The sequence below is a fragment of the Tachypleus tridentatus genome, chromosome 10 (genome assembly GCF_004210375.1).
Source record: "Tachypleus tridentatus isolate NWPU-2018 chromosome 10, ASM421037v1, whole genome shotgun sequence".
Classification (NCBI taxonomy): domain Eukaryota; kingdom Metazoa; phylum Arthropoda; class Merostomata; order Xiphosura; family Limulidae; genus Tachypleus; species Tachypleus tridentatus.
In genome coordinates this window covers 76,414,934-76,559,112 of record NC_134834.1, presented here as the reverse complement: position 1 = coordinate 76,559,112, position 144,179 = coordinate 76,414,934, and the positions used below count along the sequence as shown (strand labels likewise).

Below are 144,179 nucleotides of genomic sequence, written 5' to 3'. Positions count from 1 at the left end.
CCCGTTGTGGCTTTGCTGTAAGAAAACACACTGATATCATTAACACCTTAGAAGCCTATTATTAACGATACCCTTACATGAAACTTTTAAAATCAAAACGAATTATTTCTGAATTAGTTCTTGACCCTGGTGGCTCATTGATAAACTTGAGAGCTTATAACGCCAAAATTTAGGATTCGATCTTTGCAATGAGCACAACACACACATCCTTTTATAAACATTTGAGCCCAAACATATGAAACAATTTTTGAGCCCCCTGGTATATCTAATACCGAACACACTTATTCAAAAATAAAAGAAGTTATCACTAAAATGTCAATTACATAATTACTGATTGATGTCCAGCGGTCCTGAGACACAGGATTTTAATAACTAACGATAATATTATTATGTACTACATAAGCAGATATCACGTATGTTTGACTGTTGGCAATTAGACAGTTTCTTTCATTGGTTGTTTAAGTTCTTCAATGTTGTTGTTATAATTTATTCATAAATTAGTATGCACGCACGCACGCACATATATATACCATAATTTTATAAGTGTGAAATATTGTTCCAAAGGTCCTGTTTTACACCCCACAGGCCCGTCATGGCCAGATTGTTAGGACGCACGACTCGTAATCTGAGGGTCGCGGGTTTTAACCCCAATTACGACAAACATGTTCACCCTTTAAGCCGTAGAGGCGTTATAATGCAATGGTTATTCCTGTTATTTGTTGGTAAAAGAATAGCTCAAGCGTTGGCGGTGGGTGGTGACAACTAGTTGTCTACCCTCTAGTCTAACACTGCTAAATTAGGGACAGCTAGTGCAGATAACCCTCGTGTAACTTTACACGAAATGTAGGGAAGTTCTTTAGTTGTCGTTTCCGTACAGCGTTAATAATTTTCACATCTGAACTTTGAGCACTATTTCATCATCATACATTGGTAAAATCACGTAGCATAAAAATAAAATGTTCTCTTCTATTGAAAGTAAATATGAAACAGTAGTATACTGTTAAAGTTACTAGCGTTTGTTTGTTTTGTATTTCCTGTAACAATGTATTGTACTAATGATAATATAACCATTTAATTTTAATTATTATTGTTTGTGACTCCTGCATATGTATCGCCTATAATAAACTATTGTTGGTTACTACCAAGTAATTTGGATTTGGATTCACATCTAAAGAGCACTGTTTTTAGGCTCTGCTCTTCCACAAACGTTCAAATTCAAAACAAAACCATCTGAGTAAAGGCTGATTGGTGAGCGTGTCTGTTGACGTTGATTCTGATTAATCACACGTGATGTGTGATTAACTAGCCACATATCCACTGAGACCAATTCGTTCTAATGTTCTGAAGGTAACATACACACCCATACTTTTAGTAAGATCATTAGCAAAATAACTACTGAACTGTCGTGTATCAAACAAAGATTATATCTATAGTTAGCTTATTTCACGTTTGACAGTTTGAATTTTTTATCTCAACCGCTTGTAACGAGTGTATTCACCTCACTACAACTGGGAGTAGCATGACTACCTGTTATTTTACTAACATTATTTTTAATACGGAACTGGCTTATTGGTTAGATGAGAACAGGTCATTATTGAAACTATTAATACACCTAATACTGAGTATTTTGTTTGTATTACGTGACTTTAGCAATCAGAATCAACGTCAACAGACACTCTCACCAATCAGCCTTTACTCAGAAGGTTTTGTTTTGAATTTCGCGCCCAGCTACTCAAGGGCTATCTACGCTAGCCGTGCCTAATTTTGCAGTGTAAGACTAGAAAGAAGGCAGCTAGTCATCACCACCCACCGCCAACTCTTGGGCTCATCTTTTACTAACGAATAGTGGGTTTGACTGTCACATTATAACGCCCCCACGGCTGAAAGGGCAAACATGTTTGGTGCGGCGGGGATTCGAACTCGCGACCCTCAGGTTACGAGTCGAACGCCTTAATCCACCTGGCTATGCGGGGCCTTATTCAGAAGGAGACGAGTCCACGTGTCGAAAGCGCGAGACTTTAACGAGGTTTCTTGTTTGAGTTACCAAACTTTTCTTGCTCTACGTGATTTTCTTTCATATTACACAGACATTCATTAATATTGTTTCTAAACTTACGATATGTTTTAACTACAGAACTGCCATAGTTTTATGTAGAAACCACTTCCAAGATAATTTATCACCAGTCTTAAAATCGTTTCATTTTCAGATTTCGATATGTCACGAACACCATCGAGCTATTTATGTTTAAAATGTACCCAAACTGAATGCGTACAAACAGTTTTTCCAAAAGAAATCTATTTCTAGTATGTCAAAAAAATGTGAAACTTGAAAAAAAGAAAGAAAGGGTTTCTTGATTTTTAAAAATTTTATCTGTGAGGGAGAATCTTAAAAATATAATTTCATTAGTGAGAAAACTGTGACTATTAAACTACTAATTCAAAGTTACAAAATTATAAATTGTAACCGAACCTATGACCTTTGACTTTTTCCTGTATATTATTTTTTCTACAACTGTGTTTATTTATGATAGGGAAACCCAATGTGACAAAACTGAAGAAAACTCAAGCCAAGACGAGACTCGGGTTTGTTATAATAAATTATTAGGCAGGGATAGAAAGGCCTGCTGGAGTAGTTCTGTCGTGGCCAATGTAAGATTACTTTATACGATTTTTTTTTCAAGACTTAAATAATGACTAAAAATCTGTTCACTTTCTTATATCACCTTATCTTTTTTATAAAAAAAAATATATTTAAATGTTTCATGTGTGGACTCAAAGATATTGGCTTGGTTTAATACGCAAGTTCATTATTATGTAATGTAATCATCCTATACGATAAACCAAAGACGTCTAAACATGCTTGTGTTGCTAAAAGTCAAATAGAGCGATCCAGACCTACTGTGTAATCTTTAGCAAGAAGTACAAATAACTTTATAAATGTAGTTATTTTAACTTATAGTTCTATTAATTGTAATTTACTAAAACTAATTTATCATTCTCATATTTCAGTATAATAAAATAATTTTGCACTGAATGATTTTCAAAATAATTTAAATGGTATTTAACAAAAAACGTTTTTTTTTCATTTATTCACTGTTTTAGCACGCTTATATGAATGTGGGACGTAGTTTGAAATCTTTATACAACTACGAAAAAGTCGTTCCAAAAGATTCTATCAGTAAATCTTGTGAAGAAAGAAAACCTAACTGTTCTAGGTTAGAAGGCGCTACGATGACGCGAGAATCGTCTGCAGGAGGCGTCTTCGAACATCTTCCTTGTAATGGTAGGACTGCAAAACAACACGAAACTCTTCCAAACATAAAACACCCGACGAAAGACGTAGAAAGTTTTCAGGTGAGGTTTTCTGCTGTGGATGGTTCATACGATTATTTAAAAAATGTTCGAAGTGCTAGCAGATACTCTGAAAACAATATTCCCATTTCAAAACACACAGATTCCAAACTTAAATCGACACAAAGTATTGCTTCTCAGTGCACGAATGTCGTAAGTCTTTCAAGTACCAGAGAATCTGAACAGCATACTATCCGAAGTAAAACAGGAACTCCAAGCGATCAGTACAAATCGTCTTCCGAATCAGGACGAGGTACGATGCATAGTGGCGCACAGAGCTTTAACGCTGCATCCTCACTGAAGAGTACAACGCCCAGCACTGGAAGTAATCTTGACACCAGTGTTGACTCGGATCACAGTGCGTGTGCCGTTCGGTGGCCAACTAGAGTTAAAGCAGTGCCGCCACCATACGAGGCAACACCAGACCCGGAAACTTTTGATAGAAGCAATGGTGTCGAAACAGAAATGAAGAACATTTTTAAAAGATCTAAACCTACAGTGCTTTACAGGAAAGAAGAACCAGTTCAAGACGTTGGCTTTGGTGCTGATGGAACCTGTAGCGAAAGCATGTCTATGACCCCTCCTCTTCCTCCTTTGTCGCCACACGAGTCTTCATCTCAAAACTCAAACAGCTCGCCAGAAGATTCACTGAAAGTCAAATACAAGCCACACTCAAGGCAAGTTTTAGTTTCAAATATATAACATTTTTCTTAGAAAATAAAAAGCAAAGTTTCACATATCAACTGCACTTAGACAACAGATTTTCTCATTTGTTATCACCTCGTTTTTCCCTACTAAGATTATATACTCCTGTTAATATATTATTCTGATGTTCCTTACTAGGGTTATATGCCACTATTAATATATCAACAGTGTATTATCTTGCTGATACAGTGTTTGTGAGTTACAGACATTGAGTACGTTACATTGAAACAATTTTTGAACCTCAACACGTATGGCCACGTCTGCTCTATCTGATGACGTGTATCTTAGGAATAGTCCGGAAGCGTAGTTTTCATTAGGAAAGGCTCTGTCATAAGAGTGTTACATCTAAAGCACAACCTTCGACACAGTACGCCTTACATAATCCATCTAATGGACGAGTTTCTCAACGACTGTTTCAACACTCGAACCTCACAGGAATCTATAGACGTTGCGTCTGATAGCTTTACAATATGGCTACCTGTGGGATAGCATGAATAATATGTCCTGAAAGCAAGGCATGTCACTATTTTGCGACGGAGATCTCTTTTATCTATGAAGTGTATTGTTGCTTGGGCCACATGGACAAACTTTATTACCAATATTTGAAATCATTGATTCTAGTTTATTACAAGAAGGTGCACTTTTATAGCAACAGCTGAGGTACAATTCGGTTATTTAACATGATTCATATATCTTTGTTTCCAATGCCACTCTTTGACAAACTAAATGCTCAATATGAACATATCTTTCAGGATTTGAATGTATGAACATTTTGTGTCGGAAAGAGCTGTAACCTACCCTTACCTAAAATAATAATTTTCAGTGGCATCACACTACCTTTGAAATACAAAGTAATGTAAAAATAATAATATGTGACGTCATATCGGATAGAAACAGATAATCTGTACATACGAAGCATAGTGATAATTATCGAACTTTATTGAAGGAAACGTATATGGTCAGCTCTTGTTGTACAATTAAGAGTCACGATACTGATGATAGACCATAAGATTTGACATTTTACACAAGCCTTATTTTGCCTAGTTAGGCATAACAAATTAATCACAACAATATGTTGAAATGATTATAAAAGAATGTTCATCACTAATCAGTTTAGCGTTTCAGTCGTGGTTTTGTTTTAAAATATTGAAAATTAAGGAATCGGCTATCAAAATCATATTTATTTCCCCGAAAGGGAATCAAAGATTACCTGAATTTGTAACCTATTTTAACCATTTTCACCATTATACAGTAATGTGTTGTCTGTCAGTCAGTCAGTAAACACTTTAATGGTAGTTCATAAGAGACACATAACGTTACAATTTGTAATGTAATGACGTCAGTAAAATGTGCGCATGCCATGAAACACTAAAATAATTATGCACCTTATAGTCTACCACACATCATAACACACGAATTTGAAACCCGAGAAATAACATTATTTGTTACTTTTCCATTTTCGGGGACCCTGAGGAAGTACATTTAGCTATATACAAAGTTGTGTTTTTCTGTGTCATAATAGAGCTCAATGGATAGAGTTGTTGTTTCTAGTTAAGAACAAAACTATTCAATAGAATATCTGTGCTCTGCCCACCACGGGAATCGAAACCCTGTTCATAGCGTCATAAATCCGCAAACATGCCTCTGTGTTACTTGGGGACAATATAAAAAGAAAGTATTTTTCTTCCTTAAGTATATACTCAGGAATTCTAAAGAGATATTATGTATTTTAAATTCACTATGTTAATATTAAATCCAAACACATTTCTTTTCATGTAATAATAAAATGTAATTTATCAAAAACACAGAATTTTTCCTCCTTGAGAAAATTGTTATTATGAATGTATTCTAATTTTATCAGATTTAATACGTGATGTATACAATGCACTTCTTCATGTAATAACAATCACATTAATCGTTAGTCTTAAAGCTGGCCGTTGGTAGTGTTCATTAACTAGTTACCTTCCCTATAGCCTGTAACTTCTGAATTAAAGATGGCTGACCCAAATAGCTTTCGAGTAGTTTTATGCGAAATTATATAGACAATAAAGTACATTATATACGTTTCATGAATCTGGTTTCTTACTGCATGTAATTTAGATCTGAAAAAACAAGGTATTTCACACTAAAAAGATAAACTTGGAACTACACGTTTTCAAAAGTATATATTAACAATGTATATTTCAGATATATTTCAGAATTTGAAATTGTTAGAGTATAATGTAAAAAGTAACCAGTTCCAAGAAATGTCATGTTGCTTATCGTACTAAAAGTATGGCATAAAATGTCAAATAATCGTAATTATGGTGGTACTTATTATAGAAATGGGCCATGTATGTGCAATACACATTAAAACTCAAACACACTGCAAACATCATGCAAATAAAACTTTATTAGCACTTCACACATACTATTGAGTTGTGAATAAACCAACTACAGACTAATAAGTCACTAAAGCACTAGAGAAAGATGCCAGAGTAAAAAAAATTCACAAAACCACAAATTTCTCAAGCTGTCCGACTGACAGACTAAAGTTGTTGGAAAGGTGTATCTTCCTCATGCCTTCTTCGCCTTATGTAAATAGAAATGAACATGATTGAATTAAAATACCTGGTTAAAAGTGTTTGCCTTAGTTTTACTTATAACCTGGATAATAACAAGCAATAACCATAAACGTTTTGCAACAATACTAACGAGCTAACAGTACGCTAATAGTCATATTCTATAATTACAAGCACGCTCTGTGAGTTACCAAATAGCAACACTCATGTCACGTGCTGGTTCATAATTGCTTATGCACACATACTATATGATCAGGTTGCAGATGTATCAACTAGATAAAAATAACGTGGACTACGTAGCTTCTCTACAGCTAAGTTCTAACTTTGATCTAACCTTTGAAAGTGAAGTTTTCAGTTTTATACACCTGACTCCAGGGTTCTGATTTGGATAAAGCAATTCCATCAAAACAGTTGGTGAGGACGTACATTACCACTGCCGAAGTCTGAATTCAACTTTACTCGAGCACTCTGAACTTAAAACAAGAATGATAAAGTGTATAATTTATCTTTTCATATGCCTTTCAAGGAAACAAAACGAGAAAAAAGGAAAAAACCTTTTGATGAGAATCTTAAAATATCTGTGTCCCAGTGAAGAGAGTATTACTGCAAGAACAGAGATAAGATTAGAAACATTAGCATTAAATATGCAAAAAAAGCCTTAATAAAAGGCTACCACCCTGGCTAGATGGAAGAAAACGATAGCAAATGTATAAGCAAAATCCAAGAAATGTCGAAGAAAATCATCAAGAAAAGCTACGTGAAGAATAGACCAAGTGACCATTCACTTTTGAGACTTAGTACCAAAACATATATGAGACAAATGTAAAAATTAATTAAAAAATTAGGAAGTTGGAATGATAGCAACTAACAATGTAAGAATTACAACACTTTATGGTTTTTCAAATGGTGCAACCTCAGTATGGATGTGAACATCGTTCTACCCATTCCTACTTCGTCTTATAGTTTGAAGTTTGATCGAACTATAAACTTAAATTTTATCAGTAATTAATCTTTTCTAAATAATCAACAAATTTTAAAATTTCAAAAATCAATAGTTTTGATACTATTCTATTCGCCCCCACCCCTTACCCGTCAGATAACTATAGTATTTCCCATAAGCAAAGTATGCCTATTGGAGCCTCTTGTTTAGCTTCGAATATCAAACACCCTCTTATGATGTCATGAATTTCGTTATGGTCAAGTAATTTGATTACATAGGTGTATCTGCACTTGGTTACTGAAATAAAGTTTATAGCAAAGAAATCTAGCTATATACTTCTTTCGTTTAATTTGAACAATTACAAAAACCACATGAGGTACGAATCACCACACTCATTTTGAAGCTACACCGTGTCAAAAATAGCCAAGTGTTGTAATGTTCCCGCCCACTGCTACCTTGTTTTCTTACTTTTTTATGCTTCCGTTCCTCCTTCCTAATTTTATACACTTATATAGCACATAATGGCTCAGCAGTTAATCTGAAGACTTATGATGCAAAAAATCGGATTTCGATACCTGTGGTAGGCACAACACAGAATAGCTTTACAACAACCCAAAATATTAATGTAGAATATAAGAAAACTTGATTTATTCATTTTTCAACTATGCATTTTACTTTCAGCAATTGCTTTCCTTTAGTGGGAGTGTTATACCCAAAGCATATCAACTTTTCTTCGAACAATTTTGAGATCCATAAACTGAAGTCTGACTGCATGGTCTGGTGATTAAGACGGTTGACTCGCAATAAGAGGGTCGTAAGCTCGAATCAGTGTCATCGAACAAATTCGCTCTTTCAGCCGTGTTAACGTTACAATGTGGTAGAAGACACAGAGTAGTTTTAGTGATAACAATATCTATACATTAGCGACGAATGAGGTAAAAATAAAACTCAGCTCAGGAAATTTCAATATGGCTGTATGTACTATTGTTTCACGATGAGACATAAATTTCATCGGGAGATTTAAATTCATGTACACAGTGCTTCTTAACATAAACAGATTTAAGTTATTTACAGGTATCATACTTCAAAAGGCCTTGTAACGGATTTACTATTTTGTATTTATTTCAATGTCTATGTTTGTTTTACATAAGTATATATTTAGAAATGCATGTAGCTTATAAAGTTATATGTGTATTTCAATTTTTCCTGCCTATCCCCCAAACTTGTAGAAAATTCTTAAGTGTGAGAATCAACAATGTACTAGTGTATCATCTATATTGTTGTGCAAGCTGAAAGTTTTAGAAACTCGCCTCATGCTTATAACCTAACGAATACAACGCGCCAAGAGACAGTATATATTGTTGGTTTTCTACAATTAGTACACTATAAACTTCGGAAGCTCCAACTGTGATAAACGCTTATTAATCGGGAAACTACAGATATTTAACCAGGAACGCTTATAGATTTCGAACGTGACAAAACATTCAACTTCAGTAAATTCACATCAGACATAAATAATTTTACGAAAACATTACACAACTTAAATGATGAAAAACGTGAGATCAGCCAAGAATAGAAAACTAGTTAGCTACCCGTTAAGTTTGTTTTCTTTGTTGTTTTTTAATTTTGTACAAAGATACATGAGGGCTATCTGCGTTAGCCGTCCTCAATTTAGCAGTGTAACACTAGAGGGAAGACAGCTAGTCATCACCACCCACTGCTAAACTTACGGTTACTCTTTTACCAACGAGTAGTGGGATTGGCCATCACATTATAACGCTCTCATGGCTGAAAGGATGAACATGTTAGATGTGACGGAGAATTGAGCCACGACCCACAGATTATGGGTCATGAATAATCATTAGTTTATAGCACTTGCCTAACAGAACCCTAACTCCTGATAGGAAACTTGTTTTAATGGTATAGTTTGGCAATAGTGTACACACTAGTTATAATTATGAAAAATAGCACGGAACGCTTACGTAAGTGTTGTTCACTGGTAACATATTTCGTAGTTTAAAAAAACATGTAGTCTTAACATATGTTTAATGCCTAAATACATCCATTGAGATTATTATAGTGGACAACCTTTATAGCAAGTAAAATATTGTTTCCCTATTTATAGTGTTACAACTGTGGACGTCATGTGGGTGAAAAAACCCGAAACTAGCACTAAACATGCAGGAACTTCCAGATCAATGGACAGAGCTAATTATTCTACTCAGAAAACTAGACAATGTCATCAACGTGGAATTGGTCACCTACCAACACATTTAGAAACTACTGAGGTTGCAACAAGTAACAGTAGCCGAATTAATTTAAGTAAGTACATTGTTACTAACAGCATGTACAAGACATTATTTGTTGTTGTAAAGTTTAGGCTATAATACCTTAATCATAGCATTAACTGTAGAGGTAAACATAAACACACCCCACAGATTTTTTTAAGCACGGTTCTCTAAACTACTTGTACACAAAATTGTTAGTAGGTCCATGAATTTGTTGGTTACAGACTCCCTGTAATAACATTAATCCCTTTAATTATTGCTGGCGTTTACTTTATATTATAATTTTTTCACATTTTTAGATTTCACCTTTTTAATTTTAGTTCTTTACACTGCTAGTTCTAACGTGAAATATAAATAAACCAGTCATTGGTGTAGTATGTGAATCTCATCGATGGCTACCGTATAATATGTCAGTAATGTGAGGGTAGAGTTTTCGCTTTGTTAATTACTACTGACTTTAGCTGGTTTAAGAAAAAATTCAAAAGAGCAAGTAGCCCAAACGATACACGTCTGTACGTCATGTGTATGACAAACACCAGAATGAGGTTCATTTTGAACTACCTTGAATGTTTTACCTTGTCTCTTTTAGTCTTCATTATGTCACCTTATATCTTTCATTGTGAATCACCCAAATATTTCTCCTCACTTCCTTCATAATGAATTGCTCGACGTTTTTCACGAATCATCCAAATATTTGTCATGCATCATTCATTTCAGTTGTCGGGCGTTGCACTAGTGGTAGGCATGCCCACACTGTTAATTTGAGTATTTAACTTGTCAGTTTTACTCATGAAAGTCATTACTTCATTACTAACTTCTAACAGAGAGTGCGGAATACGTTTAGCGATATCACATCTCTAACCTTAGACTCTTCGTTTCGCTGTCCTACAAGTTAACCACTCCTGATCCAACACTATCTGATTAGAATGTGTGGCGTGTCTTAAGAATAATAACATGATAATTAATTTTACTTTCTTTAATATTCACCATTAAATTTTAATTATTCGCAAAAGATTTGGAAGTCGGTTATTTATATCTCGGTTATTTTATTCAGTTTATTTTATTTACCCACCTACAGTCAAAGAGCATTTTTAAGTGACTGGACGTGTTTAGAAACACAATTCATGGATTAACAAACATCTTACGCAGGTCCAGTAGATGCAGAAGTGACCTCAACAACCACAGGATTGGACATGGAAAGTTTATTAGAAGATTTGATTGATTACAGTAACGAGAGTAGCGCCACCACAAGTAACACGGAGAATAACAATGTTGGCGCGATAAGGAAGCAGCTCGAAAGCTTAGAAACAATGTATTCAGAGGTGGAAATTTTTCACTTAACGATTGCTTAAATAAACATAAATATCCACTCAGTAAAGATCAACATATAATAACAATATATGTTATGTAGCTTTAAGTAACAATACAACTTCATTATCTTTCTTAGCATTTTTTTTCTAAATAAATTTGACTATATCTCCGAAATATTTTCAATGTATAATTCTGTTCTCTTTTTAACCTTCTTACCACAGTCAAAGTTTCAAATAAAGTTTCCAGCATGTTTTTTCCTCACTTAGATTCTCAGGCTTCTAGGTTTGAAATATAACAAAAAACGAGGGTTAACTCCAACATGCAGAACTGTTGATGGCCTAGGATTCGCCAGACGACGTAGACACGACTGTGTGTCCTCACTCACTGGTCATAGTTCTGTCAGTCGAGGAGCTCAAAAATTCAAAGATAAGCGAAGTCAAGAGCAGAAAGGGAAAACAAAAGAGTCCAAAACAGTGTAAGGAAATAAATGTTACATGTCTATAGATTAATGTTCTAAAAAAAAAGCTGAACTTCACTGTATGTAAATTAGAGTTTCACAATTTACTTCTAACAAAGGAAGATTTGCTTTTTGTAAAATATATGATTACTTGACAATTTTGCTCATTACTAACGCCTTAAACAAATTCTTCATTCTCCTTTAATTCTGAAATTGAATTAGTTCGTTGTGTGTTTTCTTATAGCAAAGCCACATAGGGCTACCTGGTGAGCCCACCGAGGGGAATCGAACCCCTGATTTTAGTGTTGTAAATCCGTAGACTTACAACTATACTAGAGAGGGAAAAGCTAGTTTAATACATTTACTGTCTTTAATTAGTCACTTATTTGTAGACCCGACATGGTCAGGTGATTAAGGTATTCGCATCGTAATTCGAATCCACGTCACACCAAACATGCTCAGCCATGGGGGCGTTATAATGTGACAGTCAATCCTACTATTCATTGGTAAAAGAGTAGCCAAAGAGTTGACGGTGGGTGGTGGTAACTAGAGTTGCCTTCCCTTTAGTCTTACACTGCTAAATTAGGGACGGCTAGCGCAGATAGCCCACCTGTAGCTTCGCGCGAAATTCGAAACAAACCAGTTTTTGCTTCTTTTATCTTTGCTTATATTTCAATTTCGCACAAAGCTACTCGAGGGCTATTTGTTCAATAAACATTTCTACTTTTAAAGTGATAAACTAGAGGAAAGGCAGCCAACCCTTAGGCTACTCCAACGTATAGTACGATTTACCGTCACATTTATTACGTTCCTACAGCTAAAATGGTGAGCTTTTGTCCGATAAATAAAATCGAACCCACGATCCCTAAATTGTGAGTTCAATGCCTTATTTGCCAGACATGGGTTTGTTGTTGACGTGTAATATAGTTTCGAAAATGATTTTCAAGATTTTCAAGAATGTGCTGTATTTGTACTTTATTAATGTATGGATATGTTTTTATCTAGTTTTAACTCTCTTTCTTGGACGCCTGTCAAGTTCTCACTAGTCAGGTTCTTGAAAATAACGCTGTCTTTTTCTCATAGAGACAGTGTATGTGTGTGTGTGTTTTTCATAGCCACATCGGGTATCTGCTGAGTCCACCGAGGGGAATCAAACCCCTGATTTTAGCGTTGTACTAGCGGGGGACTCTCGTAGAGACATCCACTAATAAAGTTATCTGTATTTTAAACATTTTACGTAAGTACACGCGCACGCACACTACTCACATGCATATTCAGATAAGTACATTGACTCTTGAACTAATAATCAATTGTATATTTTCGAATATTTTCAGCATCTCAAACAAACGCTTAAAGAGATTAGAGTCCCATGTTGTGACTTTAGCTCGCAGTGTGGCGCATTTGTCGTCTGAAATACGTACTCACCATGTTCTGGGTAAAGGGTTAGAGGTATTGCGAAAGGACGTCAGTTGTCTGCAGGAACAAATTGGTTCCGTCGAGTTGTCCGCAAGAAGTGCTGGTAGAGGGCGGCACAGTCGTCACTACCGAGAGAAAGAGAAATTCTATCGAGATATTCTGGAAATGACCAATCCCTCGAGAGTACAAAAGCTGACCAAGTAATAACTTCATAAATTTATCAAACTTAGTTAATTAGTTTTAAAAAAATTATCATAAAATGTTTAAGTGAGTTGTTGGCGTTTAGTGATTGGTCATCAAATTATTCAAATAAATTATTATTATTATTACTGAAATGAGTAGTAACAGCAATTTTATTTTTTTGTGTATATGTATAGAAACAAAATTATTAAATACAATTGTAAAATGTAAATCTCCTTGACGGCAACTTTATAAAGAAGCAATTAGTTCCAATGAATAACAATCGTATCTCTAATCACACTAAACAAATCAGAATAAACTTATTTGTATTCCAGTGTTTACCAGTTAATTTAGGCCCGGCATGGCCAAGCGTGTTATGGCGTTCGAATCGTAATCCGAGGATCGCGAGTTCGAATCCCGGTTGCACCAAACATGCTCGCCCTTTCAGCCAGGAAGGCGTTATAATGTGACAGTCAATCCCACTATTCGTTTGTAAAAGAGTAGCCCAAGAGTTGGCGGTGGGTGGTAATGACTAGCTGCCTTCCCTCTAGTCTTACGCTGCTAAATTAGGGACGGCTAGCGCAGATAGCCCTTGTGTAGCTTTGCGCGAAATTTAAAAAAAAAACAGTTAATTTACGGAATTACAGAAATGTGCTAAAACAGTTCTAGAATCGGTAAGATTTGAAAATAGTACTATTGTAAAACAATATTATACAAGAAAAACTGGGCCTTAGAAGGGGTTCGTTAGTTCACCAATTTCTTGGTTTGTGTGTGTAAATGACTGGTTTAAATAAAATGAGTGTGATAATTCAAAGTCACTTAGATTGATATGATCGATATTCGTGTTTGTCGGTAACACAAAATATGAGCTAAAGATCTATAATAACTACATTACCCCATGATCTGTTTTATTTGATAATGTGTAATTCCTCATAACCTTTTTATATCTTCTCCAGGTTTTTCGGAGACGAACCCCCGTTACTTCGAAAGTTTTTGGAAAAACTTGGCTACGAGGTAATACTAAATAGTAACATATATTTCTTTACTTCACCAAATCACAATACAGTTACTTAGCATTTATGTATATAGTTCGTTAAAGCTATATGAAGCAGATTAAAATATTGCTTACTAGTCATAAATATAATCTATAATACTTCGTTATTTCACTTGAAACATATAATCACGTAATCGCAATGTGAAATTTTTCAACAACTTAACTAGTAGTCATGTTTGTTAATAATGTTAGCAGTTAGAAGTATAATGTTTGTGATGTCAATATCAACCATGCTTGGACATTTGGCAGAAAACAGGTTCAGTCAAGATCAGTTGAGAGATAAAAGAGGTGGTCATGGCCGCTGTCATTTTTGTTTAGGAAACGTGAGGGGAAATCTTAAAGAAACAACAAATACGTCCAGAGTTAAGCATTTTGTAAAGAACTTTATATAACTGGCATCAACGGGAGGACTACAGTACACGATTTGTTTTCCTCATTAGGAACAAGTTTCGTCTTCGTATATGATTTTTGCACGAAACCTAGATTAGGAGCGACTGGCATCACGTGCTTTGTCAAATGAATCATGTTTCAAAATGATAGATATGTTTATGTCTGGGAAAGTGCGGCGAAACGTTCGACGTTAATTGCATTGTGCTTGCTTGGAAGACCGATAAGCGTTCTGTAATGGTTTGGGACGTCCATTTGTTGGCAGGAGATTCACTTAGTCAAATAGAAGAATATGTAACATTTAATAAACCGTGATGATATCTCATCCCATTTTGTAAGATAATAGTGCATCAATATGCCCAAAGTAGAGAATAATGGATTTGTTTGATGAACGCAGTACAGTATTCCAAAATTTGAATCATACCTCTCAATTCTTTGGATTGGTACACAACTGAATATTTTGGGAATGATGTAACACTATAACTGCCCGAGAAATAACACATAATAGGTGATTTCTTCAAATCAAGTAAATAAGTTAGACATGGAGATATCGATGACTAAGCCTATTTTGTGAACATGCTGTTTTATACAAACAATACTATGCACATTTTAAATGGATTAATGATTGTTTCACATGTCTGTATCATATTGGAAGATAACCTTCATCAAGATGGACTATTATAAACTATGCAAAGTTCTATTGTTTTGCCCCTAAAATTTCACTTTTAGGTAATTGTCTTTAACATTATGACATATTTTCAGCTTTAATGATGCGGTAAACACTAACAGTGTTGTATCTGTTTGTGGATTTTCTGATTCGACCCCTTTAACGTTGGTAACTTAATCGATTTTATTGAATTTGGTGTTTATATTTTAACAATTAAACAAAGACGAGAAAAACAACTTATATGTTACAATATCCAGATCTTTCACATAGTTAATACAGATGAACTAAAGCTCTTTATTTTTATGATGACAGCTGTCGATGTGAATTATTTTTTAAATGAACAATTTCATTATTTCTCGGTAAAAAATGAGATATGTTTTGAGGGATATCTTTCTGGAATTAAAACACGAGACTTCTTTCTGTTACCGCAATGTATACTGCAATACGAAATATTTCTGCGTTTTAACGAAACTTACGTTTTCTTTTACATACAAACATATAGAACTCGTTTGAGTAGCATTCCATATGACAAATCCACCAGGGTTAGTGAGAGCTATGCTTCATTAAAAACAAAACAAAAAAGGTTATTGTTGGACATGAAAGAGAGAGAGAGGAAACTACAACATGTTCATCCCAGAAAACATTGTGGATTATCTAATATAAAATACCAACTTAACAAACCTAATGAAGTCTGTTTCAAATGCTAATACCCATATCAGCCGTTTTGAGATACATTTTTATTTCAAATGAGTTTCTCGTCATTAAGAAGTCTGTTTTACAATTTAGGAACAACTATCTCTTCCCTGTCTATCATTTAATGTAAACAGCTCATCGTGAAAACCAGAAAAAATAATAAAAAATTACGCCATACTCTCTCAAATATTATTGACTAAGTACAAACTTAAAGGTCACGAAAAAAATTTCTGACGGAATTCAGAATAGGTGTCATAATCTCGTGAGTAACTTATCATCTACTTTGTCATATTTTAAGATTGTCGTAAGTGAAGAATAAGTGTTGTCTTCCAAATTTTAAAAAAGCTGTTTCAGAGTTTTCTTACAAAAAAAGAACGCTGAGTTTAAACCAGTCACATGTATTTTTGATCAATACGTTTTTAGATTAATTTCGAAAACATTTTATGCAGTTTTCAAGTTTGTTCGCTATTAAATAAGCCTATTCTGCATCACACAAAAATTGTTGGAAAAATATTGATGAGACGGAACCGTCTGCAATAATGTCGAGCATAAGCAAAATTAGAATGTAAAGATAGAGCCTTTTAATTGTTCTATATTAATGTCAGTAAAGTCACCATAACTATAAGTGATTTATTAACATAAATAATTTTGTTAAAAGCAGACGATATTGCTCTCTTTCTTCTTTGTTTAAAGTATTTTCTACAGTGTAATAATTGGTATTTGTGTTTTCAGAAATATGCAGCCAATTTTGAACAAGAAAACATAGGAATAATGGAGCTCCCTTACGTCACGGAAGATCGTTTGCAGAAGATTGGAATTCCGATGGGTCCACGCATGCGTATTATACAAGAAATTCAGATGTCTTTCGGCCAGGATCAGTTTAAGATATATATAGTGTGAAACAAGTCACGTGAATAATCACACCTTAAGAGTTTTTCAATAAATATCAAATCCGCATTGTGGACATATAAACAAGTTCTTTTCGACTAAGAGTGTGGCCAGATTTTTAGCAACGAAAGTGGAGTAATGGGTTAATTGACTAATCAAAATTACTTTATGCTTACAAATACTATGAACTTTTATATAAGATTAAAAGTGGCATTTTGGGTGTGTTCATATCACGTGTTTATTTGTGAGATTTTTTTAAGTTGTATCTTCATCTGATAGTTCACCTGCTAAATTATGAATTTTATGAACTATTTATTTACATCATTACAAGCAAATTTCTAACTGCTGAGTGAATATGTTCTATTAAGACAACCAAATGATCTTTAGGCTCACGTGGTATTTAAAGTTGTTTTCACGCCACATGAATTTATATACTATGGTTTCTCATGATCCTCGTCAGTTTTCAAATTTGCAAAGAAGAATACTTTCGTTTATGGTTTAACTCTCGTTTCGAAGAACAATCATAAGTTATGCCTACATTATTTCAGAGAAAAGAGTACCTATGGGAAAGGTGTAACATTTTAATAAGTATTTAATGGAGCATTGAATAAAGGTAACTAAAAATTATTTGAAATTTTGGGAAGAGTTATTTATTCGTAAAAATATCAATAATTTTTAGTTAATCTATTTAAATCTTTAATGGCATTGGTACTTCTATAAAAACTATAAATATTCGTTCAATATAAATATATTCTGATAAACAAAAACAAGAGTAATCAAAAATAAGAAACGCTGGACAAATTAAAAGAATCCCCAAGGTACAGGCTATAATGTGAAATTTTAATGTACTTTAAGTTTTGGAGGTGACTGAGGAAGTAGGACACACACTGCGGTGGAGATACACCATCTAGCATTCTTAACCTTCGTTCACCAGTCTCGCATGAATGAATTCACAAATAACATTGATAATTAAATGACAAAATAATAAAAAAAATATAAATTAGGAGAGCGAGATGTGGGTGCTGAAGCCCACAACGTCTCACATCTCTATTACCCTCCACTGCTTGAACCCACATCTCGCTCTCCTAATTTATAGTTTCTATTTCTTTTGATTATTTAATTATTATTATTATTTATGAATTTATTCACGTGAGACTGACGAACGGAGGTTAACACTGATAGATGCAATGTCTCCGCTGCAATGTTGATCCTACTTTCTCAGTCACTTCCAAAACCTTGGATAATTTTATATCACACATTTTATCCTGTACCTTAGGGACCCTTTCGATTGATGCAGTGTTTTTTATGTTTTCTAGGCTTGTTTTTGTTTATTAGAAAAATATTATTAGTCAGAGATTTGGATTTGATGTTTTTAAAGCAGTCCTTCCTTTTGATTTATTATCTTTGATTGTTGGGTATTACTATACTATACATACAGTCATGTGAAAAAGTTAGGACACCCTATAAAAGCTGTGTATTTTTGTAACATTTTTGGATATATAGATATTTAATATCAATTTTAACAATACTGAGAGATTATAGAAATATAACTAAACAATTAAAACTGAAGAAAAGACTTTTCAAGATCTTCTGTAAATGTGATTCTACAAAAATGTATATTCTAACTGAGGAAAAGTTAGGACACACAGGTGTATCATACCAGGCGCACATGATTAGAAAATCGTTACTCAGCATTTTGAATGAGGCTTACTCTATTTAAACCTCAGACATTTAGTTTGGTGTGCTCCTGACTGTTGAAGTGAGAGTGAGCACCATGGTGAGAGCAAAAGAGCTGTCTGAGGCCTTCAGAAAGAAAATTGTAGCAGCTTATGATTCTGGTAAGGGATTTAAAAAGATCCCAAAAGATTTTGAAATCAGCTATCCCACTGTCCGTAAAATAGTCACCAAGTAGAGAGCTCTCACAACAACTGCAAACATACTCAGGTCTGGTCGTCCAAGCAAGTTCACCCCAAGAGCAGACCGCAAGATGCTAAAAGAGGTCTCCAAACACCCTAAAATGTCATCACGGGACCTACAGCAGGCTCTGGCTACTGTTGATGTAAAAGTGCATGCCTCTACAATCAGTTTTTGTTTGTTTTTTTTTTTTTTTTGGAATTTCGCACAAAGCTACTCGAGGGCTATCTGTGCTAGCCGTCCCTAATTTAGCAGTGTAAGACTAGAGGGAAGGCAGCTAGTCATCACCACCCACCGCCAACTCTTGGGCTACTCTTTTACCAACGAAAAGTGGGATTGACCGTTACATTATAACGCCCCCACGGCTGAGAGGGCGAGCATGTTTGGCGCGACTCGGGCGCGAACCCGCGACCCTCAGATTACGAAGCGCACGCCTTAACGCGCTAGGCCATGCCAGGCCCTCTACAATCAGAAAGAGACTGCACCACAAGTTTAACTTGCATGGGAGGTGTGCAAGGAGAACACCTTTGCTCTCTAAGAAAAACATCAAGGCCGGACTGAAGTTTGCCAGAGAGAATGTAGACAAAGACCAGAACTTCTGAATAATGTTTTTTGGACAGACGAGTCCAAAATTATATTATATGGATACCGGAACAGAGGGCATGTTTGGCGTAAACCAAATACAGCATTCCAGGAAAAGAACCTCATACCAACTATGAAGCATGGAGGTGAAAGTGTCATGGTTTGGGGCTGCTTTGCTGCAGCAGGACCTGGACAGCTCACAATCATAGAATCTACCACGAATTCTACTGTATATCAGAGGGTGCTTGAGGATCATGTGAGACCATCTGTACGAAAATTAAAGCTAAAGCGGAACTGGACCCTGCAACACGATAATGACCCAAAACATACCAATAAATCCACAAAGGACCGGCTAATAACTAAGAAATGTAGAGTTCTGGAATGGCCGAGCCAAAGCCCAGATCTTAATCCCATTGAGATGCTGTTGGGTGACTTGAAACGGGCTCTACATGCAAGAAACCCCTCAAACATCTCACAGCTGAAAGAATTCCGCATTGAGGAGCGAAGCAAACTTTCTTCAGACCGATGTCAGAGACTGGTAGATGGCTACAAGAAGCGTCTCATTGCAGTTATTTCAGCCAAAGGGGGTAACACTAGCTATTAGGGGGTAGGTTGTCCTAACTTTTCCCTCAGTTAGAATATGTATTTTTGTAGAATTACATTTACAGAAGATCTTGAAAAGTCTTTTCTTCAGGTTTAATTGTTTAGTTGTATTTCTATAATCTCTCAGTATTGTTAAAACTGAGATTAAATATCTATATATCCAAATATGTTACAGAAATAAACAGGCTTTCATAGGGTGTCCTAACTTTCTCACGTGACTGTATGCCCGTGTGAAAATCAAACTGTGGTAGTGCGGTAATTTCATTGTTCTCATCGAGCAACTAGCATTTTACTCGTAATATGTTTTCATATCAGTTATCTAAATATCTAAAAAAAAAACACAAGCTCTTTGATAATAGGTGAAAATAGAATATTTTATTAATTTTAAAGAAGTTGTTGACATCTCGAAAATCTTCGAGTCGTCAACGAAGTCATGAAATGATACAAAGGACTGAGCATTTCTCATATATTTCTGCTCCCCAGCTAGAACAGCGGTAAGTGTACGGATTTACAACGCTAAAATCAGAAGTTCGATTCCCCTTGGTAAGCTCAGCCCGGTATCCCGCTGTGGCTTTGTTATAAGAAAAAAACAGACACACACACTTATGTACTTCTGCATCCTGTAAACATCACACATTAAAGCAGCAGTGTTGCAGGCTTCAACTTTATTACGTAATGACAACCTCAATGGTGTATTAAAATTACACTGTTATATTTGTTTGTACATACATAGGTAGTTTAACATATGATAAAATTGTTCTTTGTGGCAACTATTTGTTTAATCCTCATTGTTATATTTTCAAGGTATGCTATGACAATAGGTTTGTAAATTGTCTATTATTGCACTCACTGCCTTCGAATGAGGTGCGTCGTTTCCTACGTGGACAAGAGTTTTTCTGTGATAATTTCTGTGTTGGTCTTTACAGGCCGAGAGGTTAGCGTACCGGATTGTGTTACTACCTGATGCGTTACTACCAAAACACCTTGCTTGTAATATTACTGTCTTTGACTATAAATTATTTTTCCTTGAACAAATGTCTTTTTATCTAATTATAAAGTGTTATTTTCGTATTTTCAACCACAACTTTGTATTTATGGCTAAACTAAATTAAACCCTATAAATTGCTATTATTTAAAAAAATAATTAATTAATTTGAAACCCCAGCCACTTGATACGGATATTTTATTTTAAATCATCTCTTTGATAAAACAATATAAAATACTATGTAACCGATGACAGTTTTCAGGGGAAAGTGTTATTCTGGAAAACCTTTGGTTGAGGGGGGAACTGACCATGCGTGACCCTCCCAGTCCAGACGGAGACCCTATGCTATGATGTAATTTGCGTATACGTGTTAATTCGGCCCTACTAAAAACATTCTGCAGATACTGCAGTTTGGGGGCTCTCTCCCGATTTTGAGATGGGGAGCGTTAGTCCTAGTCTCCCTTCTGCCCACAGTGACGCCTCTATTTACAGGTGCCTAGTATCGTTATAAATATAGTAGTTACGTTTTCAGTATTCATAACTATTCATCAATGGGTTATCACAAAATATTCGCAGCCACAATCACATTTTGGAGTCACGTGTACGGTCACTATAACAGATAACAGTAAGCTTATGTAGTTGGCTATTTGTTAAAAACTAGTTATCCAGATAAAGTATTTGTTTAAAACTAGTTAGCCAGATAAAGTACGAAATACATCATAAGCTTTTTTTTTCCCTAATACTTAGGAGAAGAGAGGGTACAGTAATTCATGAATACGCGATAACACGGTGGCAACTAATAGTTTATAGGTATTAACAACTAAATTAATTTTCAGTATCAATTGTTATTATGCCCTTTCTCGACAAAGCACTACTTTTAATCAGTAGTTCTGTACACTTTGTGTCTATTCTTATAAGGTCCGTACTTGCTATGTTTCCTTTGTAACACGACAGAAAGTACAATCAAATCGCTTCCAAAATCGGTGATAATTTAAATCTCCAATAATAAAAGGTACTACTTGCTCTCAGTAGACATCTAATGAATTACTTGGTTTGTTCGTTTTATGTTTACGCACATAGCTCTACAAAGGGCTACCTGTGCTCTGCCCGTCACGGTTATCAAAACCCGGTTTCTAGCAGTGTAAATCCGCAGACTTCCCGCTATGCCACTGGAGGCGACATCTAGTGAAACATTGTTTCATAACTTCTATTCCACCTCAGTACATAGAAATTGGCAAAGTCTGCAGTGACCGGCCATATACTTTGCGCCACAAAGTCCATTTAACTAGCACAGGAAACAAGTTTGTGTCTTGAAAGCACCAGAATATAAATGATCAGACAGCTGTCCTAGATTGATTTAAGCCTATTGTCTGCTAGTGACAGGGTAGTCCCGATATAAAACAGATGGTAATGCTCATAAACTAATCTCCATAACACAACAACTATTAACATATGTGACAATTTTTTCACTGGCTATTATATATACATATAGATATAGATATATTGAGAAATAAATGATTGAGTGGGCTAATAAAATAGGCTTTGAGGTGCACAATAAAACTCATAAGCATCTGTTAACTTTTTGAAAAGTTACATGTGTGACAAGAAACCATTTGGAGCTGTTAACATATGAATTCCACAAAATAAAGAAAAAAAAAAGCAAGTCCTATTTCAACTAGTTCTAGATAACTTAAACACACATGTTATTAAAAAAAAAACACTTTTAAATTAACATCGTGTGGTATAAATCAATCACTATGTACACAGCTGTTTTGTTGTTATGAATTTTGTGCAAAGCTGCACGAGTGTTTTGATACATTCTATGTTGAATCTAATAAGTACAACTATTCAATATTTTCTGTGATTCGCAAATCAAACATTTATATCTCTCTCACTTTTCATTATCTAATATAGATAGTGTGGGAAAAGAACAAATTTAAAATATTTAACTCGAAATAGCCAAATATAATATTTATAAACAAACATGCAGAAACAAAACAGATTGTCCGGAAGTTATGATGACAAAATTGTTTATACGGGTTTGAAAGACTCTTAACATGGCACCAAAACATTGAAAACATAACATATAGAACTGTGATGGATACTGGTTATAATTCAGCAAGAGAAAGATAAGATTGTCATGGTAAGTTAAGCTCAACGTCCACTTCTTTCTTTCTAGACAACTTAACCTAAAGGTCAGTTGGTCAGATGAGCTGTAATTAGTTCTAAATGTTAAGTACTTCTTTCCTTCTAGAGGGCATGAAATAAAGGTCAGTTGGTCAGATGAGTTGTAGTCATCTCTAGAGGTCAATGTGTAGTCATGTTTCTGTAAACAAAAATTAGAAGTAAATTCTCATTGGTTAATTACACCTTTCACCTCATTATGTGATAACTTTAAAAGGAATTCGAGAAACAGCCAAAATATCATGTTCGTATATTACTCGAATCATGAGGGTCGCTGTAACCATTTCTTTGCTCCTTGTTGTCGTTGTTGTGAATGGTAAAACGGTCAGTTTCACGGACTGTGGTGAGTTTGGGTTTTTATAATTTAGTATTTTCTCGAAGACTGGAGCAACCTAGCAATCTCTATATGTTTTACTTTTATTTGCTTTGAAGTTATTTTAAAATTATTAAATATTGCTCTGCTGAACAATGTCGGGCAAGAGCATATAGCATGAACTCGATCTTAAAACATTCGCTTCTCAAATCAGTTGATCACAAACATAAACACAATGTTCAACTATTTTTTTATTCTAATAAAAATTCAATTCATTTAAAAATTTATGTTTAGAATTAAGCACAAAGGGACAAAAACCCGGTTTAGAAAGGTGCGAGTTCGAAGACATGTCGCTATGATACTGGAGGACTCGGATAACAAATGTTTTAACTTTTCACTTCAGATAAAAAAAATTAAATGTCTAATTATGAAAAAAAAAAAACATTCGAAGAATTTCAGTTTGGTAAATGAGATAAATGATAATAATTCCATCACAGAGGAGTTCTAATAGATCGTCTTTGAAATGAGATCGTTTAAGAAGTTTTTAACTAAATTTTTCGACAAATGATCTAATAAATCTAAAATAGATTATTATCTGTTTTTAAAGTATGCATTCTCTGTAATAGATAAATGGCTCATTTGTTACAATATATTGAGCAGTGTCATACGTTAAATGAAGTTTTTAGTGTTCCATCTAAAACTTAAGAAGAAAGATAAAGTTAGAGTAACTTAAGTTTTGGAAAGTTAATGCTCTAACAATAATATTAACTACCATGTAAGTGCGACGACATTCTATTAATAATTATAAATCATATCTATTTCCACTTCAACTCAACAAGTTTAGTTGTTGGTTTGGTATATAATAATTTATTTATACGTAGAGTAAATTATAATTAACTTAACACTAGTTTGATAGTTCGTATAGTATAGGCTCGGCATGGCCAGGTTGGTTAAGGCGTTCGACTCGTAATCTGAGGGTCACGGGTTCGAATCCCGGTCGCACCAAACATGCTCGCCCTTTCAGCCGTGGAGGCGTTATAATGTGACGGTCAATCCCACTATTTGTAGGTAAGGGTAGTCCAAGAGTTAACGGTGGGTGGTGATGACTAGCTGCCTTCCCTCTAGTCATATACTGCAAAATTAGGGACGGCTAGCGCAGATACCCCTCGTGTAGTTTTGCGCGAAATTCAAAAACAAGCAATCGTTTGGTATATCCCTTAGGTTTTGCTTGTTTTGAATTGGGCTACTCTTTTATCAACGAATAATGGGACTGATTGTCACATTATAACGCCCCCACGGCTGAAAGGGCGAGTATGTTTGGTGTGACGGAGATTCGAACTTACGACCCTCAGATTACGAGTCGAACGCCTTAACCCACCTGACCATAAAAGGCCATATTATTCAGGTAAACCACACAATAACGTTCGTACTTTAAACTCTAAATCACATGTAAGATAGACCATATTTAGACAACAGAAGTTAAATACCAAACAGAGATTAGCAACAAAATTATATTTTATTTTGACATTAACTACATACATTTGTTAACATAATTAAAAACTAAACACATAAAGTATACCCAATCAATAAATACAGTAACTAATGTTTCGAAGATGTTTAATGAGTCACATGGTAAATATCTACCAAAACTTTGTTCTTCAGATTACTTTTACTACAACCCATAGTAAGCCAATAATGTGTTAAAGGTAGAAAGTATCCGTAAAAAAATTCGGGCTCGGCGTGGCCAGGCGGTTAGAGCATTCGATTCGTAATCTTAGGGACGCGAGTTCGAATCTCCGTCACACCAAACATGCTCACCTTTCAGCAGTAGTGGCGTTATAATGTTACAGTCAATCCCACTATTTATTAGTAAAAGAGTAGTCCAAGAGTTGGCGTTGGGTGGTGATGATTAGCTGCCTTCCTTCTAGCACAGATAGTCCTCGTATAGCTTTGCGCGAAATTCGAAAACAAACAAACAGAAACAACTTCGTTCGTTCTCTGATTGTCACAACTTCCAGAAATAGTATGTTAAAAGGTAACTAGCTATTATCAGTCAGATATCCCACACAGCGTTTCAATGTTATTACAACTAAACCCTCATCACACTCGAATGATGAATGACTCAGTTCTATATTTTATTTTTAAATCATCTTCCAAAACTTTTACATACCATTTTAAACTAACTTTAAGAAGTTTTCTCAATTTAAGAAAAGCATGCGCGTGTTTCAGTAGTTTGTAATTTTACAAAATAATAAATAATAAAAGTAGCGAAAATTTACATTGTATCGGCAGCGCTAAAACTGAAAGTAACTCTTATGGTAACAAGTTCCTGAAGATAAGTAACTCTTATGGTAACAAGTTCCTGAAGATAAGTAACTCTTATGGTAACAAGTTCCTGAAAATCAGAAACATTTGATACCACGTTAAACGAATAATATTAGTTGATTTGGTTTAATAAGTACATTGTCTCATCATACTTAACGCGGTATTACCTCATTTTTATATCTAACCTAATGAACTGTTCACAGGAATAAACAACGTCTATGCTGTTCGTGTGACTCCATGCCCCACTGAACCATGTGCCCTTAAGAAAAGTTCCAGCGTTTTAATTGAAGCCGACTTCAAAGCTCGTGAGTAACAAATATTTACTAACTTTGTGTTTCAAAGTATCATAATATTCCGTGTTAAAAAAGTTCCAGTAAACATCACTGGTAAAAGTACAATAATATATAGTAACGTTTTATTAGTACGACACCTCAAAACTCTGGTTTTGAATTGAATGATAGGCCTCGCAGACTCCGTATAGTACAGACGTAGTGTAATTAATTAACACATTTTAATTTATTTGTTTACATTTAACCACATCGGTGCACAATGGGGTGGCTACGTGTTGGTCCGCAGACATGCCGCTGTGCCACTGGCGAGCTAACATATTCTTATAAGTTATTTTGGGGTAGTGAATAACAATACATTTTTCTCAAATAAATAGTATTAAACAAAAATGCATTTGTTTGTTTGTTGATGGGTTTTTTTGGTGAATATGTCTTTTACAAGCTGGCAAGCACGATTATAATTAATTTTGTTTGTCATAAGACATTGGTCGTCGATAACGGATATGACTAATACAATGTGGTTGGAACAATGTTTTATACTAAGCTCTTCTTATCGTTGAAAGTCCTTAAGGGACTAGATATATACAGCTTAATGTTTAAAAATATAATATTAAACGTTCAAAATGACTATTTGGTCCTTGATAATAAAGTTGTTCCAGTTAACCTTTAACATAACTTCATCAAAATTAGCATGCATGTTTGCCCAGCATGGCCAGGTGGTTAAGGCATTCGACTCGTAATCCCGGTCGCACCAAACATGCTCGCCCTTTCAGCCGTGGGTACGTTATAATGTTACGGTCAATCCCACTATTCGATGGTAAAAGAGTAGTTCAAGAGTGGGCGGTGGATGGTGATGACTAGCTGCCTTTCTTCTAGTCTTACACTGCTAAATTAGGGACGGCTATCGCAGATAGCCATTGTGTAGCTCTGCGCGAAATCCAAAACAAATTTGAATGGGAAGTAGAGGAAGGAAAAGTCGCTGTTTCTACACAGTAAATAAGGTGTACCCCAATCATCAGTTCCTCCCAGTCTGAGCTAATTCTACCATATGTGTAAATGATTGGCAGGAAGTCCAAAAACTGTTCGGAGGTTTAAAATAAAGTATTGTTACGCCATCAGGGACAAAGTTTGATAAGAAAAGATGTTTTAGAGTTTTTATTAATATCATATATTTTACAATCTTTGCTCTAAAATTATCCTAGTTAATCAAGGATTAACACATTGACGTATGGTCAAAAGGTGAACTTTTTTGGATATTTTTAGCGATCACTACCGACGAGATTGTAACGGTAATACGAGGTAATATCCGAGGGAAAAAATTGACACTGCCAGGAGGCAAAAGAGATCCCTGTAAAGAGGGCAGTTTTACCCCACCTTGCCCAATAATAGCTGGCAAAAACTATACATATCGTGACAAATTAGAAGTGGCTGATTTTTATCCACAGGTAAGGCTTTTTTTTTTCTTTCAAATTAAAAATCGGCTCGTACACATGGTCGTTCAGTCTAACCATCACAAATTAGAAGTTTGGTTGATTCGGAGTAGGTATAAAATAATTTTCTCTAACATTCCATAAAATATCGATGTTACATTAAAAAAAAACAGCTTTCGAACAAGATTAAGAAAAATGTTGTGTTTTTGTTCATTAAAATAAACATCTATTCGCTTGTTTTACCCGCAAGAAAAAAACTGAACATTATATTTTTGTTTCTCTAAAGTAATACCCACTGTAGCAATTCCTTAGAAATAGTACGAACTTAGAAAACTAGCAATATATAAAACCTTCGTTTTCTTCTGTCTTTTTTTTTTTTTTTTTGCATCGAAGGGAATGTGTAATGCTCTGCTGTTCTTGTAATATGCATATATTTTGTACGGAATAAAATTCCAGTAAGTTCAAAACCAAGATATGATAATACCTAAAACAAATGTATAATACATTGTTTGCAATTCATTCGTATTTCATGTTGTGGTCTGCAGTCATTGCGTTTAGAACGCATTCCCGTGAATCTTTACTTTGAAAAGCTCACAGAATGAATATCACATTTTTAGTTTGTTCTTTGATTGTTTTAGGTCCCCATCACTGTGAAGTACAGTTTAACAGACGTCCTGGGTGAAATGGTGACGTGCGCAGAGGTGAAAACTGTCATCGTTAAAAACTAAAATCATTCGTCCCCTTAGAAGTGTAAACCTAATTATTGGACGATGAATTGTGCTTTTTTGTTATTGTTTGTAAGAACGTTAAATAACACGTATCCTTTTAGTATAAAAAATCATTTGTAAAGTGATAGAGAAACAAATAAGAGAAAATATAAAAATGTTTTAAGAAATGGTTTCTGTTGTGAATAATTAACCAATGAACTGAATAAGATGAAAGCTTGAAAACACGTAACACCTCACGAGTGTTATAGGGAAAAAAACATGTGATGGACTTAAGTTCATACCCCTTTAAGTTTGATATTTGAATTTCGCGCAAAGTTACACGAGAGCTATCTGAGCTAGTTATCCCTAATTTAGCAGTGTAAGTCTGGAGGGAGGGCAGCTAGTCATCACCACCCATCTCCAATTCTTGGGCTACTCTTCACCAATGAATAATGGGATTGACCGTCAAATTATAACGCCCCCACGGCTGAAAGGGAGAGCATGTTTGGTGCAACGGGGATTCGAACCCGCGACCCCCAGATTACAAGTGGAACGTCTTAACCCCCTGGCCATGCTGGGGCCATGCATTCCATGTGTAGGTTTTAGTTTTAATTTACTCTTTCTCTTCAGCCATCCAAGGGTTCAGTGGAAGCAAAACAAAATCCGGCTGTCTATACCGTAGTGGACGCAGCACACATATGCCATTAATATTTATGGTCCTTTTATCGTACGTCATAGTTTCGTGCCTCCAACCGACACTCAGTTAGCGCAACACGACACTAGACCATTGTTTTTTCGGCGACCCGTTGGCGAACCGCTGCCAGTCAGACATAGGCTCTGTCCCAGAGTCTAGCCTAGCGTTTCTCAACAATCCCTACGATCACCGCTGTTTCCACTTCTTCATCGGGATTTGGTTAATGTTTTGAATCAGGGAGGATTAGCGTTGATCTATTCCTTCGTCTTGGGAGTTTTAATTTGTTTGCTTTGTTACTAAATCTTTGGTAATAACCCTTGTTACGTTGGTTCATTACTCACAGTATGTTACATTTTGTCCATTTTCCACAGTTTTTAATTACCATACCTTTTTGATGTCATGTTCAGTTCATGGGGTAATATTAACCCGTATATTTTTACTACCTTCACTTACGCATGAACTCAGTATTAGTCCGTATTCATAATATAGTTCCGCTTAACAGTTATACATACATACACACAAGCCTGTTCTTAGATTCAGAACTCGTAAAATAGAACTAAGTTTGTGTCTAAAATTCAGTTAACCTAGCACTGTTTAGCCTATAGATCTATTATTTATGATGTTCAGACGGAAGGGTCACTTAGAGTTTGGTTCATTATGTGTAATTGCTCATCAGTTATTTTCCTTGATATTTTTCTTCTTATAATATTGGAGAGATTTATCTGCGAGTCTGTCTGATAGAATTGGAATGATTGAATAGTTGTTTAGAAATACTGGGTTTGTTGATCGTGGGACTTGTATTTTTTTTTAGTTTGTTTACGTATGTTTTTAATACATATATCCATGTTATACACATATATTCTACGAGTAGTCTTACATCTATTCTGCAAATGTTTGACATGATTTCTAGTGAAACTTCTTATTTGTTGCCAGTGAGACCTCTGACGTAACTCACTTTTTTTCTCCAAATTCTGGTTCTTGTACCATTAATGTGTGGTATCTTGGATAGTTTTGAATCAGTTGTAATACGTACCAGTTTTTTAAAAATATGTCTGAAGGTCCTTTTGGAACACTGTAGTATATGGTGAACACTCGCATTTCACTCAACATTTCCTTGATACTTTGCTATGAGTAAGAACATTGTAGTGTAAAAAGCAGCATCACAAATGGTCTAGTTGTTAGAGGGCGCGGCTCACAAACTGCGGGACGATGGTTCGAATCCTATCATCGAACATGCTCGTTCTTTCTACTATAGGAATGTTGTAATGTTAAGACAAATCCTAATATTCTTCGGTAAATAGTAACCTGTGTAAAGAGTGTAGTGTCAACTAGTTGTCGTTTACTTCTAAGTTAAGGAAGTCTAACGAAGATACTATCTCGCCCAGGAAGCCCTATTATTATTTAAACTTCCCAACTTTATTTTAACAAGATCAGAATTTACGCATTTATTTTGTTCAACTTTGCTTTTATTTGTCAGTTGCTTAAGTACTGCTAAAGTCTTCATCAATAAAAAATGAAGAAAGAGCAGAATTTAATAACCAAGCAATTTCATGATCATCAGATACAAGACTTTGTTTTCATTCTTCAAGGGTCTTGTCCCCATCTTAACATTGTTTACTCCTGATTTACTTCAAACACTTCTTAGTGTTTAATTTTTAAGTTTTTAGCCAAATTGCTTTCTTACATTCGTTTGGATGTCCTGATTTATTGTTTGACCAACTTCCTTGATCTTCTGTAATACCAGTCAGTTTATATTTCTTAAAATTGTGATGCTTTTCCTTAATTTTATCTCTTATACCCTTTGTAAGCCAACCTGATTTTTTATTTCTAGCTACCCTTTTCTTTTTGTAAGAGATATATTTGTTTTGAATATTTAAAAATTGCTCATTGCCTCCAAATAACTCAGCTGTCTGATTCAAAATACATAAATCTTGTTTTGTGTTCCTTCAAAAAAATTTTTTTGTTGACATTTGGAATCAAAATATCATTATTTCTGATTTCCGTATGCAGCAAGAAATAAAACTTATTACAGCAAGGATCCCTTGTACCTAGATGTTCTATAATTTCTACCATCTCAACCATTTTTATATTAGAAGTTAACAATTAGTCTAAAATAACGTTATTTCTAGTAGGTTCTTTGACCAATTAGTGAAGAAATCCATCTCGAACACTTTTCAGAAACATTTTTCCCTCATGGTTTAACTCCAGCATTTCCTAATCAGTGTGTCTGAAATTAAAATAATCCGTAATTATAACTTCATTAATAACTGAAATCTTAATATCACTGTAAAATTTCTCGCTGATTTCATCAGTTTCAACTGGTGATCTATACCTAAGACCTTTTTCCCTTGATTTCCACTAGAATAAACTTAGATAGGCTGAATCTCCTTGCTATAATCCTTAAAATTCTAAGCTTAAACAAGCAAAACGTCTATATTCTGATACGTATCGTTTAAACATAACCCAAGTCTTATAAATATTGTAAAATTAGCCAAAAATAGACGTTTTACTTCATTATATAGTCACGTTAGTGAAGAAGTATTAGTTTTTCTTTACTCATTTTTCTAGTTTACTAAATGACATTAAAAGAGAGAAAAAAAACATTCAAAGCTGAAAATAATATTTTGATATTCACACTGTTATATTCATTGATTATATGTGCACTGCTGAACAATTCACATTGATAACGTCTTATATCAAGACAATGAATGCTTTATAGACCATGTAAGGGTAGTGGGTTTGTTTGGGCTATTTTCGCATAGTTACATAATAAGTGCGCCAGCCATCCCTAATATTTAGTTGATAATCTAGAAACACCCACTGCTGGCTCTTGGGTTATTATACTCGAATTACGGATCTGACCGTCACTGTATTAACACACCCATGACTATAAAGTGCAGAGCAGGATTTTATGGTAACGAAACGCAATACATAGTTCCTCAGATTTACAGTAAGATATGTTAAACTTTTAGCCATGTCCGACCCAAGTATTAATTAAATAAACAAACTGTAACTGCGCCTCTTCAGATTATAAATACATTCAGTCCAGACTCAGCGAAGAGGGAAAGTTTGTGTCATGTATATGACTGTCAGCTGTAGCGGATTTACATTTTAGATATTTGTTTCAAGTAATTGTGTAGTCTGTGAGTTTGTATATATGTTTTCGTATAGTAAATCCATATCAGGATATCTGCTGTGTCCACTGACGGGGATCTAACAGCTGATTTTAGTGTTGTAAATCTGTAAACGTACCGCTCTCATAGCGGGGGACATTTGTACAGGGGAACAGTTTTTTTTTTATTTCAGTGTGGAAGATGTGTAATTGTCGTCATTAATTATGATGTTAATTTATTTGAGTTTTGATTCATGGCATTTTTGATGCATGGTTTATATTAGTGAGGTTGAAAAATTATTCTAATTGGTTTTTGTATTTCCAGTAAACCGAAGACGTACATCATCTGGCAATCTAGCCATTCTACTCAAAAATTGAACGCCTAACGTTCAAGCGGATGGTGGGTCTTTTTGATAAGACGAGTTTGTTTTTATTATTTATTAAGGTACTTGCTAAATGTAAGCTTGTTTTAGAAGGTATAGTATTTAATATATTTTATTATGGAATTTATTCTATAATGTAAGGTTAATAGCTTTTTTGGTGTTAAAAGCTGGAATCTCCTTGAAATTTTCGAATTGTGGATCCATTGATGATAATATAATTATAAAACGTTATAGTAAATCTAACTTCCACTTATAAGAGCAGAAAAATTGCATCTTAAATGTTCTTAAAATATGATGCATATTATTTTTCTTAACTATTATAAACAACTAAATGTATTGTCGAAACTTAATGTCTTTGTTCCTCAGTTTGTTTTCTCTACAAAGTTAAACAGAATAATCATTTGTTTAAATCTTCAAGTTTTCAGTCTTTCATAAATTCAAACACCAACGTCCAGATCCTGACATAATATAAATAAAATGTCAAAGGTATTTACTGAAATTCAAAAAACAAACATCATTTTTGAACTAAGGAACACTATTTAAAAAGTCAACCATCAGAGAGTCATCCAGGGATTTTCTATGGTCTTCCTAAAATACACAAAGAATGGCATTCGTAAACATATATCTTTACATATTGAAAATTATAATCATGACATGGTAGATTTTTAGTTGGTTTCCTGAATAAGTAAATTACTGAAAAAATAATTTGAAAGATAGGTTTGAATATTTCTAACGAAACACAATATTTAAAGTTTGACAGTAAGGTTTATTGCGGTAGTTTTAACATTGAGTTTTCTTGTACACTTATATTCCTTTGAAAGAAACAGTACAGCTATAGGAGGATTTTTGAATGCATAATTCATTTGGATTGTTATTAAAAATGGTAACTTTTCAAGCGAGATATTAATTACAAAGTCCGCATTTTAAACTCAATAAATTCTGCAACTAAAGTGTGTTTGTTTTCTTATAGCAAAGCCACATCGAACTATCTGCTGAGTCCGCCGACAGGAAACGAACCCCTAAAATTTAGCGTTGTATATCGGTAGACTTACAGCTCTCCCAGCGGGAGACTGCAACTATTTAACGGTAATCTTTATGACCAGATTGATGGGGTAACTTAGGATTCCACTTCAATACTTCTTTTCACGAAAAACATGGATGGATTATTATTCACCATATTCTAAACCACTATATTATCAAAGTAACGTAGGTAAATCTTTCACTATTTTCAGAGATTCAAATCATCTTCCTCACTTTCTTGGATTACTTAAACAGTAAACAGTATTACGTTTACTCTTGAATATCAGCAACGTCTTAAACTTGCATGTTTGGATACATTAGAGTGTTATCCATTAGTAACTTTGTACGTAGAATTTACTGGCCTTTATTTTAATTTTACGATATTATATACTAGTTGCAAAAGCCTAGTGAAGATTTTACTTCATCGTCAATACAAAATCTCAAGTACTTAAGAATTTATGCTGTGCTCTGGTTGTGGTGTGAATTTCTCGCATAGCTACATGAGGGTTATCTGCGCTAGCCTTCCCTAATTTAGCAGTGTAAAACTAGAGGGAAGGCATCTAGTCATCACCAACCACCGCCAACTCTTGGGCTATTCTTTTACCAACGAATAGTGAGATTGATTGTAATATTATAACGCCCCCATGCCTGAAAGGACGAGCATGATTGGTGTGACGGGGATTCGAACCCGCGGCCCTCGGATTACGAGTCGAGTGCCTTAACCACCTGGCCATGCCGGGCCAAGAATTATGCAACGTTACATATTTTCTATCCAAATATTACATTCATATCTATCTAATTAGTAGATTGGTTCATAATTATTTTAATTCTTGTCGAAAGGAAAAAACTGGGTAATATTTTGAACCAGAGGTAAAATCACCAAAAATCGATCTCTGAATTCAATTGAGGAAATAACATTAAACAAAAGCACTGGTGATAAGGATTTCGCATTTTTTAAAGATTATATATTGTCTGTGGTATATAGTTTTGACGTTGAATTCTTGTACACTAATATTCATTTTAAGAAAGTACAGTTATATGGAAACTTAATGTTTAATGGCATTTTAGACGAGTTATACATCTCAAAATCTGCATTTTGAAGTTAATAAATTCTGCAGTTAAGGAATCATAATTTCTGTTTAACGATAATATTTATGATCAGATTAAGTATAGATGTAAGATAATTAGCACTGCAGATGTAAAAAGACTAATCTATAATGAACTTAATAACATCAAGTCGTTATTTTGTGGGGTAAACACTCACTCTTCTCTGTATAGGATGCCTCTGTAGTTTTGATTGGCCAGGTGGTTAAGACACTCGACTCGTAATCTGAGGGTCGCGGATTCGAATCCCCGTCACACCAAATATGCTCTCCCTTTCAGTCATGGGGGCGTTATAGTGTGACGAACAATTCTACTGTCCGTTGGTAAAGAGAAGCCCAAGAGTTGGCGGTGGGTGGTGATGACTAGCTACCTTCCCTTTGAGTCTTACACTGCAAAATTAGGGATGACGAATGTAGCTTTGCGCGAAATTCAAAACAAATAAAATTTTCAACTGTTATTGGATACGATTTCTTTGGTTTCTCTATCTTTAATAACTTCTTTTCCTGTAATAAACAATAACTGGTCTACATATACCATAGGGTGTGATAACAGAGCAACATATTTTCTTCACTACTGAAATGCTGAAGGTTATATGACTTGTTTTATCAATAGGGTTAAACGATTCACTTTCACGTGATTTTCGATTTGGTAAATGTATCTTCAAAGAAGCTTCTATTTCGAAAATATCTCTAATATCCTATTCATTTTCCCATTCATTGATCACGTATTCTTTCTTCGTCTTCATCATCTCTATCATCACTAACCACGTGCGTCTGCCTAGGGGGGGTGTACTTTCCCTAATTATCTAATTGAAGGATAACGTAAAAGAACAAAATATTACGTTTCCTTAGTTATAGCTTTGATATTATTAAGCCATCTTGCTCTCTCGATAATATACCGAGAACGTCTTCCATGTCGCTATCTTTAATTAAGGCCAAAACGTCATCAAGAATAAACTTATTATCGTCATGTTATGATACACAACTTCCTTATTTAGGTTCACAATATTCTCATTCTAGTTTGGTTGTGGTTGTTTTCTTCTACCGTTTGTTGTATTGTTAGTACTTGATAATACACTCTTTATGTTTCCCCCACGTCTCCACTTCAGTTTGGCAGAAACAAGCGAGGCACCGCATTCATAAACCACAAGGAGAGCATCCTAAACATTTTGAATGTCTAGGTCATTTACATTTACAAGACACAGGTTGTACTTTGAAATGGAATTGCAGTTATGTCAGTCATGGAAACAATCGTCAGCTATTTCGTTCCTTCGTTATGGAGCAGCCACTTGTTTGTTGAAGCTAATATTGACTAAATCGACATCTACTTTTTCTTTCTTTGGTCAATTATATTGTTCAGAAAAGAATAAAAATAGTATTTTACAATAGGTCATTTTTTTTCTGACCAATATAAGCTTATCCAGTTTGCGGATACAAGCGATGTTAACAAATAGAAATATCTTTAGTAAACTTCTGACGTATAAAGATGCCTTAATAACCATTTTAGATAACCATGTCATGTACTGCAAAGTATTCTTTGTATGTTAAAAACTAACCACCCGCCCAGCTTCACATAGAGATTGCCTGGCAAGTATAAACACCGTGTATTTTTAAACCCGGATGTCTTCTGCACTATTTCTTCTCATCAAATGTAGTTTATCAAGTTGCAAGCAAGGCTGCATCGGTTCTACAAGAAAAAACACTGACGCGAGTGAAAGAACCCGTAAACTTAAGAACATCAAATAGATCTAGTGATTGGAACACGCCCTAGGTAAGTTTGATGCATCGTCCATTTAAATTATTTTATATCTTAGCAAGGTCCAATGATGAATGTTGCCTCCACATAAGAGTTTGCTTAGCTTTAAAGTGAGGCCAAAACGCAAACATATTAGTTCATCTTGTAAATTTTCATTTATCCTATAAACTCAAAGGAAACGGTTGTGCAGTTTCGTTATTACTTATATATTAATAAAACAATTAAGTTGCCTTGTTTGAGGAAAGACTTGGATAAATCAAGCCATCACTTTATGTCGCTTGAGGAATTGCTTGAAGGAATTGTATTCTTTAAAGGATGGGAACAATAGCGCTACGCTTTAATTCTTTAAAAGTTTATCAAAGACGGAGTGGTTAAATATGTTTATAATTAAGCACAAATCTATACAATGGGCCATTTGTGCTGGCCCAGCACGAGTATCAAAATCCGGTTTATATCGTTATGAGTACACACATACCGCTGTGCCACTGGGGGGAGATTATATTTTTTATCCCTCAAATTACGTAACGCCGTTAAATTCAAGAGTTAGAGGGAGTGGTCACAATGCACCTCTCGTCTTTTGTTATTTTAGGGGCGAATGCCTCCGATCTATTTTTAGGGAAAATGTAATTTTTCATACTCTTATTTTTACTGTTACGTCTTGATAACAGTTTATGAATGTTTGAATTTCATCTCAGCATGGAATAAGGACATACAGTTCACTCACTATTTTCCGTAGGGTTTAACTCTGCTTATAATTATTTGTTTGTTATTACTGTTGAGTTCTGCGCAAAGTTACTCGTCATCGGTCTGCGCTCACTGTTCCTAATTCAGAAATGATAGACAGCAGCAGTAAGTGTTTGATTTTAAATCGTCTTAAACTAGTTGACTTAGTCACTTTTACCATATATCGTACAATAATTGTGTTTCTTTATTTTATACATTTATAAACTGACTAGTGTTTTAATAAATCAAGAAACTTTACGAGTTGACAACTTCAAAATGTAAATAAATGATTATTGTGTTTAATTTCATAGTTAAACAGTTGTTTTTAACATTGTTTAGAATGAAAAAATTGAGGAACAGAAATTTTAAGTTTCAAAAATTTCAACAGCACATTTAATTGTTTATGTTAAGAAAAATAACATGCAACATATTTTAAGAACATTTCAGATGTTATTTTTCTGCGCTTACAAACTGAAGTCCGTTGACTTTACTAAAACGTTTAACAATAACTTTATCAATTAACCCGCTATTCGGAAATCTTGAGAAAATAGTGGATTTTAACATCAGAAATGCTACAACTCTTATTATAGACTAAACACCATAATAATAATAAAATATATTAAACACCATACCTTGCAAAACAAGTTTATAGTTAGAAAAAATACTAATGATGATTAAACCACCCCTATCAAAAATACCCACCATTCCACTTGAATGATAGCGGACTTACAAAGCTAAAATCCGGGCTTTGATTCTTTGCAATGGACACAGCAAATAGCGAAATTCGTCTTTTCTCTAAACTAAAATAGAAAAAATCATGCCAAGTGGGATTGATCATGAGAGTATAACGCCTCCGCGACTGAAAGAGCGAGCATGATCAGTGATGGGCTTCGAATCCACAATCCGCAGTTTATAAGTCGAGCGCCTTAATGTAGAAATAGCTGTGTAAAGTTGGTAGTACTATATATCATATTAATATTGTTACACATTATAACTAAATGGATTTAACAAGTCTAGACACTATTCTGTAAGCATTCGTACAACTATCAGCCACTGGTGAGTGTTACCTGATATAAATAAAAACATTCGAGACGCATATATATGTATTTCATACTTGAAAAATGCTTAAGACTCCATAGGAATAACACTGTGCTTAACATACTGATTTTGTTCTGACTCTCATTTATCTGCACCTTTATTATAACCTGAAAAAGTTGTTTCGAACCAAGTTCAAACTGAGAATGAATTTGAGTGAAGACAAAAAGAAACATTCAATGTTTATGTCACGAAATTTGATTATCTTTGAATACATCTCTCAATAAACAAGAATCATGGAGGGGTACAAAAACGCACACAGAACCGATCATCTGCTTTTCACAAGAATTATCGATCAGTTCTGTAGAGTCATTCATGTTTACAGAACCTTATGTCAATTGGATCCATTGTAAACAAGTATTCCTGAGAAATTTGATCTGCTTTTAATTTTGTATTGTATTGAACTATTGCCCTTAGTGTCAAACTCAATGGTTTAATTACAGGACATTGACCTTGCAGGAGTCTCAGCGTTCCGCTGTGGTCATTAGTAGCTTTAATTAGGTCGTGCTTACTAATGTTACTTTACAACGAATTATAGAAGAGAAAAAGGTTGAGTGAATGGTCTATCACAAGAGAAATATTTTAAGGTACGTACGGACTTCGTATTTCTGTGATCCAAAGTTGTTTTATGCACAATGCATTAATTTCGTGTCTAGTTATGAAGTACAAAATTTCATTGTCACATTGCTTAAACTAAATTCCCTCTCGATCCAATTACTGTTTTGCTTTTGGAAATACAATCCTTCTCCTGTATAAAACTGAGAGAGCACTTCTTAAGCTGAAGCATGAATAAGATAAATAAAAACTTTCTTTAATAAGTGCTACATCTACTAAAAGCACTCCATTAAAGTTAATACTTCCGACTTCTTATGATGTGCCGCTGTTAAAAAACAAGAACAACTAAAAATAAATAAGACGTCTACTCCAGTTCTCGTATTGTTTATAGTGTTTGTCGTATTAAGAAAAATGACAAAAAATTTACTTGTTTACTTACAAACAAAACTATAACAAAATTAGCCGGTGACGTGATCTATGTGTTTTATTGGACAGCCAAACAAATCTACCTCAGTCAATACCTTACGCAACTCTAATAATAAATGACAATATAATTATCCATCATCATAATTTAAAGTCGATCTTGAGACTGTACCAAAGTATATTTCATCAGATATACATCTAGCATATTTCACAAACAAAACCGGTTGTTTAATTGTTTATTTCAACAGATGCCCTGCTTTCTGTCCGGCGTGATTAATTTAGCATTGTAATTTTGTAAACTCCCATCGGGAGGTCCAAACTTCATAAAAATCAAAGTTTATTAGTTCCAAAAAATGAAAAATTAGTATTTCTTACCAAAGACTTTTTACTCCTAAAAATAAAAACGCGAAATATAATCTGAAGGAATTATTTTTCATACTGCACATAATCACATTACAATGAATCACATGGCTCTTGGTCTTTTCTACCTTTTTCCGAACTATTCACATACAATATTCAATATAAAAAACACAACTTTCATTTTGACTGCTTATATTCCCGTTGACTCGGTGATGACATGAGAGCTTATAATGCTACAAATACGGGCGTGATACCAGAGATAGGCACAGTACTGATAGCCCATTGTATAGGCTAACATTTAAACACAAAGAAACAAACGTGACTGGTTATTGGCAACCTGCCAGACATTGTAACGCTATGTGGCGCTACCATCACATTAGAATACGTTTTTCAAGTAGAAAGCTATTCCAAGTGTTTTTCTTCTTTTGCTGGCCTCACGTGGGAAATGAACTGGACTTTCAGTGGCGGGTGTTCAGATTAATGTTTCCTATTCGAGTATCTAACTCTCATGAACCTGGAATGTAGCTCTCTAGCTCGTTCGTAACGAAAGTTTATTACTGGAGTAAAGAACCACAGGTTGTGTCGATTCCGCTATCAAAGGACGATGTAGACTGTAAGCTCGATGCAATAAGATACGTCTTTCTGCGCAACATTGTGCAAACTTTTTAACGATCGACTTTTGACGTAGACTTCAACACCGCTGTTCTCTTCTTGCAATCTGCAAGAAAAATTAGAGTATTTTTATCGATAAAAGAAAAGGTAAGAAAACATTACATGATTTTATATAAAAACAAGTTACTGCAAATCACCAGTTTCATAACATGTTGAATATAAAATGCCTCTGCTTGTTTCATAACATGTTGAATATAAAGTGCCTCTGCTTGGATAGATATGTAAAGATGATCTCACTACATATCAGTGCAAGAATTTTGATTGCGAATGAAAGTAGTCAAAAAAAAATGTTATTGTTTTAAAACAGTTGCCTGACTAAATAAGAAATAAGCTGTTCTTTGTTTTAGAGTTTATAAACTGATAAAGTCTTAATTAAATAAGTTACGCCAGGTATTCAAATGAAAATTTAATTGGTTCTTAATTATACTTGCGTCATTCTACGTGGTGTATCACGAAACGGAATGCAAATAAATATGCTTGAGTTACGTTATATTAGTGAGATTATTTAATATGTCCAAACTTGGATGTGCACTCGACTCGCAATCTCTAAGTAACAGGTTCGAATCTTTTTACTAAACATGCTTGCCTTTTCGGTGGTGAGGGGCATTATAATGTGACGGTCATTTCTACAATTCTTCAGTGAAAACAGGTGGCGGTGGGTGGAATTGACTAGCTGCCTTGTTTAAAAATTATCACTCCTATATTAGAGAGCTAGGACAGATAGCCTCGAATAGAATTGTTCTAAAGTTAACAAACAAAACCGACCAAGCTTACATTTAAAGAATTGATTTCCTTTAATGTTAAGGATTGGACTTCAAACAGTCTATATTAATCACCATGGATCACTTAATATTGGCGAGATGCTTATTCAAAATCTAACATTCTTTTTGTTAATTTGTTTCATTCACTTTTACTGATCACTTTATGTACTTCCAAATATTTTAAAAGAAAGTTCCACTGAACTAGTGTTTATCTAGCCTTTAAGCACAAAATAATACAAGTTTATTAATGTTATTTCACAGTTTCAAGTGTCAGTTCTTATAATTTTATGTATTCTCCAAATTTACTAAACGTTTTTTTTTTTTACAGTGTTCACACATTGTCAGTATGAATCGTTGTTCATAGCTCAATTTTCCTCAACCTTTTATATGACCAAAACCTCTTGTCTACGTAAATGGCTAAACATGCAATATTTCCCAAGTTTTCTTAGGTTTTATACCACTGTGCATATATATTGGTATAAATAACGTAAAATCTTTGAAATGTGTATAGCTAAGAATCAACGTCAATATGAATCGCCGCAAGAAAGAAAAACCGTAACTTGCCAAACCTTTATTATGCAAGTAGTTCTTTCAGTAACTTGTTTTCTGATTAAACCACTAATTTTTCAGAACGTCGTTTTATATTCGTAACAAACGTTGTAACTGTTCAAATAAGGTTTACTGTTTTCTTTTTTAATAGAAAAAATCATTCATTTGAGCAAAAAATAACGTTAGACGTCAAAATATTTTATATTTGTGAAGTTTTTCACCTATATGAAATAAATATTTTAAGATTACAATGATATAAGGCCCCCAGCGGTTCAGCGGTACGTCTGCGGACTTACAACGCTAAAATCCGGGTTTCGATACCAGTGGTGGGCAGAGCACAAATAGCCCATTGTGTAGCTTTGTGCTTAATTCAACAACAATGATATAAGTAACAAGCACAGTTTTCTCTTGATACGTAAAAATAATGGTGTGTGTTAATATAAAAAAAAAATCCTGCTCATGAGTACATTATTGATGTCATATAAATTACTTTCATAAAGATATAATTTATACGTAAATATTAGTCCACTTTTTTAAAACATAAACACTTATGTATTTCTATAGCTTTCGTAATAACAGAAAGTAAACAATTAGCATAAAATTGCACATATATATGTACATAAAGTTTAGAAATAAAAACCTGTACATTCTGCGTTCTATTGCACTTTTCAAAACTGATTCCAGTTTGTATTTAAAAGGATAATAACTCTCGTTAACAGTTCGCAAACCACAAAATTGTTGGGTTCTCTGATATTACTGGCATCCTTTATAAAATGTACCTTGGTGATTACCTCGGAAATAAGCTTGTCATATCTCACATTTGCGTGAATGTGATAGTTTTCAAAATTAGTTTTAAAAGAGTTCACCATCTTAATTTAACCATGAGTTACTAATCATTTCTATATGTTGAGTTTTATCAAATGCCACTTTTTTTTTTTTTTTGACAGAAGTTAGGAATATAAACTATTATGTGTTAGTTATTGGATCCCTAAAACAATTAAAGTGACGAACAAAAATATTGGAACGTAAATTATTTCTAATGTAGAAAATTGTTGTCAAATTAATGAAATTAGAATTTGTTTTTGTTAATGGTAATGTGTAGTTTATTCACCATGAGTGGGACGTGAATAATTTTAAACAGATTATGTCGACAACCCTTTAGTTTAAAAATAGAAAAATGGTGGAGTCCTTTCAGGCACGTGACCAATTAACTAGAGTTATATACACCAGATGGCGATTAGGTATTTGTGAGTTGTTCTAAGAAGTTAAAAAAAGAAAGAAAAACCTATTCGAACCATAATAATATTTTTAGAAAACATCGATACAAAACCATTGTGTAAAAAATAAATTTGATAAACCTTCCCCAAAGAAGGTAATGTAACGTTCAGTTCAAGTCGATCGTTTGGTGAGGTGGACACTTTTTTTGGTATAATTCGAACAAAATTCGTAAAGTTATCAGTTTATTAGTTTAAATGTATCTATTTATACATATATATACATATATATTAATAATCAACTTTACATGAGTGTATACGAGTCTTCACACTACCACTATTATATATCATCAAGGTATGAAACGTTCCCAGAAGCAAATGAAAGGTTCCATTTTCTTACGAACGGAAATTTCTGCCAAATCTCCACACACACATATACAATTATTCGAATTTCTTTTAATTTCTGTATACTGTAATACTGCTGTATCAGAAAATTACTGGTTTGCTGCTATTAAGTGCAACATACAATAAACAAGTAAGGAGAAATCTAGATTGTAATTTTGAACATCATTCTTAGTGCACAAAGAGCAGTAAATGGTTACATCAAAGTAATCCATTTGAGAAAACGTAGTCTATCAATTTGATTGAAGAAGTTATTTCAAAGCATAAATCCTCGCTCATAACAAGATTAGTGTTTATGTTTTAAACTTGGATTATTTTTACAAAGCATCTTTTCAATTCAATTTCTTGCTGCGAAGTACCAGACTTTGACAATATTTCTCTGTTAGCCCACCGCTAGTACAGCGGTATGTCTACGGAATTACAACGCTAAAATCAGGGGTACGATTCCCCTCGGTGGGCTCAGCAGATAGCCCGATGTGGCTTTGCTATAAGAAAACACACAAACACATTTCTCTGTTAAGAAACGAAGTGAAATTAACCAGTTTCGAAAGGGGAAAGTTTAAAGACTACTACACATTACACTCAACACCCGCTTATGAACCATATGAAGATATTTGCTTTTAACATCTGGCATGAGCTTGAAACATCCGGTATACGTCGTTATTCAACATCTGGAACCCCAAAAATTATTATCACTACACACCCACCTACTGGCAACAAAGGTTTTTCTTTAACACATTGGTGGCATAAGATGTAAAGCTTTCACGATGTGTCGCTGAACACGCTTGATGGCTCCAGATGGTTCGGTGGAGAGGTAAAACGTGACAGTCGGTCAAGAAAGCGGTGTTATAGAGGGCAGGTGCTTCTGACCATTTACCCTCCATCTGCCTAGCAACGTAAAATTAGGGATGGCTATATCTGAATCTTGAGGAATTGGCATTATTGGCGCCAGTTAGTGAAAATTGGTTTTCTTCGGGTCCTCTCGCTTGCTCCCACGTCCAATTCTTGGCATTGGTATTTACAGATACCCTTAAGTCCCATATCGGCAGTTGGTTTTATGTTGCAAGTCGTTGGTTTCTTTCACTTTTGTTTACTTGCTTCAAGTTAATTTTACTCTCATTCTAATTTTTTTTCCGTCTCATGTTGCTTCTTAACATCAGCCCATCAGGACATTCAAATCACGAGCGAGACGAAGAGAAAGGAATTTCTGAACGTCCCCGGTTATATTTGTCCCCAAGCTTCTGTTTGGGGTCAGATACTTTTCAACCGAAATCCTTGCTACGATTTTGTGTGTTTGTTTGTTGAATCTTAAGGGTATCTGAAGTAGCAGGTTATGTGGCTTATTGCAAAAAATACCGTTCACTTTTAAAATACCAATACAGTTATTGCAATAACTGAGTTTTTTTTCAAATTAAAATTTTTTTAAACAAACCTGCCTAAAAATATATTGCTATATTTGGTGTTGGAATTCTAGTTTCTAAGCCATTCTGTTCATGTACAATTGAAATTTTGCTTTATTATGGTTTTTCGTGACTTTTAAATTAGATTCTTATTTAATGAGAATACCATATTCTGTTATTAAGGTATAAAATACCTCAGCAGGTGGAACATGACCACCAGTATTGTGTGTGCATGTGTGTTATAACATTACTAGAAAACTGATGGCGATTTAAGCAACATTATCTTTTACTAGCCAAACACCAGTATCTCAACTACACTCAGTGCTCCTGAAATCATACATATAAAACCACAAATACAAATAATTGTGGTTTAACAAATATTTGTTTGCATGATTTTTCAGATATTGGCGCAAGAGCTTCCGACGCTAGCCGTCCCCAGTTTTGATGCAACAGTATCTTTAGTATCTGGTGTTATAAATGTAATACAGATTAAAGATACTATTAAGGATACTCTAGAGTGTGAACTAGTAAAATTGTTAAACTTTAGTGCTTAGTTTTAACAAAATGAGTTAAATGTGATCTTTCAAAAGTACCCATATAGATGTGTTCAACCTGACTTTTTAACACCAGAGCCATCACACCTTCTAGACTAAGAATAGATTTTATCAGCTTGATATATTCTTTAACACAAAGTCCTTTATAATCTCATTTTTTCTAGTCGAATATTTCTCTGTAACAAGGATGAAATAACAGTTCCCCAGTAAAACGATTTCTAATTTACCAAAATTCTATACTAGGTAGTAAAAGCTGTGTGTTATTTTTCCATAAATAACGTGTTGTGTACCTTTATTACTTTCTGAAACAATATCGTGGTCAGTTTTTATAAATGCATCGTGATGTGACCATTTTACCTCTCCATTTACTAAACATATTACATTATATCAGCGTTTCCCAAACTTTTCCAGCCAGGGTCCGATTTATTTTTAATTTTTCATGAGGCCCAGTCTCCTCAAATACTTATATAGATAACCCGTTATGACATGACTAAGTCTTAACACCAAGCTGGAAGCAATAGTTCTACCAATACATCATTGATTATAAAATGTACAGATGTTTTATAGTACTACTGTGTAGAAAGAATTGTTTGTTTGTTTTGGAATTTCGCACAAAGCTACTCGAGGGCTATCTGTGCTAGCCGTCCCTAATTTAGCAGTGTAAGACTACAGAGAAGGCAGCTAGTCATCACCACCCACCGCCAACTCTTGGGTTACTCTTTTACCAACGAAAAGTGGGATTCACCGTCACATTATAACGCCCACACGGCTGGGAGGGCGAGCATGTTTGGCGCGACTCGGGCGCGTGTAGAAAGAAATAAAAGGAATTATACTTTATTATTACTTAGTCTTTACATTAGTTGTATATTTATTAATGCTCTTTTAGGAAATAACTTACCTAATGAGAAGGATGATGCTGTTTCCATCATAGAGCAAATTAAAATCAGAAAAAAAAGAAGTTAGTTTGATCCTAAAGTTTGGAACGACATCTAATAATGTTCCTGTATTTGTTTTTTGAAGAAAGCCAACGTTGAGAAGTCTGATTCGCATTTATAAGTCGTAACGAAGGACATGAGAAATTTCACTGTCTTTTCTGATAAATTTGAATACTTAGCACAACAGCTCAGCTAAAAATTAACTAACGAGACTTGATTGAAACGGTCTTTCAGTGCAGTGTCACAGGACAATTCAATAATAGAATCGATTTCTGATTTACTGAATTGTAATCCTCCCTCATTTTCCGTGCCAACAGTAAAAAGGTTTCTGATCCACATTTTACTGCTGTCGGTGGGAGAAAAATATTCATTCACGCATGATTTTATTCCCAAAAGATGCTTTCTGATTCATAAGGGGCCCGGCATGGCCAAGCGCGTAAGACGCGCGACTCGTAATCCGAGGGTCGCGGGTTCGCGCCCGCGTCGCGCTAAACATGCTCGCCCTCCCAACTGTGGGGGCGTTATAATGTTACGGTCAATCCCACTTTTCGTTGGTAAAATAGTAGCCCAAGAGTTGGCGGTGGGTGGTGCTGACTAGCTGCCTTCCCTCTAGTCTTACACTGCTAAATTAGGGACGGCTAGCACAGATAGCCCTCGAGTAGCTTTGTGCGAAATTCCAAAACAAACAGATTCACAAGGAAATCTAATCTGGGATATCACCTTCATCTTGGTTTTGTAATTCTGTTAAAATAGAGAAATACTTATAATTTCTCTTCTCAACTCAATGTACCTACAAGCTAAATTTTATTGCTGCTTCTGTCTTTTACTGGACTTTAAAAACATTTATGTTAGCACCTTGTAAATTTAGATTTAACGCATTCAGAAAGGCAAAAAATGTCACATAAATAGGCCACCTTAATTAACCAATTCAATTTATGAAACCTGTCTCTAAATTCAAATACTGCATCCTTTGCTGATGGGAGATGTTGCTCCAAAAACAATGATGACTTCAATCTTTATATCAGTTGGTCTCTTTAATATATTTCCTTCTGATACCTATAAAACTTCACGGTGTAATAGGAAATGCTCGTGTTCACTTCCTAATTCTTTGCACAAACCAGTAAAGATTTTATATAGCTTATGAAGTTAACACATTCTTACATAGTTGAATTCAAAAGTAAGGATATTTTCTTCACAGCTAACGCCTCTGTGAATGCTGCAATGCACCCATTCACAGTCTCTTGCCACTGCTCGGATCCTCTAAAAGACTCCTGTATGGGAATCTGCCACTGAGCGAGCACCATCGGTATTCAATCCAACACATTTTTTTTCCCATTTAATACTATTCTAAATTATAAAATTATTGATTGAATTGAAAAAATTCGTCACCCGTTGTTCTTACTGGAAGTGGTTTATAAAACAATGAACCTTCATGAAATGTGTTCTTACAATAATATCTTACAAAGTACATTAAACTGACATTATCTGCTGTGTCTGTACTTTCATTCACTTGTAATGTAAAATTTGACTGTAGTGAATTTGATGTACAAGAGTTTCTTCAATATTTTTCACCATATCCACGATTCTACCTTCACTGTATTATTAGATAGGAACAGTAAGTTCAACTAAATGTCTTGTGTGTGTTTTTTTTTGTAATTGTTTTTACTGCAAGACGTATTAACGTTTCACCAACAGTATTTTGATAACTTATCTCGGCTGTTAGTTTCCAAAATTTCATATGGGAGCAAATCTTCATTGGGAGATCGCATGGAAAACGTGTGTGAAATTATTTGTTTGGAAAACTGTTTCATTTTTCTCATTTGTGAAAAAACTCTATTGGTTTATTTGAGTATTTTGTATGTCTGGTATCCAAGTGACGTTTCAGTTTTGATAATTTCATGCTGATAATGTTGAACAACAAAAACACACAGTGGCAGGTCATTATTGTTACCACCACTTATAAAACTTTACTTCAGATATTCACCACAATACTCTCGAGCCTAATAGGTCTTTGTTTTTCTTTTCTACCAAGCTGTATTTCACTCAAACGTTTATAATTAAGCATATTATTTTCACTAACTACAGTTTCACTAGAACTAGGCTGCTTTTACACACCACTTGAGGTTTTCTTATGTGATGTATGTTTCTTCAGCCATCAGTCCAGACTGGAGAGGGTTTTTATAAAAATGTAAAACTGAAAAAAAAATTAATTAGTACAAACTACGTCAAAACAATTATCTGTCTTCTCAGAACAAACTGATGCTTCTAGCACCAGCAACCAGAAACTTGTCTGCTGCCACCTGACACTACGAGACGTAAGACTCAGGTTTCGTTTTCTTGTCAATTTTCATTAACAGAGTAAGTACATTTAACACATATGGAAAAAAAAATCCTGAAACCTTGGTGTCGAAGAACTTTTTAACTTGAATGAACAAATGGTCTTTTTATATAAAAGTGAGACAAAATCCCTTCTTTGATCTCACCTTCAGAAGATCAACATGGACTCAGCAGAGGACGTGTGTATCTAACAAGTTGTTTAAATTTACGGCATTTCACAAGAATCTCAAGGTTATCAATATCATAAAACTTAATCTCAGGTTCTTTACGTTGTACTAAGCGAGAACACTTTAATTCCTGAGGAACTAAAGGTATAAAGGCAACCGTCAACTATAGTTTCGTAACCTTAAGTACAAATATATTATTTTTCTACCAATTATATTAGCTTAGTTGAAACATTGAGAAATCCAAGCTACATAAAATAAAAATTTAAATTATAACGTATTTTAAAATATTAATTTCATTAGAATATATTGACTGGTTTAGTGATATTTTTCTTTAATATACAACAAGGGTTTAAGGAAAGTATAAAAATATCGATTAGTAGTAAAAGAGACAAATTAACTTTATCTTTTTTAGTTTTCTGCGGACCGGCTTTTTTTTTCACGGACTGGTACTAGGTTATGAACCACACTTTGGAAAACCCTGCACTATAGTTTTTTAATCTTGTACAATTTTATACAAATCCGAAAAGATAAGAACATTGGCCTCTTACTTTTAGTATGTACTCAATTTGTTTTGTTTTCAAAGTTGATTTACTGATTTTTTTGTAATCCTGTAATTTATTGTCTTTTTACTCTTCCTTTGACTTCTCTGGTGCTACAATACTTTATAATATTGTTTGTCTTTTTACTCTTCCTTTGACTTTTCTGGTGATACAATACTTTATAATATTGTTTGTTTTTTACTCTTCCTTTGACTTCTCTGGTGCTACAATACTTTATAATATTGTTTGTTTTTTTACTCTGCCTTTGACTTCTCTGGTGCTACAATACTTTATAATATTGTTTGTTTTTTAATTTCGCGCCAAAGCTACACGAGAGCTATCTGTGCTAGCCGTCCCTAATTCATACTAGATGGAAGGCAGCTAGTCATCACCATCCACCGTCAACTCTTGGGCTACTCTTTTACCAACGAATAGTGGGATTGACCGTCACAATATAATGCCCTCACAGCTGAAAGGGCGACATGTTTGGTGTGAGGGGGATTCGAACCCGCGACCTTCGGATTACGAGTCGGGTGCCGTAACCCCCGCGCCATGCCGGGCCCTTTTTAATATGAACTCCCATCACTCACAACAGCTTTTCGCTGCAAAATATAAACGTATAACCTCAGATTAGATAGCCGAGTTCCCCGCTGGTACAGCGGTAAGTCTACGGAGTTACAACGCTAAAATCAAGATTTCGATTCCTCTCGGTAGACTCAGCAGATAGCCCAATGTGGCTTTGCTATAAGAAAACAGACACACATTATTAGATAAAATTAAAAAGAAAGTGTAAACAAAATAAAGTTTCGAGTAATGTAGGCTCTCAGTCAGCTCAGAAAGGTGGAAGAGAGTGTGTGTCACCCAATGAAGTTCTATTGGCTGTCGGTTCGGGTTTTGTAACCTCAGTGAATTTATTCCTTGTCGTTTTACAATTCGCAACATGTGAGGTGAATAAATGTTGATCGCTAAACTTAGCTCAGAAGCTGAATAGTCTCAAACTATCTAAAAATAAAAAAAAATAAATATATGTGTGTCTTAAAACTATAGTAGGTATCTATTGCACACATAGCAATTGAAACGAAACAGAGAAACCAATTTATAGGATTTGGTGAGCACAGTTTTTAAAAGTTATCTGGAACCGTAATCATGATTTGATTGGTCTCAATCAATGATGCAAGTTTAAAGAAATATCACGTTTCAGTTTCTCAGAGTTTTAGACTCCAAAAAAACTTCTTTTACGTTGTCAAAACGAACTGGTGGTTCAGAAGGAAATGATGCATAATACTTATATTCTACAGCAACACATCACGTTTACAAACCGTAAAAGGGCATACTTGTTCTTGTTTTTTTAGCGGAAGACTACATAAATAGCTGTATTTATGCTTATTCTACCATTGGCAATGGAACCCAGGATTTTAACATTATAACTATTACAATTTGCGGTAGGTAGGAGTTGATACTCACTCCATTAATTTACCTCTCTTTATGCGGTTCACGTAATATCTACATAATAACATTTTTCAAATGTACACAGTGTTGTAAATATAATTGTATATTTAAAATAATATGCTGTATAATCGTTTTCTAACATGATGTTAATGTGTCTTTGGCTACGGTTTGATCGAGCCGAGTTTAATAATGTTACCATGGAAACTGTCTGCGAGAATCTTATCGATATCTTCTGAGCGTCTGGCGCAGCTGTGCTTGGCCAGAGTTCATTGAGGGCAATAACCTTGAAAGAGACAACTTTTGTATTCAAGGAGCGTTATGTATAAGAGAGTGCATGTCAGTCATGCGATTATTTAGCTTTATCTTTTTACTGTATGCAAATTCTATAACACAGGTGGCCGATTTTAGTGGTCCGTACACAAACAGAATTAGTTGGGAATGGAAAAAATTATTGTATGAAAAAAAAATCATAAAAACAGTCTTCAAGCGCAGGTGACCACGTGGCACGTGCTGCCATGTCTCCATTTTTTAGTATATCTTAACAACATTAATGATTCCTATTTTTACTTAAGTCTTAATACCAGTTCATTAGATAAGTTTTGTATGTGCTGTTATATAAAGCTATTTCGATCTTTAAATATCCATTTAATTTCTCAAAATAAAATATATAAACCTCACAGATTATAGAGGTAACAGCGTCATATAATGAGGTAAATATATAAATATTGACTCGTGTCACCCTGCTAAAGAGATTTTCTCTACGCTATCGTATTGTGATATGTTTCTGGAATAGAAATATTAAATGGCAAATTACGATATGTAAAACTGGGCATCGGTCTTCCACATTAAGTCATTATTTGTATTTAGACGCAATTCCAAAGTTAATAAACCATCATCAACAATTTAATCCTAAAATAACATTACGTTTGTCAGGAACTAGAAATTGTATTTCAGAATACATTATAACTCTTATTAGTAATATGAGAAAATATATATATATTCTAGTTTTAAGAGATTTATTAACCAAGAAGGCATTAGCAGTTAATGTGATATAATGTAGTAGAAATTGATTTTATCGTTTCATTTATAATAATGTACCATTTATGTGATTTAAGATTTAACTTCTAGGTTATATTTTATGTTATGTGAATCATGAACGGACCAAGATCAATAAGTTAAAAAGTTGAATGGTACTTTTTAGATGTCGTGCTGGTAGAATTATATACATTTATAACTGCGTAAATATCAGATATGTTCAAATGTACAGAGCTACAATTTTCTTATACATTGCACAGAAAACTACGAGTTGTAGTTGCAGTTGTTATAACGTTTCTTTGATTGTTTTTGAAGTTCTAGCAAAGTTATACGAAGATTTTCTGGGGTTGACCGTCGAATTATAACGTCTCCACGGCTTGTTTGGCTTAATGGGGATTCGAACCCGCGACCTTTAGATTACCAGTCGAGCGCCCTGGCCATGCTGACCCTAGTTGCAATAATGACGTATCTTGTTTTATTTTGTTGCGTGTTAAGTAACTAAGGCAGAAGTCGTGGTTTATATTACTTTAACGTTTCTATCGTTTTTTCATTATCCAGTGAAAATAATGCAAAGTTCACTATAAGTAAAGATTTGTTTGTTTCTGAATCTCGAGCTAAGCTCCACGAGGGCTATCTGCGCTAGCCGTCCCTAATTTAGCAGTGTAAGACTAGAGGGAAGGCAACTAGTCATCACCACCCACCGCCAGCTCTTGGGCTACTTTTTTACCAACGAATAGTGAGATTTACCGTAACATTATAACGCCCCCACGGCTGAAAGGACGAGCATGTTTGGTGTGACGGAGATTCAAACCTACGACCCTCAGATTACGAGTCGAACACCTTAACCCACCTGGTCATGCAAGGCCATATAAGTAACGGAAAAGTAAAGTTTTATTTCTTATCACAAGTTCTACAAACTCATTGAGCAACAGGTTCAACTTACAAATAAAACTGAGCAGTCACTTTCTTTTCAAATTATATAATAATTTCAAAACTTTCTGACTAACACTCTCGTTAAATTAGTAACCGATCGACAACGATGTAACCTTACTTGCTCGCTTGTCATAAACAACACTTTTATACTGTTACAATATTTCAACCAAACCTCTAAAAGGTTCACAACGTCACGTGCACTTCACATCCAACTCCCCCTTACAAACAATCAAAAGACGTCTAAATTAACACATTTTAGCATAGTCCTCAACACATATCTCTCCTTGAATTGTGAAGTTTATTGAATAACCTTTTCGCACAATGTTAATAATAATAATACTAACAAAATTAATATTCAGAAATAAACAGTATAATCATTAAATAATTAATTAGATTTGCTAAAATAGAACCAAAATTCTGATCAAGCAAATAAATTCTGCTTTTATGATATTTGCTGTTTCCAAACTGCCCATTCATCAAATATTTTCCACTGCTTTCTGTGGCATATCAAAGAAAGATAAGATGATCTTTAGTCCTTTAACATCTCTTGTTGACTTGTTACTTGGAGAGCTCTTTTCAGGTAAGTAACCGAATGAGTGCACTTATGACTACATTCTTCATGACAATGGAAGTGGCATAAATAGGAAACCTTGGACTCTTGAACAAATTGACATACCGCTAACAAATTATTCTGTAAACGGTCTTTTGCTGGAGTAACTTTTCTTTCTGGATTCTATAAACGGCATCACTGACTCTTTGGACTAAAGTCCCTCCTATCACCTGTTTAATTCCAGAGTTCGCTCTCTTTTGAGCTTGGACTCGTATAAATAATTCTATGTATTCTTTCAGTAATTTTCACGTCATAAAATTATATTCTGAGAAATTTGTTAAAATAAAGTACAAAATACTTCTGTCTTAGATTTTCAATTCTGTTGTCACAAAGTTTTGTTTTATACATTCAATATATTTAAACCTAAGTGACTTTCAATGACATTTATTTTTAAAACTTTAGTTTCCTGATTTCAGTAGTCGCCTCTTAACAGAATTTAAATCTCAAATCTTTGCATAAACTGAAAAAACAAATTCGGTTTTCGTGACCTAAGCCTTATGCCTTTCAAAATCGTGTCAGTTTGGGCTAATAACAGTGTATATGTTAACAGTGTGCTCGATTTCAATAAAATTTTATTTAATAATTACAGTTTGTTTTCAATCAAGTATAAGTTACTTTTTTCATGGGCGTTGTTTGAATATGCTAAACTGAACACTAATGTTCAATAAATACGAATTTGAGTAACAACTATATTTTGCTATCGCTATTATGCTCTCAACCTAATAAGGTTTTCCTGATTGATGTCTTGTCATAGAAGAAAATTCCTGTACTCCTGAAAAACATGTAATTTAAGATAATTTTTTTTAGAAACAAAAAGGTCTAAAAAAACAATAAAAATTCTTTATTTTTTTGCAAGAGTTTGATCTAAGCACATGTTTATTAAAGCATAAATTTCTTCTTATGGCGCTTTATTCAACTGATATTGTTATAACTAGATTATAACGAGTTCTATCCAATAGTATTTAAAATTGGCATACAGCCATTTTCAAAGCTGTTTTTCAATAGTAGTTGTTCCCATCCTTTTATGACTCCACAGCATATTATCTGAGCGGGGGGGAGGAGGCTGTAATACTAAAGCACGAAACAGAAAATGAAAATCCTCAGAGAAACAATACTTATTTAATTTTAGTAGAGCAGAAATGTATATTTGGACAGTTCTTAAGTTTTATTGAAAATTGTACAAAATCAATTTAACGAACTAACAAAATGTCAATTTTAAAATTTTTAGTAAATTGTCGAAATACCGTTAGAATCGGTGTTATAAATGGCTAATTCTGTTCGTTGCTGGCCGCTATTCCTTAAGAAGATAAAGCTGTTGTCGTGATTGTGCTTCTTTAAACAAGTCTGACACCAAGTTCTGTTCTCTATCTGAATGAAGTTTCCAAGCAATCCAAATACTGAACCAACTTCACTGGTAAGTTTTCTTGCTAGGTTCTCTGCTTCCTGGTTAGGAACAGCATGAGCAACCCAAGTACTGAACCAACTTCACTGGTAAGTTTCCTTGCTAGGCTCTCTGCTTCCTGGTTAGGAACAGCATGAGCAACCCAAATAATGAACCAACTTCACTGGTAAGTTACCTTGCTAGGTTCTCTGCTACCTGGTTAGAAACAGCATATTCTTGTAGCCAAGTAGTCCATCAATGCCATGATGTATTTTTCTCACAGTTACTCTGTGTTAAAACACAAACACATTGACTGCAACTTCTCAACTGGTACTTCAACACAATAAAGCTGGAACGTTTTTTTCGCAGCATATCACAGCTTACACCAACTCTTTTTACTTAACACTTAAGTTTCTGCTGTGAAATGAACTTGGAACTGTTGGATTGGCTCTGCTTATAGTGATTTTCAATGTATCAACTACAGTCTTAATTTGTGTCACATGGTAATTTCTAATGCTTAACGTAACAATACTTCTCGCAGGCATAACAAACCTCACTCCACCTTGTATATCTATGTTATTTGACTTTATTAATTCTCTGTCTACTGTGAGGTTCATTCTGTACCATTTTGAACTACTGAATAGCTGTGAGACTCGTGTCTTTCACTTCAGTATTGCACCACGCTAGTGGTCCTTCATCTGTTAATATCTCATCTTGAATTCTGCTCTGTTGCATTTTAGTTTGGTCATCTTTATTTTGTTATTTCCTTTTTCACAGAATTTATATCTTTTGGTAACTTAAGATTTTGAGGATAATGTATCAGTATTTCTGTATTTCAGAGTGCCAGACATTGATAAAGTTTCACTTCTTCAGTTTTCAATGCAATCTTGATATCTAGTCTTCTAGATCACATAAATTCATCAACCACTTCAATACTTCACGATCTATTTGGAATGCAAATTTTTGTTTGTATAATAGTCATGGAAAATACCCAAGGCTGAAACTACTCTTAACAGTTCTTAACGAAACTAAAGAAAAACTAACAAGTACTCCTATGTTAACATACCCAACCTTTGAAGATTCACAGTTAGTATAGAGTTTAGTTATTTTGCATTGTTTGTTTATTGTTTATTTGTTGTTAAGCACAAAGCTACCCAAAAGGCTGTCTGTGCTCTACCAATCACGGATATCAAAATCAGGTTTCTCGAGGTATAAATCCGCAGATATATCACTGTGCCATTTGGAGGAGGGGCAGATGGCAGTTTGGTTAGTGTTATAACAAGTACAACATCTGATTAACTACTCTAACCGAACAAAAAATGTTTTAATTTGTTGAATACTCGGTCACAATGAGCAGTCCAAAAAATGTGCTTAGTTTCAAGAAATTTGTGTTAAGGAAAAATTATACTGGCCTGTGAATTTATACTTCATAAAAGTTGTTTTGGTTTCAGTAACAAATTTTACGTAATTCAGTTGCTTCTCAGTGGCACAGCGATATGTCTGCGGACTTACAACCGTGCTTTGATAGCCGTAGTGGGTAGAACACAAATATTCTATGGTGTAACTTTTCGTGCTTAATTCAAAATAACAATAGTTCAGAAACGTAGATTTCGAAAGTAATATTTATTTTTTCTATCGTGCAAGGATTTCTACAAATCGGGAAAAGAAAAACTCTTACTTAGATCAAATTATCATTTCGTTTACCACAATGAACGTTTTTTTAATATTACGTTTGTTAACAAAAAACTTGCCCATTTCTTGTAATCATATCTTTCATAACGTTGTATATTATCTTCCTGTCACCCTTCTTTGAATCTAATTACATTCCTCCAATTACTTGCTTTGTTTTAGAGTTTGAGATAATGACTTAATAACCACCTCGCTGGTGTCTTTTCTTGTTAAGTAACCATAAAGGTAATTTTTCTTTTCCAGCTTGTAAAAAAACTTGCGAAATGTGAAAAATGTTTGCCATTAAATAAAATTAATATATTTATGTTCGTTTTTTATTGTACTAAAAACAACCTTTAGGATGTTTGATGAGAAATTTTGAGATAATAATTTACTAGAAGCAAAAACAACAAAGTATTGTTTCTGCTCTCACCTTTTCTTTTAACACCACTACAAAAAAATATCTGAGTTTACTTTTATGTCAGAGTAGTCTATTGAACTAAATGGGCCCATTATGTTTTATTCCCGAATTTTATAGTAGTAGCAAGGCACAAATAAGAATAGAACAGAAAGCAAGCATAAGTGGCGGTGAAACAAACACATCATAGTGAGGGTGGTGTCTTGTGAAAGAACTTCCTCAGTCTAGAAACTACATCAAAACATAGTGTGTTTGTGGCAGTGAAGAGGAATCTCGACAACAACAAAATTACAGATATAAAGAAAACTGTTGTCAAATCTCTCACTCGTTTCATCTTAATTCTATGAAAGGATCTTACTTTTATGTTTTAGAATAATTGCACATTGATGTATTTCAAGCATACAGTTAAAGATATTAAGCAGTAGAAAGTTCCCATTATTTGTGCCTGTTTTTTTATAACATAAAACTAATTGTGTTCGATAGAATAGACAAAACTTACTTTTAACAACACCATTTAAAGAAAGTAGCAGCTGCAATATAAAATGTTAATAACAATTGTTTTATATTTAAGTAGAAAACTAAGCATGAAAACGAGAGATTAAAAACTTTTTTTTTTCATAAAGCTGGCCAAGGCGTGCGACTCGTAATCCGAGGGTCGCGGGTTCGCGCCCATATCGCGCTAAACATGCTCGCCCTCCCAGCCGTGGGGGTGTATAATGTGACGGTCAATCCCACTATTCGTTGGTAAAAGAGTAGCTCAAGAGTTGGCGGTGGGTGGTGAGGACTAGCTGCCTTCCCTCTTGTCTTACACTGCAAAATTAGGGACGGCTAGCGCAGATAGCCCTCGAGTAGCTTTGTGCGAAATTCCAAAACAACAACATTTACATAAAGCACAGCGGCAAGTCAAAAGGCTCACCACGCTGAAAACCAGTTTTCGGTACTCGTGGTGGACACAGCACAGATAGCTTTATGCTAAACGACAGATAAACAAGAGACTTAACACTAAAATTAGTTAGCAGTCAAACAAATCAAGACTATAAGTCAAACTGACTCCGTAAATTCATAGACAATCTTTCAGCAAAAATAGTTTTTTAAAAATTCTTTTGTTGTTTTTCTTTTTGTTGCACAGCCGACCAGGTTAACTTGAAGATGACCTAAGAAGGTCGAAGTATTGTTCTCTACTTTTTTTTAGTAAAAGTGTTAATACTCGTATCAGCCGTCCTGAGATATATTTTCAACGTTACATTCAGATAAGTCCTCCGCTGGTACAGCGATAAGTCTACGGATTTATAACACTAAAATCAGGGGTTCGATTCTCCTCGGTGGACTCAGCAGATAGCCTGATGTGGCTTTGCTATAAGAAAACACACACACATACAGAAAATAAACATTTTCCAAACAAGGGTGCGGAGGCGTCTTCCATAATGATTTTCTCTAGAGTTCATCTATTCCTGAATATATAAAATCATAATAATCACTGAAATATATGTATAATCATAGGATATCGCGCTTGGTTTGTTATAAACACAATGTCTGTGTCTTTTATAAGATTAAGCTATTTGCTTTCTGAGCTTCAGCACTGAGAAAGCTTGAATAGCGCAGCTGATCCAAGTTTTATCCCATGGAAGACTTCAATTCACAACTAACAGTTTTATAAGATAAACCTACAGCAGTTAAAAACAAGAAAGGGGTCCAGTTACAAATGAATATTTTTGCTAAAACTACGTGAAAGTTGTCTCATTATATCTATTCATTTTATTTAAAGAGAAAAGATACCACGGAGAGAAAGGAAATACAAGCACAAAAGAAGAAACATTTAATAAATGTTTTGTGATTTGTCAAGATGCAAATTATTTTTCTTTCCTTTTAGGATATCTTACTTAGTGTCGGTCTGGAATGGCCTAGTTGTCATGGGATTCGACCCATAATCTTTGAATCCATGATTGAATCCCGACATCAAACGCGATGGCTATTTCCGCCATGTTGGTTTATAATGTGACTCTTAATCACACTCTTCGTAGACAGTAGTTTAAAAGTTGGTGGTCATATAATTTTAGTAGCTCTGACATGAACAAACGAGTAAATATGCTTAAGTTTACATAAAATAAATAGTCGATTTTTATCACGTATTTGTTGAGCAATTTATTTATTTGTCTTAGAGCAAAGCTTTCTTTGGCCATCAGCTGTGTCCACTGTGAGGGAATGGACGTTGTGAGATTTTGACGTTGTAAATCCCTAGACTTGCCACTGTGTCACGAGAGAACTTATTGAACAAAAGATTCTAAATTTTCACATTATGTAAAATACGTTTGATTTTAAAACTTAATTGAATTGTGTAACAAGAATATTTTTTTTAAATTTTCATTGTTAGAATTCAGAAAATGAACGTTTTATAAATATTCTACTCAATATTTCCATATACTTAATAATACGTATCTTTAAGTTACATACAGTTATTTGTTAAAAATAAGTGGTTAAGCATTTGGTTTCAGCCGTAAGTTAAAAGTTATATTCATTGTTGGATCTATATAATGGTAAAAAAAACTTGACTTGTTGTGAAGTTCTATACTAAAACATAAATCGTTCAGTTCAATTGATTTACATAAAATAGATGTGTATAATCTCTTCTTTTAGTTTTGTTAAAATATTTCTAAGCGTTTCCCCCCCCCCTCCCGAAAGAAATTAAGATTTTAACGAACGGAACTATTACAGAGCACGGATTCACACTTTTAAATTACTATTAATACTCCAGGGCATAGCTTGTGTTATATGGATTTCTATGATAACATTTTCTAATCAAGTATTTCAAGTATAAAATTAAGTAATTGTTCTCACCAGTGCTCTTTCCTTATAATGACAAAGGTCACAAAATAAATTTTTATATGCAGTGTGCTAAAGACTAATTACCAATTACATTGTCCTTTTAATTGTACTAAATAAACGTAACTCTTAACGATCATCATATATAGTACAGCAAGAATGAATGTTTACAGCTCCTAATAACAGCCTTCCTTGTCCCTGTGTGTCTATTGTGAACAACTGCTTTTATTGACTTAACCGTAGAGAGAACCAGAAAGATACGGTTGTTTATTTGTTTTAAATTTTCGCACAAAGCTACACGAGGGCTATCTGCGCTAGCCATCCCTACTTTAGCAGTGTAAGACCAGAGGGAAGGCAACTAGTCATCACCATCCACCGCCAACTATTGGGCTACTCTTTTACCAACGAATACTTGGATTAATCGCCATATTAGAATGGCCCCACGGCTGAAAGGGCGAGCATGTTTGGTGTGACGGGGATTCGAACTCCAGATCCTCAGATTACGAGTCGAACGCCCTAAGAACCTGGCCATCCCGGACAGAAGGAAACAACACGTTTGATTATGTTGTTCAGGGTTTAAGTGCAAACAGGTTATTAGTAAGTATTTTTGTTTCTTACCAACAAGAGAAAACAATTTTATTTAGATGTATGAGAAGTAATTCAACCAAACTATTGTCAGTGTTACGTTTATGGTTTTATGAAGATAAAAAACAGTCTTTTTTATTTAATTCTTGAGAAATAATAATTGCTGTTACGATATCGTGCTCGTGATTGTAAAGGCTGTGCTGATTCTCTTCCTAGACATGACCATGACACCAACGATTTGTTTGTTTCTAATTAAGCATAAAGCTACACCAGGAGCTATCTGTGTTCTGCCTACCACAGATATTAAAACCTGATCTCTAACGTTATAAGTGCGAAGACATACCGCTGTGCCAGTGGTGAGCATGCTAAGAAAAAGTTACTAGAGTTACATAACTACAGTAACAAACCATCTAAACTGTAACATAAAACGTATGTCTGCAATATATTTACAATTTATTTCTTGGGCTTTAAGCATGAATATTTAAAGAACGAACTTAAACATGAAATGTGCAAAACATTAAAGTTAATTGCTGTATAAAAATGTACTTCCTGAGACGTGATTTATCAATATAAGTTTCAGCTATATTACAGATGTAGTTCAGCGTATAAAAGCATTATTTAATGTATATCTTATTGACTGAGCGTTTTGAGATATAAGGAACATGTAACCTGAGAAGGTATATATTACCTAATAATTTTATAAAGAAATTCAATTTACTTAAAAATATAAGAACACAAGCTTGATTTTTCGACTCAAAGAAAATCGTTCTATTTGATTTCATAAGGAATGAAACTGTGTTAAAGAAATTATAAGATAGTGTAAACAGTTCTTTTCCAAAATATTGATCTTAAGTTATCAATAACCTACTGACACACACAAAAATCACATTCTGGTGCTGTGCACGTGCTCTTCAGTAGTATGGTAGCACACGTGCTTGGATGTCTATATTAAATGAGTGAATTGCATTATATTTTTGTCCCCACTTGACACCAACTCCTGGTCAGTAGAGCTGAGATGAGTCATCAGGCTATTAGTTCACAATCTCCACACTTTTGTAGATTAAAGGTATTAGGTGTGTTTGCCGGTAAGTTGGTTTGCTCACTGTACCGCATTTGCAGTTAGTACATCCGTTGTTTCAATATTGACAGAAACCGCGTTGTTGAGAAATGTAGTTCACTCTCTCATAATGCTGAGATCAAAGATTAGGATTTAACTTGAAATTACTGACGGTTGTTGAACCTGATTTTTACTGGTGACTAACAACTGTCAGAAAAAAACATACTTCGCGTAATCCAACATTATTATACACTTCAGTTTCTGAACAATACAAAGAGAGACGATTTATTTATTGCATTTGACAACACGCTGCCTGAGGCTGAAGGGACATGAAAGTAGAGAAAGACTGAAAGTCTAGAAATACGTGTTAATTATAATACAGTACTCCTTCTAATCGTTTCCAATGACACTGAAATTGATTTACTCATTGAAGTCACCACGGTACACCATGACTGTATTTTTCCATCACAAGCTCAACATGGGAAATATAATGCTTTTGCTTGGAGTTACATACACTGTTGTAACAACCTAACAGAGTATCGTGTTGCAGTTACGTCTTGTTACACCGAAAATGAAACAGTTAATTGATAAGAAAACAAGACAACTCAAATAGTTTTAAAAATACACATGTATAAGCTAAAGTTATAATTTTCATAATCCCTGATGTTTTATCTTTGTAAACAAATATGTATTCTGTCAACTAGTTTGTTTATTTTTACGAAATAATTACTTACAAGATTAATGAATCATTGTATAAAATCAATGAATCGCAACTTTTACAATACAATGAAACATATTACTTATTTGTTGAAAAACAAACTGAAGTAAAATATTTTTTTTACTTACGTTAACACATGTAAAAAATAATGTATGTGGTATTGAGTAATAAATATCATGAAACGTGAATAGAGTGTTTTTGTATGAAAATCAAAGTACAATAAAATATAAAATATTTTAACAGTGTTTAAAAGCCCACCTGCGAAAATCGCTAGTATTTTAACAGTTTGTTTACAAGCCCACTTGCGAAAATCGCTTGGGGTTTAAGAGTTTGTTCAAATGTAATTTATTAATATTTTAATCTTACCTGTGTTTTGTTGTCATATTTAAGGTGCAGAACAATTTAAATGGTGGAAGATGACACTTAGTGCTAACATACTTGTGATGTTAGCTCACCACGTGCGGCACGCTTGTTACCAACCAGTCTTGTGATGTCATATCACACTTATCACCAGTTTTATTATGTTATCGCGTCGCACTCATAATAATTGTTGTCGTGATGTCACGTCACACTTTTTATTGATCTTTCTGCATTATCACATACACGTTACTACTAAATGTCATGTTTCACCAGCTTCTCATAAACTGTTCATATAAATAAAAGTTTACCTACAATTTTGTGAACCAACCGACTTGATAATTTCTGATACTGAGAAAAGCTTCGTCCTCAGAATGTTATTACTGAAACTACTGGATCAGTAAATAAAATGAAGTGATTTAAGTTATTAGATTTCGTATATATTATCACTTTTTTACTGCTATTAACTGTGGTTATTAGTTTTCTACTTATTTTCTCATCGTGTATATATTATAACTGATAATTTAAGATTGAGATGAACGTATACCAGACGGATTCCTTCACAAATATTTACGAAGCTTTCTCTTTCTCAGGAAGACAATATTGGTTGTACGTGTTTGTATGGTTTGGTTTGGTTTGGTTTGAATTTCGCCCAAAGCTACGCGAGGGCTATCTGCGTTAGCCGTCCCTAATTTAGAAGTGTAAAACTAGAGGGAAGGCACCTAGTCATCACCATCCACCGCCAACTCTTGGGCTAGTCTTTTACCAACGAATAGTGGGATTGATCGTAACTTATAACGCCCCCACGACTGAGAGGGCGAGCATGTTTGGTGTGACGGGGATTCAAACCCGCGCCCCTTAAATTACGAGTCGAGTACCTTAGCCACTTGGCCATGCCGGACCTACATGTTTATAAGAAGGCGTCTTTGCTTTACGACACAGTTCAAGGCAGATCGTCAAATTTAAATTCCAACTGGTTAGCAGGCTGATAAAAAGTTCACACAACATATTTGTAGGTTTTAACTAGAGTGCGTTCAGAATGCGTTACGCAACACCAAGGTGAAAATTAAAATTCTACATAATACATTATCTGAAATTACAAACGCAATTTAGAAAAGAACAAAACAAAACTAAAACGTATAATAATAAAATTCTTCTCATTTAGTTTCAGAATGGGGTTTAATTAATTATTGTTATACTTTTATAAATCTTATCATCCAAGAATAATTAATTAATTGAAGAGTGGTCCATGAAGATAGGAAACCTGTTACAGTTGATGAAAGAAGTTTAGGTTTTAAATTTATTCCTTATCATTATTTTAAACAGAAGATGAAAACATTTATGGGTTTGAAATTTATACATAAAATATAAGTACTTTTGAAAAATGTGCTCATTTATGTTATCCCCTAGTGGCACAGCGGTATCTCTGAGATATACAACGCTAGAATCCTGGTTTTGATACCGTGGTGGGCAAAGCACAGATAGCCCATTGTGTAGTTTTGTGCTTCATTACAAACAATCTTTTGTGTTAAGCCTTTATCAAAATGGTTAGTTGTTATAACACTTAAGTGTTAGTATAGTCTCTGTTCCAAATATCCTGATAATTAGGGTTCTTTTACATATGCATATCTTTGTTTCTGTCACTAAAGCCCAGGTGAGGCCCCTAAGTGATAGAATTCATTCATGCAGCTTACAGGTATTGACTCTAGGGTACTTGTACCACAATTATTAGATTTACTGAGTGAAGCTGTTATATTATCTTGACTGCATATTCACAACATACTGCAGTAAGACTCCTTTATTGGAAGGAGAACAGCCTGAGATTTAACTAGTATTAAGCTTCTCTAAGGAGCAGATCTTTACTGAGCACTACAAATTGTTTGATGGTTTGTCTTCTGTTTGTAGCTTTATGATAATTTTAAATGTACAACATGATTAGAACAAATTGAATTATACTATTGGTTATTGTTAGGTAATATATATATATATACAGTTGACCCAAGGGTATTTGTACCACAATCTTTAAATTTACTGTGTGAGGCTGATATCTCATACCTGTCGTACACAGTGAGTCAAGGTATAAATTAGTATTTCATGTTAACTTTGTGTGTTTATATTATAGTAACTCATAAATATAATATATCATATATTTCCTTTAATGCTAAAATAGTCATTATTGTGTCGAAATTCTGTTTTCTGTTCCTTAGTTGTGTAGTATATTTGTAAATAGAAAAGATCAGTGTGCTAAATTGTATACTAAACACTAAAACCGACTAATACTCCAAAATATTTAGTTTCACATAATAAAATGGGTGCTCATCATGAAATAACATGACATAATTGACGTTTGAAAATTGTAGCATTCGAAGAATAATCGAAGTCTCGAGAAGTCACGTACATGAGTTATATTGTAGTAGATAATTTTTATATACTAGCTGTGTTCGTAGACGGCTCAGTCCCTACCTCTACAAACGTAATAAACTATAAGGAGCACCACCTGGTGGCTGGTTTCATAACAATTACTAATCCATCTATTAAATCACACACTTTATAACACGTTACAGATTATGTAACACATAGTTTAAAAAAAGTCTATCAGGGGAGTAGATGTTTTACACCCGATGGGGGTAATGATTTTTACAACCACATATGTGGACTGTTCAATTTGCAAATCGGTCATTTCTGATTACGTGAACCTGAAAGCTGTAAACATGCAGTCACAGAGTAATCTTGTTGCCACGATACTTAGATGTATACTTAGGCCAACTGACTGATACTTACGAAGTTACGAACTATAACTTAGATCGAAAAGCTTAGAAGCACGCCTATATTAAAGATGTACATTTCGGCTACTGAAAAAGCCTACATCTAGGCCTTATTATGTAATTCGATTGGTAAGAACACGAGAATCACAAGAACAAACACAACTTGTAGGCCTGTGATGCGATAAAACAATTCAACAAACCAAACTATAGGGGGGACGGTTGTATGCACCATACCCCCACCTAAAATGAATAGGGGATGTATACCCTCCATCCTCCCCCCAGGATCTACGCCGCTGAAATCTATACTATCCTTTTTTAAATAGCAAACCATATTAAAGGGTTAAATAAACTAACACTTACATTATGATCAAACTCTATTGTGTATTCTTTATAAGTACTTAATAAAACGTAATGGAAAATAATTTAATTTGAGTCATAGTAGAAATCCATATGTCATGACAGTTGAACGTAATACAGGTGGAGTTTTATTAAAGGTTTTCAAATAAGTATACATATCAGCACGTGCACTAATAAAATATTACAATGAATATTTTATTGACGTTTATATAATAGACATACATATCAATCAGTATGTGCACTAATAAAATATACCACTGAAACTCGTAAGTAAAAACAAGTTATACAGAAGTTACTTCACAGTTAATGGTTTGTTACGGTACAAATAAGATATTGACCATATTTTCTTTTTCTATCAGTACAGCGTTCAGAGTTATAAAAACTAAATGTTTTCAGGGCATGTTGCAACCTTTCCATCGTATAGGGACCAGATACCAGATAGTGTGACAACGTATTTGAGACATTTTTCTGCTCTATATTTGGCTTTTTCACACTCCTCACGAGCATGAAATACCAGTGATGCTAGTACACTGAGTATGCAAAAGCAAAAAAGACTTCTAAAAGTTATATTCTCTGTGTCTGTTGACAACACAAGAAGACTTGTAGAAGTTATATTCTCTGTGTCTGTTTATAACACAAGAAGACTTGTAGAAGTTATATTCTCTGTGTCTGTTGATAACGCAAGAAGACTTGTAGAAGTTATATTCTCTGTGTCTGTTGATAACGCAAGAAGACTTGTTAAAGTTATATTCTCTATGTCTGTTGATAACGCAAGAAGACTTGTAAAAGTAATATTCTCTGTGTCTGTTGATAACGCAAGAAGACTTGTAAAAGTAATATTCTCTGTGTCTGTTGATAACGCAAGAAGACTTGTAAAAGTAATATTCTCTGTGTCTGTTGATAACGCAAGAAGACTTGTAAAAGTAATATTCTCTGTGTCTGTTGATAACGCAAGAAGACTTGTAAAAGTAATATTCTCTGTGTCTGTTGATAACGCAAGAAGACTTGTAAAAGTAATATTCTCTGTGTCTGTTGATAACGCAAGAAGACTTGTAAAAGTAATATTCTCTGTGTCTGTTGATAACGCAAGAAGACTTGTAAAAGTTATATTCTCTGTGTCTGTTGATAACGCAAGAAGACTTGTAAAAGTAATATTCTCTGTGTCTGTTGATAACGCAAGAAGACTTGTAAAAGTAATATTCTCTGCGTCTGTTGATAACGCAAGAAGACTTGTAAAAGTAACATTCTCTGTGTCTGTTGATAACGCAAGAAGACTTGTAAAAGTAATATTCTCTGTGTCTGTTGATAACGCAAGAAGACTTGTAAAAGTAATATTCTCTGTGTCTGTTGATAACGCAAGAAGACTTGTAAAAGTTATATTCTCTGTGTCTGTTGATAACGCAAGAAGACTTGTAAAAGTAATATTCTCTGCGTCTGTTGATAACGTAAGAAGACTTGTAAAAGTAATATTCTCTGTGTCTGTTGATAACGCAAGAAGACTTGTAAAAGTAATATTCTCTGCGTCTGTTGATAACGCAAGAAGACTTTAAAAGTAACATTCTCTGTGTCTGTTGATAACGCAAGAAGACTTGTAAAAGTTATATTCCCTGTGTCTGTTGATAACGCAAGAAGACTTGTAAAAGTCATATTCTCTGCGTCTGTTGATAACACAAGTTTTGTGATTACGAAACTGAATTTTCATTCTATCTCTTCATAACAAACTCTTACTGATAGGATGAACTGATAGAAAATTAAATTGCCTGAGAAAATTCAGAAGATGAAATAAATAAATATTTTCACAATTTCAGAGGAGAAAACTTACTTCAGTCGATAATAGAGTTCATGATGACGAGAAACCCACTCGAAGTAAAAATGTATCTCGAGGTGGCCCTTATGGGTATTATAACTTTTATTAATAAAGCAGAGAACAAGTTTCGACCTTCTTAGGTTAACCTGAAGATCAACCGTTCTCAGATACCCAATAATAGGATGTTTTTTAAACACATAAACTAAAGTGGGAACGATGTTTTTCAGTTTGATAACATTTGTTCATATAAGCAATGATCGTATTATTTATATTATTCATGTACACATACACAGGCTTTTTGCACAGCAACAGCAGAACATCTGTTTTTTATCAAACATTCCGCTTGGTGCACTATGATTAGCACGATTATGCTTTTTGAGTTCAGCTTACATTTTAGTCTTTGGTTTTATTTTTATTACTTATTTCAAATGTTTTACTTTCTTCGTGTCAATTTTTTATTATCCTATAGGGTCAAGACTTGTTTAATACTTATTAGTTTACAACAGTTTTTGTTTAAATCGCATATTACTTCCTTTTTTTTTTCCTTAAGTTTGTTTATTTGTATTGTTTTTATGAATTTCGCGCAAAGCTACTCGAGAGCTATCTGCGCTAGCCGTCCCTAATTTAGCAGTGTAAGACTAGAGGGAAGGCAGCTAGTCATCACCACCCACCGCCAATTCTTGGGCTACTATTTTACCAACGAATAGTGGGATTGACCGTCACATTATAACGCACCCACGGCTGAAAGGGCGAGCATGTTTGGTGCGATCAGGATTCGAACCCGCGATCCTCGGATTACGAGTCAAACGCCTTAACCCACTTGGCCTTGCCGGGCCGTTTTTTTAAGCCTAAGCTGTTTTGTTTTATAAATACAGTTTTACTAAAATATATATTAAAAAATGATTTGTATATCTGCATTCAAAAATAGTTGGAATTTTAAATGGTGTGAACTTAGTGTCTATAAAATTTGTTTGGTGCATGAATGTGTTTTTTTTCTTATTTGCAGTTGGTATTCGAATTGAGAATGTAGCATATTTTACTAGAAGATACTTGTAAACATATATAAATCTCTGACAGCTGGTGACAGCCTTTAACCGGTTTACGTTTTGTCGAATAGATTACTTCTGTTACTTCCAGAAAACTTGTATGTTTAATAACTTACAACAGAACTTCACTGAAAGCTAAATCACGAAAAAATGTATTTTTCTCCAACTAAACAAAATTTGAATTTCTGGGCTAAACAACTCGTGGACGCTTTCGTACATGTGAATAGAAAATTTATTCCCTCTCTTGAGTTTCCCTGCCTACATTAATACTCGTGTATTTATCTTGTATTAGTATTGCAGTTGAAACATTTGAAAATTTAACCATTTTATATTTAGTTTTGTATCCTGTCTGAAGTACCGTATATTCAACTAATGTTTCTATAAGTCTTCCTATAAATGTTGCACGTGTAGTTAATGAAATACTAGAGAACCGAATGCCCAAAGGTTTTAATCATGAACTAATTCTTCTGTTTATGCAAAAGTTACATATCGAAAGAACTGCCTCGTAGAAGTTTGTATCAAGTTGAATCTTCATGGGATCCAAGCACGTTCCAAGGAATGACGCAGATACTTGTACAAATTGATATGAACTGCGTGATTTTTCGATACCGCAACTGACCCCTTCATCTGAACTAAAACTGTGAAATGACATAATGTAGTCCACTCATGTCGTCCACCGCTAGTAGAACGGTAAGTTTACGGATTTACAACGCTAAAATCGGGGGTTCCGTTTCCCTCGATGGACTCAGCAGATAACCCGATGTGGCTTTGCTATATGAAAACACACATAGCTCTCGGGTAGCTTTGAGCGAAATTCGAAAACAAAACAAACCTCATTCTAGGTTATTATTGTGGTTTATTTATTATTTAATCAATACTCGTTGAAAATGTGGGCGTTGTTATAACAGTCACTGGAAAAGACTAGGCGACACACACATGTGTAACTTATATTTATTACACCTTATGGGTGTCATGCAGTAAATGGGTTTCACTCACGGTAGGTGTTTGACCATTTATAATAACACATACATGTATTCATTCTATTTAAGGACATCACCCACTGGGACAGCGGTAAGTCTTCGGACTTACAACGCTAAAATAAGGATTTCGATTTCCCTCGGTGGACACAACAGATAGCCAGATATGGCTTTGCTATAAGAAAAACATACTCAATTTAAAGACCTTCTTCTGGGCACTACTTTCTCGTTTAAATCAACTGCAAGAACTATGTCTCAATTTTCAAGTTACGAATTGCCATAAAATATCAAACAACTAAGAATATAAGTATGTTGAAATAATTATAAAATATAATGTTATGTATCAGTGTCCCAATAAAAACATTCAACATAAAACAATACACTCTTTTACTTATTAGTCCCTACACATTATAAATACTAAGGACAGATAATTCCTAAAAAATATGTAAAAATATTAAAATAATAACGAAACGTATCACCACTAGAATTACGATTGCACATTCACTTTTGGGCCCGATATGGCCAGGTGGTTAAGGCACTCGACTCGCAATCCGAAAGTCGCGGGATCGAATCCCCGTCACACCAAACATGCTTGCCCTTTCAGTCGTGGGGGCGTTATAATGTTATGATCATTCCCACTATTCGTTGGTAAAAGAGTAGCCCAAGAGTTGGCGGTGAGTGGTGATGACTAGCTGCCTTCCCTCTAGTCTTACACTGCTAAATTAGGGACGGCTAGTGCAGATAGCCCTCAAGTAGCTTTGTGCGAAATTTAAAAAAAATTCACCTTTTAATTACTTTTTAGTTGAAATTATTATGTTTCTTAATGTCATTATGACTATCGTAATAAATGCATCCCAATTCGACTACACTTGAAAGTAATGACAATTAGAGTGGGAGTACTCTATTTACCAAACAAAATATTCAAGAATATTATCTATAAAACACAGGAACAAACTACATTTAAATCCAGGACAAAACATTTGTTGATATCTTCTACAAAACACAGGAACAAAACTATAGTCAAATCGAGGACAAAACATTTGTGGATATCTTCTACAAAACACAGGAACAAATTACATTTAAATCCAGGACAAAACATTTGTTGATATCAGTCACTATTGATTGTATCTGGGAGTTTGTAGTCTCGAGAAGTTTACCCTCATAACCAAAATTATCATTGGTATCAATTTTGGGACTCAAGCATTTTTCAAGTCGTGTTTAAGCCCAAGTGAATTTAAGTGTTCCAAAGTTAGAATTGCACAACATGAAACAATTATGTGCAATATACTAAAGAATATTATAAAGACGTTTATCGGTTTCCTTGAAAAATATAAAAATAATTAAAACTGGCACTTTAAGGGTCAGAATTTTAGTTTTTAAAATATTTTAATTATGAAATACATCTGTGACACAAAGATAAAATTCCCCAAACTTATCCTAATTTTACAACACATTTTTAGAATATGGGAAGTTTATTGACAGTATCCGGTTAGATGCAAATGTACACGAAGGATGACAGCAAACGAAGTTTGACTCTCATAGCACGTGCTATTCCCGCACGTGGGTACAAAAATATGTTAGAAAAGAGTAAAACGCAGAATCCTTCCGAACTGTCTTCAGGAAGATGCATGAAAGCGAAATTCCAGACTGTAGACCGGCGATGAAAAACACTAAACTAATGGTTTTGCAGTAAGAGTGTAGGAGGGATATATAAATGTTTTCTTCAGCCCCTTGTGCCTTGCTGACGTCGTAGCAATCGTTTCAGTTCGCAGCCGGAAAAACCATCTTTGTCATCCAAAGGGAACGTTAAAAGGAAAAAAGGATTGGAGTACTTTCTATTATATAAGAAAAGGATCGAAGTAATTCCTGTTATAGGAGAAAATGATCGGTGTAATTTCTGTTATTAGAAAAATGGATTGGAGTACTTCCTGTTATATAAGAAAAGGATTGGAGTACTTCCTGTTATAGGTGGAAGGGCTTGTAGAAATTCCTGTTATACGAGAAAATGAGCGGAGTAAGTTCTGTTATCAGAAAAAAGGATTGCAGTGCTTCCTGTTATAGGAGAAAAAGGATTGGAGTACTTCCTATTGTAAGAGAAAGGGACCGGAATATTTACCGTTTTGTGTTTCTGAAAGTATACTTTCTTAGGCGTTTTTGGACAAAACCAAGTTTTTCGAATTTTGAAGACGCAAAGCACGCAATATATTGCCCAGGATTTTGTTCTTTTTTTAAAACTATATTTAACCTAACATATGGTGATAAAAGAGCATGTAAAGGTATAATATTCTACAATAATTATACAAAACTATCAGATTACCCTTGGCGCTACTGCTTACTTGAGGTGCCAGCAGTTGGTAGGGATGACAGTGCATGGTGGCTATGAATGATTTGAAGTCTTGTATAGTAATCTCTGTTGAATTTGTTTTTATCTAGTCCAAAGACAAAAGCATACCAACTGAGGAGAATCAGCGTGTGACCTCTCCACCTTCGTTTTGCTCCACAACGCACACGAAATTCAGCTGCCTAATTTTTTTGTACTTTCGAATAAAGAAAAACAAAGGTTTCCATGACGGGAAACGGAGGCGAAACGGGAAAATCGTGACCACTATTATATATCTACAAGCACACTGGGTAAAAATTTCGCGAAGTTGGAGGTTGCATATCGCGTGATGAAAAAAACGTTTTTTCCAGTATTATAAATATAAGCAAAAGCTTCGTTGTTGTATAATACAGAGAATTATTAAAGATAATATGTAATGCCAACGAAACATAAAATCGCGTAACAGTTGCAAAGTCTTAGTACAAAGATGAATCAAAGCGTATATTCTTAAAGTGCCAAAATGTACGTAGCTTTCAGCAAGGGCGAGGTATGGCCAGGTGGTTAAGGCCTTCGACTCGTAATTCACGGGTTCGAATTCCCGTCGCATTAAACATGCTCGCCCTTTCAGCCGTGGGGCGTTATAATGTGACGGTCAATCCCACTATTCGTTGGTAAAAGAGTAACCCAAGAGTTGGCGGTGGGTGGTGATGACTAGTTGCCTTCCACTTAGTCTTACACTACTAAATTAGAGGCGGCTAGCGCAGATAGCCCTCGTGTAGCTCTGTGCGAAATTCAAAACAAACCAAACTTTCATCAAGATGTATTTGACGATATTTAGTAATTTTTGTTACATAAACATAATTTATTTAATACTTGTTTTTCAATGTGTCCAATACGAATTCACTTGTAAGTATTTTAACAAGATTAAAAGTAAATAATTTGCTAATACTGAAACTAATTGTGACAGCTAGAACCAACACCGACTTAAAACGCTTCATATATTTTACATTCTTTGCATGAAATGAGACTTAATTAATCTGTTTACTAAATGAGTAAGCCTAACAAATAGATAAATCTGATTAACATAATATCCGATCAGACACTGAAATATTTCTATATCGTTTTTAAAACGCCAGAAGAGTTTCCACAGAGCTCGGATATAAATCTGCTTCTTCCAGTTTAATATTCATATCTAAAACCAAACTGTCAATCACACCACCGCGGGATTTCTAGAAATACCTTTTTTTTTTCACATCTTATCGAGCACGAACGCTTGTTGTAACTTACTGCTGTGTGAATATCTGTAGATCTGGGCTGACAACAAAGAATCTGGTACAATTAAGTCATGCATTTTAAAAATCACTCTTAGTAGAGAAATGGTAGATTAACCCTACTTTTTTTCACTAAAATTGTGTATTTTTGTGTCAAATAAATGCAAAACTTGCTAAACTTTGTTTACTGTAGATATTTTGATATTCTTTCAATCTAATAAACCTAACAATTGAGAAAGTAACTCACTTTCGATTTCCCGATTACGCATTTTGTGACCATTTAGAGAATTAACAAGTACGTATATCTTTTAACGTTTGTGTACAAATCAATGTTGTTGACATAATGCTTGTTGTAATATATGATGATATCTTAATTAAAATTTGTTTAGTAGCTACTGTTTAACGAAGCGAAAGAAAACACAGAAAGTGAAAATACGATTTTAATAATTTGCCGAAACTGTATCTCATTGTTTTACTCATACAACAAAAGGCACATAAATCATTTGATTCCTTTCCAACAGGTGGCATTATACCATTGTAATGTCTCGATAATTTCTTTTTATTCTACGTTGTTTTATTTATTTTTTGTTATTTTTGCCTGTTTAAAATTGTGTAATGATCTAAGTTTTTAGTTTGTTCAAACATGGGATTAGATCAAGATTGTTTCCACCAACAAAGATACCAATTAATGGTTCAAGAAATTCAGTTGACAATAACTTGTCTATAATAAGACAAAGTTTTCTTTTCAAATGAAAGATGTTCATACAGAAGTATGACAAAGAGATGCAAGACTCTGGAAACATCAATTTCCAAGACGATTATATAAAACTAGTTCTTGCTTATGTTTAGTTAAACACAAAGCTACACAATGGGTAATTGTGTTGAATTCAGTGAAAGAAATGAAATTCAGTTTTTAATGTTATCAGTCGTTATATACTAAACCACCAGGAGGTCATTTAAGATAGTGAATAGCGTTGGCAAGAGAAGACCAGAAAACACTCACCTGGGGGCACTAAACCACCTGAACAACGTCCCAACACGTGCAAGACAGCCAAAATTTGCATACTATTAGTTGAGAACCCCGACCAGGTACACATAGATTTTTCAGAAAGAGAATATTCATACAGCATAATAAAATGTGCAGAAGACAATCCATGTAGATCTATTCTGTGTAAATAAACATAAATAAAGTTTTTCACACGTATCTTAGAAACATTAGTGAGAAAAGGACAAACTGCAGAGAAATGTATGAAAACGTATCAGTCTGTAAACCACAATAATTAAAATCTTTTAACATAGTGTATGTTCATGTGCAACTTCGAACTGTTAAAATTCTACATATCAAATAAATACAGAAAGTCTTAAAGTGCTCACCAGAAACTTTAACCTAATGATATAATTAACTTTACACTCTTATGATTTTTTTTTTTTTTTTTTTTTTTTTACGGTTGCCTACACCCCAGTAGGACAGTTGGTAAGTCTATGGATTTACAATACTGAAATGAGGAGGTTCGATTCCACGAACAGATTACTCACTGTGACTGTGCTATGAAAACATACACATGCATTCACCACGATTAAGTAAGCCCTCTGTTTACTTATTTGGTAAAGTAAAAACGAGTTAATTTTCTTTCCATTAACACCAGCGTGATGGTTAAATTTATGTACTCACCCATTTGGAGCCTGAGATTTAATCGAGAAAAAATGGCTTTATCAAGTTTTTTCATGCTTTTGTACTTTATTACAATGTCAGATGAACAACGTTTTTCAATCAAGTGCATGAAAGCTTTTTAAAACGTTAAACTTTTAAATTTCATATTTTCGGTTTTTCTTTTGGAAATATTGCTTTATGTAATCATAGAAATGCTTGTGATATTTTGAAAAGAATTTTACTATGCTGAACTATCGATATAGGGGGTTATTGTTGTAAAAAAAGATTGTGTCATGCAAAAGGAAAAAAAAAATAGACCAAATACCCAATAACGTCCTTTAAAATTTTTCAAAGTTTACTTGACAGTTACTATAACATCCACATATTTTACAAGCACGAGTTTTTGTTTGTTTTTCAATTTCGCGCAAAGCTACTCGAGGGCTATCTGGGATAGACGTCCCTAATTTAGCAGTGTAAGACTAGAGGGAAGGCAGCTAGTCCTCATCACCCACCGTTAACTCTTGGGCTACCTTTTACCAACGAATAGTGGGATTGACCATCAAATTATAACGCCCCCACGGCTGAAAGGACAAGCATGTTTGGCACGACGGGGATGCCAATCCGCGATCCTCAGATTACGAATCGCACGCCTTAACACGTGACGCCAATGACGTAAGAGTTACTATTAAAAAATTCAATTGAAATAGGAACTAAAAAGTCTTTCATAATTGCTGGCAGTTGCCGTAATTGAAATTAATAACAATTTAGTCATTCTAAAGCTAATTTAGTATTTATTTTATAAGTGTGTGTGTTTTTTCTTATAGAAAAGCCACATCAGGCTATCTGCCGTATCCATCGAGGGGAATCGAAACCCTGATTTAGCGTTGTAAAATTGAAAACTTACTGCAATACCAGCAGGGGAATTTTAACAGTGTAAGAGAGTATTTTTCCCACATTTTTATATTGGTGCTCTGCGCTTAATTCGTGAAATTCTTGTAAATCAAATGACAAAATGTCGCTAACATATTTTGGCTTAGGTAAAAGTTACACATGACAACAGCTATCTTATTGAAGTTTGCGTATCAAGTTGTTGTGTCCACTGTCTGAGGCGGGTCGAACTTATCCCAAGGAGTAATACATATAATTATTTACAAATTCGTATAATTTGAATGTTCTCGTCTTTAACTATTAAGAATATAGTATAATGTAATCTGCCAACATCTCGATCTTCAACCGATGACGAGGTTTTCGACGTCATCGGTTCAAGTGCCCCTATTTTCATAAGGGAGATGACTCCTAAATTTGGAGGTTGGAGCTACAAATTGTGCACGACAATTCGCTTATAAATTCCTCTGTAGATCACATTTACGTCGGAAATATACCTCCTGACTCAGAAAGACACAATACTGCCCCACGACCCACTCGGCACACAGTATCTCACCTGATAGTGAGAGGGCTCTGGTTGACAGATAGATTTTGTTCACCGACAGTGTCTCGAATCCTTCTTCGTCATATTGCATATTGCATTAAAAATTAAGATTGTGCTCGGGCTGGCGTTCGTCTTGGAGCCTTGTACAGTCCCACCCCAATTCCAAATGGTTTAGGTTTCACCAGATGCCACGACTACACGGTGATTCTCAGACTATGTCACCCTCATACCAAATTGAACTCTTAATGGAGAAACCTTATCGACCGGTGATCTAGGTGTACCAAACGTTGGAAATTCTCAGTGAGTCAGGACTGTAATAAATTGCAGTATTGTACTTACTCAGTAGCACGCAAGTCCACTGTTCGGGAGAGGATTTCTAGACAACTACTCACTCAAATAGCCAGCTTCCCTCAACGACTAACTCTCCTTCCAAATATTACACATTTCAGTAATAATATAGTGAAGTTCACAACAAACCAGTATCTTGGTTCAAGGCAGGCACAAATTTGTTTTTCTCCTTATCCACTCTATAGTTATTGCCAAGTGAAACCTAACAATGGGTTCGAAGAGATACTTTCATCACGGAGCAACGCTACATTAATAATGGTTTATTTTAAGTTTAGTATTAACATAAGGACAAATATTTTATTGAACATAAACAAACAAAAACACAATGTATGTATTTGCATATATCAACCCCTTTTCTCGCGATTATAAAAATCAGCACAGCGCACTGTCTTTAACCCCCATTGTTAGCTTGAAAGAAAACTCGTTTTCTTTGTCCTGGTGGTGTAACCACGTGACTGATTGCTCCCACTTTCGACATTTGTTGTTAGATTTCACCGAGTTGGCTAGCAGAAGAATCTCTAGCATTTTATGAAACCAGTAGAGCGATATTTGATATGATGAGAAGAAACGATTCTGAGTTAAATCATAACAGTTTTGTAGGCCACATATTTTAAATTAACGTGAATACATTAAAAACTAAATAATAAACTTAGAATCAACAGTAATACTACAAAAAAGAAACATATGGTATATTTGTATACTTCATCAGGGTGAATTTATTGTGTCCTGGTCAGCTCTGTGACAGCTGTACAGCTCTGAAATGAGATCTTAGAGATTTATATGAGACTGTACAAAGCTCCATTAGCAACACTTCATTTGTGAAAAAAGCTTTGTTAATTTGAGGCATTGTGGGAAATCATTTAAGATGATCCTTTGTTCTTTTATTAGTTTCTTTAGTAAATGTAACAGGTAAGCGTTAATTACCGTAGAAAGGAAGGAGTTTAAATTTCGTAATTGTTCAATCACTTCACCAGGTTAACAATCATAACTTTACAGCTGTATGTAAGTGCTAAAAGCAGTCTTCTAGTCAATGGTAATCATGGTTTGTTTTCTTACAATACGTCACCAGTGTCAGTGTTACATATGATTCTGTTTAAAAATATGGTATTGAGTTCAGCGGTGCTACGTTTTTCGTCCTTCTCACAACTGTCAACCTGTATTCGAATCCGTGCGAAACCACAAAATATTCTCGAACTTCAAGCTAAGGATGAGTAATAAGAGTGAAAGTCCATTCCTTATCGTGGATAGTAGGGACTTGCTGAATGATTGCCTTCTCTCTGGTCAAAAATTGAAAATTATGGACGGCGGAAGGTAGCTTTGCTATATATATATATAAACAAAATATTTTGTTTTCAACAAGGCGTTGGTGTTATATGTATGTGCAGCTACGTATGTTACCAAGTTCATTGATACTATAGTTTCTCTTTTAACAAGACGCTAACCTTATCAACATTACTTGTTATTAAAAACACTTCAAAAAATATTCTAACGAGTTATAAGACGCCCATTAATCAAGTCATCCTGCCTGCCAACTGTCTCCATAACATACAGTCTCATGCTTGAACATCATATTTTCTTTCTCTTTCAACGAATCCAATTGAGGCAACCAGTTTTTTGTGAAGTTGTCACAGAATGTTTCAAACAATTGTTTCAACATTACCCTAAGGATAAGAAGGTTTTATGGTCTATTAACTTTCAAGAGTTTCTTCAAAGAATTTTCTTATTCGGAACTATTTCTCAACGTGTAAATCTATAACGTCTTTACTGCTCACGTAATTTTTACTGTCTATGGTATTTCAACACAGTAACTAGCATGTATAACAAAAATGTTAGTAAGCGTGCGAAACATTTGGTAGGATGAACAGTGGTTGTAAAAAGACCGGACAGAAATATTTTCATAACTATAAAACGTGAAATATTTTCTGTTTATTGCTTTTACCCGCCTTTTAAAAGGTAATTACTGTATTATTTTTTAAAATTATTATTCCAGTACATCGACTCAAGCTCTCATCTAGCTTCTGGTGAGTCCCCCACCTCACCCCGTGGTTTTCTATGAAATCGTAAAATTATACATTCTCGTATTCAGCAAAAAAAAAATTGGTATTGTACTCCTTTTGTTGTCACCAGATTGTATAATTTTCATTTGCTTTTTTTATTGTTACTTATGCACATGAGACTAATCTTTCAAATGTGTTTAAACCATCACATCTACTTGTGCAGTTTTAGAAATATCAATATGCTTTATTGTCCTACTTAATAAGTAATGACTTTTTCATGCTCAAACATAGCGTTTTCTTAAGACACTAAAGGTGTTTTTAAATTTTATTAAAAGACTTGAATGTCTATAGAAGATTAAGAAAACTACATTAAAACAATATTGGAGCCTCAAAACATCATTACAGTTAGAATCACTATGCCTGATCGTGCTCTATCTGACAACTATGATTCTGGTAAATAACGATGCGGCGTAGGTTCCACTACAAAATACTAATTGTAAGGATGTCATGTTCAAAGCACACCACTCCTCCCTAGGTGTTTTCAATAATCTATCTAGAGTATGAGAACGATGGCTCTCCAACACCCGTCTCAATGTTTCGATCACACAGAAATCCACAGACACTGTATTTGGCAACTTGATCAATATTTCTTTGTAGGAAATAACAATTACTCATATCATTCTTCAGCTGCTTATGGTATGGACGACTGGACGTGAGATATAAGTGGAAGCTTTATTTTGGTGAAACTATACCTTGACCTTCTTTCCAGACTGATATCCTTTTTAATCATGATGTATACTGTTGTTTAAAGCATCCATATTCGGTATTCCATACGTGTGTTTGTGGACTTTCACTTGTTACGAAACACCCACGTTGCTAATCTTGGCTAGAGAACGACTTGTTGCAAGTATCTTTCTGGATGTTTCTGAAGCCACAAGTTAGTTAATATATATACATATATTTCTTTTTCCAATATATATACATCTTTTAGAGCATCTAAATATCTGATATGAACACATCTTTATTATACAAATGCATGAATATTTTGTTTTGGAAAGAGTGGTTACTTACTATTTCCAAAATACAACAATTTTCTATGTATTCACAACAATTACATAACGCAAAACAATATCAATATGTAGTTGTTATACATTCCCTTCTACAGCGAATTTATATCAGTTGTGGTTGTTACATAGCTTGCTGATTTTAATGATCAAACCTTTTTTTTACTATATCACATCCATCCCTGTATAAATTTCATTTGAAAAAAAAACAAACATTGAAGATGGAAAAATTCCCTTTCCGGAAAGGAATATAAGTTTAATAAAAAACACCGTTTCGTGATTGTAAAAATTATTGCTATAATGGTGTACTATCCTGTCACTTAACTGATCTAGATATAGCAAAATAAATATATAATGATTTAGCTTTTGTTTGTTTCGTCTCTAAACAATACAGAATAATAGCTGGATTTATTGAAAAGAAACATTTGATGTACATTTAATGATGCTATCATATTATATAATCTAATGACACGTTCTCTTCTAGGATAGTTACGTTGTAGCTGCGAGGCAATGCTCGAGGTTCGTGTACCACGAGGCTTAATCTTTCCACGTCAGCTGAGCTTTGTATCTCAGAACGGCTGGTGTGGGTGTTAACACTAGCTGTTCTGAGATGCATTTCTATTTCAATCGGGTTTCTCATCATCGAGAATTAGCTGAGCTTTATAAAGGCAATGGTTCCTCTTCCATTTCGAATATATATTGTAATACTCTTCTGTTAGGACTCTTGTTTATAACTGTGTTTACTTACTTGTTACATTCTGAAACAAAGGATGTAGTTCGAAAGAGATTAAAAATATACATCCACGGTTACTTAACACGGTGTTGGGCATTACTCAGTGAGCAGGAAGTGTAAGGGGCGGTGCCTTAAGTTACAGCCATAGTTTCCAGACGGAACGCTACTGGCTTTTGTCAGTGTTTGAGTTCAATTACCAGCTTATTCTCAGTTATCATTCTTGAGATTTACCCCAAGTGTAAAAAGTACTGTAGAAGCAGGACAGTCACCACATGGTTAAGCTGATAATTGTGGTAAACCACTGAATATAACAGGTTTTTCTGAACAACAAACGAAGCAACCACGAACTTGGTGCGTTCATGCTCGCCCAGAGCTGCTTTTCAACTGAGTTATCCTGAAGTGACTGTCATGGAAAATTAATATATGCAACGGCCTTTAGGTGGTTGGTTGACTTGGTGTTTTATGGCACAAAGCAGCTTGGCTATCTGTGCCTTTAGGTGGTTCAGTATATTTATTACTTGTTGTGGAATATTGGACAATCATTATCATCCAGTGGCACGTCTGCGAACTCGCATCACTAAAACCAGATTTCGATACCTGTGGTGGGCAGAGCACAGGTAGCCCATTGTGTAGCTTTGTGCTTAATTCTAAACAAACAAAATTTTGTCACGGGGAAAGGTGGTAGGCTTCATCGGCACGCGCGAAACATCTCGTTTGTCTTCACGTTATTATTCTCAGTCACGTGATTATAGTCGATTGTTCCTTTAAAAAGCTTTTCTTTACATATATATTGATTTGATCGTAGCCATGCAACTTCTCTCTGTTGATCAAAGTTTTCAGTTCTCTTAACAAGGATCTCCACGTGCCAGTTACAGCTCGTAACGTGTTTGTTTAGTCGTTGGTTTTTTTTCACAGAAGGTAAGCTAGTTGTTGTTATGTTTCAAAATATTTGTAGACGTTTCTTTATATTTAAATAATTCTGTTTATCATGAAATTAAATTAATTGGGTTTATAAGCGCTTAAACCACTTATATGTACTTTCGTTCTTTTTCCCTGATGTCAGTCTTTATTCTTAAGTTTTGACTATGTTAAAATAATAATAATTTACATCCAGTTAAAGTTCAAGATATTTCGTTTCTAGGCATGTAAATTTATACCGCATCAATTGTAAGAATTACACCACTAAGTGATACATTTATCCAACTGAGTGTTATACGCAAATAATGAACTTTGATATTATAATTAGTTACACCAAGATTAGATGTCTTTAACACCAGAAAAATCATGTCTTTGGGTTAAAAGACGTTGTACCTAATAAATTACATAACCTTTAATACAGAATACTGTGCGAGTTCCATGAACCTTCCAGGCATGTACTGATTATCACCTTTCATTCCCGTGCAGGCCCGACATGGACAGGTGGTTAAGGCACTCGACTCGTAATTTGAGGGTCGCGTGTTCGAATCCCCGTCACACCAAACATGCTCGCCCTTTCAGCCAGGAAGGCGTTATAATGTGACAGTCAATCCAATCATTCATTGGTAAAAGAGTAGTCCAACAGTTGGCGGTGGATGGTGATGACTAGTTGCCTCTCCTCTAGTCTTACACTGCTAAATTAGGGACGGCTAACGCAGATAGCCCTCGTGTAGCTTTGCTCGAAATTCAAAACAAACAAACTTTCCCGTGTAAAATGCTATTTAACAGAAAGGTTCATGTTTCTGCACTAGTTATATACGATACGTAACCATTATCATATTTAAAACAATTTATATTGATTAATGTACAAAACCAACTTAATGAAGTGAGGTAAAATATCATAAAATTTTAATAAATCGAACATAGCTTTCGAAATTTGACTTTTAATGATAATTGTACAAATTACTATTCTAGCGGCGCTTCGTGCAACATTACAGTCATTTCTGTTACGTCATAGTGACTGTAAATAGATACATACCCTTTTTATCCACATGTGTCATGTGATAATTTTCTCATTGATTAATAAACTTTTAAAACATCGCCAACAAATAGCTGTTGTTATGACGTAATACTTTTGTTTATATTAAGAGTATTTTAACACTTTAAAAGTTTCTATATCTTTTCATATGTGTGGTTTGGTTGTTTACAGATTTAAATGGTATTGTTCTTTATACATTTTCACGTATTTTTTTTCTTCCAAATAAAATATTGATTAAAATTTTGAAATGTACAAATTTTAAGACTTTGATTCTTTTCGTGTTAATAAACAAGTCAACAACTTGTGGCGTGTATATATAACTACGGTAATAGAAAACCTTAAAATAAACCAAAGTTTCAACCTGTAATTTAATAATTCTCCTTTTTTTCTGTTTCAAAAGCTTACATAACCCCAATAATTTAACTACATAACCCCAATAATTTAACTGCATAACTCATACAATAAGTTAACAGGTTTTAATTCACCGTATTTGAAATAAAACGTATTGGACTTCAAACGTCTAACTGTTTACATTTGTACTACCTAATGTAGTCACTTTGTTTTCATAGTGATATATAATAGCTAAGAATTTACTACATTGGTCTACAGTTGAAAGTTCTTATATGTTACCCTTTGTACTTGGTTACACGTGTCATTTGAATACATACATTTATATTGCGGGAAGGTGATGCAAGCACAGGTGGTAAGTGTTAGACGAATAAAAAACTGTTGTCGTTTGTGTAACACTGCACATCAAGGAAGTGTACTTTACGGTTATTTTAATCGCATTACAGCGAAAGTTTGTCAGTTTTCAATAGAAATGAAGAATTATGAATATTTTTTCATATTGTAACTTGTTAACGCTGTACGATCTTAAATCTTACTGCAAAAAATTTAAATTAAAATAATATTACAATTTCACACTATTGTAAATTGTGTTCCTTAAATACAGAATCGTGTTGACTCATGTAGAAATGTTAGAACTTAACTTTATGTGTTAACATCACAACTTTTGTGATGTTATTCTCTTAATTTAACCTCTTTGATGTATGGACTAAAGTCAAATTACACTTAGATTTTTCAGTTCCTTGTTTAAGATCTACATTTCCCTACGTAAATGAAAATGTCTATTCAGGCTCATACGAAATCTGTGCTATACTACATAGGTTTAAGAAAGAAACCTTTCGGGCATATCTTAAGTCTTGACTTTCAAATCCAATGATGCATGCTTTAAGGAAATCCAGGATTTAAGTTTTACTATATGCTAGCAGAGACTCGCAAAATATTATCGGTCATATCAAAATTTTTGTTGCAACAGTAATTATTTAAATACAGAATTTCTAGAATGCTTTAAAATAATTCTAATCATAGACACCGAAATTTGTAAGTCCACCTGTCTTACAGTTAACATTAGTTAAACTTTTAAGCACAGCTTTTATTTAATAGAAAAAAAGATAAATTAAACGTGTGTACATTTTTTGCTTTAATTTAGTTAGGGCTAAACATTAACATACTTAATATCATTACTAAACAAACGTGTTTAGTTTTTCAACGCTTTAACGTGAGACATTTTTTAAAAACTTTAAAATTTTAATTAATATGGTTTTATACAAAACGTCTACTTTATACACGACTTTTGTTTACATCTGTTGAAATGAAAATGTGGCGCGCATGCGCAATTAGATAGCACGGTGCGCACGCATTTTCAGGAATGTCAAAAACTGAGTAGTATTATAACAGTTATTTTAAAATACTAATTCCAAGAATACGTTTGCAAAATACGAAAACGGTACACATTTTGTACATTTTAGTCCAAATATATCTTTAATTTTTGTCAGTCGTACACTACTCGCTTCTAATTGACATATAGCCAAATATTTAAATTACGTAATAAGTATCAGATGCTACTACGTTTTACTGGTAACTCAGTTTTGAGATATATGTAAAGAGTGTTTGCACGTACAAGCATATTTACGCTGTGCTACTTATAGTATTACAGGCATAGCCTATATGTTTAGGTTACAAAATGTAAAACAGGCACGTCCTCAAAATTGTAATTTTTGCTTCTTTAAAACGGAACATTTCAGGTGCATTTCTCTTATTTTTAAGAAGTGTTGTTGCTCATTATTTATTTGCAATTTCCAATCAAAAAAACAGTAATATTTCGAAACAACAAAATAGGCTTGGCGTGGCTAAATGATTTATATGCTTGCACAGCAAATTTGAGGATTCGTGGTTTGTGTTCTGTTGCCGAAAAAAAAAAATTCCGGTGGGTGGTGTGTTATTAATTTAGTTCTAGTCTATAAGGTGAGAATTAAAGACAGTTGTGCACAAATGACCGACCTTTCAAGTATCTGCTTTGGACTTAAAGTCTTGAAAAAATCAAACCAAATCTATAGCAGAATGTTTGTCACGGTCCTAATCTATACTGCACAAATTTTAATAATAACTCGTGTAAAGTTTTTTTTAAAAGTGTCAAATATTGCATCTGTAGAAATGTTTTTCAAACATTGCCTAAATAAATGAGATACTCGAAAGTTTAAATAGGACTTATGAAAAACAATTATAGTTACTATTTTTTTCGTTTCTTATGAACACATAACTGATCGTGAAATACAAGCTCATTTCCTGTTATTTATTAAACTACACTTACTTCATGCTACTTTTGTTTCGCGTTTACTTTGTGTTATTCAAAACGATTTTGAATGAGCTAGTCGGTAAATCACACCACATGACAACTACAAACACAAAGTCTCGAAATACTCCAGAAGTGCATTTTGAAGTTGTTTGTCATTTGGGAATGGTATGTAACAGACCTTTCCGACACAAAATGTCCTTACAGTTGGGTCATAAAGATGTTTTAAGATCAGGCGTTTACAGTTTCCAGGATGAGGATATTTCTTCTTATTTGTATATTGGAAAATAAATAAATATGGATCAAACTGTGAAACCAGGACCACCCAGCTAAAGACCTGCAACAAGTCATACCCAAGCCATGGTTAGCAAAATGGGGCGTCTTTTAACAGATAATAATCTAAAATCATAAATATCATTGGTAAAATTTGTTCATGTCACCCACAAAACAGCGCGAAATATAGTTAAGCAAAAATCTTCGTATGAAAGACCGGCATACGTCACATGTATGCATAAATTTCCATGGCATAATTATTCAATAGTCACATATCTCAAACGGCTGGAGATGGAAAAAAAAAGGTGTCCATGCTCTTTCATACAAGAACATACCGGTCAAATCACCACACAGCGCCTATGAGTGATTAGGCTGTTAAAATTAAATTGGGAACAATGTTCCCGTACACTAGATAGTTTATGGAAAACATGCAGGGAAGAGTGGTATGCTATGAAAACTACACACTTGCGACGGAACATTTTGTACTAAAAATTACGTTATAGGTTTGTCATTAAAAGACAAGGTCGTCAGATAGAGTATGGTCGAAAGTCGCAACATGGAGTGTAACAACGTGGTAAGCCTCCAAAATTGTTTTAATATAATGCACTCAACTTCAAACTATCGAGTGTCAGAATGTGAATTTGCTTTAGATATATGATTAGGAATTTAAAATGAAACAAGCAGAAACTGCTTTGATTTCACTTTTTTGATCTTGTACTTTTTAGGCAAACTTAAAATGCTTTTTCAGTAGAACTGTTTGTTTATAATAGAAGCATTTATAAAGTCCTTAAATGCACCCAGTAAACATCTAAGTAGAAAAAACTGTTGTAGCACGAATTTCTTCAATATAAAACAGTTTCATTTATTCCACATAATTGCTAAGATACTTACTCACTGATTAAGTATCGCAGAGCCAAACAAGAATTTTGTGTTTAATATTTGCTTGTTTCTATTATAAAGTAACATAAGAAAAAACATTAAACTGTTTGTAACAACAGTTATCCACATTTCATGTACACAACAATCATCCAGCTAAAAACAGTAATATCAGAATGAAATTAGGAATGATATAAATATCAATATAAAGCACAACACTTTCTCTATCTACGTAAATGTTTATTTCAAAACAATTTATTTTATCACTTGGCCCAGTGATAAAAAAACTGCAAGCTATCCATTGTTATTTACTTTCTTACGGCTACCTGTAGAAATAAAAACTAGTTTGTTAAAAAATGTAATAAGGAAATTAAAAAATTCCAAACAACAACGTAATTTATTTTTAAAATTGTGGTGAATAAGATACCCATTGTTTGTTTGTTTCTTTTCAAAAATAAAAATGTAGGTGATAAAATTGTCTGCTGGCGACGTCAGAGTACACAATATTTCTAAAACATAATAACGTATATCATATGTCTGCTGGCAACGTCAGAGTACACAACATTTCTAAAACATAATAATGTATATCATATGTCTGCTGGCAACGTAAGAGTACACAACATTTCTAAAACATAATAACATATCTCTGCTGGCAATATTTCTAAAACATAATAATGAATATCATATGTCTCCTGGTAATGTCAGAGTGCTCAGGAATTTTTATATGTAATAGTCTATGTGATATGCCTACTGACAATGTAAGAATACGCAACATTTTTCAAACAATATCATAAGTGTTACCAATGCTACAGTTCTCAGTATTTTTCAAACTCGGTAATGTGTATAATATATGTCTGTTGCCAATGTCAGGTTACTCTACAGCAGCAGAAACTTGAAAGAAAAATCATATAGCTGTTAAACTGAGCAAAACGTTAGTCCAAATGATCCACATACTGAATTTGTAGATGTTAAAACAAAAGTATTATAGCAACACAAAAATGGTCGATAAATGGACATTTTTTTGCATTTGTTTTAAACTCTATTAAAATACAATTGCTCAACACGCTACTGCAATCTGTAAAGTACCAAGTAGAAATGGAACATTGTCTTCAGTGATATTTTAAATTATCTACACTACAACACTTCTGAGATAAATTATCTACACTACAACACTTCTGAGATAAAGCCTTTTGTATGGCTCGATATTCTCCGTGTACTGAAAATGAATCGCGGGCCGGCTGCAACCCATGTAGTTTACACGTCCAAAAATATCCTCAAAAGTTTTAAAATAAGTAGCCTATAAAGTGTGTTGTTTTTATATCGGTTACTACGAGCATCAAAGTCCCTAATTCATAGTTGGTTGCAAAAGGGTATTTTTTCTTGATAGTGACGTCACATCCTGTTTTAGCAAACATACGCGCACTGTTGGTCATGTCAGTTTTATACGATCTCAATAGAAGACCCAACCACAACGGCTAATTGTTACTTTAGTGAAATGATAGTGCTTCTAAGTTACGTATAATCGATTGTATATCACCAATAGTTCGTGTATTCATTGGTGAACTTCCCAGTCCACTAAGCCTTACTGGATCTCACCATTAAAGCTTTCATTACCATGACAACAACCGACACAACCATCTGTCTCCCATCTTAATTCCTTCCAAGAAATTAGAACTTTTAGTACATAACCTTTAAACACACGTATTATGTAAAGAAATAAACCCTCCAAACACACATTGTACTAACACAAAAATGATAAGATAGTACATGTAAAAAATAACGTAGCAATAACAAGTGAACGTCATACATAGAAAATGCTTAAAAGGGAGAAAATACGGTGACATTAGTTATAATTTCATGATACCTAACACCATCTAAGAATAATTCGTGGATACTATGTAACCTTTTCAGTAACAAGTCAATCACAATGCAATAAACATAACTCAAAACACGATATTTTAATAGAAGAAACTGGGCCATTTAGAACATTCTAACAATTAAATATATAAATATACATTGCAGATGGAATACTGTTTGATCACACAATAATATATTATTATATCACAGTTAAATACAAGAGTATATAATAACTATTTATATAGTAATAAAACAACACAAAAATGAGTCCTTAATTATGTTAATATTTATCTCAGTTAAATGTGTTTTAAAATGGACAACTTGTTTTTCTACATTTATAGCTTAGGTGTATACATTGACGAACATTTTAGCTCATTCGTAGATAAGTTGATAACTGATACGTCATCAACAAGAAAGGTAAAGTCACGTACACATTCATATACAGACATCTGAATACGGATATAATTACCGTTAATTTATCAAAGCAGAGAACAATGGATTCATTGGCACAAAAACATTCAAATATTGAAGTGGTTAATGGCTGAATTATCACAAATCAAGACGAAAGACAATGTCAGATATTAATTAGTTGAATATAAAAGAATAACAGTGAATGGTTAACTGTCACATTATTAAGAGAAAGGAAATGTTTTGTACTTTACAAAAACCAGAACGCGAAAGATCATAACCACATATTTTGGGGGTATAGTCATATATATGTTTGATCTTCAGGTAACTGCTTTCAGTTACCAATGACACTAATTAAAATAGTAACACACCTCATGCACTGACGTCGAAGAACAACATCAATGTTTTTTAACACTTTAGTTACTGTTTTGCTTTTGGAGTTATGTACAAAGCTACATAATGTACTATCTATGCACTACTAACCACGCGTATCGAAACTCGGTTTCTAGTGTTGTAAGTCCGCAGACATGCCCCTCTGCCACTGGAGAGCGAACACTTTAAGTAACGATAATACGTTGTCGATTACACTGGACAAAAGTTCAGTACATCATGCACTATCATCGAAGTATAAGTTGTTTTAATATGAGCAGAATAAAAAATGATAACTAATGTGCTATCAACTAAGGAAGGAAGAATTGTCATTTTTCCGTGAATGCAATAAGACAAATAGAAATCTGCACTAAAAATAAAAAGGAGGTATACGTGTTGATACCAATAACTAACACTAGAGGAGTTGCAACCTTCTCCTACACTAGAGGTTTTAATTCTTAGGCCCCACTAAAGGAAAGATGGCTCATGAATCGTTTTTTTGGATAAGGTGTAATTTTTGGTGCGATATTGCGGATGACCAGGCAGCAGTATGAATGTGTACAAAAGTTCAGACAAGGTAGTAAAAACGGTAAAGAATTTGATCGTAAATGAAAATATCAAATTGAAAGATGTTTAGTGACTAAATTGTAAGTGGTCAGAAGTTCAGCTGAGGGTGGACGTCTGAGTGTTGTGACAACCCTAAAACAACAACTAATTATTACCTTGATCAAATGACATTGTAGCCTTAAGTATAGCTATGTAAGATGAGCCCCCGATTAAAATGCACCAAACTATTTTAACTTGTAGACCTTTCCGCACACTGCAATGTACGCTGAATTAGTTCTCGTTATACCTCTCTCATTTAAGAATGACTGAACAGATAGCAAACTAATGAAGAAATACTACATGCGAGACTTCCACACAAAACAAAGTCAGCGGATGAATACACACACATATATATACTGTATTTATCTTGTAAGGTTTCCTCATTCAATCACCAAAGGACCTTCTAGGGTTTCATATATACAAAGAGCGGTATTAAAAAGTATTTAAGCAAAGTCTACTTATAAAACTAAATTCAGTGTTGAACGCAACAGGATTCTCGCGTTGTAAGTCCATAGATACACTGCTGTACCATTAGGGGGCTAGACAAGAGTAGCCCAAGTGTGATATCTGAAAACAAACTTTTATCTTTTTGAGACATCTGAATAAGCGATTAAACTATTTATGACATTTTCTCAGTGAATTTAGGCAGTAATGTTTATAGTTAAAATGCCATGTTAAAAGACTGTGTTCTGAAGCCGCTTCAGTTTTACATCATATGTTGATGGTGGTGTTCCACTGAATGACATATTGTGTCGGCCTGGCATGGCCAGATGGTTCAGGCGGTCCACTCGTGATCTGAGGATCTCGAGTTCAAATCCTCGTCGTACCAAACATGCTCGCCTTTTCAACGATGGAGGTGCCATAATGTGACGGCTAATCTCACTATTCTTTGGTAAAAGATTAATTTTTTAGGGAGGGCTAGTGCAGATAGTCCTCGTGTAGCTTTGCTCGAAATTCAAAAACAAACATATTGTGTCATACTTAGTTGGCATTTCAGTGAGTTTGTGCACGGATTCCTGAGTGATTGATTACCATTCTTCTTTGAGTATTTCAAAAAGCTCATTTTCCGTGTCTGGTTTGCGATTTTCCATTAATCGGTTTAACTCAGCCCATAAATATTGATATTAGGTAATTAACCTGGCCATTTCACAATATCAGTTCCCTTATTTCTAAGATATCTTTTAATGGCTCCACAGTTGCAGAGAAACTTGTTTGATAATTTTGTAGGCTAAAGGGGATAAAAAGATCTAAGAAACTATAGTAGGTGAACAGCACCTTTCATTAGAACTAGCTGGGATATCCGTACCCTAAACGGAAGTTATGTAAATTCGTGATTAATGGAAGGTTGTCTAAGGACATTTTTCCTTTATACACAATTTTGAAAAACTCCAAAATGCCTATAGAAACAACAAAACATAAAATGTGAAGCCGTAAGTCTGCATGTATTTCCCCATGCCAAATTTTGTGAAGATCCACCAACAGGGGCGAAGTACTGGTTAAAAAAAGGCAAAAACACTCATAAAAACTGCAAAATTGAAATTTTATGTGTATTTTCTCATAGACCAAATGAACCTCCATATCAATTTTGGTGAAGATCCATCTACACCCTGCGAAGTATTTATATGGACGTACAACAGACATGACTATTATATTTATATAGATGGCGCCAGTGCATTGATTAGCGTGTCACGTATTCGTGACGTCATACAAGCATCCTGAGAATGAAAAAATAAAGTTTTCCGTGATAGGAAACGGGAAAATTGTGATCCCTGCTATAAATCTACATGCACACAGGATTAAAATTTCGCGAAATTGTGGGGTTGCACATCGCGTAGTAAACAAGTCTATCGGGTATCATATGAGCAAGAGTTCCATTATAGTGTGATATATAACTAAAATCATGAAAATTCAGACATGCATGAAAGCCAATGTTAGAATTATGATTTCAGACCATATTTGAACACATCTCATCAAATACGTTCCAAAAATGCACAGTTTTACATGTTTTCCGTCATCTCATAAAAGATAACAAATTGATAACATTTTCAAGAGGATTCACTTTTTGTTCATCTCCTAAAGGTCCTCTTATTTTCGTACCTGGAATGACATAATGATTAGAATCTCAACTGCAGATTCGAATCCCTCTTACCAAACATGCTTACTCTTTCATCGTGGGGAGATTATAATTTGGCGGTTAGTCTGACCATTCATTGGTAAAAGCGTAGCCTCGGTGTTGGCAGTGAGTAGTGTTTACTAGATTGCCTCCCCTCTACTCTTTCACAACTAAATTAGGGACGGATAGCGCAGATAGCCCTCACAAACCAAATCTCATTTTAATGACAATATGCTGTTAATTTTTTAATAATACATACTTATAATAATTCATTTAAATTTTTTTATTTTTGTTCACAATATGATTATTTTGAGTTGTTTTTTGTACGTACCAGCTCTTTTTGTTCTATCCTAAAAATAAAGCAGAATTTTATCGCAGCGAATCCAAGAGGGTCTTGGGAATTTCCGGTTGACAAAAATGAACTTGGAGTAAGAGCTGGATGCCATTGAGTATTTTTATCGAGCCCTGGTGATTTTTCACTTTTAAATGAATAATTTTCATTCATAGACGGAAAAAAACGTAAAGTTATTAGATCTAGTGAAACATTCAAATGACATTTTATTTTACTGCATTATATAAATCATGATTTGGTATTGGGGAACTCACTAGCCTTATTTCAAATAAACAAAATATGCAACAACAAGTTTTCTTCAGCTTTTTAATGACATACGTAGCCTTAAGCGAGCAAGTTATGCAGTTTGTTTCTAATTCCTTTTGACATGATTAACACAGTTTCTTTGTTAACTGTTTAATATGGTATAACCATTTGTAAAGGTAACTTCTGTGTCTGCCTCAGGAAATGAATGATGTTGATGGTATATTTAATACAGCGATGAATAACCCTGACAACCAGTTTAATTAAGTTGTAAAGTGGGTCTGGTATGGCCTAGCGCGTTAATGCGTGCGCTTCGTAATCTGAGGATGGCGGGTTCGCATCCCCGTCGCGCCAAATATGCTCGCCCTTTCAGCCGTGGTGCGTTATAATGTGACGGTCAATCCCACTGTTCGTTGGTAAAAAGAGTAGCCCAAGAGTTGGCGGTGGGTGGTGATGACTAGCTGCCTTCCCTCTAGTCTTACACTGCTAAATTAGGGACAGCTAGCACAGATAGCCCTCGAGTAGCTTTGTGCGAAATTCCAAAACAAACTTGTAAAGCAAGATCTTATTTGAAAACTTTTTTTTTTCAAATGTCGACAGAAGAACAAAATAATTAAAACTTTCTTGAGAACAAAAGACCACAGAGTATTCCAATAATTTAATAAATTATAACAGGTAATATATAAATATTCCTTTTTTTATTTCTTACAGCGATAATAAAATTTCAGTTTAATACTACTATATTTCCCTGTCTAGTTTACGAATGAACTAAAATTTAAAAATAAACCAACACTCTAATCAGTCATAATCGGTTATAACTCCAATTCTTGAACCTCAAATCCTAAGCTAAAGTAGTTTCTACCTCTAGTTAATATGTAGAAACGTTAAAAATTTTGTCAGTTTCTCAACTATTTTATTTCTACAATGATGTACCATGTTGAAATCTTATTTTAGTAAATATTCTTCAAAATTTGTCCAATAGGTCTAAAGGGTGGGCTTGTTCGTTTGTTTGTTTTTGGAATTTCGCACAAAGCTACTCGAGGGCTATCTGTGCTAGTCGTCCCTAATTTAGCAGTGTAAGACTAGAGGGAAGGCAGCTAGTCATCACCACCCACCGCCAACTCTTGAGCTACTCTTTTACCAACGAATAGTGGGATTGACCGTCACATTATAACGCCCCCACGACTGGGAGGGCGAGCATGTTTGGCGCGACACGGGCGCGAACCCGCGACCCTCGGATTACGAGTCGCATGCCTTACGCGCTTGGCCATGCCGGGCCCGGGGCTTGTTCGTACTGTACACATTAAAATGTTGCATTTACTTGACCAAGACGTCATGAAGATGGTAAATGATTGTAATGAATATAAAATAATTTTAGTGCGCAAAGACATCAGGATCATTTTCTCTTCCTCCAAACCACCTTCTATGAACCACTTATTAAGAGCTGAATTCTGGTGAATATCTTTATTGAGCTATGGTGAATTTAATTAACCTTTAAATGAATAATTGTAATCAATTGAATAACAGCGTAGTTTATTCAGTATTATCATTTATCCAAGTGTTTCTTCTTGCGTCTCTTGCGGAACAATATTCCGCCACGGAATTGTGTTTCTTTAACTGTATAAACTGTTCCATTATTGTTATTCTGTAATATTTCTGTTCTCCAACAAGCTTTGTGTATGTTTTTCTATCTCCCTCATCCCACGTTCTGAAAGTTTAATCTCAACTTTGTTTACCGTTTCATGAAAATGGATGAACTTAGCGGGGATAGAGACTAAACTCACACTAAAGAAATACGTCACTTGTCCAACATTCACCAGCCTGTCCGAGACGACAGTAATGCTGAAGGTTTCACAAAGAAATGGAAAACTAAAAGTAATTAGGAAACGATGGATGTTGATGTATATCTTTTACACACACCCACATAAGCCTTTCCTTTCTTTACCGTATCTTTTACATTTCTATTTGTGGAGTTTTACAGACAAGAGTGCTCCTCAATAAAGATTAGATTTATTATTTATCTATACTATAACCAATACTCATTGGAAGAATTGACGAGTATTGTGTTTAGCACAGCTTTTTGGTCCAAGTAACTCTATTATTCTGACTATTGATACTTTAAAAAAGGACAGCATTTATCAAATTCAAATATGTAGATGAACTTATAAGTTATCATGTGTCATCAAAGTGTTATATTGCATTTTTTATAAATTTTTTATAATAAAAAATGTAAAAGTGGATATTAAATTTTGTCGGTGCGTAAATTCACTAAGATGTATAAAAGTTAATATATTTTTGTAAGTAGTATTTTAGGCTGGATATTAAAGCAACTAACAACATAACGAGCGTACATATTATCTCAAAAAATCATATGTTTACAAGAAAACATGTTTTGATTTGGTGAAGTGTGTACCATCAGTACGAACAGTAAACCAGAACACTAACCATGTCATCTAATATAAATAAATAGTGTTTATTGTGGTGAAATGTGTGCAGTTTTTAATGCTAGACGAAAAGATTAAACATTTTGAAAAGAAACAGAGAAACCATAGAACAACTACCGCATCTTACATTATCCCACCATTGTTGCTCCTGAGCAACAGTTGAAAAATCATCCAGATATTTTGAGACCAACTGAGGTTATCTAATAGACGATAAATCCAAATAACCTCTATGATGCTACATTTTTACCGTGGTTGTAATTGTCTTCTCTGATGGAACAATGAACAAATTACTTATCTTTAAAAGTAGATCATCATGCGATAAACAAACCGTGGATATTAAAATTACTTCTTTAAAAACAAGGCCTTGGCAAAGGCTAAATTATTCTTCGAGCTGCACATTTATTATCAAAAGAAGTTACAGAATAAACTGAATGTGACCAAGGAAAACGAGGTAAGGAGGTATGATGTACATTTTAACTCTTATGGTGGGTTTTTCTTTTGTAATTATATTACCAATCGACATATGAAATTTCCTTTTAGTGGGGGTTCAAGGATTCTGCCAAAAATAAAATGTTATAATATGTTAATATTGTATTATTATACGAGTAATAAAACAGTACTCTGTGTGCCAATAATGTGTTAGTATTATGGCATAAGTTTGTTTGTAGTTAAGCACAAAGCTACTCAAAGGACTATCTGTGCTCTGCCCACCACGGGTATCGATACCCGATTTCTAGCGGTATAAGGCCACAGACATGTCGTTGTGCCACTGTAGGCGTGATATAAGTAACAAGACAGCACTCTGTCTTAATAAGTTGTTAAAAGTGTCTTGCTATCAAGCGCTAGGGATCTAGGCATTTAGCTCAGATAATACATCATTCACTCGCCTTGTGTGCGAAAAGTCTCAGACTCAAATCTGAGGCGGGAAAATGTATTGTGAATGGTAAAAATACAAAAAAGAGGAAAATCGTTTTATTCGAATATGAAATGAGTTGTATGTTAGAGTTTATTACAATTTTGTGGGACAAGAAGTTGCTTTACACAACGAAGATGGATTTAAAACACCTAATGAGTAAACAAACAGTCAAAGCTAAACGAAAGTGGAAACAACACCAGTACACTCTGATTGGCTGTTAGCTCGCTTGAAGACATAACCTTTCTTTTCTAGTAGCTGAAGAAAGTCCCTCAGAAAAAACAAAAACATATTAAAAGTGCAGCCAATCAGTTTCAGAGAATTCTATTCTGTCTAAATAAGTGTATGTCAACAATCCCACACTACATGAGGGGAAATTTCCAGAAAAATATGCTTGCCCCAGACCATTGGACTCTAAGCAGTTGTCCAACACAAACATATGTACTGAACTACAGACTACAGTTATGTTTTTCATAAGGCATTGTATTAGGCCTATTATACTTTTAACGCTATGTTCGTAACCTAATACCTTAAAAACATGGAAGAGTATATAATAATTGTTAGTAATTATAGATCGCTTTTTCCCATTTTGTTCGAAGCCTGGACTGTTGAAAATTTAGCGAAATATTCACATATATAATAACTATGCTTAGCTACTGTGAGACAAATGGGTGTGTGGTAATAAATCACAACATATTAAGGCTTTAGAAGAAAAAAGTGTAAAAAATCATTTTTACTGCATTTAAGTGAGAGGATGTATTAATGAGTAAGATATCCTTTTCTATATATTAACTAAGTGAGAGGATGTATTAATGAGTAAGATATCCTTTTCTATATATTAACTAAGTTAGAGGATACATGAATGAGTAAGATATCCTTTTCTATATATTAACTAAGTTAGAGGATACATGAATGAGTAAGATATCCTTTTCTATGTATTAACTAAGTTAGAGGATACATGAATGAGTAAGATATCATTTTCTATATATTAACTAAGTTAGAGGATACATGAATGAGTAAGATATCCTTTTCTATGTATTAACTAAGTTAGAGGATACATGAATGAGTAAGATATCATTTTCTATATATTAACTAAGTTAGAGGATGTATTAATGAGTAAGATATCCTTTTCTATATATTAACTAAGTTAGAGGATGCATGAATGAGTAAGATATCCTTTTCTATATATTAACTAAGTTAGAGGATACATGAATGAGTAAGATATCCTTTTCTATATATTAACTAAGTTAGAGGATACATGAATGAGTAAGATATCCTTTTCTATATATTAACTAAGTTAGAGGACACATGAATGAGTAAGATATCCTTTTCTATATATTAACTAAGTTAGAAGATACATTAACGAGTAAGATACCCTTCCTATGTATTAACTAAGCTAGAGAATACATTAATGAGTAAGATATCCTTCTCTATGTATTAACTAAGTTAGAGGATACATTAATGAATAAAATATCCTTCTCTATGTGTTAACTAAGAGAATACATTAATGAGTAACACGATATAAAAACCTTATAACCTGAGCGCTTTCGTGATGAGTTACATGTCATTCTCTATATATTTACTAAGTTTGAGGATACATTAATGAGTAACATATTCCCCTCTATGTATGTATACTTATAGATTTTATGAAAATGTTGTTGGATATCTTTGTTAGTATAATTAACATTCACTTGTTATAGAATGTTAAACTTATACAGCATACTGACGTTGAATTTATTATTATTATTTGTCAGTAACAAAAATGGATTAATATTTTATAATTATATGAGGAAAGCTATTGAATGATAGCTATCAATGCCTGTACCTCACTTAGTACTTCTCTGTACTAGCCTCTTCAAAAGTAGCTTAGTGTTAAGTCTGAAGGTTTATAACGCTACAAACGTGGTTTAAATACCTTTCGTGATCGTGAGCACATCATAATCCATTGTGTAGCTCTGCGCTAACAATAAAGTTCAAGAAGATAACCATGCGAAGCTTCTCCAGTGGCTGGCACAACAGAATGTCTGCGGACTTACAACGCTAGAAAATGGGATTCCATTCCCGTGGTAGGCAGAGCACAGATAGCCCATTTTGCAGCTTTGCGCTTAAATCTAAACTAACTAACCACGTGAACTGAAAATCGTTAGTAACATAGGCTTTTATTATTTATTAGTCACATTACTGAAAGTTAAAAGAAAAAGAAAATTCATTTTTCGAAACTTACAACAGTAACTGTGTGGTTGATCCTAATTTACTTTTTCAGAGAGACTGAACAGGCACCAGACATAACATCAGGAAAGCCCAGGTCCAACTAATTGCTTTTCTGACTTCCCGTTTTATCATTCTCTCTATTGATTAACTCCGTGTCTCTATAGCTATCCGATGAAAACTAGTTTTAATCTTCAATAGAGAGGAAAAGGGCTGTTACGTTAATGACTCAAAAAGGGGTATCAGTTCTTCAGAAATAACTCAGTTCCATGCATGCAATTTCATACACACAATTTATGAAAAGAAAGAAGATACAAACACAGGAACAACAAACGTGTATTTACAAGTTTAACCAGCAAATACTATGTGTACAATGAACTAAAGTATGTATTAACCTTAGGGATGGCAGCACCATTTGAACTGTAACATTATTTAAGTTATCATCAAATGATTTAGGCATGGCACATCAAAATAACATTGCCAGTAACTAAATTGTATGGGATTACAATATTATATCAGTTTATGCTTCAGGAAACCTGCTATTCGTTATGGGAAATTGAACATTATGCGACATCTGAAGGGCATTACTGTAACTATTACAAGCCAGTGAACATTATATTTCTTCCGGGGAACATTCTAGTATTCATTCACTGTCAAACTGAGCACGTTATGTAATTTCACACCTCCAGTCCACGTAACGCATGTCTAGTTTCAAGTAGCTTTCAATATCCCTGACGTATACTGGATATCATACAAGTTCTGGTTGGCATTCTAGTGTCAATTACATTAAACTGGACATCAAGTGACAAATGGATAAGATTTTATCCATTATGCAAAACTTGACACTATTTAACTTTTAGAAGACATTCTAGTGTCTGTTACGAAAACGTGAACTTAATATTGTGTAATTTCTTGTAAGAGTTATATGTGACTAGATAATATACTATTTCCGGGTAAATTCAAATATCCGTTACGAAAACTGATCATGCAAATTCTCGATATTCCACCATCCGTCACGTTAAGACTTCATTCTCCTTCCGTAGACTCCACACAGTGTCGATGAATATAAGTAATCCGAAGAATCCACTTCATACAGTGTAGATGTATATAAGTTATCCGTAGAATCCATTTCACATAGTGTAAATGAATATAAGTGATCCGTAGAATCCACTTTATATGGTGTAGATGAATATAAGTGATCCGTAGAATTCACTTCACATAGTGTAGATGAATATAAGTGATCCGTAGAATCCACTTCACATAGTGTAGATGAATATAAGTGATCCGTAAAACCCACTTCACTTATTGTAGATGAATATAAGTGATCCGCGGAATCCACTTTACATAGTGTAGATGAATATAAGTGATCCGTAGAATCCACTTCACATAGTGTAGATGAATATAAGTAATCCGTAGAATCCACTTCACATAGTGTAGATGAATATAAGTGATCCGTAGAATCAACTTCACTTATTGTAGATGAATATAAGTGATCCGTGGAATCCACTTCACATAGTGTAGATGAATATAAGTGATCCGTGGAATCCACTTCACATAGTGTAGATGAATATAAGTGATCCGTAGAATCCACTTCACATAGTGTAGATGAATATAAGTAATCCGTAGAATCCACTTCACATAGTGTAGATGAATATAAATGATCCGTAGAATCAACTTCACTTATTGTAGATGAATATAAGTGATCCGTGGAATCCACTTCACATAGTGTAGATGAATATAAGTGATCCGTGGAATCCACTTCACACAGCGTAAGTGAATATAAGTAGAATGATAAGTAAATTAACAGAGGCTCACAGTTAAATGAATCTGTGTTGATAAGTAAATTAATAGAGGCTCACAGTTAAATGAATCTGTGTTTATGCCACATAAAAAAACAACAACACTTATATCCACAAGCTCTCATGAACAAACATATACATATATATATTGTGTAGCCTTTAAGTATTCTAAACAACAAAGAACAACTATTTCTTACCAGCTTATCTTAATGCCTAAAACTGTGGTGCACGTATATATATAATGCTTGTTTTATAGCATTTCCCAGGAGAAATCTTAGAAATAGGATAATTAGTTGTTTTCAAAACTTATAGAACAGACAAGCCATTAGTGGTGACGTACGGTGTAGTTTTTTTATGATGGATTTACTGTTCACTCGGTCTATTGATTTACCCACCACATCTGGTGTACAAAAAACGTAACTGGAGATATGAACAAGTAATGTATACACATTTACTGACAAAAGTTCCCAGACAGGCTGATTTTTACTGAAATAAAAGCAAAATAAAAATTTTGCGTTTTTGTTTTTTTATTTACAGTAAGTTTAAACGTAGATCAAAAATAAAGTTCACTATTTATTTCATCGATGAGGCCAATGCTGAGGTCCACGGAATATAGGCACCATTTACAAAGATTTTAACTCGTGAACCCAGAAAGAAAGACGTTAAACAGTGACTGATATTAAACATGTTATCTCTCTTACTTAAAAGCATATAAAACAATAAACAATACTGTATTGATAAAGGCTTCCTTCTGTATAACTTCTTCGATAAGATAATGGTTGTAGTCACCACAAGTACTTGCTACATGAGAAGCTTTTTTGCTTCAGAATAAGAGATTTACTTAACTAGACTGCGGGAGATATTCAGCACGACTGTCGTTATATTTAATATTAAGAGCGGAAGGTCTTTATGATAACATATATTTTCGAATCCTGCCTCTCGTGCTACGTCTTCGCGCAGCACAGGCTACTTTAAAATGATAGTGCTTTCTTGGATAAAGTACGCTCACAAAACAGTCGCATCTGGTTTTGTTGTCACTGAAACTGATTAGTTTAATTTAGTTAAGAAACAGAACTTCGGTCTCAATGTACGTAGTGTTGTAACAAGAGAAACTCGTCACAAACGACGAGTAGCGGCTGCTGTTTGGTTAGACATGTTTCAGTCTTCAAATTTCATTCTTTTTGCACTGGAAGAAAATATCCCATAAAATATAAAACGTATAGTAATGTGTAATTAAGAATGTAAACTTCATGAGTTTAGTTACATTACATGTTCTTCAAAAGTGTAGTTAGAATTATGTTGAATAATTTAGGTACATTCTATGTTTCACAACACTCGAGTAAGAGAAAGGTTAGTTGTATTCCACGTCTTACAACACTAGAGTGTGTGTTTTCTTGTAGCAAAGCCACATCGGGCTGTCTGACTTACCGCTGTACTAGTGGGTTGCCAGCACTAAAGAAAGAATTGTATTGAATAATTTAGGTGCATTCTATGTTTTACAACAGTATAATAGGTTTGGTTAAGTAAAACTACTCGAGGGCTATCTGCGTTAGCCGTCCCTAATTTAGCAGTGTAAGACTAGAGGAAAAGCAGCTAGTCATCACCACCCCCCACCTTGGGGCCCTTGGGCTACTCTTTTACCAACGAATAGTGAGATTGACGGAAACATTATAACGCCCCCACGGCTGGAAGAGCGAGCATGTTTGGTGGGACGGGGATTCGAACCCGCGACCCTTAAATTGCAAGTCGAGTGCCTTAACCACCTGGCCATTCGGGCATCACTATAAGAAGAAATGTTACTATGGATAGTTATATTCCACGTTTTACAGCACAGAAGTACGAACAGTATCGATGTGTTTAGTGGTACTTCAAGCTTTACAATAATGTACGAGAAAATATACTGATGATATTTTCTACGTTTTACAGCACTATAATAAGAATTATATCAAAGAAAAATACAGATTTTTATTGAAATTAAAAAATATATACTTGTAGTTTAAGAATAAAAAATACATCTACATACTGAGTATAAAAATATGTACTTTTACAATTCACACACAATGTTTTTAAGTATTTGCCCTCTTATCTAAAGTGCTGTCAAGCTTCTTTCTTATAACTTTTTGGGCGCATTCTAGTCTTAGGTAATACTGTTCTTACTAGTTTTTTTATTTGACGTAAAAAATCATTCATTAAAACTTGAATGTAGATAATACTAAGTAAACGCCTGGTGATCAATTCAAACTCTCAAAAAATTTAAAACTATTTTTATTCTCTTTTCACTAGAAGATTTTTATACTCTTAAAGGAAAAAAAACTTGAGTTAAATTACTTCTTTACAATTTAAAATACTTGGTTCATTATTTTTAAAACTTTATTCACATAAGCTGGGGAGAGGTTATCATCGTTGCAAATCGTTTATGTGTACAACACTGGCGTAGATATATTAAATTAATATGAAAAAATGAAGATTTTTGTTTTAAACTTGTGCCCAAAATTTGATTACATTATATTAAAATGGTTTTGGACCCTCACCACGTCGTTATAATCAATTTTACTGTATCCGGTCATGTTTTATGTTAATACTCTGCATCTTGACGATAGCCATGCAAAGCATTTTACCTTACAAGAGCCCCCGTTATCATGTCCAAAGCACACCACTCCTCCGTGCTTGCTTTCCATGTTGTATTTAGTGTTCGATGATGAAAGTTTCTCAACGTCCTTTTCAAGAGCTCTTAGGCGCTACGTCCGGTAATTTGGCCGATACCTTTCCGCATGGAATAATATTAATAACCATTTATTTTTTCAGTTGTTTGAGGTATGCAACGGTTGAACGGGAGGTATGTTTACACGCCTGGTTTTTTGTTGTGTACTGTTACCTTTGGTAGGTGGACGGCTTTTGCCACGACCTTTGTATTCGTGAATTTTCACCCGTTTAAAGACGCTGAATTTTACTTATCACAGCTGCGTTACAACTTGTTGCAGGTTCTTTCTGGATAATACTGGTGCCTCAACGTATTCCACATTCTTATATTTCCCGATGTCATTTAGTACAACTTAAAATATGAGGGCGTTATATGACAGAAATTTATTGCTAAATTTTATTAGTGTAGAATAAACCAAATAAAAGCAATGTTTGGTAATTATATTAATTAAAACTACTTACTGAGTGTAACATTTGTATTTTTGTTTGTGTTGTATAACGTTTGATTTTCATTTTTAGTTTTTTGAAATTTAGTGAATAGTACAATTTTTGTATTATTTTCTGGTGATATTAATTCAGATATACATATCATCAATCAATTAACATTTAGCATGATTCATTTATTCAGTCAAAAAGACCCCAAAAATCGTTACGTTTCTTTAGGATTCTTTAAAACATTTAAATTATGTTTATTAGAAAAACAAAATTTTGACAAAAAGTAACGTTATAAGGAAACCAAAAACAGTTGTTTCTCTATTATGAAAATATCCATTCTAACTGCAATGTACGGGTATTTATATTCTGTGGATATTGTACTAAAGTGTTCTTTTTCTCTCTATATTTATATCAACAGTATCTTATTTACACGGTCTCAATGAACTCGACCAACATGCCTGTGAAGAAAAAGAAAGCAAAACTGTGCTGCTGTTTTGCCAGCAACGACCTCCCTGAAATAACGTATCATGTTGTAGAGAATGGGGGTGTGGTAAGCCTTCAGCCTCAACTTCTCACTCCTACACAGCCAGTCCCAGATGAAGAGGAACTGGACGAAAAATTTTCTGAGTTGGTTGTAAGAGAAATATATTATTTAAACCAAGTTTTTTGAAACATTAAATTAGTATTTTAACTACAATTAGTACTGTTTTTTGTAGGTTTATTAGAATGGTCTCTTCCTAATCGACTCGGTTCATTCTTCTATAATATAGTGTCCTGGCAGTTATGGAACTCGATTACTAAACATGTTCGTCTTTTCTTCTGTGAAGACGTTATCAGGTGATGATTAATCTCTGGTTGGTGAAAGAGTAGTCCAAGAGTAGGAGATGATTGATGTTGACTGTCTGTTTTTCACTTCTAAATTAAGTAAGGGTAACGCAGATAACCCTCGAGTAGCTTTGCGTGAAATTCAACAAACAAACAAGAACTGCATCTTATCGTCCATTTTGTTTCTTACACCAAAGCTACTTTTATTTCAGACTAGTGAAGCATAATACAATTAAAATAAAACAAAATATTTACATGTTACACCTGTTTCAATAGTAATATGTTTTAAAATTTGGGAGTCATAAAAAATAACCTCGGGTTGTGATGACTGAAGCCAACTGTGCATAAAATGAAAACATTTAAGATTTATTATTTTTGTAATACTATACCTCCCCTGCTAGTACAGCTGTAAGTCTACGGATTTACAACGCCTAAATTAGGAGTTCGATTCCCTCAGGTGATAGTCCGATGTGTTTTTGCTATAAAAACACACACATTTGACAGTACCAAAATAGAAAATACATTTTTATGTACAGAGATTTGTATATACTGTAGTGTATAAGTTTTAATAACGTTGAGATTGAACTACCCTTTCAAATAATTCAGTTGACTATTAGAATTTTCTTATGGTGTTTAAAACTTTTTTTATAGAGGTTTATAATTTGTTCAATTAAATTATTAATATCATACCAACAGTTATGTTTAACTATGTAATCATCACACTTCCATGTATAAAGGTCTTTATTTTGGTGGTTTTTGTGAATTCCTGTGGAAACCAGTAGAGGTCTGTTACCGTAGTATTTACTATTATCTACAAACCAATTAAACAAACTTGTATTTTTTTCAACACTGTGATTCATTATTTTTTGTGGAATACATATCTTCAGTGACATATTTCAAATTACATTTTCTTATACTACCATTGGTAACACTTTCTAAAAATTGTTAGCTGTTTTGAGATTTGACCTTGAAACGGCTGCATTACTTTACCACCAGTTTATGGATGTAGAGTAAAAAAAAAATCTGAATACACTCAACCTGTGTGTTGTTCACTGGTTCCTTCATTCTTTTTAAATTCTCTTTACACACACAAAAAAGCCCCATTATTTGTTTTTTAAGTTAACGCATTAATAAATAATGGTCGCTTTTGAGGTTCGGCCGGGCATGTCCCAACAATTAGAATCCTGGAGTTCTGGGCTGCGGATCATAAAGTACATGGTTCGCAGTCCAGTACCGAAATAAAAATCGCCTTTTGCACTTTCTGGCCGTGGATAAATTATAAATGTAACAATCATATCTCACTTTTCTATTAGAGTAGCCCAAGAGCTTCTGGTCTATCAATTCAAAATCAGGGATTTCTAGCCCAGAAAAAATACGTCATCATTTTTCTGTTAAAACATTAATACAATTTCCATATGTATAATGTTTGTGAAATAATGACTTCGTGTTATTTGATATTTTAGCCTAGCACTAGAGACTCTCTCATTACAACGTTCTGTTGTTTTGGGGGAGTGGAGGGAAAGGAGAATCGAACTTCAAATTTTAGAAATGAAAGTCAAAAACTTGTATAAGGATCTATAAATTAATAGCCTCTAAATGTATATATACACCTAACATGTGGTATTTAATACATTGATAAAAGGCTCTGAATTTGATGTTAATTTTATATCCAAATGCATTTAATTGAAACACATTAGCTATATACATAAAAGAGTCAGAAACAACGAATATGGGCAATTGAAAAATTAATTTATTAATGGTTTAGAAATATGCAAAAGAAAAACGAACAAATTGTACAATAGATCAGAATAGAAAAAAATATTTTGTGAGCTTCCCTCTTCTTCAACCAGAATATTGCACTTTTTTTTTAAATGTCCCCACCCAGTTAATCAATATACAATTGTATAATATTATTCCAAACTTTCTGTACTAATCCTCACATTCCAGTCAAGTTATCTGATCGTTTTTTGATTTTGACTTAAGCCCATATAGCCTCAAGAATGCTTGTATCGGGACCTTGTACAGACCAAGCTGTACCTTGAATGTTCTATTGACCACTTTACCTTCATGATATCGTTTCACCATGTTTGTTATAGGCTTGGATTACTTTCTTGCTCGAAGCTAAATCTAAGCGATGAGTTAAATATATATGTAAAAACGGCTCGTTTGGGTTGAGAAATTTTTTTTTTACCTAGAGGAGCGAACAACGTTTCGATCTTCTTCGGCCATCATAAGGTTTACATATATATTTTTCTCTACAAGTGGGTTTTCTTGACATCACTGATTAAACGACGAGTTGTGTTTCTCAGGGAATGGCTCAGTGTACCTTGACTGTTACTCTTGGGATACCTATCAATTTTCAGAGTGACACTACGTTGAATGAGACTCAACCCCAAATTTCTACCTATCATTCACCACACATCTGTGTCGACGTTATACTTTAACTATGGTTCCACAGCCAATGAACTTGTTATTGATTATTGAAAAACAATTCAAACTGGGAGTCTTCTGTAAAGAGCACACGTGCCCAGTTTTATTTAGTCCACCACTTGGTCCGATGCCTATTTCAACTTTTTGATTTGGTTACCTCTTCTCAATTAATCTCTCTTTCAGTGATAGAGCGAAGATGTGTAGGATTATAAAACTAAAACCTGAGTTTTGATACCCACTGAGGATATAACACAAATAGCCTATTGTGCACTTTTGTGTTTAACAACTAACTCTTCTCTAGTGATTTTCGAGCGGCTACATATCCAATCAGAGTACTGTATACTAACGTTCGTCTTACTGTTCTGGATATAATATTCATACCCGTACTCAGAGTAGGGATGGAATCTGATAGGATATTGTACCATCCTAGTTGTCATAATGCAGATGGTTATTATATATAAACAATGTAAGCTGTTTTTTATTGTAATTCTTTCTTTCTCGTGATGATGACGGTGTAGATAACCACCAAAGCATCTAGAGAATGTCAAACAGGATTTTATGTCCTTTGTATTAAGTTTTATTGAAATTATACATAATGCTTAATCTTACAGTGAATAATTCCAGGCTTAGTAAAATAATAATGATAGTTATAAAATTAGTTCAATATATAAAATGTTACATACAATATTTGTTTGTAAATAGTAAATGAGTTTTGTATATATACGTGATTTGTTCGCCTCTGTTTCATTTCATGTCCTTTCTTTTTATCAGGAAGAGTTAGATCTGACGGCAGCAAAGAAAGAAATTATGTTCAGTTTACCACCAGAGAAGAAATGGCAACTTTATTTAAGCAAGAAAATGGTAAAGTTGTTAATTAGGCCTAATATGCTTAGTGTTTTTTGTGTGTATATATACAAACTACCAACGAAAAAGGCTCATTAAATTCTACACAGAAATACTTACTGCCTCATGAACAACGTTTAAAAAAATAGAAAAGTGTTTGGTAAAATAGAACTTTTACTAACGTTACTAGATTCTTAAATTTACTAATAGAATATTATTGTTTTTACGTTTACCATTAGCAATCGATAGCTTAGAAAGTAGATTCAGGAATTCTGTGAAAGTTAACTTAAAATTCTATATTAAAAAAAAAGACAAAAGCAGATTTTTTAGCGCAATTAAACATGAAACATTTATTATTAGTTATAACTGACTAATTTCGGTAACACAGTTACTATGTACTAGACATTAGTCCGGATAATAGTAACAGTAACCAAAACTAGTGGGCCCGGCATGGCCAGATGGTTAAGGTACTCGACTCGTAATCTGAGGGTCGCAGGTTCGAATCCCCGTGACACCAATAATGCTCGCTCTTTTGTCGTGGGGGCATTATAATGTTACGGTTAATCCCACTATTCATTGGTAATATAGTATCCCAAGAGTTGGATGCTGCTAAATTAGGACGGCTAGCAAAGATAGCCCTCCTGTAGCTTTGCGCGAAATTCAAAATAACCCAAACCACACCGAAACTAGTTGGTTATAGTTAGTAAGAAGGAATTTTCTTTCATTGCGAGAAAACGTCAGTTTTATGTTTTTACTCTGAAAATAGTAGTACAATAAACTTGAAAAGAAAGTATTAAAGTACAATACTTATTCCGAATATAAGTGGTGAATTTTATTTTCATTTGTTATCTAATGCATCCATATCAATCTACAACAGCGTATACAAATGATTTTTCAAAACATTTAAAAATATATTAGTTATTAGAAACTGTTATCTTTATATGAAAAATAAAACAAATGTAAAATTATTTTTTGCCAACATTTCATAGTTGAAATAGTGTTAATAGAGTCCGTGTTGAGGTGTAAAATGTCAAATATTATATATTCACTACTCTAGATAACGTTCATTTTTAGGAACAACAAGAGTCAACATCTGCGCATTTTCCAGATTATTACCTGGAAAAGGTGGATTCCTTGTCATTGGTGAGTTCATATAGATCATAGATTAGATTTGTACAGCTTATTCATACTAAAGTCAATCTTTTCTTCGTTTAATTCTACTGGCTCAAGTAGTGTAACTGTATCATTGAATAATCTTAACGGATTTACAGAACTATTGCTGACACACGAACGGAAATAAGTGTATAATACAGCTTAATTGACGCTAGGAAAAGTTTTGTTAGATTAAAAGGTCTATTTAAAATTAATTTAAGAGCAGGAAATTCTTAAATTATAGTTTAAATTATTCTTATTTTAATGATATAACAACTAGTGGCTATCGTTGTGAGTTGTAAAACGTTTTATACGTTGGTGCGTGTTAACGTTACATGTAGGACGTGTAATATATGAGTTCTTTGTTACTATTATTAAATACAACAGCTTAACAGAAATGAGCTATTACACAGAAGTAGACATATTTTTCATGAAACCGATAGAAATAAAATCCTTTTATAGAGTATGTTAAGTGACACGGATTTTGTTGTTCAATTAAATTTTAATATTAATCGTGGTACGTAATGTATGTTCGTAGAATAAGTAGCTGAGAGCAGTCAGTGCAACTGAGTCTAATATAATCCAGATCTAATCAATTAGAGGGGAAGTTAAAGACAATTATTTTAGTAACTTTTTTAAAGAAATTAAATGATACAAAAGTTGACTGAAATAAGCACAGTTAGATGAATAAATATGACTGTCTAGATAATATCTAAGTAATTCTTGCTAGAACTATAACTTTTATTTTTTTAAATTGTCTCATCTACAAGAAAATCGTTATTATGTCTTAACTGTTCAAAGTTGTATTTCATATTTTGCAGTTTTTGGGATAACAATTATTGAGTACTGGAAAACTTGCTTATTTTAATAGTACCGTACGTACGATTTATCACAATAAGATTAATAATAAATAATCTAGCTCATTCTTATGAAATATTGCTGCTTATTATATTGAGCTGCGTTTCGCAAGGTCCAAGGTTCGCGATACAATTCTTTGAACACGCTCGACACTTTTATTTTTGAATTACTTATAACAGTGATAATAATCAAACAACATTTTAGTTTGTTCAAAGTCGGAGAAGAGTTGTGGCGGCGGATGTTACTGGTTGTCTGCTGTTTCTATCGTCAATACCGTAAGGATTAATTCAGGTTGAATACAAAATATCACTACATTATTTATTGTACCAATACGAGTTGTTTAATAGCCGAAGAGACCTTTTACAGGTACCAAAATTCATCAAAGTGGCTGGATTACAGCAGCTTGGTGTTAATATAGTATACACTGTTTACTTGAAACTTACTGAACCAGAACAGAATGGTGTAATTTAAGTTGTTATCAATTTTATTGTGGTGTTATATTGTACACGTTACTATTAAGTTCTCATTAGTACTAAAATGTTCAAAAACCAAGTTTCAATGTTTGATAAATGTGATTGATTGACGAAATAGTTTTTCCAAGTCTTACTGTAATGCTAAACATGAATTTCTGGTGACCTGGCTGTAAAATAATCTTGCAGTTAATATAACCGAAATCGAGTTCACAGGGAAGTTTCAATTGCACTCTTTTAGCTTCTTTTTCCCCGGGACGAGGAGGAAGTTGCAGTTAGATCCAAGCTCCTGGATAACCTTAAAACAGCGTTACGTACACAGCCAAACAGGTATTTTATACCACATTTGTCTATCTAGCTTCGAACAAGAGTGATATGTAATTTGTTTGAAGTTTGCACTTTAAATTAATCTTGTAAACGTAGCTAGTATTCAATAAACATTGTGCAACCATTTAAATATTTAATGAATATATATATTTGTTTCTTTCGTTTTATCTAAACATATTGTCAAGGCTCATTTACAGTTAGTTATTTGTTTTATCTAAACACATTGTGAAGGCTCATTAACAGTTAGTTATTTGTTTTATCTAAACACATTGTGAAGGTTCATTAACAGTTAGTTATTTGTTTTATCTAAACACATTGTGAAGGATCATTAACAGTTAGTTATTTGTTTTATCTAAACACATTGTCAAGGATCATTAACAGTTAGTTATTTGTTTTATCTAAACACATTGTCAAGGATAATTAACAGTTAGTTATTTGTTTTATCTAAACACATTGTGAAGGCTCATTAACAGTTAGTTATTTGTTTTATCTAAACACATTGTCAAGGATCATTAACAGTTAGTTATTTGTTTTATCTAAACACATTGTCAAGGATCATTAACAGTTAGTTATTTGTTTTATCTAAACACATTGTGAAGGCTCATTAACAGTTAGTTATTTGTTTTATCTAAACACATTGTGAAGGCTCATTAACAGTTAGTTATTTGTTTTATCTAAACACATTGTGAAGGCTCATTAACAGTTAGTTATTTGTTTTATCTAAACACATTGTGAAGGCTCATTAACAGTTAGTTATTTGTTTTATCTAAACACATTGTGAAGGCTCATTAACAGTTAGTTATTTGTTTTATCTAAACACATTGTGAAGGCTCATTAACAGTTAGTTATTTGTTTTATTTAAACACATTGTGAAGGCTCATTAACAGTTAGTTATTTGTTTTATCTAAACACATTGTGAAGGTTCATTAACAGTTAGTTATTTGTTTTATCTAAACACATTGTCAAGGATCATTAACAGTTAGTTATTTGTTTTATCTAAACACATTGTCAAGGCTCATTAACAGTTAGTTATTTGTTTTATCTAAACACATTTTGAAGGCTCATTAACAGTTAGTTATTTGTTTTATCTAAACACATTTTGAAGGCTCATTAACAGTTAGTTATTTGTCATAGTCATTCTTATTGTTTCTCAAGCCATTGAACTCTATCACTTGCTTTTTATAAACAGGACTGGAAATGGTACTTTAGACGAGGAATAGTGTGAAAGTTCCTTGAGCGAAACAGTAGCTCTATCGCAGAGAACAGCAAAAAAGAAATGGGTGAAAACACCTTTGGCGAAACGAAATATGAATACTTGAAAATCGTTCTGACACTGTAAAGACTTAAACCTATTCTCAGTGCGTTTCTCGTTTAATCTGATTTCTAGCAAGCTGACGTGTTAAGTTGTTTGTTTTCCACATCACTGTCTATAAGTGATTCTTATATTTTATTAATTCTTATCTTAAAAAAACATCTCTTTAACGAAACTTTTATATAAAAATAAGTTCAAACTTTAAAAAAATCAAATTATAAAGTATCTCACTGAAACTTGCTCCCAGTGGCTCAGCGGTATGTCTGCGGATTTACAATGCTAAAAATCGGGTTTTGATACCCGTGGTGGGCAGAGTATAGATTGCTCATTGTGCAGCTTTTTGCTTAATTCAAAACAACAACACTGAAACTTTTATGATCGTTTAGCAGAGATTAGTAGACCAGACATTACCAGGTAGTTAAATCATTCGACTAGCAACCTAAGGGTTTCTGGTTCGAATCCTCGTCACGCCAAACATGCATGCGTTTCTACGGTGTGGGTGTTATAATGTAAGGTCAATCCCACTATTTGTTTGTAAAAGAGTAGCCTAAGAGTTGACGGTGAGTGGTAATGACCAGCTTCCTTCCCTACACTACTAAATTAGGGACGACTAAACTCAAAACAAACAAATATTAGAAAGGTATATTTCTCTTCCAGTTTCGTGATGCGGTTTTTGGAACAAGATGGGCTGGCATGTTTGTTGAAATTTCTCAAGAACATGGACTATGACACATCAGAGAGTATTGTACACACATCTTTGATTGGTTGTGTCAAGGCGTTGATGAATAACTCTGTGAGTTAACCTTTAGCAGCAATAAAAATATAAACTCTTTCTTCAAGTACATAAAACTGTAGTTTTATAATTGTTCAATTATTTATACCTAATGTATATTGCATTGACTATATTAATCAGTCTTATGATTTGTGGTTTATAATTCATTTGATATTTAGTATTTCGTTTTTCCACTTACTTCTGAAATTAAATAATATAAAAATTAATCAGACAGCATACTACCAATATCCCATGAATTCTATTTAGAATGTTAATAATATATTCCTTAACATTCATTAAAAAATTAGGCCTCTCATGACCTGATGATTAAGGCATTCGACTCACAACTTGTGAATCGCAAATTCTAATCACATCACTGAATGCACTCTACATTTGTTGTCGTTATAATATAATGTTTAATCCCATTATTTGATTAAAGTAGCCCAAGAGATGACGGTGGATGATGTTGACTAGCTATCTATCACTTCTGAGTTATTGACAACAAGCGCAGATAGTACTAGACTCAGTGGTTCTTAACCTGGGGGTCGTGACCCCCTGGGAGGTCGTTTGAAGTTTCTTGGGGTCACGGAAGGTTTGGGAATTATTGGGAAAGTCAAAGAGAAGTTTGTAGTTTTTGTGAAAACACGCTGAAGTGCGGCAGTTGAACCGCGTCGAGATGCTTGTTGCGCAACCACTTGTCTAATTTTGAGTAAAAAATGTTCATATATTACAACGCTTTGAATTGCCTAAATTTGTTTAATTATATAATATTAATACATCGAACTTAAAATTTAAATATCAAATTTTCCATCGTATTTAGTATATTTTCTCATTATATATATATATATTATATCAACCCTCATACTGAGTGAATAAGAAGGTTTAATATGATGTTCAGTAATTCCATGGATTTTGCATTTGTTTAGCACTTGTAGCATTTCTCAAGGTCATTTATTTGTAACATTTTTCAATAAATTAGGATCTTTATATAGTTTTGTTTTATTCTACCTTTACGCAAAGTTCAGCATTACAAAAATTTTTATAGGGGTCACGGTAATACCCTGGAGAGTCTCAGGGGGTAAGACGATGAAAAAGGTTAAGAACCACTGCACTAGAGTATCTTAAACTTAAACTTAAACGTCTGTAATATAATCGTAATTCTACGTATACACAATATCACCGAACTGTAGATTAACAAAGTAGAAAAACGTTTATGTTCCTTCTTGATTTCAGAGTGGAAGGTCCCATGTGCTGGCCCATCCTTATGCCATCAACACCATATCTCAAAGTCTTGCTGTCGTTAACATCAAGACTAAAATTGCTGTGCTGGAAATCTTGGGGGCCGTCTGTTTAGTACCTGGTGGACATCGTAAAGTTCTAGAAGCAATGCTTCATTTTCAGAAGTTTGCCTGTGAAAGAACAAGATTCCAGGTTCGATCTGTTTGTCCTATTGCTACACATTTCATGCTCGCTTTACGTGTTATATATTCCGAATTTGTCTTTACTCAATTTTGTTTATTAGTTAATTATAAAATTAGATCATGCTAATAACATAAGATGGGGTAATATTTATTATACAATTATCACTAAAGAAAACATTACAAATACAAACGAAACCAATTTATTTATTTTCTCTTCATAAATAAAATAATTAGTTAATCTAATTTCTAAATGACATAAGTGTATAATCACTTTTGTCTCACCGTGTTAGGCCCGGCATGGCCAAGCGTGTTAAGACGTGCGACTAGTAATCTGAGAATCGCGGGTTATTGTGCTTCAATGATTAGCGTGTCGGACTGAGGGTTTTGGAGTCCAGCGTTCGCGTACCGTTGCCGCAAAAAGAAAATCTGCTCTTCGAACTTTGCGGCGTTGGATAAGTTATAAGCACGACAATCGAATCTCACTATTTGGAGAGTGAATGGTGTTGAGTAACTGCCGTCTTGCTATCAGTTGCTAATTAGAAACTACTCAGAGAGTTTATCAGTAGCTGTGTGAGTACATCCGAAAACAAACAAAGAAATAAAAACTTTCTTACGCGTATTTTTATTTCGAACTTTATAACAAATGTTTGGGCAAAGTTAGCTCCTCCCCGCACATAGAATTAGGAAAAAAAAAACGTTAAAAATATCAATCAATATCTTACGAGTGTAGGTTGGATATTTTATGTTTGAGTGAAACTTAATCGTCAGTTTAGTAAAAGGTTAAAATGAATAAAGTTCGGCATGGCCAGGTGATTGAGGTACTCGACTCGTAATCTGAGGGTCGCGGGTTCGAATCTTCGTTACACCAAATATGCTCGCCATTTCAGCCGTGTGGGCGTTATAATGTTTCGGTAAATCCCATTATTCGTTCGTAAAAGAGTAGCCCAAGAGTTGGCGGTGGGTGGTGATGACTAGCTGCCTTCCCTCTAGTCTTACACTGCTAAATTAGAGATGGCTAGCACAGATAGCCCTCGAGTAGCTTTGTGCGAAATTCAAAAAACAAACAAACAAACTCACCCTGTATATAAGTTTCATAGTTTTTCTATAATAATGGTGATAATTTACTTTCAACGGTTTTTTTTTTCCTACTCTTCCAAGTTCTTTTACGTTTTAGCAAGATTACTGATTTATTTCTGTAATTTCGCATGCTTTTGAAAACCCTAATAGACCGTATAGTAAATAATCTGTAGTGTTTATGTGAATAATAAAATAATTCTGGTTTTGAACGTCGTTGGTATTTTTGATTATGTATTTTCATTTAATTATTGCTTATCAGACTTAGTAAGATTTTGAAAGAGATTTTGAGCCAAAGAATTGTAATAGTTAGGCCTTCAATGTATTGGTATGAAAATGTTCACTGGAATTTCTTAAATGTTACACGAAAAGCCTGGAACCTGGTTGATTCTTCTGTAATTTGCATCAAAGTTGACAAATGTTATTCCTGTTCTTGCAAGACTTGATATTAGATGTTGGACTTTCAGCCATAGGTGCGTTATAAAAGTAATATATATTTCATTATTCCATTCAGAGAGCCAAGTAAAGCCATTGTAGCCCAAGGAACTAACGACTTTTGTCTCCTTTCTACTTAAATAGTTCAAATTTAGATATTTCTATGCCTAAGCCCTAGAATTCCAGTTCCAAACTTTAAGAGCAATATAATTATTTCCTTACGATTTTAACAAATATTATGACATTGTTTTACATAATATTCTAAACGCAGTGTTTTTTGGGAATTTGTTTCTCACATGTAAATAAACATCTCGATACAAGAATCACGCCTGTTGTCTCTTACATTTACGCTGATTATTTATGTTACTGTAGATATAACTATCAAGCATATAAACAAGTGTTCCACATCTGTGTTTCTACTATGTATTTAGGAAAGAAGTGTTTTAATACAAACATATCAAAAATCAATTTGTTTTGTAACAGTTCTCATTTTGAATGAATTCTAAGTTACAGTTTGCAGTAGATATCTTATTTACCTGTTATGTTGTTGCTTTTTATCGAAAAACTCGTGTTATTTTTACATTTTATGAATTTTTTACACGAACTGATAAAAACGTGACTTCAAGCACAGCTGGTAGGTGTCGATTATTCACTAGACAAGCCCGGGTTACTTACATACGGCTGTTTTTATTCAAATATTAGAATGTGTAGGAACGCTGAAAAAAATTAAAATAAACACATTTGTGAAATAGGTTTATAAAAATGTATTTCTCAAAACGATGCAAGATAGTATAACTGACACAAATCAAATAAAAACCTACAAATTGATTAATTATTAACTCACAAATTGTAGACTCTTTTCATGCCAGTTAATCTGCTGCGAAATTTACATCAAATGTCAAGCATACTTTTTTTTATAACAATGCTATAATACATCGTTAATGAGTGGCCCGGTATGGCTAGGTGGTTGGGGCGCTTGACTCATAATCTGAAGGTCGCGGGTTCGAAAACCCGTCACACCAAACGTCCTCGCCCTTTCAGCCGTGGGAGCGTTATTACGTTTCGATTAGTTCAACCGCTTATTTGTAAAAGAGTAACCCAAGAGTTAGCGACGACTAATTGCCTTCCCTCCAGTCTTAAAGTGTTAAATTAGAGACGGTTAGCATAGATTACTCTCGAATAGTGAGATTCATAGTCACATTATAACTCCTCCACGGCTGAAAGGGCGAGCATGTTTGGGGTGACGAGGGTTCAAACTCGCAACTGTCAGATTACGAGTCGAAATCCCTAACAACCTGGTCAAGCCGGACCAGTTAATGGGATTTTAAAGCTCTGGTTTTAATTCCTATGATGGACATAATGCAAAAAGCCCATTATTCAGCTTTGCCCTTAATCAAACTCAAAACGTAGGCTTCTTACTCACTTGTGTTATTTCATAGGTTATAGTGAATGATCTGGATCGTAGCACTGGGATTTATAAAGAAGAGATAAGCCTAAAAACAACCATCATGTCATTTATCAACGCCATCATCAACTATGGTCCTGGACAAGATCATCTGGAATTTCGTCTTCATCTTCGATACGAATTTTTAATGCTGGGAATTCAGCCCGTGATTGATAAGCTTCGTAGTCATGAGAATGCTACCCTTGACAGGTCAGACTACATATCTTCCAAATACTGCAAATTAAATCTTTTATTTTAACTTAAACTCGTTATTGTATTATCAGCGCGGCCACAGGTCGGAAATCTCTGGCGAATTCAGAAAATATGAAAGAGAAAAATATTAAAAGAAGTCAGTGAAAATTATAGTCCATCCATTATTTTTTGGTCCGGTACGGTCAAGTGGTTAGGACACTCGACTCGTAATCTGAGGGTCGCAGGTTCGAATCCATCTCACAACTGTGAGAGTTCCATGAACCTTCCAGGCATATATGTATTATATCCTTTCTTTCTCGTGTAGACCCGGCATGGACAGGTGATTGAGGCACTCGATTAGTATTCTGAGGGTCGCGTGTTCGAATCCCCGTCACACCAAACATGTTCGCCCTTCAGCCTTGGAGGCGTTATAATGTTACAACCAATCCCATCATTCGTTGGTGAAAGAGTAGCCCAAGAATTGGCGGTGGGTGGTGATGACTAGCTGCCTTCTTTCTAGTCTTACACTGCTAAATTAGGGACGGCTAACGCAGATAGCCGTCGTGTAGCTTTGTACGAAATTCAGAACAAACATTTGTTCAGTGTTGACTTAACTGTTTCTGATAAGTGGACAGACAACACGTGGTTTACAGGCTACAGTGAATGTTACTTGTTGAAGCCATGCTAACGTGGGTGACACGTTTAACCTGCAAACCGTGTGGCAGCTCTAAGTTCCCAGCGATATGTTAAGAAATTGAATATGTTTTTAACCGTGAAAATTAGATTTCTTCTTCTTCTGTACAGTGTCAATTAACTCCCATCATAAGCGTTAAATCTCACATCTAGGTTAACTCCAAGTAAAAGTTTTAGATACAATGTCTAGGATTACTCCAAATATAAGTTTTGGATTCTATGTCTAGGAAAACTCCAAATATAATGGTTGTGTCTATTCTATCTCGTGTTACAATTATTGAACTTAAACCTGTTTTTTTGTATTTTTGTAACTACATCACCTTAAATTAACTGAAAGTAAAGTTTTCACTGGCTTGTGTTGTCTCAGTGTATTACTGATAACGTTGGTAAAGAATTAATAAGTAAATCGAAATGAGTTCACCATTCTTTAAACAAATAGATATGGATACACGTGCATTTTATTGAACTAATGTATAGTTCTTATAATACTTTAAATCCAATTCTCTTGGAATGTCCTTGTTTATACTTCGTACAAGTGAAAGTACGAAAGAGATTACCTCTCCTTGATTCAACACTAAAATTCGGAGCTAAATCCCCGCAGTGAACTCAGCACAAATTAGCCGTTGTGCAAATTTTCTGCTTATAAACAAAAGACGATTTTTTTACAACTTTCATCTCTATGACGGAAAACGTACGAATATAATTGGATAGATAGTTACAATATACAAAATGTAATAATAATAATAAGTTGTTTTCTATCGTCAAGCTCCCCAACATTTACTGTGTACCTTTAAACTTTTATTGAACTAATGTATAGTTCAATACCGTATAACCTGGTGGCACATTAAAATAATATATCAGTACTTAGTTCATTAACTGTATGTAACCCCTTCATTAAAGTAACATCATGGTAAGTCTACGGAATTTACAACGCTATAAATCTAATGATGTAAGGTTCGATTCAGTTCCTGTATGTCCCCATTGGTAAGTCTACGAATTTACAACGCTAAAATCAGAGGTTCGATTCACCTTGGTGGGCTCAGCAGATAGCCCGATGTCACTTTGTTATAAGAAAACACTCACATTTACTGTTTACTTTAATTTTTTCTATATTTGTGAGTCTTTGCGATATTGCAAAATTTCGAGGGTGGGAATTTTTCGTTTTTGCAAAATACGTGGGTATTATATCGAATTTCGGTTTAAACAGAGAATTGAGGCAGCTTTTTAATCTGTAAAGTAGATCAAGCTTACAATCGTTAGACAGTTTGATAAGTGTAACATTTCAGTAAAATGAATCATTTGTTATACGACTTCATGAGTTAATTAATACAATAAGTTATGTAAAAATGACAAATTCTTTGTGCAGTCATTTATAATTGTATAAAATGGTTTCTTTATGAAATCCTTAATTTTTCAACACATACAGTGCCATATATCATACACATGATTCGTATTTTCCCTCTAGGCATCTTGACATATTCGAAATGGTTCGCAACGAAGACGAAAAAGAATTTGCTCGTAGATGTGATGTGGTAAGTACTCACAGTGCGTATCTGGTTCTGTCATGTCAGTGATCTGTGTTGCTTTAAGCTTTAACAGTGTGTATCTGGTTCTGTCAAATGAGCGATTTGCGTTGCTTTATTAATAACCTTACAGTGTGTATCTGGTTCTGTCAAATGAGCGATTTGCGTTGCTTTATTAATAATCTTACAGTGTATATCTGATTATTTTAACTCAGTGATCATTGTTGCCCTAAGTTCTGACAGTACATATATGGTTCTGTCAAATCAATGACTTGTTCTGCTTTATTGAGTATAGCAATTGCATATCTGGTTCTATCAAGTCAGTGATAGTTGTTGCTTTATTAAGTGTTAACAGTTTAGACCTGATTTTATATTTAACGTAAATCCAATGTTTTTTAATACAGCAATATTTTAGGAAAAGTGTTTCTTATTAGTAACGAATTTCTACATAGATTGAACTCATGGTGATTTGATTAGAAAAATATTAAAAGTCATAGAGCAACAAAGTTCTACTTATATGTTTAACAGCATTACACAGAACATTTTAATATACTTTTAAACTACTGAGTGATGAGATGAAAATACTTTTATATCTTAGGCTCATGTGGACTCGAAGAGTGCATCGTTTATGTTTGAAGTCTTAAAAGGAAAATTGTTGCATACAGCTGCTTACCCACACTTTTTGTCTCTGCTGAAACACTGTCTTTGTCTACCTTGTAAGTTTCATCAGATTCTGCCTAGTTTCATATAGCTACAAGCTGAAAATATTTAAGGGTTTAGTTTATAATACTGTATATGTCTATATATAATGACTAATAAAACGTGGTTATATCAAGTTCCAATAAAATGTGTTTAACTATTCAAATCACAAAATAAATTCAAAATTCAGGTTTTTCAGGGGGCTTCTTTTTTGCATAAAATTAACAGATATATATATTAAATGCACTAAAATGAAACTGAAACAGCTAATAATTCAAAATTATTTTGCTCACCCCAGTGAAGTATGATACTGGTATTCCTATTGATTTACAATGTTTGCAATAGTGTGTGCAACAGATGTTGTATGTTGGTAATGATGTATATTAAATCTATAGTGTCAGTAAAAATGTTATTATTGGACACTGAATGTTGATAATATCATATACTAAAATTCCAGTTTGTTTATACTGCTACTGTTAACTTTTAAAGTAAACCAGAGTTATGATATGAAAAAAACCTAAAAACTTACTATAAGTTGTAACATTTTATTTCTTTATATGAAATATTGCTATGATGTATAAACCACTTCATCACTTTGTATCTTGGTTAACTTAGCAATAACTTATGTAAGATTTGTATAAACCACTTCATCACTTTGTATCTTGGTTAACTTAGCAATAGCTTATGTAAGATTTGTATAAACCACTTCATCACTTTGTCTCTTGGTTAACTTAGCAACAGCTTATGTAAGATTTGTATAAACCACTTCATCACTTTGTATCTTGGTTAACTTAGCAATAGCTTATGTAAGATTTGTATAAACCACTTCATCACTTTGTCTCTTGGTTAACTTAGCAACAGCTTATGTAAGATTTGTATAAATCACTTCATCACTTTGTATCTTGGTTAACTTAGCAACAGCTTATGTAAGATTTGTATAAACCACTTCATCACTTTGTCTCTTGGTTAACTTAGCAACAGCTTATGTAAGATTTGTATAAACCACTTCATCACTTTGTCTCTTGGTTAACTTAGCAATAGCTTACGTAAGATTTGTATAAACCACTTCATCACTTTGTATCTTGGTTAACTTAGCAATAGCTTATGTAAGATTTGTATAAATCACTTCATCACTTTGTCTCTTGGTTAACTTAGCAACAGCTTATGTAAGATTTGTATAAATCACTTCATCACTTTGTATCTTGGTTAACTTAGCAATAGCTTATGTAAGATTTGTATAAACCACTTCATCACTTTGTCTCTTCGTTAACTTAGCAACAGCTTATGTAAGATTTGTATAAATCACTTCATCACTTTGTATCTTGGTTAACTTAGCAACAGCTTATGTAAGATTTGTATAAACCACATCATCACTTTGTCTCTTGGTTAACTTAGCAACAGCTTATGTAAGATTTGTATAAACCACTTCATCACTTTGTCTCTTGGTTAACTTAGCAATAGCTTACGTAAGATTTGTATAAACCACTTCATCACTTTGTATCTTGGTTAACTTAGCAACAGCTTATGTAAGATTTGTATAAACCACTTCATCACTTTGTCTCTTGGTTAACTTAGCAACAGCTTATGTAAGATTTGTATAAACCACTTCATCACTTTGTATCTTGGTTAACTTAGCAATAGCTTATGTAAGATTTGTATAAACCACTTCATCACTTTGTCTCTTGGTTAACTTAGCAACAGCTTATGTAAGATTTGTATAAATCACTTCATCACTTTGTCTCTTGGTTAACTTAGCAACAGCTTATGTAAGATTTGTATAAACCACTTCATCACTTTGTATCTTGGTTAACTTAGCAATAGCTTATGTAAGATTTGTATAAACCACTTCATCACTTTGTCTCTTGGTTAACTTAGCAATAGCTTATGTAAGATTTGTATAAATCACTTCATCACTTTGTATCTTGGTTAACTTAGCAACAGCTTATGTAAGATTTGTTTCAACCACTTCATCACTTTGTCTCTTGTTTAACTTAGCAACAGCTTATGTAAGATTTGTATAAACCACTTCATCACTTTGTCTCTTGGTTAACTTAGCAATAGCTTATGTAAGATTTGTATAAACCACTTCATCACTTTGTCTCTTGATTAACTTAGCAATAGCTTATGTAAGATTTCTGTGAATCACTTCATCACTTTGTCTCTTGGTTAACTTAGCAACAACTTATGTGAGAGTTGTATAAACCACTTCATCACTTTGTCTCTTGTTTAACTTAGCAACAACTTATGTAAGATTTGTATAAACCACTTCATCACTTTGTCTCTTGGTTAACTTAGCAATAGCTTATGTAAGATTTCTATGAATCACATCTCTTGGTTAACTGAGAAAGAGCGTATGTAATATGTGTAGAAATGCACGTGTTATGTATAATTTATTCGAGACTACAGTCGAAATTATTTTCATATCATTATGTTACTGAATTGCCCCTATTTAAATAAAACGACTGCAAGTATTTGATTGCAAGAATTCTTAATGAGATGAATGAAAGGTATAACAACTCTCTTGTGATTTCAACTCCTCAAGTGGATTATGGTGCTTGTCCTCAACATTGGCTCCTGTTTGACCGGATTGCCCAGCAAATAGTACTACAGGGAGATAATGGAGAAAATCCTGATGCGGCTCATATCGAAATAAACGTAAAGGAAATAGTACAACTGTAAGCATTCGCTGTTTTCTATATTTTCTCGCAGTAACATTTATTAATAACTATAGAATTATATTTAAAATGTGTTCTCGAAACTTAAGTATCTTTCTTCATCTCTTTAGTGTTCTTGCTTTATGTTTCCAAACTATAGGCAATACTCGCATTAATTTGTTTGTTTTAATAGCCTATATAAGAATTTGAATCCACATTTTTGTATGCGTATAATTTATTATATGATTCCTATTAAAGAAAAAAATTAACTATTTCAATGTTACATTAACAAGCCAGTTAAACTATTCCTTTTTTAAAGTATATTTAATTTTGCGCTAAACTGTTTGCTTCTTAACTCAGAAGCTATTAATTTTTATATTGTATTCGACTGTGCTTAAGATCAGAATTTTATCATTCAAACCTTTTACTTATTAATTAAAATTTATTTTTAAAGAATTGTTTAATAGTTTTCATCACAATAAAACTAAATATTTTATTCGACATTATCTTCTACTCGTAACATCTAGCATGAAAGCAGATGATATGTTTCTATTGTTGTGCCCACACACGCACACACAATCGTTATGTTCAAGTTAATTTCGAGATAGTTATATTTGTTTTGTCATTCCAGAAACAGTACCCTATTGGCTCAACAGTAAGCTATTAGACTTACAACGCGAAAAATCGATTTTCGATACAAATAATGGACACAGCACAGCTCACTGTGTATCTGTGTGCTTAAAAACAAGCAATCAAACAAGAAGCAAGTGAGATCTAAACTTCTAACGATCACGTAAGACGTATCAGTATATGAGGTTTACCATGTTTTGTTTTTATTTATGAAGATTCTCCCCATTAGCAAAGCGTTCCAGGACTTGTAAAGTTAAAACTCGAGATTCGATTCCCTGCGATGTATGAAGCACAGATAGTTCATTAGCGCGAAAACAAAACAAAAAGATAACACAACAACTTATACGAGGATATACAAATCGGAAGTTTTACGAATGAAAACATTTGATATCTTTATTAAAGTTCACAATCGCAATAACAGCCTTTCACACTAGCAGCAATAGAATTGTAATATATAAGTATTTTTTATATCAATCAACTAACAATGTTCAAATGAATTCATAAATAAAGCACTCGAGTAAAAATTGACCACTTCCAGTCTCTCAAAAAAACGTAGTTATAACCGCATAGGCGACAAAAATATAAAAATTAAATAAATAGGTTGAACAATCGACAAGTTTTTCATATTTTTGTTTAAAGAAGGATTACGTTTGGAGCTCGCGCTCTTCGTCAGATCGTACTGTTACAAGCTGTTTTTTGTCCGTAAACCAATAATTTAAAATATTCAAATCACGACTAGTCTTAAGTCTGTTCTTTAAGATAAAAAAAAAATCGCAAAATATTATCTACACTGAAAACACAAAAAATGAAAACAATAAACGAATTATTCTTGCCAGTACTGTTAATGAAAATAACATTAAAGAAGTAATAGAATGTATCTTACATAACATGAAATCACTAATGGTTTGTCTCAGGTAGTCTTTGATTTAATGCTTGTATACTGTATGCGATACAAAAGTAATACCACATGTTCAGTGTGAGAGATAATACCTTACTTCGGCTCATTCTTTGGTCTTCCAAGCTACAAACTACTTCGGACTTGAGCTGTTCCTATTAAGCGGGTTTTTAGTTTGTTTCCATTTCTTACAATTTCAGGATTCATAATGCAAAATGGATTTATTGTTAAAACAATTTTCAAAACGAACATTATCAGTAAGTAGTAAAGAGTATCAGTTTGGTTAAATGGGTTTTACTTGACTAAGGAGATATTTTATAACTGTGTTAATAGAAATACGAGAAATTGCTCTGCATTAGAAAATCACGCGTTAAAATATTATTTTAATCTGTAAATACCACTAGCTTGGCATCAGAAGAAGAGCTCAGATTTGCAAGAGAAAAGCTGATGCGTTGGAAAAAGAAAATTCTGATTTAAGTGTAAAGCTGTCGAAAAAGGATCGAGTCGTTGATCAGCATCTACAAGAGAAGGTGACGTTTTTCTCAGAGAAACTTTTAGTTGTAGATAAAAAAAAATCGTTTTTGTATTTCTTAATGTTATATTTGTTTTGTTTAGCTTATAGTTTTATAAAAGTCGCAGATTTTATGCTATAAAAGTAATGTCATAGTATGAATCATTTAGGCTTAGAATCATGGTGAGACTTAACGCTACGAAATTTGTTTGATTAAACTGTTAAAGTACAAGAAAAATAATACAAAGTGGTGCTTTCATGTATTTTATTATTATTTACAGTATTTTGTATGGTATTTTATCGAACACCTGGTGTCACGAAATCAGTCTTAGTTTGGTACTTCACCCACTTTTCTAGCCTGAAAAATAACCTTTCTGAAAAATGATTAACGAATGATGAAGGGCTAGCATGGATAGCTGCAAATCAAAATGTCCAAGTCCGTGGTATACCACTGAACACGCTCCCCTAACATTGTAAAAAAAAACATGTTGTATAACACAAATGTATTGGTCGATACCTAATCTTTGTATTGAACTTTATAAATTTGTATGCACACAGTATAAATTGAAAAGTAAGTTTTATATTGAAAACCTCGCATCATTTGTTTGATAGGACACACACACAAAATAATCATATTATATATCACGTAGGTCTGTGTTTATAACACAGTTTAACCGAGCTAATGTGTTATAATATGTCGCATAATGTTGAAGATATAAAGTGTCTAAAAACTAACAAGAATAAATCTAATCTGATGTTGTTTTTTAAGTAGTTTCGGCCATTCCATTAAACGTTCTAGTAAGACGTATACCACATAGAACCCTGAGTAACCAAGTGCAAGAACTGTGGGTTGATAAGACAAAAGTGAAATTAAAAGGCGTGATAACGGTAACATTTCTATTTCTTCTTTTACAGGAAGATCTGCAAGATGTTGTTGATAAGATGAGGGCTAAACTAGAAAGAGAAACGGTTGGTCATCTCCAAGCTAATCAGAAGATAGAGGAACTGGAGTACAAATTAGAGCAGTTGTGTCAAGCGGTAAGATTTATGTTAGTCATGGAGTATATTTTCCAAGTGTATGTTCCAAGTATATGTTCTAAGTGTATGTTCTAAGTGCTCTTTTCATAAACATTATATTTTCCTGTTAATCTTCTTTTATTGAATTTGTAGACAGCGTTGACTCTTTCGAGTTGGAATCTTCTGTGGGTTCTTGCGAAGTCAACACAGAAACTAAATTTTTATCTATCTTGAAAAGCCAGGACTAAAGATAAGCATAATAAATGTCAGTCGTCTTAGATTGTAGATTTCGAAATGAAATACCCCCTCGCTGAAAGAATTTTCGTATTTACACTACTGAAATCAGGAGTTCGATTCTCCTCGGTGAACGAAGGAGATAGCCTGACGTGGCTTTGCTCTAAGTAAAACACACACTCGAAATGAAAAATTAAATAAAGACGACCGTGTTCAATATGGCAGTTTTTGACAAACGTTTTTTTATTAAGGTTTTGTAACTTGCTTTGCAAAAATAACTTCAAAAACACTAAAAACCGAAAGTCTTCTTAAAACCTGTATTTAAGTCAGCAAGTTTTTTGTTAAAGTAAGCTACTAACCTTTCGTTTAAAGTTGTTGTTTTTTCGTGATGAAATATTTATTTCTGTCATTAATAGGCTGATGAAAAGTTTTGTAATTTTTTAACCAAGTTATTCTAGAAATTGTACTTAGTAATGAATCCAATTCATTGTCATAAATACTCGTTATACAGTTACATTAGGTTTTCAGTAACGACGTAGCTTATTATTGGATAACACTTTATATCACGTTCAGTCACGAATTTCTCTTAGTTTGTTTTGCTCTTTTGTTTTTACACGACTAATCTGTTTTTTACGTCTGTCTCGCGTCTCGGATTTTCAGTGGAGAACTGAGCATGGAATCTGAGATAGCATGAGAGGCATGAGAAATCCGTGAAAAAAATTGTCAAACATGTGCAATTCCGCTTTTGAAGAATAATTTTCATACGAGTTAATACGAGTTTATACGTAGTTAAAGAACAGTTCCACGCTGGTACAGCGGTAAGTCTACGGATTTACAACTCTTAAATCAGGGGCTCGATTCCCCCCCCCAAAGGACTCAGCTTGATGTGACGTTGCTATAAAAAATACATTTTTAGAATAAAAAGACCATTAGAAAAATAAACGATACTTTTTCCGTTATTTCTTCACAATGTATAAACTAAGTCATTTTGATCGGCTTCTGACTATAAATGGTGTTCAAATAATTGTTTGAATTCTAACTTTATATATTACAAACCGTTCTGTTTAATTTGTTATAAAACAAAAGTATTTGTGTACATGTGAAATAATGATTTTATTTGCGTAGCTCGAATCAGAGCGACAACAGCGCAGCCAAGTGTCTAACATAATTCAAAATGGGAGTCTTTCGGATGATACTAAAGTAGAGATCAGTATAACAAAACACCCCGTTCCTCCACCACCACCACCCCTTTCATCTGTAATACCCCCACCCGTTCCAGCTCATGCATTAGGTGAGTGTTTGAGATACATTTTAAATATTCTCTCTTGGATAATGTCCTGTGGTACACATCACTTATTTGTAAGAAACTGTGCTCATAAGAATAACTGTTTCTGTTTCTAATGTGTAAGTTTCAGAATACATTAATCAAACACATTTTCACGTGTGTGAGTTAAACCAATCTGAAATTACTAATATCGTTTACATACGTTACAAAATGAATTAAACCTCATCTAATTGGAACTATTAGAGTAAGCAGTTTGTTGTTTTTCACAGAAAATCCTCACAGTTAGTTTGAGGCAATTAAATTATTATAACTGAATTTGATATCCTAAAATGTTTTTCTTTATATTTACTTTACGTTTACCGTATCATTAATCAAAAATCTGTAAACTTTATGCTCTCAGTCAGATCCGTTTTAAATCGGATCTGAAGCAAATAATACGGAACAGAACATTCACGTTTCAAATTCAGAATCATATTTTGTTTATGATTACCGAATAGTGTTATTTTTAATCAAACTTTTAACCTCACTTGTAACAATTTGATAGTAATTGTGGTCCACACTTCGTAGGACGAGCAGCCAGTTATGAGTGAAATACCCTCAAATTTAGAGTTAGTAGAGTTCACAGGGACGTGCTGGTATTACTGAATCAAAACATAAACAATATATACTGTGAAATCTGTTTAAAACTCCTTTCAAACGTTTACGTATTATTTAAGACTACTCATAACCTTCATCAGAAAGTATCAGCTTGTTCTGGGGCACTTTGATATACCATAGTAATTCTTTCGTATGTTTTCAAACAAGACAGATTTATAAATGTGATAATTAAAAGTTCTAACTTTGTTATCCCTCGGTGGATTCAGCAGATAGTCTGATGCTATCAGAAAACACACATACTTGTTATCTCTAATTTACACCACATCTAAAACAATGACACACTGATTGATCACTAGATGTAAGATGAAATATACTTCGGTTTAATCCTCTTAAAATGCATGTTTCTCTGCGTGTGATTTTTGATGTAACTGCTTGTTAATGAACAATTTATTAATGGCTATGTTGAAACCCGTTGTGTTTATTTCTAGATCCGGTATTAAGCATGCTTAATGGTACAATACTTAACTTATAAAATTCCAGGTATTCCCCCTCCTCCTCCGCCACTAGGACCTAGTCAAATCAATTGTATCAAAACTTGTGTGCCAGTTAAAAAGAACATTCCACAATCATCAAATCCTCTGAAGACATTTAATTGGGCCAAACTTTCCGAGGTAAGGATATTATGCTATTGATTTAAGTTGTTTTAGATAACAGGAACATCTGGTTTCTTTCTATTAGCACTTAATCGTTTTAAGTTACGGACGTTTTCTATAATATATTCTCATCTACTCTATTATTCGAATTTTAAGTTGCCAATATGAAATGGTGTGCAAATAAAAAGATGGACAAACATCACATAGCAAATCATATAGATTTATTGTGTCACTTTTGCTCACTCTTATGATGAAGGTGTTATGGTTTGTTTGATTTGTTTTGTACCAGACTAAACTAGAAGGAACAGTTTGGATGGAACTAGATGATACAAAACTGTACAAGGATATTGATCTGAATGAAATAGACAGAATGTTTTCTGCCTACCAAAAACAACAGGTGAGATCATTCATTCGTTATAATAAAAACCGTAATTTTATGGGGAAAATAACGAAACAGTTGTGGGTACTAATAGTGATAGAACTGAAAACACCCCATCTCTGATGTTGAGAGACTTACGCAGTTTAAATGCAGAGATATGAAAGCTAAGTCATCCCATGAATGGTTTGAACCTTTTTCAAGTATCTAATAATCAGCATTGTTGTTTCAGTATTGTTGACTAATGTGTTCTCCGTTTTACCAGTGTAATGGCAGCGCCGAAGACCTGACAGCAGCGACACCACGAACCTCGTCACGCACGAGAGAATTCTCAGTTATTGATGGACGTAGGGCTCAAAACTGTACAATACTTCTGTCCAAACTAAGACTTTCAAACGAAGAGATTTCTATAATGATTCTAAGTATGGACAGCGAAAACCAGTTACCTAAAGACATGGTGGAACAGGTAAATCATTTCTTACAACTGTTTTACAACACTATCTATGATTGAACATGTAAATCATTTCTTACAACTGTTTTACAACACTACCTATGATTGAACAGGTTAATCTTTATTTACAACTGTTTTACAACACCAACTATGATTGAACAGGCAAATCTTTAGTTACAACTGTTTGCAACACTATCTATGATTTTATTACAGTTGCTGAAATTCACGCCTAACCCCGAAGAAAAGGCGTTATTAGAAGAACACAGTTCTGAAATAGAGAGCATGGCTAGAGCAGATCGTTTTCTGTATGAAATAAGCAGGTGGGTATAATGTTCAATAAATGTTGTAAGTAGACGAACATTACTGGTACACTTACTTGTAATTAGTGTAAAATAAACTGTTTTAAACATTCGAAAAGCACTCGAAAAGTTCCTATTTAATATATTTACTCTAACAGTCGGTATAATGTTTGTTCACTGAAGAAACAGCAGTAAGTTTACCGATTTACAATACTAAAATCTGGGACTGTATAGCTCGCGGTCGACTCAGCACATAACCAAGCGTGGGTTTGCCCTAAAACAACTAAACAAGTTTTATATACATATAACTGATAAGATTTGACACCGAGGTTAGATTGTATTTGTTTCTTGAATTTTCACACAAAGCTATTCTGTGGTAGCTGACCCAAATTTTGAAATGATAAACTAAACAATTGTTCAATATTCTGTTAGCCAATAAGTTAAATCTCGTATTCGTTACGCGTACAACAAACTGGAAATTTGGATAAGCTTTGGATTTCATTGTCGTTAACATACGCTCGCATAATGAACGCCCCCAATAACTAAGAGGTAAGTCTGGACTATAACAACGCTGAAACCGGGTTTCGATACCCGTAATAGACAAAGCGCAGGTAGCCCACTGTGTATCTTTGCTCTTTCAAATAAACGAAAAGTACAATGAACAATTATTTAAGATAAAAACAGCTCTTTATTGGAAATATGTTGTAGTGCTTTTAACTCCTTGACATAAATTACCATTTCATACACAATACACAAGTACAATGTAGTATATAAAAAACACACATTACCTATTAGTCTAATACAGTTAAATAATTGTTTTGATTTTCTCAACTTCAATTACAACGACTATAACAAAAGTTTAAATAAATGTGTTTTGTTTAGGATCCTGCATTACGAACAACGAGTCAAAACTTTACTTTATAAAAAGAAGTTCCAAGAAAGAATAAGCGACTGTAAACAAAAAATCGAAGGTGAGTTCAGTCAACTCTTGTGATAAAATTAGAAATAATTTATCAAGATTTTTTAACGCTGATCGTTTGTCTTAATAATACGGAAACAGTTAATTTTAAATCAAAATGTTTTACAAAACTATTCGTTAAAATAATTATAGGCCCGACATGGCCAGATGGTTAAGGCACTGGACTCGTAATCCGAGGGTCAATGGTTCGAATCCCCGTACCGTACCGCCAAACATGCTCGCCCTTTCAGCCATAGAGGCGTTATAATGTAATGATCAACCCCACCATTCGTTGATAAAAGAGTAGTCCAAGGGTTGGCGGTGGGTGGTGATGACTAACTGCCTTCCCTCTAGTCTTACACTTCTAAATTAGAAACAACTAGCTCAGATAGCCCTCATGTAGCCTTGCGCAAAATTCAGAAGACAAACAAACACAACCTTGAATCAGGGGAATAATAACAACAGGTATGTCCCCTCCACACAACACTCGTATTTATTTTTTTACTTTTATTTTTTGTTTAATGCCATGTGTTTGGGTTAATGAGTCTTCAATATTTAATATGCTATAATATTTGCCAGCTTGTAAAACAAAAATATATTTTTCACTTGCAATGGTTTTGTTATTGTTGTTTTTTAAGTAATGTCATTGTTTGCCATTTATTTATATAATACTGTTGATTGTTTCTAAACTTTTTAATGTTCTCGGTGGAACAGCTGTAAGTCTACGGATTTACAGTTCTAAAATCAGGGGTTTGATTACCCTCGATGAACACAGCAAATAGTCCAAAGTGGATTTGTTCTAAAATAATTTACGACGCTAAAATCAGGGGTTCTATTCCCCTCGGTGGGCTGAGCAGATAACCCTTTGTGGCTTTGCTATACGAAAAAACACAAACTAAAATAATTAAAACGAAAAGCTGTATAATTATGTTTTTTTATTTCATTATTTTTGTTTGTTTTTTAAATTTCACGAAAAGCTGCGCGAGGGCTATCTGCGCTAGACGTCCCTAATTTAGTAGTATTAGACTAGAGGGAAGGCAGCTACTCTTGAGCTACTCTTTTACCAACGAATAATGGGATTGACCGTCACATTATAAAGCCTCCACGGCTGAAAGGGCGAGAATCTTTGTTGTGACGGGGATTCGAACCCGCGACTCTCGAATTAACCAACAGGCCATGCCGGTCCCTTATTTCATTGTTTATAGTACCTGACTGAACTCTTATACAGTTGTTTAATACGTAGACTCCTTATAGATCCCCTTCTGTCATACCATTCATTTGTACTCGAATCCTTTACTTATTCTGCCTTATGCCACTAATTAACATTGTTTTTATTTTGTTTGATGCAACTGGTTCGTAGTTGAATTTTTCATTTATTTTGCTTTCTATTGTTATTTTACAGTGGTTATTAGTAGTTAATTTTGTATATACCATTGTTGAATCCTAAAATATATTGGTCTTATGTCGTACCATCGGTATGACATCGATTTTTCTTATGTCGTTGGTAATATGTACTTAAATGTATTCGTTTTATATTTTACAATTGGAATTGCATAAATTCTTTTATTTTATGTTAGGTAGTTGGTGAGTTTTAAAAGCATTCGTTTGTCGTTAGGTTAAACATTAAATATTCTTGTATTTTTGTAGTTGAGGTTCATTATTTGTTTCATTCCACCGGTTAGTATATTTACATTCATTAAGCTGCTCATAACTGGCTATGTCCTTAATGGAATTTTACTTACAATATATTATTTCCCAGATGAAACATTTCCGTTAAGGAGAAAACTAAGTTTTGTTTACATTACAATTCTAAATCACTGACTATGCAGATATTTAGATGCTAATTAATAAGCCTTTTTTTCCACTTCGAGATTAACAATGATGTTACCGCGTGATTGTTTCTACCCAGTTTTTGTGTTTTTAACTGCTTTGTTTAAAGTTAATTTGATGGATTCAGCTGTTTTAGAAGCTTCCAGAGAAGTACAGCGCAGCAAGAGACTGAAGAAGCTTCTTGAAGTGGTGTTGGCCTTTGGTAACTACATGAACAAGGGACAAAGGGGGAACGCTTGGGGATTCCGTCTAGTTAGTCTCAATAAGATTGGTGACACAAAGTCAGGCATCAACCGCAATGTCACGCTTCTGCACTTTCTTATTGAAACCTTAGAGAAAAAAGTAAGTCTATAATTAACTTCTAAACACTACTGCAACTTTATGTGTTACTTAATTTTCTATAGAAATCGTAAGAGATAAAAACACGATTAATCACTGATGTGTTATACCTTAGACATCACGGTTAGAAATTATTTACATATGAGTCAACTTGATATCAGAAAGTTTTCAAATTTCATGCGAATAACTTCATACAGAAATGCTCCGATCATCCATGAGGGCTAGGTATGGCCTGATGGTTGTCCAAGGGCATGGCACGGCCAGGTGGTTGTCCACGAGGGCTTGGCATGGCCAGGTGGTTGTCCATGACGAGGGGCTTGGCATGGCCAGGTGGTTAATGTGCTCGACTCATGACCAGAAATTCACAGTTCCGAATCCCCATCCCCCCACCAAATATGTTTGCCCTTTTAACCTTGAGGGTGTTACAATGTGATGGTCAGTTAATTGATAGAAGAGTAGTCCAAGATTTGGCGGTGGGTGGTGATGACTAGCTACTTTCCGCTTAGTCTTTCGCTGCCTAATTAACGATTATTTTTGTTAGTTTCACATATCTCACTTCTGTTGTGTTTTTTTCTCTTCGCCGTCTAGAAAAGTATAATATTACTAAGGAGTAGGACACTAAAATTAGAAATATAAGTCGAAACAACGATTATTTTTTTATTTTCATCACCACAAAACCTGCTAATCGATTAGTAATTGAATATTTGACAGCAGCGAATTTTCATTTAAAAATACTTGTTTAATTGTTTTCAGAATTTTACACAGCATATAAATGTATTAATAAAAATAGTAATAGCTTTAGTTTAATGTATTTTCGTTTTTATTTTGAACTTTCATAATCCAAATGTCGAGTTTTCTTTGAATAATATTATTTCTGGTGTCTGCCAGCTGATAGGATATACAAAATATTATTGTTAATTTTGAAAGATGCTGTTGAAAACCCCTGCCATAAAGACGAACTCAAATAACATATATGACAGGAAACCTTGATGTTAGCATATCTTGCTTTCTTAAAACGGCCCGGCTTGGCCAGGTGGTTATGGCAATCCGAGGGTCGCGGGTTCGAATCCCCGTCATACCAAATATGTTCACCCTTTCACCCGTGGTAGCGTTATAATGCGGCGGTCAATCCCAGTATTCGTTGGTAAAAGAGTAACCCCAAGAGTTGGGGGTGGGTGGTGATGAGTAGCTGCCTTCCCTCTGGTTATACTAAATTAGGGACGGCTCAGGTAGGTAGCCCTCGTGTAGCTTTGCGCGAAATTAAAAAAAAAAACACCACACATGAATGATTGCTAACATTATTTACAAAAGATTTAAAAGAAATATGACTAAGATGATGTTGTTAAATTATAAATCATCGTACAAGAGGGCAACAGCTCCACGTTTATTTACTTACAATGAATATTAGCGATGCTAGTGTGTGTTGTTGTTGTTTTTTCCTACACGTGTTTACATTACATTCTCGACTAGCGAATATTTGTACTTCTTGTTGTTGTAAAATGTGTTCAAATTTGAATAATCGACTTAAGTGTTAACTTATGAGTTACATAAGGTGCGTATCGGCAATTAATCAAATGTATTTCATTGGGAATCATTAAAGATAAATGCACTCCTTAAGGTTTAATATGTCGATGTTCTAGCAAATAAGCAAAAATAACTTTTTAAGTAGTTTATTTTTAATTTGTTGACAACCGTCGACATTTATCGTCATGATTTACAGCAAATATTACAAAGTTTTACATTTTTTCGTAGTTTAAAGACGTTCTAAAACTAGAAGAAGAGATTCTCCATGTTCGTGAAGCAGCGAAAGTAAAGTAAGTAATTTGTTTTATTATATTTACATATTCAATGTGCACGTGCAGGACTAACAAGTGAAAATATCTATTGTTTTTCATAAGCACTCGAACTTCTTGCAAATGATAAGCGTGAACCTCAAACACAGATGTGCTTCACGAAAGCAATAAATCTTAGTTCAGGGTGAACATGACTATTAGTTTCTCTGGTAATGACAGAGGTTGTAGCTCCAAATCAGTAAATAAAATGCATATACTACTCCATTAGGCCAGTTCTCAAAGATGTCTATTTTACTTGGTTAAATGTCAAACTTTATACTTGTCTAAAGCTGGTAAAATTTCGAAATAAAATTCTTCAAGCAACAGTTAGATTTCCTACTTACATTCTGTTATCTGTGGTAAATTATTTCTATAATATTTATACTCTAATAATGAGTCTTCCTCAATTAACAATGAAATATTTCTAGTACAACGTAAGTACAAATCTTTGTTTGTTTGTTTTTGAATTTCGCGCAAAGCTACACGAGGGCTATCGGCGCTAGCCATTCCTAATTTAGCAGTGTAAGACTAGAGAGAAGGCAGCTAGTCATCACCCCCCCTTCCGCCAACTCTTGGGCTACTCTTTTACCAACGAATAGTGGGTTTGACCGTCATATTATAACGCCCTCACAGCTGAAAGGGCGGGTATGTTTGGTGTGACGGGGATTCCAACCCGCTACCCTCACATTACAAATCAAGTGCTTTAACTTAATGGCCGGCCAAGTAAAAATATGTAAACGTAATGAGAGAACTACATCTCACCAACAAACATTACATTATAAAAACTTGTTGTACTAATTTCATATTTACATCAGTTCCATGTATCGAGCGATTCAGTTCTTCCAAAATCCGACAACATTAGTTGCATGTGACTAAAGACTATACCGTTCAGATGTTTTTAAAATATTTGAAGCATACTGCCTATATTATGTCGAGTATCCCGAACTATAAACGATTAAAATCTTCTCCTAACCTGTGATGAAATTCAAGTAATATACTCTGACGTTGTTCATTCTTAACTCCCGTGTGTGTAGAATAAACGACAGAAATTACAACAAAGACATCACATTGCTTTATATGTATGTAAGATGAGTCTCTGGTGATTCCATTATTTACAGCTAACTCACTTGAGTTAAACACCATCTAGTACTATATCTTAAGAATGCAACATCATTCTCAGGTGTGTAGAGGTTACATGTCTTAAACTAAAGGTCAGCTAACCCTTATATTTTTCTAGAAGGGTGTCAGTAATTTTAAGGGAGAAATGGTTATAGAAGGCCACGTGGTAGTTACAGCTGTAACTAAAAAGTTGAGTTACATTGTGAAACGTAACAGAGCGATAAAACAGAAAATACGTTTAGATTCCTTATTAGACAGCAGTGTCTAGTACGGGAGCAAAAGAAATGTGTAATTTGTACGAGATCACTCATGTGGAATGTCATGGTTGACCGGCTCTACACAAACATTTATTACTCTTAGAAACACACATTTAAAAAGTGAGCTCAAACCATTAACCTAAGAACAGCCGTAAAAGCGATTTAGTCAGATAGTTCAACTTTCTCCTTTTCCCCCATCCAATAGACGTGTATGTGGAGATAGTCAAAATAAGTATTAAAACTCAGAAACTTTCTTGGGCTTTAGCTGCAAGGTAATTGTAGGCGGTTCCTTAACAGGGTGGACAAACCTTGTTTGTGTGGACATGGTCCGAATAACTAGCCACTACATTTTAGTAGGCCAGTTTCACCCTATAATCCAGTACTGTTGTCTTATTGGTGGTTACAATAAACTATCCATAGTGTTCGTTTTTCAAACACTAGCTGCCAGATAGTGAAATCGTAGTCCAGAAAAACCATTACGAGGTGTTTTTCAAATGAGGTATCAACATCGATTTCCTTCCCTGGCATCTTTGAAGGAAATTCTTCTTAAGAACTGACATACCTCTTATACCTTGTAACAGCTCTTATGATTTGCTTGTTGCTAAATGAATTAGTGCTATCCAGAAGACTCATGGCAGCTTAATACAACATAAAGTTCATTAGAGCACAATAATTTTAAATATGTGTTGTTCAACCCGTGAATAAATAATGTTCAAATGTTACAATCTCTTTACCAGTTACATTGTTTGTTTTTGAAAGATTTTTTAAACGTTTTGTTAGATATGTATAATATTATACAATCATAAACTGGTTGTTTTAATAATAGCTTGTTGAGAAATGCAAGTATTTTTTTATTTTCACGGAGTGACACAAGGGAGGGCTAAATTAGTAGGTGTTTTTTTTCTCAAATTAATTTCAGAGCTACACAATAGACTATTTGTGCTCTGCCCACCATAGGTATCGAAACCCGGTTTATAGCATTGCAAGTCCGAAGACATATCGCTGTGCCACTGGGGGCAGTTAGTTGGTGTTAAATGCCGATGGCAAATGTTGCATACACTGTATTTAATAAGAGACCAAAGTTTTTCACATCTTCGATCACATGTCTGACAAATGATTCTGGTGCTCCCTTCTATACGTTTTTGTTCCATATTTCCAGTAATAATAAAGTTTTACTTCTGAACTACTGATTTTGCGTTGCATGACGCACCAAATAATGCGCACGTGACCATAACGAACGAGACATCAAAGGAAAGTATTGTTTGTGTTAGCTAACAGAACAAACATGGACACTAATAGCGAAATCAAAACAGTTATTACCTTGTAATACTTGACATATTTTTATAATGTCAAAGGCATTATATGTTACAAATATTATACGCTTTGTATGAGTGAACACCTCATTTTTGCGTCTTTAATATGTTCGAGCAAAACCTTTTTTAAATAAATCATGCATATTAACCGATACATATTCTTCTGTGTTTTATAGACGTAAACGACGAAATTGTCCAAATAGATAATGTTTTCTTTTGTTGTAATTTATTTTGTTTTTCTCATTAACCTTTAAGATCTTTACTCAAACAACTGATAGGCTAAATTTATATCTTGATTTTCTTTCTTAACACTTGTACTACAGCATATATCATTTAGGAGACAATGCTAACATAGGGCCCAGCAGATATCCTTTAAGATGCGATGCAAACTTAGAGTATAACAGATATTCTTTAAAAGGCTATGTTAACTAAGAACATAGAGGATAACTGTCAGGTTTAATACGGTCAGATTATTAGGTGTCTGTGACTTATTGGATATGCATTTCAGCTATAAAAAATAGCAACACAATCCACTTATTTAGAATATATATATATATATATATTTAAAACAAATCAAACTCATATACAAATGCTTGTCACACTGTTGGTTACCATTTTAGGGCACAATTGAAAAGAGGAATTATTTTCTACTCTGTTATCAGAGTACAATCTATGATAATTTCATCTTTACAATCACTATTGTGCATCATCGCTAAACTCAAAACCAAGAACCAAAACTCAATAATGATTTTTTTACGCATATTTATACCCGAAAGTAATCTAGAACATTCCACACAATACTTGATACTTTGGTGAAATATTACTTAGTATAACCCAACGAGAAATTCAAAAAGTCCCAGCAATATGACACAATAATCTCATATTGTAAACAACAACTAATTAATAACATTTAAACTACATAGCGTATGATTCCTAAACAGTTACGTACACAAACTTATCATAAAGTATCGCTTCTAAAAATAATTAAATGTGACATCCACGCTTTACAAACTAAATCATAACGTTCACATCGAATGAAATTGAAACAGTCGTATATACGTAACAACATCCTTTAAGCACAATGCTAACATAATGGTTAATAGTCAAAATTCTTAAGGGTGTTCATAACATCAATTACATTCACCAAAAAATAATTCGAATGAAAACGTTTGTATTTGTTTGTTTCCTCAAGCTTTCTTTTTGACGTAATGGCCTTTTATTGAGTATACATAATTTTAAAGAGCGAAACTTATTATGAAATAAATTGTCACATTAATATCTTAATTATGTCATACAAGTGTAAAACATTATACAGTGGAGCGCCATTAAGCCACGGACCAGGAAACCGCGAAATCGCTTAGGCCGCTGAAGCAAGTCTTGTCCCAAACTTTTTTATGTATTAAATCTACTACCTGGGTTTTTAAAGTTTCTCACACTCTCCTTCTCTTTATAACTTCAAGGGAATATTTAAAAAGGATTTGCTTTAATTTGGGAAATAAATAAAATATATTACAATAGAAATCGACCGTTAATCTACCTTATCCGATCTCTATCTCAGCTTTATGGAGGCCGCCATTGTTACCGAATCACACCTCTCTATACATTAAAGTTAATCCGTGGTAAATCGGTGAAAAAAATGATCAATAATTAAAGTATTATTTTTAATTCGATAATCCGATATTTTTATGGAATTGTATAAATATTGGCCACAAACCCAATAGAAATCACTTAAGTTTCTGAATTAATAGTGAGCATATCATATTAACATGGCGGCCCGCATGTAACACGGGAAGACGAAATTTTACAGGGAAAAGCGAACCATCGCAATGCATTGGTCGTTTGTGTTAAAACGGCACTTGTCAATTGTATCTGAATAGTCTATACATTAATATTATAATGATCACGCAATGGTCCGGATGAGGCTCCTCGGCGGAGCTGTTGGCGACTTCGGCTTTTCAGTCACAAAGGTTTAAGCCGCGGTTAAGCAGGTTGACCCCCCAAATACCGCGGCTTAACGGCGCTCCACTGTATTATCATTACCACTCGATACATGCTGACAATTACGTATTTTTCTGTGATATTACTTGATGCTAACAAATATGATATTATAATTACCACATTTGTACTCGCAGATGCGCCTATGCTGTATTTAAGTTTATTTATTTTGAATTTCGCGCAAAATCGTCCTTAATTTAGCAGTGTAAGACTAGAGGGAAGGTAGCTAGTCCTCACCATCCATCGCCAACTCTTGAGCTACTCTTTTACCAACCTGACCGTCACATTATAACGCCCCCACGGCTGAAAGGGTGAGCATGTTTGGTGTGACAGGGATTCGAACCCGCGACCCTCGGATTACGAATCGAGTGCCTTAACCACCTGTCCATGCCGGGCCATTTTATAGCTACAGTTTTAATCAGTATCGTGTTTTTGAAGTTAGTAAGGTCTTAATAGACTCACAAAGAACTGACTTCAGTTACTGCATATATTGTTGCTAATGTCGAATAAATATTAGTTTCAAGCATATTTTTCAGTGCATGTTTTTATATTTACATTTACAGGAACTATTACTTTTCGTTATTAAAGATATATGTGAAAAACTTTTGTACATTAAATAAACTTTGAAATTTTTTATCAGTTAAGACGAAGAAGAAAAACGAAAACAACTGTACACATTACAATAACAAAGAAAGATTAACCTTTTAACTGGGTGTCACCATAAAGTAGTAAATCATGTGTTTACACATTTCTGTAATCACATTATTATTTTAATCTAAAACAGTCTGACTGAACTGTCCAAGGAAATTCGATCCCTGAAGACGGGTCTTCAAGAAATTCAGAAGGTAAGTACTGCTTCCCTTCCAATAATGAAGTCACTCAGTCACTCGATAATCAAAGACATGCATATTGTGCGATCAATTATCGTGATTCGTCGTGTTTTACGAAAAGCATAGTGCTAATATACATTTAACTTAATATTTTGTGCGAGTCTTCACCAATTGAACAAGGGGTAAAATGATGTAACAACCTTTTTATAAGATATTCTTCGGAATTTCAAAATGTCATTACAAAAGAAATATAATTAAATAGAGCCAGTAATTAATTTATGTATATTTATCATAAACTGTGTCGCATAAAGAATGGTCATTAAAAATATTAATATTTGGGGACAACGAAGACTGGGAAACGTTAATTAATTACAAAGGATCGAGGGCAGGAAATTATTATATTAAAGTATATGTTTATATGGTTTCCTGTTATTCACTTAGTAATTATTCTCGACTTTTCTTGAAAGTCTGATGTATGCAAGGTTAGCCAGACATATCAACATTCTGTTTTTTTCAGTACCATACTAGAAATAAGTGTTTATCCTCACATTTCTTCAGGAATTAGAGTTCCATCGAACACAGAAGCAACAACGTGAGGATAGGTTTGTCCCAATTATGAAAGAATTTCTCACCAATGCTACGTACAAGTTTTCAGAACTTGAGGATAGCTTTCAGGACATGAAACAACGGGTATGTTACGAAACGTTGAGTCACTTATCAAACTATGAAGATTTCAAACTATGATTCACTGGTACTGGTTCCTTTTATTTATTCATCTTTGCTAAACGTGAGGTTTAGAATATGTTTAATTAATTTATCTGTGACAGCACAAAATCATCAAATTAACCCTTGAAACGGATTTTTGTAACGTTAGAAAATACAATATTAAGGTATTTATTTCGTGAGAGTGTTAATATGCTGTGTGTATATCACATGTTAATATATATTATGTTTGTTTGTTTTTTCCCTTCAGTACGAAAAGGTAGTTGGATTATATGGGGAAGATCCAACACAGATGCAGCCTGACGAGTTTTATGGTATTTTTGACTTGTTTTTAACTTCTTATAATGAAGCCCGCCAAGAATGTGACAATATTAAAAGAAAAAGAGAACAAGATGAAAGAAAAGCCAAACAAGAAAAAGAGGTATATGTAAACTTCCTATGTGCTAAAAAGTTGTTAACTTATGCTAGAAAATATAGTAAGACGGTCCCCTTCAGTATAGGCCCGGCATGGCCTAGGGCGTAAGGCGTGCGACTCGGAATCCGAGGGTCGCGGGTTCGCGCCCGCGTCGCGCTAAACATGCTCGCCCTCCCAGCCGTGGGGGTGTATAATGTGACGGTCAATCCCACTATTCGTTGGTAAAAGAGTAGCCCAAGAGTTGGCGGTGGGTGGTGATGACTAGCTGCCTTCCCTCTAGTCTTACACTGCTAAATTAGGGACGGCTAGCACAGATAGCCCTCGAGTAGCTTTGTGCGAAATTTCCAAACAAACAAACAAACCCCTTCAGTATAACGCTGCCAATGCTGTGGTGCTAGTCTAGAGTGAATTACATGTAACTAATTTTTCACGTAATCCCTTGCATAAACACACTAGCTGAGAAGCGCGAAGTGTATATGATCAAAGTGAAACTTTTGTTGTTGTTTTTTATCAACTTTGACCTAAGGTAAGCACTTATAATGTTTTATAGTTACATTGTAAATATTTCAAGAGATTTCCCTAGTTAATTTCAAACAATGTGGAATGATAAACAGTCGAATTTTCCATAAAAGAAACACACTCTACATTAATCACGTATACTTCTGTTACAGCCTTTGGCTGCAACGTACGTCATTGTCCGACATTTAAGACGTTCCTTTGTATTATTGTCCTATATATTGTGTAAGTTTCCCACAGGACAAGGCTTTTCCAATGCTTGCTGGAAACACATAACTGATCATTTATGTTATTTAAACACAATTATAAAATACAGCACTTAAATTAATTGTGGTTGTTAAAAGTAAAATGTGTCCATTTTGGGGTCCATTTTATCCAAGCTGATAAGTAAAACGGCCACAACAACAATAATTGCATTTTTTCAATATATGTAAAAACATCCAGTTTTTGTTTTAACTAGAAATTATATTTATGATAATCAAAGGTTAAAACCTTTTAGTTTTTCATGGCATTCATCTTAACTGATAAAAATTGCATTCAAAGATAAGTTTACCGTCTTACCCCACCTTCCACTACTTCTGCAACTGCTACTTTATAGTAGTGTAAAAAAATACTTTCATTATTTATTGGTTTCTCTCTTCTCAACAGCGACGTAACTTCCAGTGTTTAAACTGAGGCGGACCCAAAGAGCACAGTCTCGATCTGAGAAAAATCTCCAAAGAGAGATTCTCCTAACCATAGGGAACAAGAACCAAAGAGAAGGAAAACAGTATTATAGAATAATTTAAAAGAGAATCTACAGTGAGGATTACACTGTGAAAACAGATCCTCGTCGCACAAGACTGAAATTGCGGCTCACAATCCACCATTAAATGGATTTGGGTGTGACTAGTGTGGTGGAACCTTTACCTTGTCACGGACAAGTAGATATCCAATAAAATATTGTACTGAATAGCTTATTTTTAAAGATTTCTAATAAGAATGACCGAGTAGGCTTAGTACTAATCTACACACACTTCAAATTTGAATTTAAACTACTAGACACATTACTGTGTCATTCCATTATTTTTCTTTCTAACAATAACTTGTAAATTATTACGTATTATAATTTATGTCGGACAAGTCTCCGATTTATTGTTACGTATCGTGATTTCAAATAGTCGGAAATTTGAATATGAATTTAGAAGTTAATTAAATGTTCATATGTATCAAATTTATAATATTTGCCGACAAGATTGAAATATACAATTTTCTTTTTGAACATAAATATATTTTAATATACAAACAACAATAAATTTATAATATTCTCCTCGGTGGACTCAGCAGATAGCCCAATGTGGCTTTGCTGTAAAAACCACACACAATTTATAATAAAGATTATTACAAATAATGATTGATATAGAACATTTTTACAAACTCACAAACAATATTCACTCTTCTATCTGTTCTGGAACTTAATATTTTATTGACGGCCCTGGTCCACGAGGCGCAAATGACGTTTAGAATATTTTACAAATTTAGAGAACAGGAGGGATTTGCGCGATACACATCCAACAATATAAGTCACAAACATAAAAAAACACAAAACTATACTGAAGCAATAGGTACTGAAATAAATGTACAACAGTAAGTCTGTTACAATATATATTTGCAGTTATCAACGATTTGTACTCTCTAACAAACACACAAATGGAATGTTGTAGCTGTCAACACCTCCTACTCTATAATATTTAGGTGTACTTCACGGCTATGATCTTCTTGTGCTCTTGAAGAGTGGTTTACACAACTGTTATTAATTCTCTTCTCTTCCAACAATGACGTATACTGTTGTAGGTCAAATATTTATTTTACCTTGAAAACATACCGGAATAAGGTTATACTTGTTCATTGAATGTCTACTACACTTGTATCCTGTTTAGTGTTTAAATTTTGAAAGTAAAAGTCACTGTTAAGTTTTTTATTAGTAATATAAACTTACTTCACAATAAATTGATTTAGTAAATGTTCATATATTTCACCATTACGCAAATTTATCAATATTTGTATGGGATGAAGCGACTTAAAATATATTTTATAAAGTACTATGTCCCCCCGCTGGTACAGCGGTAAATCTGCAGATTTACAACGCTAAAATCAGGGGTTCGATTCCTCTTGGTAGAGTCAGCAGCTAACCTGATGGGGCTTTGCTATAAAAATACACATAAAGTATTACATTAAACCAATACAAGGTTTTTTATTATTTATTTTAGTTGAAAAAAGAAAAATCTGGAAAGGAAGCTACCAACAAGATGGCCAACAGTATAAAGAACAGTACTATTAATGGTATTCATACTATCCACGGCAGTTCAGAAAAGGGAGAATTCGATGACTTGATTTCTGCTCTCCGGACTGGAGACGTTTTTGGAGACGACTTGGCAAAATTTCGACGCAACAAGAGACGTGGCAGCCAACAGCATGTGTCAACACTTGGAAGTGAAGTGAGCCAAAGAGGAGGCTCTCTGAGGGAAACAAGCAGAGAAAGAATCTCGTCACCTGTGCGCACTAAAAAGGCATAAATTCAAGCCGGGTCTCGTAATTACTGTGTTTTGGCATTAGGAATTGAAATGGTTTCTGTAAACGAGAAACGCACAAGAGACACATTTCTAACCAATACTTTGCCATGATGTAGTTTGCAAACGAAAAAATGTCCTTCATCATAAGCCTTTTGATATAAGTCCTATAGAGAGTATACGAATAGGACCTCCTGAATAGTGGTGGTTATTGGATCAAAGAACATCCTTCAAACTTATGTTATAGAATGTGTCTGTGTGTAGATATTTATTTAAGTCAGGTAATATATTTAGCCAACTTTACCGACTTTGTGCCAGTCAGTGTCGTCTGTACACTGCCTTTTGATTCACCATTGTTACATTACTGTATAGTTTTTAGTATCTCGTCATTTTTACATGAGTTTCTCGTAATACATTAGAAATACATGTCAAAGTTCATGTGGCTATTCCAGCGTGTAGTTTTGGATGTGCTAAATAAATGTTTTTCTTAATATGTGATTCATCACACTACATCAGTACTGATCTTTATTCAGTGAACTGTGTTTCCAGTATCAAATAAACTATGTCGAAATATTAATGTAAAATGCAGATGTTCTTAAAGTTTTGGAGAAAATATGTATTCAGTTTTTCAATGAACAAGAACGTATTTGCTCCAGACCATAATAAACAGCCTTGCTTAAGTTGTAGAATTAGTCCATAGGCCTGTTACGTTCCATTTGATTTTTCTTTTCATATATACTGAGCAAAGTTATAGTACAGATTGTTTGAGTCTTATTTCTTGTTCAAAAGTAGTTTCAAGCCATGAACAAGTGTTATGATTAAATTAAAACCATACTATTTAAAGTGTTTTACCTATGTTTCCACACACTTAGCCATGAAAGGGATCATTTTCAAGTATATAAAAAGACTGATAGAGAATTATTGTCGATTAAAAATTAAATGTGAAATTCTAATTTAAAGCAGTCAACAGCTTTAAAGATTTAGAGTCCAATTGAAATATATTATTGAATCTGAATTCTAAATCTTGAAACCTTTAGTCAAATTTTCTTTTCAAATTAAAGTTATTAGGCCCTTGCATGGCCAGGTGGTTAGGGCAATCTGAGGATCGCGGGTTTCAATCCGTGTCCCATTAATCATGCTCGCTCTTTCAGCCGTGAGGGTGTTATAATGTGACGGTGAATCCAACTATATGTTAATAAAAGAGAAGCTCAAGAGTTGGCGGTGGTTGATGATAACTAGCTGCCTTCCCTCTAGCCTTTCACTGTTAAATTATGGACGGATAGCGCAGATAGCCCTTGTGTATTTTGGCGCGTAATTTCAAACTGAACTAAAACTAAAGTTATTGGATTAACAAAATGCTATCAAGGAAATCTTAGAAAAACGAAATATTTAGTAGTCGTACCACACACATATTATTATAAAATATCATATAAATATATTTTCTTTATTTGTTCCTGAAATGTAAAGA

The 144,179-nt window shown here is 34.0% G+C and overlaps 3 protein-coding genes across 3 annotated transcripts in view; all 3 read left to right on the top strand.

Annotated features, from left to right (window-relative positions):
• LOC143229628 (uncharacterized) overlaps positions 1-17,506 on the top strand; it is a 21,939-nt gene extending 4,433 nt beyond the window's left edge. Inside the window, exons 5-12 of the mRNA XM_076462217.1 lie at positions 2,532-2,649; positions 3,103-4,028; positions 9,683-9,879; positions 10,995-11,167; positions 11,423-11,631; positions 12,948-13,229; positions 14,166-14,223; positions 16,743-17,506. Coding sequence (XP_076318332.1) covers positions 2,532-2,649; positions 3,103-4,028; positions 9,683-9,879; positions 10,995-11,167; positions 11,423-11,631; positions 12,948-13,229; positions 14,166-14,223; positions 16,743-16,910 — 2,131 coding nt within the window. The 3' untranslated portion in view covers positions 16,911-17,506. The remainder of the gene's footprint in view (positions 1-2,531; positions 2,650-3,102; positions 4,029-9,682; positions 9,880-10,994; positions 11,168-11,422; positions 11,632-12,947; positions 13,230-14,165; positions 14,224-16,742) is intronic.
• A 5,915-nt stretch (positions 17,507-23,421) lies between these two features.
• LOC143228121 (NPC intracellular cholesterol transporter 2-like) lies at positions 23,422-28,385 on the top strand. The gene is made up of 4 exons (XM_076459441.1): positions 23,422-23,509; positions 26,008-26,109; positions 27,355-27,536; positions 28,160-28,385. Exons 1-4 carry the CDS (start codon positions 23,431-23,433, stop codon positions 28,247-28,249), a joined length of 453 nt encoding a protein of 150 aa, XP_076315556.1. The 5' UTR covers positions 23,422-23,430; the 3' UTR covers positions 28,250-28,385.
• An 11,481-nt stretch (positions 28,386-39,866) lies between these two features.
• On the top strand, positions 39,867-143,221 carry LOC143229627 (disheveled-associated activator of morphogenesis 2-like). The gene is given in 26 exon segments (XM_076462216.1): positions 39,867-40,211; positions 102,382-102,597; positions 105,990-106,079; positions 107,136-107,204; positions 108,783-108,871; positions 110,838-110,973; positions 112,186-112,383; positions 115,322-115,536; positions 117,677-117,743; positions 118,333-118,450; positions 120,976-121,108; positions 123,017-123,063; positions 123,066-123,142; positions 124,039-124,161; positions 125,500-125,665; positions 126,797-126,927; positions 127,199-127,306; positions 127,551-127,751; positions 127,950-128,056; positions 128,918-129,006; positions 130,951-131,165; positions 132,915-132,976; positions 138,463-138,523; positions 139,067-139,198; positions 139,482-139,652; positions 142,412-143,221. Coding segments are annotated over 25 exon segments (3,306 nt in total). The 5' UTR covers positions 39,867-40,211; positions 102,382-102,402; the 3' UTR covers positions 142,718-143,221.
• Positions 143,222-144,179: the final 958 nt, after the last annotated feature.

Bases quoted from the DNA above. Each gene is read 5' to 3' on its own strand.
- LOC143228121 (XM_076459441.1), top strand. From the start codon at position 23,431: ATGAGGGTCGCTGTAACCATTTCTTTGCTCCTTGTTGTCGTTGTTGTG. The intron at 26,110-27,354 runs GTGAGTAACAAA...GGATATTTTTAG, and splicing joins TGAAGCCGACTTCAAAGCTC to CGATCACTACCGACGAGATT. The intron at 27,537-28,159 runs GTAAGGCTTTTT...TGATTGTTTTAG, and splicing joins TGGCTGATTTTTATCCACAG to GTCCCCATCACTGTGAAGTA.